General features: G+C 40.2%; 1 protein-coding gene across 1 annotated transcript; it reads left to right on the top strand.

Annotated features, from left to right (window-relative positions):
• The first annotated feature begins 5,049 nt into the window (after window positions 1-5,049).
• DOCK8 (dedicator of cytokinesis 8) lies at window positions 5,050-101,438 on the top strand. Its single transcript, XM_065657910.1, has 48 exons — window positions 5,050-5,087; window positions 25,500-25,602; window positions 29,800-29,975; window positions 33,209-33,280; window positions 36,501-36,624; window positions 36,760-36,972; window positions 37,505-37,590; window positions 38,155-38,221; window positions 38,469-38,618; window positions 39,244-39,324; window positions 40,146-40,308; window positions 40,908-41,041; window positions 41,294-41,387; window positions 43,358-43,520; window positions 53,304-53,421; window positions 55,108-55,178; window positions 55,905-56,043; window positions 57,482-57,583; window positions 58,281-58,376; window positions 59,457-59,691; window positions 60,623-60,787; window positions 61,377-61,552; window positions 63,119-63,214; window positions 64,532-64,627; window positions 65,415-65,561; window positions 69,043-69,156; window positions 70,188-70,343; window positions 73,395-73,534; window positions 74,124-74,293; window positions 75,888-76,033; window positions 76,750-76,932; window positions 77,576-77,711; window positions 78,303-78,390; window positions 81,024-81,120; window positions 81,478-81,612; window positions 83,436-83,588; window positions 84,646-84,804; window positions 85,584-85,684; window positions 86,142-86,334; window positions 94,038-94,181; window positions 95,446-95,577; window positions 96,328-96,462; window positions 96,996-97,085; window positions 97,489-97,725; window positions 98,351-98,494; window positions 99,478-99,584; window positions 100,432-100,599; window positions 101,242-101,438. Exons 3-48 carry the CDS (start codon window positions 29,848-29,850, stop codon window positions 101,303-101,305), a joined length of 6,108 nt encoding a protein of 2,035 aa, XP_065513982.1. The 5' UTR covers window positions 5,050-5,087; window positions 25,500-25,602; window positions 29,800-29,847; the 3' UTR covers window positions 101,306-101,438.
• Window positions 101,439-101,797: the final 359 nt, after the last annotated feature.

Raw genomic sequence — 101,797 nt, 5'->3', positions numbered from 1 at the left:
GGTTGCACTGGCTATGTCATACTCTTCTAGCCAGTGATGTTGTAGGAAGGTGGAATATGAGGAACCATTAACAGCCGTTGTGTGTTGCTGGCAGGTACTGACATCATCACAGTTTTCCTGTTGGTGTGAACCTCCAGATATTCTTACAAGGTAATCAGATACTCATTACTGTACCTAGGTACCGCTGGCATATTTTGCCATGGATGCAAATTTACCATTATAAAAGATGTTGAAAAATCTCCCATGGACTTAACTCAGTTGCTGGTCAAGCATCAAAGGTACATCCTCTACAACTAAGCAGGTGACACTTAAAGATTCAGCAAAGCTTTGTCATCCATGACTATCCTGGGATACAAAGTTGTGTTTACATGATGGACATGATGCTGTAATACTTCTTTGCAGGGATACCACTGCTAGTGGAGAAGTGACTGCTAATCTACTCTTCTAAGAAAAAGGATGTTTGGAAATGTGTATCTTAACAGAAAAAAAGTGCTCTGGCAGGTGGCATATAGACATGTTGATTATCGTCTCTTCCAGCACTTCCCCAACCCCAGCTAACAAACTCCTTCGAAACAACGCACAGCAGTTGCCATTCTGCCCAGATGCACGTACCCAGCCTGTGCTGTCCCTTCCACCACTCGGCTGCTCTTTGTGGCTGGGCCCGCAGCTCTTCAGCCTGCCCAGGTAGTGCAACCAACCAGCCATGGACCCACCACCTCCAGGTCAGGATGCAGGAGGGAGACTAAAGTGTGGTGAGAGCATTTGAAGACCAAGTGGAATGAGAGGGAAGCGGGGCTTAATGACTGGTTCTCGGCTGAAGTGATGCAGCGATGACTAGGACCACCATTTGGGATGCATGTATGTGCAACAGGAGGATGGGGATGAGGAAATGGGGAAAGTAAATGTGCTTTCTACTGTATCCTATACAAGACCCAGCAGCAGCTGCTACTATACAAGCAAGAGAAGTTTGGAAAACCATGGTCTGTTCTGAGTTGCACTGGTTTTTAGATTTTCAATTTTGTGCTGCCTTCACTGACACCTGGTTTGATATCATTTTTTCAATCTCCTGACTGGGAAGATCTTGTTCTACTTCTTGTTTAAACGTGTGATTAGACTTCACGACCTTGTATACAGTAGATTTGTTTGTTGCAGGAATTCGAACAACAGTGTTTAAAAATAAGCTGGAGCAGTACTATTGACAATACTTAATTGGATAAGATAGCTTAAAGTAATCAGTTTACCAACATCCAGGCAGTACTCCAATGAGTTAAAACCATGTAAACTTTCTTGATAAAATTCCTTGTTTTTCTTTTTCTTTTTTCTTCTTCCCCTCACTCCCAAAAAAAGCAATGGAATTGCTGACATAATAGATGAAAAGGAATACTGGATGAGTTTTGCTGCTCATATGCTGAAGTAGGCTGCTGATAATTCAGTTCATCCAAAAATACGAAAGCTTACAATGATCCAAGTGTTTGGCCTGTACCTGATGAAAATACTAGCAGTTTTGGAAACCTTACTTTTTTGTGTCTTATCAGGCATTTTTTTCTGCATGTGACAAAATATTTTTGAGTAATCTTTTGTCCATGTTTACCAAGAATGTATGAAACTGCAAAATAAATAGTTGTATCATACATAAATGGGTATATCTGTGCAGGTTGGGATGTTATCTGCATTGCTGCTAGCTCAGCTTGTGTAGCCAGATTTGGCAATCAAGGAAGGCCCTACTTCATACCATGTGAGCTGTTAAGATGAAGCCCGAACTCTTTTATAGGTTCAATAAAAAGTGAGGAAGTTGTCTATTCTTGAGTAGTTAGCAGTTCTGGTCATAAAGCTAGAAGAAGAAACATCTTCCTCTCTTAAACAAATAAAAAACAACACCCCAAGCCCAGTTAACCACACACTACAGTGAAGGATAAATGTCCAATTCCTTTTGTGGGACCCACCGTGAACAGAAAGACAGGAGTGAAACCCATCTAATACCAAAACTGTTGTCTTACTGTACAGACTATGTACAAAATGGTTAATAGAGCTACCTGCTTTTTTTTTTCATAGCTTACATTTCTCCTCCTTAGCTGGCAAGCCTGTTAGAAACAGAGGCATAGCACTTCATGGAAGTTTTTGAAATTAAACAATGAAAAGGATGGTTGTGGTTTTCAAAAGCAGTATTTTGAGACAGAGAAAATACCTGACTTGCTACTGTGGATAAGCAGCTCTCCTAGCAACAGGTTATGTATAATGCATAGTGAAGCTACCAGAAAGCAATTTTGTGTGATAATAAGGATCAACTGTACTAGTGGAGAACTGCATAGCATTTTTTTCCTCTGATTTCCCTCCTTTTATACAGGGGATAGAATAAGGTGGAGCTGAGAGTGCCCACCTTGATATGTGCAAAGAGTACGTAAAGAAGTGTTTTCTTGCCTGTCCTGCAGTGGTCTAGACAGCATAGAAAACTGACAAACTGGTGTTTATTTCATGGCTATTTCATGACATCTTAAGGAGACCATGGTTTGTATTAATCTCGAAGCTAAAATTCTGGAAAGCAAATAGGAGAGAAGCAGCTTCTCTGTCCACTAATTTCCTGTAGGAGCAAGGAGAGCAAAGCGTATCAGAATGTTAAAATAAATATTTCAGCTGGATTTTGGATGCCAGCTTTCAACGGTGCTGAGGTCCTCGACTCCAAGGAAAGTAGGTAAGAAATGCACACCTTTGATCCAGGAAAAAAACCAAACATCGGGTGTCTCAAATTAGGCTCTCAAAAATGGATGGGTCCATTTAAAGTGCATGGGTGTATTAAAATTTTTAAAAGGTTACATTTTTCTTGTTCCTTTCTGCTGTTGACACAATGTGATCACAGCCACCTGTCAGAAAGCAGGTTGTACACTTCAAGTTTCTTGCAGAGCAGTAACATCTATTAAAACCACGGCCAGTTTGTGCACTGAAGAGAGTTGTGAAGCCATCACTGGCCATCATCTTTCGCAGACATGTCTAAGTGTAGACAAGAAGAAAGGTGATGTGATGCACTGTCTGGCCAAGGCCAGTATTTCTGACACTCAGTTTTCTTGTCACTAACACACATGCCAGTGCACAGCTACATATCAGTGATTTGTAACTAAGTGATATTTAAGTGCAAATTACACGTAGATAAGCAGCCTTAGCTTTATCTTGGAACATAAAGAAAGGATGGGTGTGGTGGGTAAGTTCCGTGCAATCCACTATCTAATTTATTCTTCCCAAAGCAAATGTTTGTTAGTTAACACCATTCTATTAATAGTAGATGTTAATATTTTTGGAGTTTTCAAACTTGTATCTGAGATCTTATTCTGCTGCAGATCTCTGTGTGGTTTTTTTCCCTCAAAATAGACCCATATTTATTTCCATTTTCAACTTTTTTTATTTACTTCTGGTTTTTGTTAAATCTTTCACATCCTCAGCCTTTTTGCATTTCCCTAAGGGCACACAGCCAGCGCTCTTCAAAAACACAGGGGTTAACATTCATATTTGAGACCACCCATACTTTACAGTAAAGAATGGTGAATCCTGCAGAGTAAAAACAAACAAACAAACAAAACCCAAAAAACCCCCACAAAACAAACAAAAGAACCCCACAAAAAACGAAACATAAAAAAGGTAATTGTTAGTAGCAAATTTTTAGGCCTTCACTGTTTGACAGTCATCCCATTCCTTGCCTCAAATCTCACTGTATCCTTCTAGAAACCTTCCAGCTCATTGGGAATTGAGAGATAAGCTATGACTGCCTTTCAACAGGTGAATCCTGATGTTGTTGCCACCAAGCCATGGATTTAATAAAAACAGAACAACCTAAAACTGAATTTCCTCTGCTAACCCAGAGTTCATTTGTAGAAACCCATGTTTGGCTCCTTTTTTGCCTTTTAAATGACATCTGAGTTCTGCCTATCTGCAGAAGCAGTGAAATCTACACCAAAGCTGAGAGGAAAAGTACCAGTCAGGACACATCACTTTGTAAAACAAAATACTTAATAAAAATGGCCTTTTTAGAAAGTTGAGCTGTAAGTGCATGTGAGGAGAACAGCAGTGGAGCCCACTTTGGGCCGAGTTGCTATCTGATGTTGCTACATGTGAGTTTTCCTTACACACTCAAGTAGTTCAGGATTAAGAGAAACATATATCCTGGGTGCACCTGTGTATTGGCTAAATAACACCCCAGGTGAAGGGCTGGCATCTATTTACATCTTACGCCTCACTGTCTTTACCTGCCGGAGCAGCTCAATCCATGCGCCAGCGTGACCAAAGGAAGGACCCTTACTCTTTTCCTCTGCCTGAAGTGCAGTGGGCGCCGGTCTGCCCTGCCCAGGCCCGCGCTGCCCTATCCCGCCCGGTGGTCGCGCCAGCTCCGCGGGGAGCGGACGGGCTGGATCGGCGGCCCCCGGGGGCGTCGCGGGGCCGGTGCGGTGCCCAGCGGTGCCCGCTGCCTCCTCGCCTGCCTCCAGAGAGGAGCGCTCGACCCCCGGGCGGGGTTGTCTGACATCCGCCCTGAAGTTTCCAAAATAAAAGGGGTCGGGGGGTGCGCAAGGATTTCCGCAGCGGTGTGCGTTCACAGGTACAAAGCGCCTTCCCTCCTTATTGCGCTTGCTTAAACGCTTGCCTTGCCCGCTGCTTCCCTCCAAAATATCCACGGACGGTTCTGGTGTAGCTTGTGTTAACCAGGGACGGTAAATTCCAGCCCTCTCTCAGTGCCCGGGTGCGCTGCGGGCGCGGCGGGCGGCCCGCGGGAGCCTTCGGGGAGAGGCGCAGCGCGCCCGGGGTGCCGGGGCCGGGCAGACGGCGGCAGGGGCCCGGAGCCAGCTGTGTAGGGGCAGATCCCTCCCACTGCGGCCGATTTCGGTGAGGAAGGTGAAATGCGGAAGTTGCCACCCAGAACTGTCAGAAGACCGTCGGGTTTTCAGCCCGAGGCATGTAATTAAGAGAAATAAATAAATAAACCAAAGCCGCCCTTCGTGCGTTCAGCCGGCGTCGGTCCTCGTCGGCAGCCGACGCCCTCGTCTGCTCTGCTGCATGGCGACTCTACCCGCCGCAGACAGGAGGGCGTTCGCCCTGAAAATCAACAGGTAAGGGGCTTTCCTCGTACCTGGTAACTATTCCTCGCCGGTCGGAGCCTGAGACCCGTCCGAGGCAGGCGATCGGGCTGCGGGAGCCGGGGGCGGGACGGCTCCTCTACGGGAGACCCCCGGGGTATGGAGACATCTGCCAGCGCCGGTAGCCGGGCTGGCCCCGCCGATGCCGGCAGACTTCGGGCAGACACCCCGACTCCTCGCCCCGCCTGGCTGCTCCTGCCGCCGGGGAGCGGCCGCCCCCGGGGCGCCTCGCCGGCCCTCTCCTGGCCCCGGGGTGGTGCAGCTCCAACTTGCGCTTCTGCAACAAGGTTTGCTCAGATGAAGCGTACACAGACGACACCGACTGTGGACTCGTCCTCTGACGGGAAGGAAAGGTTCAGCCTCACCTCAGGAGTTTGTTCCCCATCTGTTCTGCCCCAGCAAGCCCCGAGCCTCCCGGAGGGGCTGCTTGCTTGTAACGGGGCAGAAGGTTAGGGTTCCTCCTTTGCACGAAGCAGCAAAATGACCCGGTCTAAATTAGCACCCTTGGGAAACAAGGGATTTATGTACGGCATCCATACTGCTACGACATACATCCCTGGGTTTTTTTTCATTTTGCCCTTTCATCTATGGAAACAAAAAATCCTCCTGATGACTGAAAATAAATCTATCTCCTTCCTTCTTTCCCTAAACTAAATAAATTAGAGTTTAACTATTGGAACATCATACTCTTGCAACTGAGCTTGCTGTCTGCTAGACTTCAGTCTTTTGCCGGTGAAGTGCTGACTCTCAGCTGGTCAGTGCTCTGTGGTGGCAGTAAGAAACCAAGACAATTACTTTCATATTGTTAGGTTAAAGGAAAACATGGGCCTCCTTTTCAAGAGTCTTGTCATCTGAGACAAAAACTGTGTTTCCAGGGTGTTGATGTAAGTACAAGGTAACTGAGTTTGCTGACACATAAAAGAACAAATAGCATAATGGTAATATAAACTGAGGATAAGTCTCTGTGCCAGAGAGAAAAGTATGCAGAGAAACTCCACCTCCTCAGCAATTTATTGGAAGACATGGAGTTTGCAGTCACAGAGGATAAAATTAGCCCTGCTGTGATGTGCCTTTCCCATGGCAGAATACACATCGATGTACCTTTCTATATCCTTTGGGAATTAATTTTAAGTTTATGGTGGAATATTCACAAGAGTGAGACATCATATTGAGAAGCTATCAAATGAGCAGTTCACTACAGGATCCTGCCATGATTCCCGATCGTTTGGAGACTTGTTTGAATAAAAAGCATAACTGGCTGATATTTAGAAGGTTTGGGTTATTTTCTTTCTTCCTATTTTTAGGGTCAGCCTTCTGGCAGCTTTTCCCAGCTGTGGTGACGGTCACTGCTCATCTGTATGACTAAACCCTTTCAAAGCAGTGGAATCATAAAAATTAATCTGGCTTTGTTTCACAAAGGTTCACAAAAGTCTTACTAGTAAGAATTGTTAAATTAAACCATTGTTTTGTTTTGCTTTTATTCAATAGTGAAATATTAAGTGCTTTTTGTAGCTAATTAAATCTTCAAATAGGCTATTCATCATATTCTGAATATGATTCCAATGGAACAACCTGCGTGTTTATTTTGCAAGCGAGGATATTCTCTTATATGCAGTGTGGTAGAAGTTACATATATTTCCCAGCAGAACAACATGTTTCCCGTTCTTCAAAAGGAGCAGGTAATTTATAAATTACTCAAGTGCAGTTTGTTCTACCAACAGCAGAGTGATATATCTTCACAAGAAGTGTTTTTCTTGTGGTGTTTTGGGTTTTTTAAAGGAATTTTCAAAATAAGGGGAATCTTAGGTCAGTGTGTCAGCTTTCTCACCTCAACAAAAAAGGCTAATCTACAGCTATAAAATTTTGTTCCTCTTTCTTATGAGTTCCTGAGTTTACTTCTTCAAAATGCAACTCTTCTCATTTACAGGAGTTACTGCGTTGCATGTGTAATTACTCTCTATTCACTACAAATTCACATTCAAGGTCTTGTCTTCCTCACTCTTTCTTCTGCCAGTGACTTGACTAAGCTATAGACCATTTTTATGAGGACCAGCAGAATTTTAGGCTCTGTACTGTTTCCTCAGTGCAACGACATCAGCCACCTCCCCGCTGGCTGCATAAGGTGCACCCTGGTGTGTTTGGTGAAGCGTGATAAATCTATGGCCACTTTATGAACTATGCTAAACACTGCTCTGTAAAAAATTAGTGATAACATGATCCGAAATGTTGTGTTAGTGATCTCGTCATGATTTAAAGTGTGAGTTGTCAATCATAAGCACTGGAGCTGCAAATGCTTCAGGAACAGCTGTTACATGACAAGTACCACATTTGTTTAAAACAAGGTCAAACTTCAAAATCAGGCATTCAAATGCCTTCAGACTTGTAAATCGTGTATGTAACCTGCCCACATAACCATGTCTTGCTATCACTTTATTCTTTCTTCCACCCATCTGGTGTCTGTTGCCCAAGCCTGTTGCTTCCTGCCTTTTTTAATCCTGCAAAGACTTGCACATGTGTTTTTAATGCATGTATGTGAGTAGTTCCTTCTGTTTTAATGGGATAACTTTTATGTCTAATGATGTTCATCTCATATGTAGAGCTGAAGGAGCAAGCCTTTAGTGTTTCTCATGTTGGGCAGCATTATTACTACTTACCTGTGCCTTATCCTGAGCTAAGTTGCTGAAAACTGAGTAGGACCTCTTCAAATAACATTTTTTTTTATTACATGATAAATTATATTCTGTCCAGCTTCATGCATTCTTTGAAATGAAGCCTAAAGGATCCGTTAAGTGTAAGTTGTAACTCTCTTTCCAAATCGCCTTCTGCATTGGACAAAGGAAGGTGAAGAAAGCCCTCATTAATGCACAACACTAAGAGACCTTTATGGCACTCTGGGAGTGTAACGTGTCTGTGGTCGTTGGAAGCCAGCATGAGACATGAAAAAGCAGACCATCCTCTTGGAGTCGAGTCCTAGATAATAATTAGAAGGTATCTGGATTGTGTGTTGTAAATGTATCTACTTTCCAATCATGGTATTTTTACCCAGAAACCAAGAAAGTTGAAAGATAATTTTGTAAACTGCTGAGGAAAAAAAAAAGCTCATCATTGCTAAAAGTGTGGGCTCTAACATGTGCCAGCTGAGCAGTGTACGTTCAAGAGACCATAAATTTGAATTTTAATCAGTTTGCCTCAGCAGTGTGTTTGGATAAACACAGCATTCATGGAATAGATTTTCTATTTTTATAACTTTTATTTAGCAAATGTAGTTTACTATTTTATCTTCCACATAGATCTTGCAGTAGTATTTTTTTTTATTTCAAGTGAAGAAAATTTTGTATTAGGCACCTACCTGGGGCCCTGGCCACCAGTGCTATACATTCAAAACATTTCGACACATAAATTACAAAACGGAAAACTATCAAGAGCAGCAATACAGCTTCCTAATGTATCACTTAACTTTCAGTAACGTGACTCATGCAGTTGAAAACCCTCCCAATAGACATACTCATCAACCATTTTTACAGACAACCAATGTCTTCATTTTACAAGTGTTACAAAAGAAATTTTTAGCATTTACTTCCATCATTTCATTTTCTTGTCCTTGAAATTGTCCAGTTGTCAAACAAAATTTTCTTTTCCTGTTCTAGTTTTAAGAAGTGTACTTAAGGATGAGTTTACCTGCATAGATTTATATTTAAAAAACCCCAAACAACCCACAGTACCAATATTAAAGCAAATATTTAGCTAAAGATTTCAAATTTTAACGGACTATGATAAAAGTCAAGCCTCTACTTAATTCTCAAATTGTACCATGAATTCTACTTTACATTAATGACAACAATACATTTACATTATTTCTGTCTGAAACTAGAAGGTCATCTTAAATTTTATATTGTACAAAGTCTCAGTTCTGAACGTTCACAAGAAATTGCCCTAAATGGCAAAGGCTGATGCAGAGTGGTCAGGTACAGGGCAAAATGGTTTCAGTGGCAGAATGGGCCATTTCCGATGTATTCTCATAGCAGATTTCTGTTCACTGCAACTCCTTTGCGGGGCTGAGGCCGGCATCTTTTAATTGTGTTTCAATAAAACCCTTGTTATATGAATATAATAAAATCCTAATTACTTAAAATGCTAATTACTTCTCCAGATTCCCTTCTGTAGGCCAAGCTATTTCTTTTAACTAATTTTTCTTTTAAACTTCAAATATATTAAATAAGCTGCAGAGAGAACCTCAGTACTTTGTACATATATAATGGATTTATGTATTAAGTATAAAGACCTAGTGCATTTTTTAAAAAGATATGGTAAATTCTCATGGTTTCTTACATAAAGTAGTACACTATAGAGACATTAATAAAATTACCAGTGTGCTAATAGCAAAGGCATTTTCCATGTGTTTGCTGCATACCTAAAAAACGCCTTCATACTTTATCAACTTTTAAAAGCTGCTTGTATATATACTCTTATCAAGTGTGACCATTGAGCCATAGCCTTATAATATGTAATGTCAGGACCGTGATAGCGTTCAAAATTCTGTGTTCGTTTATACTGAGTCAACCTAATTCAAGAAAGAGTATCACAAAGGAGAGCGTGCTTGATGAAAGGGTTGACTCCTGCTTTACTCTAATGCATTGCACCCTAACAGTCTGTCTAAGTGAGGATAACTCAAGTTAATAAGCCTTTGCAGGTTTACATTCAAGACAGTTTTTTCAAATCATCAAATAATAACCCATTGAATTAATCTGAAATCCATACCATAAATATAGAGTGCACTATGGCTCTTAAGAGAGGTTAAAAAAATCCCATTTGTAATTACTGTGGGGAAGGACTATTTCATATGTACTACGTGTGTGAAATAATAGTGGCTTTGTATTTGATACAGAGAATATTAAGCACCAATAACAGATTAAATATAAAAAGTAGGGTGTATATGATTCATATGTATAACAATCTGTTAGTAACAGTTTATAGTAAATGTCCAGTTTTCTTAGGCTTCCATAAAAATAAATGAGAAGCTGATTTTTTAAATGCTTTGAGAAAATTACCTGGTGTTGAATGTGCAGGGAGTATAAAGATCGGGTTTGCATCCTGGAACCATAGGAAGGTTTGGGCTGGAAGGGAGTAGTCCAATCCCTCCTGCCATGGGCAGGCATGTCTTTCACTAGATCAGATTGCTCAGAGCCCCATCCAACCTGACCCTGAACATTCCCAGGGACAGGATGTCCACAACTTCTCTGGGCAACCCGGTTTAGTGCCCTGCCACCCTCAACATAAAAAATTTCTTCCTTATATCTAGTTTGAGACTACACTCTTTTAGTTTAAAATCATTACACCCTGTCCTGTCATGACAGACACTGCTAAGAAGTCTGTCCCCATCTTTCTTATAGGCCCCTTTTAAGTACTGAAAGGCCACAATAAGGTCTCCCTGGAGCCTTCTCTTCTCTAGGCTGAATGACCCCAACTCTCTCCTGTGTTCACAGGGGAGTTGTTCCAGCCCTCTGATTATTTTTGTGGCCTCCTCTGGGCCCTCGCCAACCGGTCCGTGTCTTTCCTGTTCTGAGGACCCCAGAACTGGACACAGGACTCCAGGTGGGGCCCCCCCAGGGCTGAGTAGAGGGGCAGAATCACCTCCCTTGACCTGCTGGCCACTCTCCTTTCGATGCAGCCCAGGATACAGTTGGCTTTCTGGGCTGCAAGTGCACATTGCTGGCCCATGTCCAATTTTTCATTCACTTATATCCCCAAGTCCTTCCCTGGAGGGCTGTTCTCAATCCCTTCATCCCCCGTCAGTACTGATCTCGGGTGTTGCCCTGACCCATGTGCAGAATGTTGCACTTGCCCTTGTTGAACTTCATGAAGTTCACATGGGCTTCACCCCTCAAGCCTGTCAAGGTCCCTCTGGATGGCATCACTTCAACTGCATCACTCAGTTTGGAGTTGTCTGCAACCCTGTCTTGCTGAGGGTGCTCTCAGTCCCACTATCTATGTCATTAATGAAGATATTAAATAGTATTGGTCGCTGTACTTACCCTTGAGGAACACCACTGATTTCTCATTTCCATTTGGACACTGAGCTGTTCACTGTAACTCTTCAGATGTGGCCATCCAGCTATTTCCTTATGTAGTTAACAGTCCATCCATCAAATCCATGTCTCTCCAATTTAGAGGCAAGAAAGTTGTGGGGGACCATACAGAAGTCCCAGCAGCTGACATCAGTTTCTCTTTCCTTGTCCACTGATGCAGTTACTCCATTGTAGAAGGACACTAGATTAGTCAGGCACAATTCGCCCTAGGTGAAGCCATGTTGGCTGTCTGTGATCTTACTGGGTACTGAGGTAAGGATGAGTAGTTTTGTTCCTGCATACCGGCTTTGAGAGCCTTTTGATTTGGCTATAGGAACATTGGGGTTATTGTCTTCCAGGAATACCATTATACTTTTTTAAAATGAACTTTTATATGCATTTTTCCCCCACTTTTTCAGCATGTGTTGCTTTCCAGATTCCAATAGCATGTATCTCCCATTGCTGGGTTAGAGAGTTAGATTATAAACTGAGCAAATATCTGCTCATTTCTTTCACAGAATCACAGAATGGCTGAGGTTGGAACGGACCTGTGGAGGTCATCTTGTCCAACTCCTCTGCTCAAGCAGGGCCACCTCGAGTCAGCTGCCCAGTACCATGTCCAGATAGCTTTTGAAGACCTCCAAGGAGGCATACACCACCACCTCTCTGGGCATCTTGTGCCAGGGCTCAGTCACCCTCATAAGAAAAAGTGTTTCAGGTGGAACATCCTGTGTTTCAGCTTGTGCCTATTGCCTTTGGTCCTGTCACTGGGCACCACTAAAATAGCCTGGCTCTGTTTTCTTTACACTCTCCCTCCAGATATTTATATAAAGTGATAAAATCCTCCGTGAGCATTCCCTTCTCCAAACTGAACAGTCCCATCTCTCTCGGTCTTCGCTCACAGGAGAGGTGCTCCAGTCTCTTCATCACCTTCATGGCCCTTGGCTGGTCTCTCTCCAAATGTCCACGTCTCTCTTACTCTGGGGAGCCCAGACTTGGACACAGAACCTAAGCATGTCTCACCATCACTGAGCAGAGGGGAAGGATCATCTCCTTCAACCTGCTGGCAATACTCTGCTGAGTGCACCTGTCCTGCTTTTGTTAAAAACAAGACAAGTATCTCTTTTCGTGAATTTTCCTTTCAGCTAAAGTCTTCTTAGTAACTGCACTTTTCTAAAGTAGGATACATGTTTTGGTAGACATAGCAATGGAATGCAAGGTCGCTGATAAGGATGCACATCCCGTGAGAGGGGTGAGGAGCGAACTGGACAGGTGACTAAAACTGACCAACTAAGTATTCCATCCCACTCATATGAAAGTGGGAGATAGTGAGGCTCTCGTGCCCTTTTTCCTCTTGGACTATGGCTGACATTAGGAGAGGACCTTGCGAATCGTCCCTACGAACTGAGGCCTAGTGACAGCCTGAATCCAGTTCCGGTTGGCTGCAGCGTCCAGCCCAGGACTTCTGGGTGTCTCCTGCTGTTGCCGGAGCAGTTCTTTGCCAGGATTTTCAAGATTTGTTTTGTATATTTTGTATTATTTTCTCTATTTTTATTAGTAGCATTAGTAAAACATTTTTAATTTTTTCCAAATCTCTCTCTCTGTCCTTCCTTGCCTTCCAATCGTCTGTACTTAGTGGGGAGGGGTTTAACAAAGCATCTGCCACGGTTTATTGTCGCCCTGCAATCAAACCTTGACAGCACTCCAGAATAACATCAGCCTTCTTTGCTGCAAGGGCACATTGCTGGCTCGTGTTCAACTTGGTTGAAGTCATGGTCTCCTAGGACCAGTGTGGATCGTTTTCTGCAAAGCTGCTTTCCAGCTGGGTGGCCTCCTGCGTACATTGGTTGCATGTGGATGTTCCGTCTGCGGAGCTTTGCATTTCTCCTTGTTGAACTTAATGAGGAACGAGTCAGCCTGTTTCTCCAGCCTGCTGAGGTCCCTCTGAAGGGCAGCATGACCCTTTGGTGCAACAGCTGCTCCTCCCAGTTCTGTGTCATCAGCAAACTTGCTGAGAGTACAGGCTGTGCCATCATCCAGATAATTAATGAAGATATTAAACAGGATTGGACACAGTAGTGACCCCTGGGGTATACTGCTAGTTACTGGCCTCCAACTAGACTTCATGCCACTGATCACCACCCTCTGGGCTTTGCTGTTCACCCAGTTTTCGGTCCAGCTCATTGTCTGCTCATCCAGGTCATATTTAAACAGCTTTAGACTTAACTTTCCTTTAAACATATGAAGAACACAATCTTCTAAGTATTAGTTTTTCCAGAAAAAGTCACTCCTGTCTTCCTGACTTACTGCAAGCTGAATTCTTCTGGCTTTTTATGGCTTCATTGTCTTGATGTCTTCTGGATTTGTATTCAGCATAAGGAATAGATTCTATATGGCTCTAAACCACATGCAGAGGAGAGAGAGAAGACAGGGAGCTCTGCTCCTTCATACACAACTCATAAAGACCTGTCCCTACTGTAGCTTCTGCACATAGATGCTTTACCTCTTATCCCACCACTGTTTGAATTGAAGGCAATCTGAGTGAGCAGAAAAGATAAGGAGGAGTTGAGACCATGATTTCATCCCTGTTGTATTAGTTATGACTGCTTGCTGCATGTGAATAACTAAACAGCCATTAAATGCATCAGACGGCTGTTTCCTTAGGTATATTAACATGTCTATCTTCATTTGGGACTCCTCCACTCCAAGGGAGAGATGTAACCTGCAGGAATAATGGCCTTTTAAATCTACCACAAAGTCAAGAATATTAGAGCAGGCTAGAGATGGATCCTATCTATTGTAAATAGCTCTAAAGATAGTAGAGGGGACTTCCTAATGCCTGTGAGGTTATATTTTCATCATCCCTAAAGATAATTCCTTTGCCTTTGCTAGGGTGTTCCCAGTGAGCAAATTAGACTAAATCTATGTCAGTGCAGCACTTCTAAACATGTTTTACAGCCACATGTGAGCAACTGACAAATTTAAGCAGTATACAGTTTGGCCAGTCACCATGTATAACTGAAACCAATATCAGATTATTTGCATCTCACATTCTGGCATTTATAATTTTCGCATTTAAGACCAACTGTATCAAAGCCTGTCTGCATCCACACAGCCTGTTGAATTATACCTGGGAGTAAGCTGTGCTGTAGATCGTATGAGCTAGAATGTGGCTGGAGGCCATAAGCGAGATAACTAGATGAAAGGAGGAACACAGCTATAATATTTGTTACGGACTAGGCTTAGATCATAAGCTGCTGTGTTTTATACAAGCACAAAATTAATTTTTTTAAAAAAGCAAACAATGCACAAAGCATGTTTGCCTGTGCAAAACTGTGTGTGTGTCCTTAAGATGTTTCCAATTCTGATGAACTGTGTGTTCACTGTGTGAACATTACTTCCTCCTCTAGCAGAATAGATTGTAAATTAGTTACAGGAGTAAATTGAGGAAGAAAGAAATAGTATACATCAAGATTATGCCATACGATATTAATTCACAGTGCTAATACGTATCCCTGTAAGCATGTGCTCATTTTTCAAATATAAGATTATTCAGGACACTCTTACCAGATTTGACATCCTATTGTCTATCACAAAAACTAAATGCACAGACCTTTCCTCTGGTAGACTGTGCGAAAGATTACAACATTTCCTGCCTGAAATACATCTAATTTTCAGGAAGTAGGAAAGAAAGAGTAAGAAAATGAACTGTTAACCACTTTTCAGAGAATACTAATGCCTTTGGTTATTCACAGGGATTTACTCCTGGTTTGCATTGTTTACCCTGAACTTTAAGATTACCTTTTCTGGAGTGGTCTGTCTGCTACACAATCAAGGTGATAGTAGCCCCTTGGCTAGGGGTTTAATGACAAACACAGGCCCATTCAGCCAAATCTCTATGAAAAATTACAAGTGCAGGAAAGATAGGGTCCATAATACAGGTGTACTCTTTACCAGCAAGTAGGCAGCTGTAGAAACAAAGCCTTTAGAGAACAGTTGGTCATGCACGCAGAATGCTGTGGTTACTGTTGAGACAGATGTTATTGAGAGCTGTCGTTAGCAGGAAGCTAATCTTTTCATCTGACTGCATACTCAAATTGTGTTTAAAATATCACAATCTATTTTCCATTACAGTTTTTGAAGACTGGTATTATACTGTACTTACATATCTATGCAAACATAATAATCCCTGCTACATGATTATTGAGCTTTTTGCATTGTCTCTGGAACATGGCTTGTGAGCAGGAAATGGACTTGAGGCTGTTTAGCAGAAAAGTTGTATTTTAAAATCCTTTTTAAAGATCTTATATCCCCCTTAGATTTCAGACATCTATGTGCATTGTGAAGTCTAGGCTGCAATTTATGATGAGGGCTTTTTTTTTACAGTACAGGAAATCCTAAGCTTACCCAAGAAAAATGTAGTTGCAAATGAGAAACATCTCTATGTCCATCAGGACATGTGTATGAACATTCCTTATGTATCTTTCCAAATAGTTTTCATTTTCACACATGAAGTGAAAATCAGCAAAGAATAAATATTTAATGTTGTATTTTATACACTCTACCACTTTCAGGTTTTGTGGTCATTAAAAATTATGGTTCATGAGCATAGTGCAGCATAGTTGTCCCTTTTTTCTATTCTGACTTGATTTTTTTTAATATTTGATTTGAAAAACACACACCAGATTATACTGTTGTTTGTAGCAGTAGGAAAAAGGATAGCCTGTGAAATGTGTTTACCTGATAACATAGACTAAATGCTTGCCATCATGAATGCAGTAACAGAAAAATAGGTCCAGGCCTAGATCAGCTTTTGGGCCAAGTTCATATAAAAAATCCACAATATTTTTCCTTGCAACCTTTGTAGAATAATATTTGCACATGATGAATCACACAGTTTCCTGAGCTTCAGTAATAATGACCTGGAGACTTTTTATAAAGCGGTCGTCACACCTGGACTTGATATTAGTATTTTTCCCTAAAGTCAAGCAAACTGGATTAGGTAAGAGTATATTTTATTTCAGTTGTCACATGATTTGAGCTTTACAATCATTCTAATAACAAAACCTCATGTTTAGAACATTGTTAGAGTAAAAGTTAGCCTTTCCCCAAGTTTGAAATTTTCCAGATGAATGGCAAAGTGAAATTCTGTTTGCAACTTATGATATAAAATGTCTTAGATCATCCAAATGTGTTTGTGGTATAATAGAATTTCTATAGAATTTGTACCTATAGTCATAGCCATCAGATATAAAAATATATTCCTTTTAACAACATAGTTCGTAACATATGCCAAATTTTGTAGACATTCTTGCTTTAAAAGCGTGAATGGAAAATCCAGCTCTCAAGGGTATCTTAGTTACTGCTCTGGCTCCCACTGAAGTTGAATCAAAATTCTCTGTTCTAAAAATGGCAGTATCTCTTCATGTAGTTGAAACTGGGCCAATTTTTTTCAGGTATACTGCCCTAATAAAAGATCCTAGTTTTTCTAGTTAAACTTACAGCTCTAAAGAAAAAATGTTATTCAAAGAAGTATCTGGAAAAAACTCAACTCATGGTCTTCCTGTCACAGAAAGGTCACACTGAAGATGCACAAATCTGTGTTCTTAGGCAATGTGGGGCCAATATATTAACATAAATTGTTTTTCCAGTTCTGTGCCATTTGCATTAACTCCAACTCCTCGTCTGTTTTTTGAAGTACTCACAGTATTAAAGACCCATCTGTGAATACATTGTGAATGTCTTTGAAGTTTTCAGTCATGAAAGAGAAAAAATACACCTTTTTTCCTTGTTGATAAAAATACCAACTGTGACCTTGATAAAAATTAAAAAAAAAAAACCTGTAGGCATGCAAACAAAAAATCCCTAGAATAACCATTTAGAATAACCAATAGACCATTTACATGGTCTTTATTATTATTCCTAATGTCTAACTTTTTTTTTCACTTTTCACTAATAATTGTTTATTAGGAAGAAAGTGAAAATAAAGCACATAAACTATTAAACTTGGTATGGGTTTAACAAGATTATTAGCATTATGGTAGCCTTTTAGTGAATTTCTTGTAAAGCTCAGATAATACATGTCAGCTGGAAGTTAAATCCTTGCATTTATTTCATAATAACACTGTTGTGAATTGGCAGGATAGTATAGACAAAATAAAAATCTAAAGGCACAAACCGATATAAAATGATATCATTCTGTTACATTTCAAGTCATAGTATAATAGGAGGACAGCATGTATGATCACTAATGCTTTTGAAATTGCCCTCGTTGTTGTTCTAGGGGATCTAAGATTCTGGGAGACATTTAAACAGTTTAGCAAGGAATAAGCCAGGGTCAAAAAAAAAAAAAAAAAGGTAGACCCTAAATACAATTTTTTTCTCTGGAATATAGACCTGTGGAGTCTTCTAGAGACTTCAGGGGCACATTTGTTAGAAAGCTTTTCTTCAGCTGTCTCAGTTGAAATGAACATTTAATGAGGCACTCATGTGAGCTTTAGTATTTCAAGCAGAGAGTGCTCTGAGCCAAACACAGAAAATTATCCTTAGATAAATTGAGGTTAATCCCTTCAGTATGAAAGATTTGTATATATATTGCTGTATGCTAATAGATTGTAAACTAATGGGGACAACAAAAGAATTCTGTTGTTTTCATACAAATTTATCTTCTGTTAACATAATTAATCAGCATCATGTGAAATGTTCGTTAGAAACTTTGTATTGCATATATGAACTATCATGATCAGTTTAAGTCTATAGTAGGATTACAGATAAGATTGATTTATACTTTCTGCTTTCCAGGAGGTACCACTAAACTACCACATGAAACATTACACCTAAAACCACTTTCACTCAAGAGCAAACCAGTCAACAATGCATGCACGATGTCTTCTCAAATGTTATATCATAATTTTTCCATATTATCCATAAAGCACAGTGATTAAAGAGCAGATAAAATCATGATTCATCAGGACCAAATCCTAAGTCTTCTGTTTCTTTGCGTGACATGACAGTATGGCTGTACTTTTCCTCCACTGCCAGGATTAGAAAATTAATTTTTATGTGTGCTTATGCCTCTTTTTGAGGGAGAAACAGCAAAACTGAGTGGCAGTGAAAAATCTTCACTGAATGAATGGCATACATGACCTGGGGCAAAAATAAAAATGAACTTCTTGCCCATTTTACTTTATAACAAGCTGCCAGCATAATGAAGTCGATGATTTCTTCTCGTTAATGTCTTTCTTTTTTCCTGCGCCATCTCCTGTGAGAATATTGTGGTTAAATGTCAACCCTCTTTAATAGGATCTTTATTGCCTTAGCTGATATAGAGTCTTAATGTGGTAGACCCCAAAAGAGGGGTGTGCCAGGGAGTGTGTAGCCTGCCTGAGCCATCAGGGAAATAGCAGCTAGTTCAGATAGACCACTGCTGTACATGCTGACTAACAAAGCGGAGCTCTGCTGCTTTAAGGACTAATTAGAAACTTAGAAGCAAAACAGGCAGTTCCACCGGTGGTAAGAAAAGAGCTTCTAAGCAAGATTCCCATATTTGCTAGTCAAAGATCTGGATTGTTGCCCAAAATTTGTGTGTGTTTGTATGCAGGAGTGGAGGAGGGGGTCAGGTAATTGTCACGTTTTTCTCTTCCAGAGTGTTTTGTTGCTTGTTTTCAGTTATAACTAGAGAAGTTTCATATTAGACTCAGAAAAAGTACAAAAGCTAGTTGAGAATTTTCTATGTTAGTGTCATATGAAAGGGATTACTCACCAGGGTAGCCAAGACTGAATATTTTACCTGTTAAGCAAAAGTTTTCACTATTTTACTTTATGGTTCTGCCATCTGTATACATTTAAACATGAATGTTTCTCCATCCTTGGGGATAATTCTTATAGTCTCTTTTTATTTCATTTTTTCATCTTTTCTGACTGTGTATGCAGCTCTTGCAGAAGACAACTCACTGTTGCTCAGAGTCTGCTGGAAGGGATTGTAAGGGTGTTAAGGATTTTATCTTCCTGCCTCCCTCCAGTAGGTAACCCCTAATAATGGGTAATTTTGGATAACATGATTCAGTAGGCACGTGAAGCATACTTGTTAAATCAGGTTTTTTTCTCATGAAATTTTTGCTTTCCAGTTAATTGATGATCTTTAAAGCTGTTCTATATCTGTTTTATTTTTAAATTGCTATTCTGTGTTGAAGTTTTCATATTATCTACATGCTAAGAGTAACTCATTGTGCCTGCTTTTAAACTACATATTTCAAAGAACTGTATTGTTGAGCAGAATTTACAGTGAAACCACAGAACCAGCTTTATGTGTAATAAGCACTTGTGTAATTTTAATTACAGAACCCAAAAGTGATCAGCCACAGATCTAACGTGTTAGAGAGAGAAAACAAATGTTTATTTTATCTTCCTTTCCTGATACCTCATCTAGGTCCAACCAATAACCCAAATCTCCAAGTTCCCAATCCTGCAATGAGTTCTGCCCTGAGAAGCATCTCAGAGTTTGACCTACAAGCTAAATGTGAGAACCTCCAGGTGTAGCCTGTTACTTCAGTTACACTGCTGTTTTAATGTATTATGCAAACTGTAGACTTTGCATTGGAGAGTATTTATGAAATACAGACTATGTCTCAACTTTTTGTTAGCAAAAACTGCTGGAGGATCACATCTACCAGTGCTACAGACACTGTTGAAATCCTGATTAAATAGCATCAGTTTTTGGTTTGGTTTTTGGCTACCTTCCAGCCACTTCTTGGTGGATCAAGAAGTCTGGTGAGTTCCAGCTTTTTCCAAATTTACACCAGAGGAGTACAACAAGGCAACAAAGAGTGGAGCAATTGATGTTACTTTGGTCCAACATCATGGAGCAGCCAGGGATCTAATAAGTCCAGAACAGCATGAGGCTGCCATCATCTCCCATCTTTCCACAGGTTTACACTACCTTGCAACATGCCATGTGAATGCTGACTAACTGAATTCAGCAGTGACTTTTGTGGGAAAAAAACACCCCTAAATCTACACCTTTTTCTTTTCAGCCAGTGTTTCTTATTTACCCTAAAGAAAGGGACATGTACCAACATGAGAAGTCTACAGAGATGTTAACACTGCTGAGTCCCGTTGCTGGTCTCTGAAAGGCTTGGAGTTGCCCAGATGCTGTTCTCCAGTTCGCTCAGAGACAAGGTCTACATTGCCCTTGTGCTCTTGTCACTGTGGCATCACTTGATGTCCACTTCCAGAGTCCTGCTGCTGTGCAGTTGGAACATTTTTCCTAATAGCTGGCTAAATCTTTCTCACTTCAATTTAAGCAGATTACTTCTTCTTCTTTTCATGGACATGAATTGCTCACCGTTTCCTTTACAGATTGCTACCTTTTACACAGTTCAGGACCACTGCTGTGTCCCCTCAGTTGTCTCTTTTGTGACACATCTATTTTTTTCCATCTTTCCTCATGGGTCATTCTTTTTGTACTTTGACTACTCTTTTGAAGCCTTTTGAATTTGATTGTGCCTTACTCTGTGGTGTTCTAAGTGTGTATGTCAGCCTAAGCACTGTCTCATTGGCTTCAATACACAGAAATAACTTCTCCTTTTCCTCCCTTATGGTACTTAGTAAGTGCCCCAGTACACTCTCTCAGAGCCTCTTCTGTGGCATAACTATTTCTTTAGACTGTTCATTTCCCTTTTTGTATTTCTGCATTTGATTTTTTTTTCTTCCTAAGTTTAGGGATGTACATTTATTTTTATTGAATCAAAATGTGTAGATTTCAGATTGTTTCTGAAACATAAGATCATTTTGAGTGCTAGTCCTGCCTTTCCAAGCACTTACAACTCCTTTCAGTCTGATACAATCCACAAAATTTATTACTATCACAGAATCACAGAATCACAGAATGTTAGGGATTGGAAGGGACCTCGAAAGATCATCTAGTCCAATCCCCCTGCCAGGGCAGGAACACCTAGGTGAGGTTACACAGGAAGGCGTCCAGGCGGGTTTGAATGTCTCCAGAGAAGGAGACTCCACAACCTCCCTGGGCAGCCTGTTCCAGTGTTCCGTCACCCTCACTGAGAAGAAGTTTCTTCTCAAATTTAAGTGGAACCTCTTATGTTCCAGCTTGAACCCATTACCCCTTGTCTTACTGTTGGTTGTCACCGAGAAGAGCCTGGCTCCATCCTCGTGACACCCACCCTTTATATATTTATAAACATTGATAAGGTCACCCCTCAGTCTCCTCTTCTCCAAGCTAAAGAGCCCCAGCTCCCTCAGCCTTTCCTCATAAGGGAGATGCTCCACTCCCTTCATCATCTTCGTGGCCCTGCGCTGGACTCTCTCCAGCAGTTCCCTGTCCTTCTGGAACTGAGGGGCCCAGAACTGGACACAATATTCCAGATGAGGTCTCACCAGGGCAGAGTAGAGGGGAAGGAGAACCTCTCTCGAACTACTAACCACCCCGCTTCTAATACACCCCAGGATGCCATTGGCCTTCTTGGCCACAAGGGCACAGTGCTGGCTCATGGTCATCCTGCTGTCCACCAGGACCCCCAGGTCCCTTTCCCCTACACTGCTCTCTAATAGGTCATTCCCCAACCTATACTGGAACCTGGGGTTGTTCCTGCCCAGATGTAAGACTCTACATTTTCCCTTGTTATATTTCATTACATTTTTCCCTGCCCAACTCTCCAGCCTGTCCAGATCTCGCTGGATGGCAGCACAGCCTTCTGGCGTGTCAGCCACTCCTCCCAGCTTGGTGTCATCAGCAAACTTGCTGATAGTACACTCAATTCCCTCATCCAAGTCATTGATGAATATATTGAACAGTATTGGTCCCAGAACTGACCCTTGAGGCACTCCACTAGATGCAGGCCTCCAACCAGACTCTGCCCCATTGACCACGACTCTCTGGCTTCTCTCCTTCAGCCAGTTCACAGTCCACCTCACTACCCGATCATCCAGTCCACACTTCCTCAGTTTTGCCGTGAGGATGCTGTGGGAGACGGTGTCAAATGCTTTGCTGAAGTCAAGGTAGACCACATCCACTGCTCTGCCATGTTACCTATACCATCATCAGTGTTCTAAAATAAAATGGACTGGAACCAGACTTAGAAAAAAATAATTTGCTTTGCACTTACCATAGTACATTGTTTGAAATCTCTTCACAATCTTCTTTTGACCTATTGATGACTACACCTTGAATATGTTTTTTTAACCAATTTTGGAACCAGCTGTGATGATTCCACCTAGCTACTATCTCTTTACTTTGCTTATAGGAATGTCATGAGGGACACTATCAGGAGCCTTACTGAAGCCAATTCACTATCACAGAAAAGTATTAAATTGGTTTTACATGACTGCCCTTTGATAGGTCCATATTGGTTATTCATCATTGCATAATAATTGCCAGTAATATACCAATAATTGCCAAACATTTTGGACCATAACTTACTACAGTCCACAGTTTCTAGTTGCCCACCATACACTTCATCATCAAACTTTTAATAAACACGTATTACTAAGGTGATGTACATTTTACTGTTAAGTATGATTTCATGGTCCCCTTGTTTGGGACCTGATGTTCCGGCTACTTCTATGTTGATTATCCAGTAAGTTGGTCTACTATCGTTTTGAATGTCAGAGACCAGCTGACTGGTTCATGATTGAGTCCTCCTTTCTAGAGATATAATTGCCTTTTTCACTCAGATTTTTCAGTGACTGCTTTGTGTTCATCCTTCATCCCTTACCTTCTTTCCTTATTGTTTTTTAGCACATAGGTAGACTGTCCTGTCTGCTAAGAGTGATTGTAAAGCTCTCCTTGGAATCAGGGCAGGGATGGTAAAACTGTGGCCATGGCATATATGGACTGGAGCCTCCATAAAAGCTGGGACACCACATGCACTAGGTTAATGTGGACCATGATTTCGCTGTGGGTACCTGACACTGTCTGCGGTAGCTCTTTGATCAGAAAACTGTTACCTCGCAGACCACAGCCATTCTGGCATTATTGAAGAGCCATCTAGAAGGACCTCTGCTTCCACCTTGGTTCTCAGGTTTTCAAAACTTTCTGTGCTTATTTCTGACTGTAACATCCACCTTTCCTCCATGTTGGGATAGCTAATGTGCTTTTGGTTTAGCGTCTTTTAGCAGATCTGTCTTTACCTATTTCTAGTAGATCCTGCCAAGCATTTCTGAGTTGGTTCAAACCAATTTTACTGTATTCCATTATTCTTACTGTATTTCTTCTCCCTTTCTTCCTTCAGTGATATGAAAAACATGAAATCAGTCAACTGAACTACTCTTAAACTTTTTGAAATTCACCTTTATATATTACAAGAATCTTCTTCCATTGGACTGATTTATTTTGTGGATTCTTTCTTTGAATATTGTGGAGACTCTAGAACTAATGTGAACACTCTTGAGAAACATATTTCCTCTCAGTTAGCTGGACTTGCACAGCCTTTTACCAGGCAGCAAATTCGGCCCTTCATCCACATGCATGCTTCTGCTTTTGTAGATCAAAAATTCATACCATTTCCCCTTCAAAGAGTCTGATGACTCCATATCTGGTGTAATGTGTATTATATCATTGTTTACTGCAGCAACTTCTGCAATACACTATAACACAGTTTTTTACATATATTAAGCCAACATCTGCTGCTACATCTATTATTTATTTCAGTAACAGATACTTCTGCACAGGGTAGAAACTGACTCAGTTTGAAGGAAAATAATAATTTTGAATAATCTGACTTTTTTGTTGTGCCTTGCTGCATACATTCATGATAAGAGATTATTTGCAGTGGGAAGACAACAATAACCCTGATAACACAAGAATCTTTTCTTTTTAAAATAGGGCAAAGATAATCTAAGGAAACATAGACTTCCTCACCCTCCCTACATGGTTTCTTGCTTATATAATCATTGGATAACCTTTAAAAAAATCCCATTTCATCCTGTCTGATTTTTGGAATACCACTGTTGGGTAGAAATTTCTCTTCCCAATGGACCTCTTTTCTTTCTCTGTAACTCTGACTTTGCTATATCCGCAATTACTGCTGCCTTCAGATTGGAGCCATGTCCGATTCACACCTGGCGTGGCCTTTTGACCTGTGAGCAACTACTCTTATTTACACGTATTTTATTTTAGAAATCAGATACCTTTAACGCCTTCTGTGAGATGCCTGTCTCTTAACAGAAGTAGAACTGCATGAAGTGGAGTTTAGGTTTTTGTCATGCTTGCTAAGAAAAGCAGTAATAAGGGATTAAGTGTCATAGAATAGCCATAGTAGTTATAGAAATCAAAAGGCCACAGAGGAGAAAACCAACCAACAGACCATCTGATAATGTCCTGTGCCATCTGATAATTCTAAGGTGCCTATTAACACTTGCTGGAATTGGAAGAGAGTCTCACACAGAAGAGAAAGTCTTCTTACCTCTGTGTTTTCCTGTCTCTCAGTTAGCTGCCCTGGTGGGCTGTGGGTTTGGTTTTTTCTTAACTTGGAATCTGCATAAATGCATCTTGTTATTTTAAAAATCTTGTCCTGAATGTTCACAGCGAAATATATTGTAGATGTTTTGTTACCATTTCATGGCTGATTATTCTTAAATCATATTAAATATTATTTTTTTTTCCATGAAAAATGATCAAGCTACTCTGATTACTGAATTTTCAGACTGGATACATGCAACTGTACTATCACTCTGGGATTTATGAAGAATTCAGTCCTGGCCTCTTTCTTCTCCCATTGAAATAAATTAATTAGCATTTAGGAAGTCTTTTCCTCAAATGTTTGGCTGATAAAGTATAGGCTGATTTTTAAATTCATGCTTTTAGTTTGTCTTCTGCTTTTCACAGCAGGCTGCATTATTGGTGTAATTCTGGGCTTACACTGTTCAATGAGTGATCGTGCCTTGTTTTTATCCCTTTGTCAATTACTAGTTCGTTAGAATATTTGCTTCCATTATGTTCATTTTTCTTTCTCTGCTCTATTATTCTGTATCTTTGCTTTGCAGAAATGAATCTGTGAGTATTGCTGTACCGGTTGCAATTACACTTTACTTAAGGATAAGGTTATTCTTTCTCGCATAGCCTTTCCCAGTTGTGAGGACTGCAATATAATGTTAGACATCTGTTGGAACAGTGTCAGAACTTTGTCACATGGGACTACAAAAGCTTTTTGAGGCTTGCATCAACTCCAAAACAAGGAGTCTAGAACACCATCAAAATACATTTCTGAACACCGGGGCAAGAGAATAAATTGGCTAAGTTTGGCGTTTGGAATTTGTATGGGAATAACTGTAATTACAAGAATTTTTCTCTGCTTAATTAAAGGCACTCCTCTGCAGAAATACGAAAGCAATTTACTCTCCAACCAGGCTTTGCACAATTCTGTCAACGAAGCTTAAGTACCCCTGGCTTTTCTACTCTTCATCTGGTAAGTTCTGGGTTTATCTTCTTTACACAGGTTTGGTATCTACATTGCTTAGTGTTTTAGGGCGAATGCAGTGATCTTGTTATCTTGTTTTCCACTGGCTTCTGCCTGGAGCTGTTAAAAAGTACTTGCTGTTAAGTTGAGCAAATTACGTGTTTGTAAAAGCTGAGAATGGTCCTTGAAGTCTGAAATAGACAGTCTTTCTGCATATTACTATAAATCAAAGTTAATTAGTAGGTGTTGGAGTATATTGCATCCTTTCCTTTCTGTAAATATTCAACTACATCAAGTAAATGCATTGTGTGGTGATCACAGATGATTTTCAAAGGGAGGTCAGTGAATAAAGAGAAAAAAAGAAAGGTAGAGGCTCAGCTAGTTTGGCTTAATAAACAATCTCCAGACCTAGCAGCAGAGACAGCACACTGGCACGTTTTTCAGTGCTGTAGAGTAAGCATATGCAGCGACAAAATCCGAAGTATGCCCTGTTTGGCATAGATGAGATTGAGTCAACAGTTATGTGTCTCCGAATCATCTTCAGCCTTCCACGTGTGATCCCCCTCTAAAGAAGTCAGACCGTATGACACTGCTCTTATGACAAAGGGGAAAAATGCCGGATCTTTTTAATTGCCTTTCAGAAGGACGGGTATTCTGCAAACATACTAGGCCATAAATAAAACTGACTAAGATTTTCATACTCTCCATCTTCCTACCCTTTTAATTTTTTCTTATTTTTGTGAGACCTAATAAGTAGGAGCAGGAGGAGTCTTTGTGCACCAGTGATTGTGAAAAATGTAAAGCACTAGATGAAGCAGTTACTTCCTGTGTGTCAGGGCCTCCCGCCACACTCACTTCCTTAATCTGAAACACTGTGGTGTTTTGACTTGTTCCTTGCGGTTATTCAGCCCGAGGAGGCTAGGTCCCTTCTACATGCAGACAACTGCTTTTTGCTCTTGAGAAACCTGATAACATTTCCGTTACCGAGTGTTACGCCGTAGCTGCCATTTTGTGTGCTGTCACAATCTACATGCCTCTAGTCCATCATCCTTAAAAAGGTATGTTAGCACTAATGATTTGTGGCATTTTCTGTAAAATAATTGTTTTGCACACTCGTATGATGTGTGAAAAGGAGTCCTGGCTTCTCAGTTGAAACTGTAGATGTTTCCTTTGATAATTTGCACCAGTTTTTAGGGAGACCATTAACCTCCATCTACGTTTACCTTTTTCACTGTCTTTTAAAATTTGTATCTGATTTACGATAGTCAAAAGCACACATTTGTGGCAATTAATGATTATTATTATATTAGCACTTCGACTAGAAAAAGTTAGAAGGCTTAATGAAATGTGATTGAATTGTCAGAATGGGAAAAGTGTGATTTCTGAAAGGAAGTGCAATGCTTAATCAAAAATTAGATTGTATTTTGCATGCAAAACATTACCTCTTCAGCAACTGACAAGATGTAGTATGCTTTTGTATACTTTTAGCTGTGTTTTACTTTAATATTTTGTGATTTTTTTTTAGTAGATCTTCATATATAGATATAGATAAATAGATAGATAGATAGATAGATATACTAACATTTAATGTTTTACCAACTTGCAATACAGTAAGTGAACTTCAAGGATATTATGCTGGCAATTAATAAAAAATCAATAGCTAATAAAGATCACTGTTTACTCCTGACAGTTGATGCAATATGCTCAGCACTACACCAGGTACAAACCAGAAACAGTCCTTAACCTAAAAATTTATTAACAGCACGGTGTATTTCTTCAGCTGACTGCCTCATGATTTGCTGGACTTACTGTCAGTTTCAGATTTTTCCTTTGGATAAAAGGAGCAAAGAGAGAGATCTTCCCACAGGTGTTTTCAGAGAATTCAATCGATCTCTTAAATGTACAGGCAGAGGGGTGAACTCGGAGACTTTATTAAGACCGAGACCTGCACAGTTTTCCTATAAAAGGAGAACGTGGAGCAGGGGGTGGTGTTTGGCTGTATTCAAAGGTCTCTACTACATCATTTGCAGGAGTGTTTACCGCATCTATTTTCTTCAAAAGTTTAAACTGATTTGCTTCTCCTAGATGTTTTTAGCACATTTCTGTTAAATATGCTTCGATTTCCGCAAGATGTTTCTGGATTTTTATTAGCCGAATAACTTCTTCACATATATTTCCAGAACACTAGAAAGGCTCCAAAACTTGTATTTACCACTGATAAGTTTTAACTCATATTCCTATTTAGAGTGACTGATGTGGCAGATTATGTGTGAGCCATTTTAGTTCAGAGTTACTCAGAGCTTTGCCCCTGTTGAGCACCTTTGCATGTTTCATAAATGGTGAAATTCCTCATTGAGCTACAATTCCTGATGTTGTGGATGTAACACCATTATGTGCAGGAGTAACTTCATGCTCAGGAGAAAATCCTGTCAACTTCCACGAGAGCCTTGCATGAGTAGGACTTAGTAATAGTGAGTAAAGACTTAATGATTTTGGCCCTCAGATTTTATTTGTGGAGAAGAACACTAGAGTGTAAGGAGGATAGCTCCAGAATGCATATTGGATGAGACAGTAGTCACAGTAACATTGAATATAAAGAAGTGTTGATATCAGGGACATTGGGTGCCTTATTTTCCCCACACCCCATCAATAGCACCATAGATGTAGGTTATCTGATCTATGTTCAGACATGTTGCTGACAGCTTCAGAAGGCAGCCTTGTGAAAGGTATTTGGGCTAATCAGTGCAATGCAATCCTAGCTCTTTACAGACAAGGATGATTTGATAGCTATTTTTTGCTAGAATTCTGCCTCCTAGTAAATAAATTATTCCAGAGCTATTATTCTAATGCTCCAACTATTTTTCTGTGCTCTTACTGTGCTGAGGTGTCCTCAGCCTTTCTGGAGCTCACAGAACATAAACTATAAGTTTTGTAAAGCTGTAGCTTTTAGATCTATTTTTCACTTGTCAAGAAAGTTAACAAAATGAGATGCTGGTCTCTGTACGCAAATGGACAGATGTTTTATTTTCTATACATATACAGGCTATTTTTGTTGGCCTTATAGCAAGTAAAATTTTTCAGTTTTATCTATACATAAAATAACATATACTTTTAACATATGAAGTCACATTAATGTGTGTGTGGAACATTTCTAGATACCATATCAAACAAGATTTTCTGCCTCTGTTTTTGAGACTAAGCAGATAAAAAGATCCAGACAGCTTCGTAGTGTGTACAAGTGGCAGAGTTTGCACTTTTTAAAGTTTTTTCTGATCAGGTGTTCTGTGTAAAAATGGCTGATTAAATGTAGTCAGATACAACTGCTCCTATCAAGGTGCAATGCCATGTGCTGTAGAAATTACGGATTTCTAAGGTTTGCAATAATAACTTCAGTAGTTCCACGTAACCTTTTGTGTAGTTACTGTACTAACCCTAGAAAAATTCAGTAAAATTAGAACTCAAAATGCAAACCAGTAGCATTCAGAGGTGGAATATAATAATTTCTTCTGATTTTGGGTAGCTCTTGCCTTTAACTTTGGAGTCGAAAGTATAGAGCATTTCTAATAGTATCTTTCAGGCACAACACCTCAAATGAATGGCATCTTCATGATGGCAGCCATGGTGCCTATATTTGGTCTGTAGCTCAGGACAACTTGCAAGACTTACTGGCCTGGCCTCGTTATTGCTAGTGCCTTTTGTCACGTGTGCAGTAGAGTCCATTGGCAGCTGCCTGACACTATCATTTTGGTCACCTGCCCTTGTCCTGTGTTGTTCCTACTCACTGCTGCCTTTTTGATAATTCTGATTAATACCATGGATTGGGCTAGGCAGACTGAGTGCACTTCATGGGAATCCAGCAGAACATGTCTGAGGGCATCCAGGATGTACCTCAGCCCTCCTACCAGCATCTAGGAAAGCCCAACAGAGAAAATAGGTGCAAATTTTAGTTTAGATGTAGGATCTTCCTTACTTCTTTGTGATTTAAAACTTTTCTCTCTTTGTTCCCTTTCTTTTTTCAGCTGAATGTTTTGTAAGCCACTTTTCCCAGCATTAAATGCAGTGGCACTGTATGTAAGGTTAGAATTCTGTTTCCAATGTTTAATAAGTAATGGGACAGTGACACGAATTAAATAAATAAACCTAAATTACACTATTAATAAAAACCTTCTGTTGCTAAAATAAACATCTCTTGATTTCTTCCGTTAGCCTTCCTTTTATGACGCAGTAGACCCAGTAGATTTTGAAGGCTTCTTAATGACACGGCTGAATAACTTGGACTCGGAACTAGCACAAGAACTGGGTGACTTTCCTGAAGATGACTTGGACATTGTCTTTACACCCAAAGAGTGCAGGACTTTGCAACCCTCTATGCCAGAAGATGGGTAAGAAGACTTTCTCTCCTTCTGAAATGCTGATTTAAAAATAGTGCGAGCCTGGCTGCAGGTTTAAAAATAGTTTTGAAGATGTTGATCCAGACACCTCTGCGATCCAGCCAGCCATTGTGCAGTTGCTGAACTTTAAACATTCAAACTTTGCCATCGATTCTGTTGGGCCTGTTTGCATGCTTAAAATCATGCAAATGCTTATACGACTTCCTGAGCTGGGTGGTAGCGGCAGAAGTGAGGTAGACACAGACCAGGAAGAAGAGTAAAGAAGGGCAGGATGGTAGTATGGAAAATAAGTTTGTAGCTGTGATTGCAGAGGTGGAAGTTGATTCTGATCATGTAGTAAACACAGGACTGAGCTTTTTTGCTTCCTTTCCTTTCCTTTCCTTTCCTTTCCTTTCCTTTCCTTTCCTTTCCTTTCCTTTCCTTTCCTTTCCTTTCCTTTCCTTTCCTTTCCTTTCCTTTCCTTTCCTTTCCTTTCCTTTCCTTTCCTTTCCTTTCCTTTCCTTTCCTTTCCTTTCCTTTCCTCTCCTCTCCTCTCCTCTCCTCTCCTCTCCTCTCCTCTCCTCTCCTCTCCTCTCCTCTCCTCTCCTCTCCTCTCCTCTCCTCTCCTCTCCTTTCCTTTCCTTTCCTTTCCTTTCCTTTCCTTTCCTTTCCTTTCCTTTCCTTTCCTTTCCTTTCCTTTCCTTTCCTTTCCTTTCCTTTCCTTTCCTTTCCTTTCCTTTCCTTTCCTTTCCTTCTGATATGTGTTACATGACATTGATCACATAACTAGCATCTCTTTCTTGCTTAAATGGTGGGAAATAGTTCCTACTGCACAAGGTTTGGGGGAAAAAAAGCATTAATTTCTAGTGTGGGAGTCACTTTTGTTTTCAGGCTGACATTAATGAAATAATTAGGAAGCTTTCCACTGTTTCAACAGCTTTTAAATTAAAATAGGTAGCAAGTGTTGATACTGGTGGTCAGCCATCCTGGAAGTATTTGGGCTGATTTGATAGACAGGGAAACTATGGGCAACAGAATTTTTCAGAATGCGAAAAAGGGATACATTCAGGAGTTTTCTGATGTGGTTTAGGAGATTCCTATGCGTTGTATACAAAATACTCTCCAAGGACTGCTTTGCTGTAAATGCTACCTTCAAGTGGAGCCACAAAGGCCTATTCAGTTTTGCAAGCAGTAACAGTCAGATGAACATGAAGTCAGCACCAGTTTAGCCCCAAATTGCTACGTCTGCAAAGGCAGCCAACCATGCAGCATATTTTAGGTGGGGGGCTGGCTCCTTCCAGTACATTTGGGAAGGGAACAGCAGAGTCTATGTTCTCTGCTGTGCTGAACCAAAACACCGAAGGAACAAAGAGGCTGGCATCCTGGCTTGCAGGGTAGACTGGCATCCCCCTCTGCTCCTGCAGAAGTTCTTACAACCTGCTCTAATCTATACCAGCCAGCTGTATAAATTAGAACCCTATACAACAACGGTATTTGTGCAGTGTTTTCTGCCCAACATACCAAATGCAATCAGGCTAAGCAGGAACCACAGTTCATATGCATTTTGCCAGGTGCGGACTACCTGGATCTTTGAATCATGTAGCTCCTGGGGGATTTTGTAACATTTGCACAAAAGGTGATTTTCACTTCAAGTTACTTGTAGAAAATGTTCCAATCTTTAACATGAATTCTTATTTTCTTGTGGATTGTGGGAGAAAGTGAATATTATAGTGCTTGAAGTTCCCGTTTATTTAAATGATGGACAAAAATAGTAAAAAATTATCCAACTTTGAAATGAGACTTAAAACATAAAATGACCATTTGTCCCCTGTTTCTGAGATTACTTCCCAGCATGCCTGCTGCTTAAAAGAACCCAGTTATCTATTTTTTTTTTTGTTTTTTTTTTCCGGTAGGACAATGTGTAGACTCATGCTGTACAGTTAGTTTTAGGCCTGATTTCCACCACAGTGACATTAAGGGTTCTGTAAGGAGTCTGTGTCAAAGCTCAAATAGTCAATACCAAAAAAATACACTTTCATTGGATTTTATTACACAGCAGCTTCCCGTTTAGCCATTCACACCACTGTTATCGATATTAGTGCTTTCACAGGAAGTCCTGGTCAAGGATGCCAGGGTGTGTTAGGGGAGCTGAGAGCACAGGAGGGGCGAACACCAAAGATTCGGCTGCAGGTGATGCCGTCTGTGGTGTCTTCCTGCACCAGGAGCAGGAAACAGATACCACCAACCAAACTGGGCTAACCTGCTGCCTGCTCGCAAACACACGTCCCACGTGAACCAGATGCAGGCGGTGGTGGTGTGTCAGTCCCCGGGTGGCAGGGGCACAGGGCTTCGTCCCACGCTGCACGCATGAACCCAGATCAGTTATTACTCGCTCTTGGCAATCGGTTGCAAACCTGTTAAAGAGCTCTAGGTGGAAAGTGCTAAAAAGTATCATGCCTTTCACCCATTCCTGCATTGCATGGGTATCCTGCTCTTTTACGCACTTGGATCAGAGAACATAACAAGTGATTTTGGCACAGGGCACTAAAATTTTTCAGAATAGGGGTAGGGAAGTTGTGCTACAACATCATGACAGCAAATTCATAGACATTGACTTTAGCTTATAATATTTCTGTTCCAACCAGTATCTGGTCTATCAAACAGCCCTGACAACTCCCTGTATTAAGTGAGACTTGTCTGACTATAATAAAATTAAGTCGTAACATAGACTTAGATCTTAAAGTTTTATTAGGCTATCTGATTAGGGTCCCATTTTAGAATTTTCTTCACTTCTACAAGAAAGAGAAAATTGGACCAAACTCATACAAGAGATTATGTGTTTGCAAGACTGCAGGAGCTGAGGTCTCTGGAAAAATTATCTCTGTATGTTGAGACTTGTTATCACATTTTGAAAATCACAAAGATGGGTGCCTGGTATAATTTCTTTTATTTTGCTGTCTTTTATAGCAACATCAGTCTTATATTCATGAAATGCACAGTGTAGCAAGTGGTTACCTCTGCGAAATGTATGTTTGTCGATTTATAAACTCTCTATCAAAAACCTGCATCAGGGAATTCATGCAGTGCACAGAATTCTTTAAACGTCAAATAATAATTTAGCAGTAAAAAACAGGAGAGGACTAATAGAGAGGCCTTTATCTGGACAGCATGTTTAGATAAATTTCTTTGTCCTAAATGTATGACCTAGGTGCTAAAATATTTACAGTATGTTGCTTTTTCCCCAGGGCTGAACTGGACTCACATGTCAGAGATTGTGTTCAGACGTATGTCCGGGAGTGGCTGATTGTGAATCGAAAGTAAGCTACATACAAGTAAATAAAATAGAAAATACCGTGCATCTTATTTGCCAAAGAGGAGATGCACGCTGTTATAAGTAATTCTAAAGAATAATTATTTGACTCAGTGGCTGAAGACAAGAACTGACTTTTTAGTAGTATATGTAACTTTCTTGTTTTGTTTGAGCTGGTAGGCTATAGCTAAATATGGTTGCATCTGCTTCTTAATTGTCAGGCACTCTAGGAATTAATTGAAAAGAAAGTCACATCAACTGCAATGATGATTTATCTAAATCAGGAATACTACTTCTATTTGATCACACTAAAAGGAAGGGTAACAGGAGTAAAGATTACATGTGTATGCATTTCATTTTCCCCTCCATGCCCTAAAAATTCAACATGATCTGATTTCTAGTGGTGTCTGAAAATGAAACAGAGTGCTAGTAGCAAAAAAAAGAGGATTATGGGCTTTTCCAGCAGTGATTGATTATATTGATGGGATTATTAGTGTAACATCCCACTTTACCATTTTACATCAGTAAGGGTTTTCTGCATTTGAGGGTCAGTGTGATTCAACACATCGAATTGGACCTCTAGTCATTACAAGTGACTTAATTTCCAATTTTTTTTTTTTTTTAATTTCATTTCATATCTAAAATGTGAAGGGAACTCTCATTCAGTGCTTTCTGTGCAGGGATGTCTGTTCCCAGACTCTAAGGGATGCTCTGTGCTAATGGAGCTTGCCTCCTTCCCCGTCATTCTCTCCGGCTCTTCAGAAAGATTTTTGGAGCTCTGTTTTTCTGTGCCGCTTCCTGTTCATCCCCTCCTGCACTCATGCCCTGTTCTTGAGAAGCAGTAGTGGCAGACAGTGGTACAGCACTGGTGCACTCACTGCCATTTTGTTGTGCCCCTTCACATGCCCTTCCTACTCTGTTTCTCTGACCTGATGTACATCAGCAGTCAGTGAATTACAGGTTGACTCCTGCTGATTGTAAGAGAATTTTATTGTTTAATTGTGCAGCTTGTGCGGGGACAGTGCAGCCACTGAGGGTTATTAAGACACTTCCTCTGGGTGTGCAGATGAAGTTGATTGAGTTCTCAGAACTGTTTCGCAGTGAGTCACTAAAAATAAGATAGAGGGTTTGCAGGCTCTCCAGCTGCACTGCTCGGAGCACGGACGCAGGCTCTTTATACACTCTTGTTCTGACTGCACTGCAAAGAGCCAGTGAGCAGCTTTGTCTGTGCAAACGAGTAGGGAGCGAGCAGTAAAGTAGGTGAGGTGAAAAACAGAACGTGGCTATTTTTGCACTTACATGTGCTTGTTTCACTGTCTCATTCATTCAGGTAAGGCAAATTTGCATTCAAAAACTTTTTTGAGCAATTGAGTGGTTAACATGGTGAAGGGCCTTGCTAGAGACCTGAGCTTTGATGGCTGTGGCTAACAAAGCAAGCATGTTATTAAAAGTTGCAAAGGGCTAGACTGTCTAAAAGATGCTGCAGTGTCACATAAACCAGTGCTAGATTATTAGTGGGGCTCTCATGTTATGTTTGGGCGGTATTCTCAAAAGAGATGTGAGAGGAAGCAAAAACATCAAGAGGGAAGTGAGAAAAAGTAGTTGTAGATAGACTAGAAAAACTGTAGTTGCGTACTTGAGAGACAAAGATACATAGGACAGATTGCCGAACATGTGGTCTGGTGAGCTATGGATGAATGTGTTCGTGACATTCATCCATTCCTGGATGTGGACGTTCAGAAGAGGAGATTGAAGAGTCTTCAGTGGGTGGCATGAGCTGAAGTGGTCCTCATGCCCCAGGGTAGAGAAAAATGTGACAGAGGGCATGGAGACAGCTGAGGGGTCCATGTGTTTTCACCTGAGGCTGAATGGGAGGCTGGTTCCTGTGCCTGTCAGTTTCTCCTTTCAGTTGTCCTTTCTTGCTTTTCCTCACTGAGTGACCATTGAATTGACATGTGTACTGAAAGCAGGGTTTGCCTCTGGTGAGTTTCAATTGCTACCATGCTTTTCAATAAACAAGATAAAATTTTTTTCCAGGAATACTTTAAGGGAATGCTTAAAGGGAAGGCATCTCTGTTGTAGCTTGTACACCACAGCGAAAGTGTGATCTCAAGTACATAAACCTCTCCATTAATCTTTTGTTTGCCACCAGCGGTAGTGAAAAAATAATCAGCAAAACCTCTTTTGGATGCTGAAATGTCTTAAAGTAAACTCATGCAGAATTTCTGTCTTTCACTCTGGATGATTAAGGCAGTTCCAAAACAAGGTCACATCCAAGGATAGCTGGGATTGTCTCTTTTATGATTTCAGTTTTCACTTGCGGTGAACTGGTAAACGATTAAAATGCAAACAATTAAAATTAAAACACTTCAGAGCATATAATTCAGTTACTCCAAAATGTAATAAAAGATGTCTCCCTGATCAATAATTGCTTATCGTGGCATCTTTATGAAAGCACCCAGATGTTTACACGTTGCTTTGGAAGTGTTATGGAAAGGAAAATGAATGAAGGAGGATACTGTAACTATGAAGGCTGATTGCAAAAAGGCCATCACGGGATTTAGCAAATTGCATACTAAAGTGGAAGAAATAGAATTCTGGATGTGCCTGGTATCTTTTTTCAGGGCACCAGCTGGTTTTTTCCATCTGCTACAAAAATGTAGCTTGAAATTTGTATCTTGCTGCAAAATTTTGGGAAGTTGCCAGCAGAGATGGTTACATTGTGCCATGGCAATAGCCTTCTTCAGCAACAGGCACTGTTTGAGATGTGTAGATTGTTGTATATGATTAACTTGGGAGACCAGCTGAGTCCAAGACAAGAAAAGTAAGCTCCTTGATGTATAATTGCAGGAGCAAAGAGCCAGCCAAGAGATAAGCAATCTTGATCCGTGTTCTTGAGGTCACTGAAATAATCACTGTATCTGATCAGGAGCTCAGAGCTGAATTTGTACCTAGGGCAGGATTTGCTGCTGTCTCAGGCTTACAGTCTACATGAAAGTTATATGAATGAATTTTCTTCCTTTTAAAACCGCTCTTAATGTACATGATAGACTTGCAATTAAACATTTTGAAATCACAAATTTAGGCATGAAAGCTGTGCTACACTGCTCTTTTGCACAGTCATGTTTCCAGTTGTTAAATATGTTTTTCTGGGGTTTTTTTTCTGTTTTATTTTTCCTTAACTCCTCCTCGTGCTGTCCTGACTTGCTTGGGCTTCTCTGTGGAAGGAACCAAGGGAATTCAGATACTTGCAGTCTGAAAAACAAAGGATCCCGGAAAGATTTTCACAAGACGCTTCAAAAACAAACTTTTGAATCGGAAACATTGGATTCCGGCGATGCAAACTTTCAGGTACATTCTATTCATTTTCGGAAAAACAATCAAATATAAAAGCTTCCCTCAAAGGAAGCCCCCTAGGATCTCTGTAATGGTGTCAAGTGAGGAGCTGTCCAAACCACAGCTTGCCATTTTGTCATTTTCTGACAGGCGGGACCCCGGCACGTCCCGGCTCTCCCCGAGGAGGCTTCGAGGACGACCCTCACTTCTTCCGACTTCGACCTGCGCAGCCTGCAGCCGGACCCCCGCCTGGAAAACCTGCTGCGACACCTCAGCCCCGAGGAGTTCGAGAGGCAGAATGAGGAGGCACGGCGCACCAACAGGCACGCCGAGCTCCTTGCCCTCTATCCCGCCGTGGATGAGGTGAGCTGGGACACCGACTGGCCCACAAGCCTTCCCCACCTGGCCGTCCCAGCATGTTCAAGGTGCACCGAGGTCAAAAAACAGGGTTTGTGGCCTGGATGCGTGTCTGCTTTGGATAGTACCATGGGGACGGCACGTCACTGTGGGCTCCTGTCAGGTATCCTGAACGTGCATTCGGGGGTTGTACTGGGCCTTGTGGTACTGCCTGAGGTTTTGTCACACCCCCTCAGTGCAGGGCAGGCCATGATGATGGTGATACAGCTGTGTCAGGGTGTTACCCTTGGCTGAATGCTTGCTTGGGGGCCAGAAGTGTAAATATTCAGTTTAAACGCCAGATGGGGGTCAGAAGTGTAAATACTCAGGAATGTAACTCAATTTTCTTTCATCTCTGGAGAGGTGAAATGCCTGCTGAGTAGGGGAAGGTGCTAGTCTGTAGTAGTGGCCCAGTTAACGTCACATAAAGGTTTTATGTAAGTACGTAAATTTACAGTTGTTTTAACTGAGTATGACTAGCATAACTGTTTCATGATAGGAAGATGCAGTGGAGATACGGCCAGTACCAGATCGCCCGAAGGAACATCTGGGCAACCGGATTTTGGTGAAGCTGCAGACTCTGAAGTAAGTATCCTCCGCAGGCTTCACGCACCATTTCTCAGTTCATGCTGGTGTACTCCTGCCAACTCTGCTACACCACTGCAGGTGTCCTGTTCGGCAGGTTTTTACATGCTTGCTTGTTCTTTCTTAGTGTAGCAGAGAACTATTTCTGTCTACCATTACAGAAGCCTTTAACCTGTCAGGGTGGAAAGGAGTTGGAAAAGAGCCCAAATTATATATTTCCAACAAACTAGATTGGTCTCTGTACGTGCTACTGGGCTCGATAAACAGAAAAAAAAAATCAAGAAAGGTATGATTGTTTTTAACTGATATCTAAGACCACCTTTCTGACAAATTTAGAAAATCACTGCATGGTTTACTTCCCTTCTTTTCCTCTTGAAATCATCTAATAAAATGCACTAATAAAAAAATCCTCTGGGCATTGAGAATGCTGAGGTCTGGAACTAAATATTTATCCTTATTTTCTAATGGAAGTGCCAATCGAAATATAGCCCTTTCTTTTTTTTTATTATATAGAGTCATAAGAGTGCAGTATTAATCAGTGTCCTATGTGTCTTTCCTTAACAGGTTTGATATAGAGATTGAACCTTTGTTTGCATGCATAGCTCTCTATGATATAAAAGAAAGAAAAAAGGTAAGTGTTTATACATTATTTTTGTTCAGTTGGCTTGGATTTTTATTTCTGGAGCAGTAACTTAGGAAATCTTACAAAAAACATGCAACTCTTTCACACTTTGACTCTGATCCAGGATTCTTTTTATTCAAAGGCACATGCTTGCAATTGTTTATTTTATATTCCTAGTTACTACATTTGATTTCTTTTAAAATAAAATTTGATGGATTTTTGCTTTGCAATACATTTTAATTATTTTTTTTTCAAGATCTCAGAAAATTTTCATTGTGACCTCAACCCTGATTCATTAAGAGGATTCTTGCGTTCTCATACACCTTCCATTGACTTGTCTACTCAGGCAAGATCAGCAGTATTTTCTGTCACTTATCCCTCATCAGATATATACCTAGTACTAAAGGTATGTTACGGTGCTACTTCAACACCATTCTTCCTGTTCCCTGCTGTACCTGTTATCTGAGTTCATGGAGCTGACAAACATGAGTTTCCTGTAGCTGAGACGAATTCTGATAGTTTTTAATAGTACATGTGCAGGTGTCCACTGATATATCTCACTCCCAAGCTAAGAATTTATGTTCATAGCCTGTGTTCTAGTTCTACTAAGTATTTAATATTTCTTCTCTCTGCCTAAGTGAAATTTAAAGTGAAATAAGCCATTTTAAAAAATTTTAATCACATTCTGTGGAGGGGTTTTTGGCTTTAGTTTAGTGTACTTTCATCATTTTGCTTATTTAATTCTGAAACTGATTTAGCCTGAACCACTTCCCTTTGAATATGTTAATTTTCCTTATTTCAGTGAAAATGCAGTAGTACCTGATTGACGGTGTTGTCACACATGTATTTTCTGCGTTTTAACAAGCCAGGTGGAAAACTAGGAGAAGTTTTAGTATCGGTTACTCCATAAAGACAGCTTTAAGAATTCTGTATTGTGCATCTAGGCAGGCTCATTTGTATTGCTGGAGAAGCAACATCTTGCTATTTGGGTAATATTTTTTCTTTCCGTCTTATTTTACTGCTTTTTGTAGATAGAAAAAGTGCTTCAGCAAGGAGAAATTGGAGACTGTGCAGAACCCTACATGGTTCTTAAAGAAAGTGAGACTGGCAAGGTAAGAAAACAGCTATAAAGAGTGCTTAGATCAAAAAATGCATACACAAGGAAAAACAAACAAACAAAAAAACAGAGAAAGAGCAGACCCTTTGTAATAGGATAGAATCCCGAGAACATTGAAGAGAAAGCCAGTTGGTGCCTCCGTGGTGCAAGCAATGGGGTGTCAACAGGAAGAAGTCATGAGAAGGCAAGGTGCATGTTCATTACTGACACCTTTGGAAATCAATACTGACAAAGTCTTGAGTCATGAAACAGATAGGGATGAGTGAAGAAGATGACAGCAATGTGGAGTTATCAAAAATATTTGTACCTCAGAGACGTTATTGATTTGGATGGAAAAACAACCTGTTGTATTGTGTACGTGGCCAGTTTGGTGCTGTCATCCATAGATAACAGGAGCTCTCTTCAAGGAATTCATGGTCATTTACCTCCCTGGAACAGAATGACAATGTTTGCTGGACTTCCACATGTCTCTCACGTTTAGAATATTGCTTTCAGCAAAATAATGTTTCTGTATCTGAGAAAGGAAGGAGAACCCACTGATGTTTCATAGTGCTTGTTCATGCTGGGCTTGAGGGTCACTGAAATAAGATCTGCATTCTCCTTTTCTATAATGAAAATAAACTCATTGAAAAGAAATGAGAAATGAATGTATAGATCAAACTAGTTATGATCCTCACAGTGCCGTAGCAAGGAAGCACAAGAGATAAGAGTGTAAATTACTTACAGAACTATAAATATGTCATTTCTATTTTTTATCTATAGTAGCATTAAATTAACTGATTGCTTTTTAAACAGTCGTTATTTTCTTTCTCTTAGACAAAAGAAAAGATTGAAAAACTGAAAGCCCAAGCCGAATCCTTTTGTCAGCGCCTGGGGAAATACAGAATGCCATTTGCCTGGATTCCTGTAGCCCTAACCAGTTTCTTCAACCTTTCAACGCTTGAACGAGAAATACCTGAGGCCGAAGGTTTAAATGGTAGTTGTCTAACTTTTCTAACTAATGCCGAGTGACTCTTCAGCATAGGAAACAATGTCGTTCGCTCTGGCATCAAGAGTGAACAACAGATTCAAAGTCACATCTTGTCAGGCTTCCTTTTCAGTGCTACAAAAACAGCTTAATATGCTCACTGTTTCATCTCTGCATATTTATTTTTATGTATGCTGAATATTCTTCCATGTTTTAGGCCCAGTTTTGGTGGAACACTGGCTTTGTAGAAGTAAAACTCCATTTGCCACATGGAGTTCATTTGCAATACAGGGCGATCAAAATACTTATAATCTTTGTTTTAGAGTACACAGGGCCATTGGTCAGCAATGTTGACCAATATGCTTTGTAACCCGTGAACTACAAATTTGAATAAGCTTGTGTTCTATAGCAGAAATAGTGTGACTTCACTGTGTCCTGGCATTCCACTATTTCACATAGTCTAACATAACAGTAGTGGAATGTTTTAGGTACTCCCTCTATCCTCTGATGTTGCTGGGAAGTTGTGGATTTCTAGTGTATTATGATAGTCTTTATACTGAAGCAACATAAAGCAAGTTGATGTTTCATTTAATTTCCCTTGGAAGGGAAAGGATCCACTAGTGACAAGAGGGCAACACTGCTACAGGCAAGAAGATTTTCTGAGAGAAGTCTGAGCTCAGAGGACAGCTATTCAGTATCCAACTTCAAAACAACCTCTCTAACCCTCAACACCTTCTTTAAACAGGTACTGGATGCTCTTTATTTCTGATTGCATAAGATGCCTTTCAACTACGTAATGTGAACTGTATTGGGAGAAGTTGACAATAATGTTTGTGTGAGGAAAGAGCACAAATGCTGTCAAGTAGGCAGTAACCTACTTGCTTTGCGTGCCTCAAGGGCATGGTTCACACAGAAGCTTCTCTCAGTGTTATGGAGTATTGTTATAAACATATTGATATTGTTATAAACATACTGATTTTTGTCTTTCTCTTGCTAGGAAGGAGACAGGCTCAGTGATGAAGATCTGTTCAAATTTTTAGCTGATTTCAAAAGATCATCTTCCTTGCAGAGAAGAATTAAGACTTTACCAGGTACATAATTCATTTTGGATGGAAAAGGATGTATGTACTTTTCTCCTCTAAGTTGCTCTGTAAATTCCAACCTTAAAATATCATTAACTTGGGTTTTAAGTCTATAGTATGCACTATTGTGGAACTTCCTGAGTTCCCAGTGTCCACCTAAGCACAGATGGTTTTTAGTTTTTTTCTGTATGAGTTAATATGAAGATTTATATTTAGCTTGATATTCTAAAATAATTTGCTTTCCTTCCTAATTTACAGTATATCTACTGGATGTCTTTTCTTAATTCTCAAACTGTTTGAAGACAGTGCTTTAAAGCAAATTTCTAAGATCCTTGCTATTGCCCTGCAATGTTTTTAAGTGGGTCATATTTTACAGAGAGAGATTAAAATGTGTGCACGTTTCATCTCATTTGGGTCAGTGTTAGTTAACAAAGTAGAGAAGCAGAGATAGTGTTTGGCTACTGTCAAAAACCTGGCCACACTATGATTTTCTTTTTACATAAACTGCAGCACATGCTCTCCTGGGTTGTAAAGGCACATTAAAAGAATATTAAGTCAGTGCAAAGCTGTTTTGCCTTTTTAGCTGATTGCCAGAAGTAACAAGTCTGGTTTCCCCAAACGGTTTTCACTTATCACAACAAAGAATTTAAATTGAAAGTCTAGATATGCTTGGGTAAATGTTATCAGTATTAACTGTTTGACTGCTCACCACAGCAAGCCTGGCTTTCCTGGTGGGTGATGTCAACTTTGGCAGAAGTTAATCAGAGTGGAATCTGAGTGGGGGGAGAGAGAATCATAGAATGGTTGGGGTTGGAAGGGGCCTTAAAAGTCATCTGGTTTCAACACCCTGTCATGGGCAGGGACACCTTCTGCTAGACCAGGTTGGTCAAAGCCCCATTCAAGCTGGCCTTGAACACTTCCGGGAATGGGGCATCCACAGCTTCTCTGGGCAACCTCTTCCAGTGCCTCTTCACCCTCATGGTGAAGAATTTCTTCCTTCTGTCTAATCTAAATCTACCCTCTTTCAAGTTCAAAACCATTACCCCTTGTCCCATTGTAACAGGCCCTGCTAAAAAGTCTGTCCCTGTCTTTCTTAGAGGCCCCTCTTAAGTACTGAAAGGCCGGAATAAGGCCTCCCCAGAGCCTTTTCTTCTCCAGGCTGAACAATGCCAACTCTCTCAGCCTGTGTTCATAGGACATGTGTTCCAGCCCTCTGATCATCTTCATAGCCCTCCTCTGGACTTGCCTCAGCAGGTCTATGTCATTCTCGTGTTGGGGACCCCAGAGCTGGACACAGTACTCCAGGAGGAGTCTCATCAGAGCAGAGCAAAGGGGCAGAATCACCTCCCTTGACCTGCTGGCTACTCTTTTTTTGATGCAGCCCAGGATACGGATGGCCTTCTTGGCTGCAAGTGCATATTGCCAGGTCACGGCCAGTTTTTCATCCACCAGTACCCACAAGTCTTTCTCCCCAGGGCTGCTCTCAATCCATTCTCTGTCCAGCCTGTATTTGGGCTTGAGATTGCCCCAACCCATGTGCAGAACCCTGCGTTTAGCCTTGTTGAACTTTACAAGATTCACATGGGCCCACCTCTCAAGCCTGTCAAGATCCCTCTGATGGCATCACTTCCCTCCAGTGTGTCAACCGCACTACACAGCTTGGTGTCGTCAGCAAAACATATTAGGCAGCAGCCCTTTTATCCTTTATTTGTCTACCAGAAAAATTTTATATCATTTATGTGTGGAATTGCACAGGGTAGACATAAAGAGCTATTTATTTGCTTGATGTATAAAGATGTATATAAGTTACTTACTGGGTATCTTTCTGCACTTATGCTTTCATTTTCCTGCAGCCTTCAAGACAAAGATTCTTAGTTCTGAACTGTTGCTATGTAACTTCACATATAGTTTTAATTTTTGTTTTATTATACATTGATTATTTTTTATAGCTTTGCTGACATTTTGTGATTTTTTTAAAGGAACACTTAAACTGGAGATTTCTGCAGCTCCAGAAAGCCTTGGTTATTGTCTGACACCAGAATTACTACCAGTGAAGCCATTTCCAGAAAACCGTAATCGTCCTCACAAAGAGATTTTGGAATTCCCAATTAGAGAAGTGTATGTTCCCCATACCATTTATAGGTAAGAAATAACATATTTTTTTAAATTCTTAAGATCATTTTTTTCAGAAATAGAAACAACTCCTTTTTTTTTAATGTTAAAAACTATGCATTAGGCGGATGATTTAGTCTTGCTACTCATTACAAGATAAAACACGTGCAGGGTGTTCAATAATGTATTTACTGATCTAATTATGTCGCCATTTGAAAATCTGTCTAAAATGTCAAAAAAAACCCCTAATATCTCTCACTGACTTTTAACATACATATATATCTCTTCCCTGTTCTGTGTTTTTTTCTCCCAGTAGATCTTATTATCATTTTTTAACTGTTTTGGTAAATGTTTGTGCTGGGTGGTTTCTACTGTTGAGTCATCTGAACATCTGAGGAAGTAATGTGTGGCTCTGTGTACTTTTTTACCATGAGCAAGGACTCTCATCTATGTCATTTATTTTCTTAAATCTGCCCAGTTCTGGTTGTTTCAAGGAGACGAGAGTGTTCATAGCATGCAACTGAGCAATTCCTGTAATTTCTTAGTGGTCTGGCACATCTGAGTCTCCAAGAAGAAATGACTGTAAAAAGAATGTGCTTCAACATGTTTGTGCAGCACAGTAGTGCCAGTGGGCAGTGACATTGCTAATAGCTAGCTAACAATAATTCAAAACGGGTGTGCCATAGTATTATAGATACAGAAATACTAGCTTTCCTGTGACGATTGTGCTAGTGAAGGCATGGAAGTAAAGTAGAATGCTTCTTACAACAATAGTTGACGCTATTCTAAGGGACTTTTCTGACCCCCAAAACAGTAGCTAGGTACTCAGCTGCATTAGTAGCAAAAAAGTGACTATCAGTAAGGAATCACAGAATGAAGAAGCTGAACAAAGGGATGTAAAGCTTATTCACTTCTTGCAGCAGAGCTTAGCAAAGAGCCAGCTCTCCCACCCACTCACCTGACGCTACCCAGGAGGGGAGAAGGGAAGGGCAAGACTTGTGGTTCAGCACAACTCAGAACTGCAAGGCTGCAGACTAATTTGTCCTGGCAAGATGCTCCACACCTTCAGGGGAAACTGGAGAGCCAGTAGGGCTGTGGGTCACACCTGGGTTTGGGTCTCAGCTCTTAAGAAAAGCAAAAAAAGGAAGTGGCATCTTATCTTACAATAACAATTTGCAATGTGGTGTCAGCTGGGAAATAAGTAAGCCAGTTTGGACAGAGCCTCATTAGAAGTTTTGGAGGAGCTATTCCTGGGCTATGCCACAAACCTGTGGTATTCAAACTCCTGAGGGCAGTTTCTTTGTGCTCTTAGCATCAGAATGCTAAAATGCAGTTTGTTACAGTACTTCTCTCTTCTCTGTATTTCAAAGATAGAAGTTAATATCTTTCCTATTTTTTTCGCCTCTAGTTTTTAGGGGTTTTATGCAGACATTTCTATAGGGGAAGTAGTTTTTATACAATTGAAAGTGCAAATGTAAATGAACTTGAGTAGTGATGCCTTTTTTTTTAAACTAAAAATAAAAAGAAAAATCAACACAGAATTTTAACTTTCCTATTAATTGTCTGGCCCCAATAAGTAGTAGCATGTGTCAGCTTCAGTTTGCAGCCTGGTAGTGTCTAATGGTCTAGCTTTGAAAACGAAAAGCAACAGCTGTGTTCCCAAGCTAGAAGTGGAGTTGAGTCTACACAGAATATTTTCACTTCAGCGGCCCAGACATCATGAATATCAAAGCCACAATGCTGAAAATTAATTTGCGCATCTCCTGAAGCAAGTTTGGGTGTCTCCACACAATCCTATAGTTGCTAGGGTGTCTGTATTGAATACATAACACCCACATTGGAAGAAATGCTTATTATAGCTCTATAGTTACCCTCTTTGTGCAAGAGTTCACACCCAGCATGTTTAATCTCTTCAGGCTGTTGAGGCTCTGTTTTGATTTTCACCTTAAATAAAAGTGGTGACAAAACAAAGTAGGATCTGTCCAGCCTAACTTGTAATAATTAAGAGAATATCAATAAAGAAAATTTCCCTTCATTCATCTTTACCTTAATTATTTATGCAAACCTTTATTTTTTTTTACCAGTGATAGATATTAAAAGAATGAAAAGTGGATAAAATAATTACCTGTTTTCTGTTAATGCTATGATGAATGTAGGAGAGGGTTACATACAGAAATGTACTTGTGAATAACAAATGAATGAAAACTTATAAAAATACAGGCTGGTAAGCTCTTACTGGCATAATAATACCTCTACACATCTCCAGATGTGTATTGATGAAACATCTAGCTTCAGTTTCTCTCCTGCATGTTTAAAAGAAGTGCAAGGATTCTGTTTACTTGGTGGTTTTTGTTTGGTTGGGGTTTTTTTGTTTGTCTTGTTTTGTTGTTTGTGTTTTGGTTTGGTTTTTTTCCAATGTAAGATATTTCAGGGGGAAAAAAGTCTTCTTTTTTAAAAAATGATAGCTGCTTCTTTTGTGACAGGAGAAGCAGAGTCTTCTATTACAGTCTTTGAACTTAGGTCTTGCTAGTTTTCTTACTGGTATGATATCATTATTTTAAAAGATGCTATTTCTGATTTATGCCAGAGAGATAAGCCAACACACTTTCTTTGTGCACTGTGAAATTGAGCACTTCTTTTTGTTGTGTACCTACATTTCTTTAAAAAAGCAGTTCCCTTAAGATGCCAAAACATTCAAATATTTATTTCTTTCAATATCCTTCTAGTCATATAATTTAAAGTTTGTTTATCATTTTATTTTCTCATGAAATATAAATTAAAATGGTGCTGCTTATGCCACTATGAAATGTTGGTGCTGAGGAGGAGGGATTTGTCCCATCACTTCAGCAGGAACTCAGCTTAACGAGGCACAGGTCCTGTCTTTGATAGGGGAAGTACCTAATGCTTGGGGGATTTTCGGAGAAGTGGCAGGAAAACCCTTTATTTTGCTGTTTTGTTTCATTTCGTTGCAAACCATTTGGCACTGTGCTCAGACTCACTGTAGTCTGCAATGTAAGGTGGAGGCCTGCTGCTTTGGTGGTAAGCATTCCACCCCATCCTTGACTAGTTTTGAGCGAGGAAGGGCTATTGGTGTACAATGGTCTGTTACTCCCATTACTGCCAGCACAGCGTTACCTACTCCTTTCTGCCTCTCTTCTGTGGGGTCTGGAGGGAGCACGGTAGCCCCGTGTGTCTTCTACGGGGCCATTGGTCTAGTTTTGTGCTAGTTGGGGCTGCTAGCACTTCTAACTTATTTTTCAGATTAAATAAATTGGAGATCATTATTGCACTGTTGTGCACAGGTGAAGGAAACAGCTTAAGATAGCTACTACAGTTTCAGACAGCAGTAAGAGTTTTCATGGAGAGTTTTCCTAATTTTTCTTTGCTTCTTACTCAGATAAAAACGACTTTGTCAAATACTGCATAACAGAGCGGAAACAATGAAAACAAAGACTTCACAAACAGGATTCTGGGAGTGCATACCCCTCTCCCACAGACAGCCTGTTTGTCACAGGGCTTTAAGATAAGGTATCACACCTAACTCCCCATAACAAACTTTAATTATGTAATACAGGCAGAGAGGAAAACATGCCACCATGGCGTGGTGATCTCTGTGTACTCACTGAGCAGAGACTCTGAATGAAATATAGATTTGTCTAAACTTCCAGATGAAAGCAAAGCCTTTAAAGAGATGTGTAATTGTTCCTTTAAAAAAGGTGGTTTCATTAAGGGCCTTTTCTTGGTTCTTCAAAACATTTTGGTTAATTGTAATTTGACATCATAAATTAGATTCTTGAAAACTCTATTTTCAGCAGACTTTAAAGCAACTATAATTCAAAATGCTACAACATTTTTAAAAAATCTTGACAATTTGGTGTCTTGAATAGCTGCTAGCTCTCTTTATGAAAAAAAAATTAGTATGATATTCGCTTTCACATTCTGCTGAGCACTTTTATACTATTTGAAATCTACCATATACTGATAAATATTGTAGTTTGCCTTCCAAGCAAATCTGATGTATTTTTGATGGCATTGTTCTTCAGCTTCAGTATTAGTTTGTTCTTCGGTCTACTACTGTGTGGAAACAAAAGAACACTACCAGCAAGAAAATCTTGTTAAGGAAAGCTTTTAAAACAGCAGAAAGCAAATGCAAATCATTTATGCATACCAAGTAAGCTAGTGATCTTTTATTTCACAAGAAGCTAAATTGAGTGTTCCAAAGGCCTATAGAAATTAAAGATCAAAATTAACATGTAGGTATCTCAGTTCAAGCAACTTCCTAAAGTATAAGGAATGTGGGTAGTTCTTAAATCCAATTCCAGTTCTACCACTGACTTTCTGCAAAGCCTTGGCTTATTGATTGTATCTCATATTCTCCAACTGCACTTTCACATCCACAGCAAGATACTCACCATGCAGGAATGTTAGAAAGTTTAGACTAATATTTGTACACTATGTTTAATCAATGCTGGGCATTTTATGTGGTTGAGTTCCCCAAACTTGAGGCCCATTTTAATCTTCTTTTTCCCTGTCTTGTAAAGGGTACCACTACTGCTTCTGCTCCAGGATGTAAACATAAAAGCACTTCATTATCTAGCACAATGGCTTCCCAGAAAAACTGGACTGTTCATTAATCATTATCATTACCAATCAGTGCAATGCTGAATGCTCACCTTCCTCTCCAGAAAGAAGCTATAATTGGAAACACAAAACACATAAGTAGTGTGAAGGGCTTACCGTTCCAAATGGTTTTGAATGAAAGCATCTTCTTCATTTATCTGGTTTTGCTGTAGCTCCACCTCAGCAGGCAGTGGCTTATGCTTTGGTCTTACAAGAATGTCTTAAGAAAGATGAAGCCACTCTGATCACTGATACTGCCCCTTGTTAGGTAGCAGGGTTCTTTTCTAAAGAGCTCCAAACCAGGACTTCTGGAATCAAAACATTAGTTTCCAAGCTTGCAGATCTTTTTGCTAACCTCAGGACACTGTGCTTTTTCCTTCAAACCATTTTTCTGCTTTGCATTGGAATGAAAATGCTCTGGTGGCTTCCCTTTTGGTAAAAACAGGTGACTTCTTTAGGTTTGGTCTGCAGGGAACTTAGAGAGAGAGGACTTCAGTTTTCTAAATGGATATTTTTTTTCCTCTTGCTTGATAAATAGTTACTTTGAGGTGTATAGTTTGGAGAAGAGGTACCACTCAAGAGCAGTGGAGTTTGTCAGTATAGCTTCCACCCTCCCAGGTCAGGATGGGGGACTGTGCAATGCATCAATGAGATGATTAAAACAAATCCAAGTTCCACCTGTTGCCTTCCAGCTGCATAGATCTTGCATGCTGCTGAATTCTATGTCATTCACTAAGGATTTAAGCATTTTCAACTGAAATTTTCAAAGTGCATAGTGTCCATGGCAACAAGAATATGTTGGTAAATATGAAAAATAGCCTCACATTATCTAACACATGAAACTTCATGTTACCAGTATCTTGGAAGATATGGTATGCTGTTGCATTTACTAACACTCCTTCACTGTGTCATTAATTAAATATATCAGAAAAAAATGATCTCGCTGCAATTCTCAGCTGTATCACCATATTTCAAATGGGTTCACTATTATAGGTAAAAATCTGATATGTCAGAAATTTCATTCTTTGATTATTGGGCTTCAATGAGAATTTGGGGATAAAGCATTACTTCTATTTACACAGCTAGAGGAATCACAGGTCCTGGGATGGTGAATAGGTGTATAAAGTACAGCTCTGTGGTATAGTTACTATCTTCCTTTTTACGGCTTTTCATACTTCATTCAGGCCACTGGGCAATGCCTTATGTGTGAGCTACCATCTTGTTATTACAGCATGTTAATGTTGCAATAGTTTATACCTGGTAGATATCTACTCATTTTATCCACTTGAATAACACTGCCACTCAGGATTTAATAATCCTGGAATAAGCAGGGGAAGTTAGGGTATTATCAATGGAATGATGGGTTTAGTTTGGTAGAGGACTGCAAAGCATCGAGGACAGAGACATCAGAAGGTGGTATAATCCCTTTGTTTTTCATGTTTGAAAAGTATAAAACCATTTTCAGAGTAACTTCTGAAAAAAAGATGATGTAAAGTAGGCAATTGTGAGTCAAAAAGTTCCCTATATTTGCACACCAGAAAATCAGTATGATAGGTAAGAAATTAGTTTGTTGGTGATTTTTGTGATTCACAAATTCTCAGTTATTTTCCTTTGGTCTTGGTTTTTGAACACATCATGCCGTTGATTACTTGTTTGCAATATTTGACATTTGAAATAATGGTAGGTCTGTTCAATAATACATAATGAATAATTATGAGAGAAAGCTAGTAGCTAGTAACCTAGAGAGAAATCTAGTAAAATTCTAGTCTGAGCTGACTCTAAGTTCTACATCATATTTAAATTTAGAAATATCTTTTTTCTTGTCATAATTTTGTGATTTGAATCTGCAGAAATCTGATGTTTTGAGTCAACCTTCCACTCATTTCCTCTGGTGACATTTTTTCTTTTGTTGACTAAATCTTTAATAGAAAATGTATTAAGGTTTTCACACCAATGCTAATGAGTAGAATAATGTGACAATCACTCTCAGCCTAAATTTAAGGAGAATCTGACCACTGACTCTTTAGATTATTCCTAATTTTAGCAACATGAGAAAAGTCATTCAAGCTATCATCCAAATTATCCATACTGAGATATAGAATATATAACACATATACATCCTCTTGAACATGACATGTTGAAGTTCTGTCATTGTGTCATTCGTTCTAGTCAGTGGCTGGCTAGAACAGGTTTCCATCTTTGGTAAAGTCTTTGTGATTTGCATTATAGTTTTCAACCATTTTTTCTGAAGATTCCCTACTGACCTCAACAAAAGTGTAGAGGGATCGACAAAGATTGAAAATTATAACTAATGGGTGTATCAGTTTTTGTTTCCGGTACCATCAGTATTAAATGGCAATGTTAACCCATCATCACTGTTCACATATACAACATTTGTGGTTTGTATCAGTAGTGACTGCAGATATATTGGCTTTTACTGTATATGGTGTTCTTACTGTAGTCATCAATGAACATGCTTAAGACTCATTAGAAATTCGAGATGCACTTGCTGACACCTCACACATTTTGTAATTTAACAAGGAGAATTATTTTATTATGTCACATATATGCACAACCAATAATTACAAATGGGAGTATTCAATGAGAAAGGTCACAGACTTGAAGCTCTGCATAGATTTTATTTTGGCAGTAATAGGTCTGCATTGCTTTGGCCATGGGAAGTGGACAAATCACCACTGCTAAGTCCCATGAAACTGTAGGAAAGTCACCAAATTTGAGTGAGAATTGCTGCACAGTGTCCTGTGTCAGGCTAGGTGGACCCTTAGCTTTCCCAGCAAGGAACCGATTCTGAAATAGCCTCTTATCTTACTGCCCCTGTGCTGTGTCAGTCTCTGACACAGAGAAGCTGTCTGGATCCATGCCTGCCCAGGACCCTGCTGTCCCATGGCACTCAGGTCTCAGTGAAGCTGAGTGCTCTGCCATGGCTTTTGTAGACCCATACTGACTCTTGAATAACTCTTTTGCTTTTTATAAGTACTTCTGACTCTATCTGGGTGTAGACCCCTTCACTTTCTGTAGGGGGAGTCAGAGGAGAAACTTCATTGCACTGACTGAAAGTAATTTCTGTGGAATGTTGTTTGAATATTTCTGCTCAGTGGAGCCTCATAGAGCTCACCACGTCCTTTTGGGCATGCCAGCTGTCCTATTATTTAAAAGACAACAGGATGTGCTGCCCTGATAGCTCTGCTAGCGGCCATGTGGAAATGCTCTTTGTCATTCCATCCTCTCAGGCTTTTGAAGGGTATGGATGCTGCCAGACAGTAGCACTTCCACAGTGGTCAGCTATGGGTCTACAATGCATGCCTGTGTGAAGGAACCTCTTTTGATCATTCCTCCACCTTCTTGCTTTAAAAAATCAGTCATCACTTCCATCTCTGCAGGATATCCAGAGTCAGTATTTGCCTCTGTTCTTCCTCAGTGCTGATGGGTTTAATACACATGTAAGCAAGATCCCAAAAACTGCTTGAGCATAAATGGCACAAGCCTTAGCTCTTCAGTACTGTACTTGATAGAATAATGCTTCCTTGGTTGTGTAGTCAGCAGAGAGCTCTCTGTTTGTGATTTTACATATCTTTCATCTCAAGTCACATCTAAATGTAAAATCCAGTGCTCAGGGACATTATATGGATTTGTGACATCTTCTGCTGGGCTGCAGATTAATGAAGCAATGACTGGATTATGCAGCCTCCCCTACATGTATTTCTTCACCTCTGGCAGATGTAATATTGATAATATCCTTCATTTAATATGTCAGTCCCCCAAGCATAATTCAGTGGAGGTTACCAATATATTTCTCTCTTTCACTTAGCTTTTCCTAATATCATCTTGAAGAGAATTTGGCAGAGCAGAAATTGCATTTAAGGTAAGGAAGAGAGTGCATTAGTGTGGCAGGCAGGAGTACAATTCTGAGCAAAGGGCAAGGCAAGTTACAAGCTAGTTTGCTTGCTAAGGCATAACCATGTCCCATGTAGCATGTGTTGGTTAGCAAAGTAGCTTGGACTGTGTAATTGAAGAGTATTGTCACATTGTGACACATGGCAACAAGGAGAATCAGCCACAGTTTTCCAGGCCTTGGAATGCAACAAATGGAAGATTTAATGACTTCATGGCAACAGTCTCCAAAGCTGCTCCACATTTTCAGCTGACAATGATCCTAAGGAGATACCTGTGATAAGGACGGTGTGATTTTCTGTGTACCTTCTGACAAAAAGAGAGAATGAAAGCCCATGAGTAGTTCTCATTGTTTCTCATTGGAAGCCAGCATACTTCCACCAACATCAGTCTTATTCCTTACACTTACAAAAGAGTAAGAATCCTATACCAGACTGGGAAAATGAGATATTAAATAGACATGATCATGATGTGTGTAATCCAGGTCTAGCTGAAATCTCGGACTTGCCATAGAGTTCACTGGAGAAAAAGCTTTCTATTAGCATCTTGACTCTTCTACCAGAATTGTTGGGTTTTGAACTTGGAAGACCCTCTATGCTGCCAAATTCACCACAGAAATTAGGAGTGCTTTTTAAGTTTAGTGGTCTGTCCATGTACAGAAGCTAGTAAACAGCAAGGTATGCTATATTCATTATTCATTACTAAAAATGTCAGGTTCTAGAATTAAAGTTCAAAATTTCTTGGTTTTATTTGCTCAGTTTCATTGATACTGCTTTTTGATTTGCATTACCTAGAAATATATGTCATTTTGTTGCTATAAACTAAGAATGTATGAACTTCAGCTTTTGGTTTTATTTGCTGGTTTACTTTTTTATCACATATGAGTGATTCCTTACTCCTTCCAAATCTGATTCTTCACAGCCGAGAAGGGAGTTGCTTTCTTGAGAGACTCTTGCTTTTCATTACATCAAGCAAAGATACTCATTCATTTGTGACTGGGAATCACATATCTAAAAAAAAATAGGTTTTTTTTTTTAAATTGCCTTTTCAAAGACATAGCCTACTGTATGAGAAGCCTTAAACACAGGATGTTCTATGTGTTACAGCAAGAACTTACCTTTTCCTTGTGAACTTTTGAAATGGAGTTCTGGCAAAACTTTCACTATATAGGTGGAATTGAAGGACAGGAGAGGAATCAGCAAAATGCTGGTTTGTATACTTAATTTTGAAATGCAAATGCTTGCCATTTATCCATTTTATTCTTCCTTTTCTTTCTTCCAGAAACCTCCTCTATGTTTACCCTCAGAGGCTGAATTTTGCTAATCGACCGGGCTCTGCAAGAAACATTACCATCAAGATACAGTTTATGTGTGGCGAAGACCCATCCTGTGCAATGCCGGTAATAAACACTGAGGTTTCTTAACAGGCTTTTACTTATATGCATTTCTGCAGAACCTCTGAAGAAATAACTCATGGTTTACTTCCCGTCAACACAGTTAATAGTGAGGCCTTAGGAAGTCTGGCTTCAGAGAGCTTGTGAAGGTTGTCATTCTCATCAGAAAGCAGGGCTCTAGTTCTTACCCACAGCAGGGAAGACTTGTCACTCAAGTGGAACAGAGGCATATTACTCCCTCTTATCTACGTTATTTTCAGAAGAGTAACATTGTATTAAATCAATGCTGTGTTGGAAACTAATGATAAAATTCACAGACCTTCAGAGGCCTTTTAAGAATGATGTAGTGTATCTTCCAGTGTAACTCCTCCATATTCACTGTGTGTACACAAATGCTCAGGTATTACTCAGGTAAGACTGGAAGTTAGAAGTTGAGATCTTCATTGGCTGAATCTGAACGTGGTGCACAATCATGCAATGTAGGTAGAGTTTTCCATGTTTGAAACTCATGGCGTATTAGGGCATGTGTGTGCACTACTAGCAGAGCAGGCATCATAGAAGGTTATTAAACTTTTTTCATTGCAAGATCCTGTCTTCAGCTTTACCAGGCTTCAGATGTTTAGTTTGAAGTGTTCTTACCCAGACACCTGCTTCAGCCTGAATTTTTGGCAAGTTTTCAGACAGTGTAATTGGCTATTTTAGAATTATATTGCGATAAATTTTTTTGTAATTTTATGTGCTAGAGGGGCAAAAAAAGAGTGGAAATATTAATTTGAGGAACTTTAATCCAACAATATGTTGGAGAAAGGACTGACACCTGACCAGCCTTCATCAGTATGCTGACACTGCACAGTGCAAACTTTGTGGCTGTATTCCACATGAGCTTTGAAATTGAAATCAGAGTATCAGCACAGTGTTTTCCCAAGCCACGTTTTTTTGCAGAGCTGGAGCTCTACCATGCGCCTGTAACACTGTCCTTTACACAATACTGCCTTGTTGGTTTCCTTAAGCTCTGCCCATATTACAGTTAGGTTTTGACAAATGCTTAGCACAGAAACAGTTCATCTGGCATCCCTCTCCACTGTGAGAGAGCTTCCTCTCAATGCATATGGGCTTGTGCTGTGCAGATATCCTTGTCTAAGCTCATCTCCCAGGGCTCTCTTTAAAGTTACTGGATGCCAGGACCTTACCATGAGGCTATGTCTGAAATGAGGGAAGCAAATCAAGCACCAGAAATGCCTATTTCTCTCTATTGATTGTAAAGGAACTTTGGACCTCTAAGGTAAAATGAGATGGATCTCACAGTAAATGTGCAAGCTACAACTGAAAAACAAACTTCTAAAAAATATATTAAATTAACATTTTTGCATTTAATTAAAGACAACGTGACAATGTGTAAGAGGCTTACCATAACTTTATTCCTGCAATTCCTAACTTTTTAGTACGTGACTGGAAAATGTGATGTGAGGTAGTCAGTGGTTCTGGAAATGACCTCTCCTCCTTTTTCCTGGTGATTTACCCTGAATGATGTGTGGGGAAGATGCCTGGTAATAAGTCATTTGTGTCGACATGCTCAAATAAAATTGAAGAGTCATTTTCAGCCTTCAGATACTGTCTTAGAATTTATACAAGATTATGACAATTAAGTGCTTTAGACCTGACTGCTGATGCTTTCTTTTCCTCTTAATGTAGGTAATTTTTGGGAAATCTTCAGGTCCAGAATTTGTGCAAGAAATATACACAGCTATCACATATCATAATAAGTGAGTATTGTTACTATTTGTATGACTTAAGAAGTGTTAATCATAACCTCTTTACATAGTTCTTAGCCTACATAGTTCTTCAAGGAATGCTGGTACTAATCCATTTTGAACATTTACATTTTATGTGGTTTTGTCATATCTAATCTGGATTGCTACCTGCATTTGCATAAGTTACCATAGTGTAAGTGCTTTTCTGGTTTGGAGCTTTTCAGAGTTTAGTTGAGAATATTCCTAATCTAAAGATTAAGGAGCAGGAACAGGAAGCAGCAGCACGATTTTGTAACATCATTTACTTCCATGAATTAACAGATCCAAAAGAGCTGAAGGGATATTCTCATTCTCATGAATGTGAACTTGTGATTTAGGATTTCCACAATAAATATGCTGAAACATTAAATTAAGATTGAATGGTTTTGAAAGTACAGAGATGGGTGAAAGCTGAAAAATTCCAGCTGATACCACCTATGCCCTTCCTGATTCAAAGCTATAGATAGTTTAAATATACATAATTAAATATAAATAAAATCTAAATATAGAAATAATAAATAAATAAATAAGAATAAATATAGCTGTATATGTATTTATTTCATTTAACTTGACTCTGAGGCTGTTTTCAGGATTTATACAGTTTTTGTAACCATAGCATCTAAGAGCCCACCAGCAAATTTGCTTTCTGCTCAGTCTCGTACTTACACTGGAAATGTGCTTGGCATTTTTTCTAAACAGGTCCCCTGACTTTTATGAAGAAGTGAAAATTAAGCTGCCAGCAAAACTCACAGAGAAACACCATCTGTTGTTCACATTCTATCACATCAGCTGCCAGCCAAAGCAAGGGGCATCTGTGGAAACCCTCCTTGGGTATTCAGTAAGTTCCATGTGATATATGAGTGTGTGTGTGTACATATATGTGCATCTACATCTCATGCAAGTAGACTCTTGTCAAGAATTTTGTCATGTGTTCCCTTTCTGGTTATGGTAATACACCAAAAACAGTAGAAGGTCTTAATTCACAGAAACCAGATGCAGGTTGTGCTATGTTACATTCTTGTCCTATAATTGTTAAATGTCTTTGAAGTTAATGAATTCACCTGAAGCAACTGACACTTAAGTGTGTGCCTAAATATTTGCAAGACTGATGCTTTATAGCATATCACCTAATTCTGTTAGATTCTATCTATTGCAAAAATAACGTAAGACACATTCAGTTACAATTATTTACTGTTATCTAAAATGTTCTTACATGAGGTAACAAGTCATATAATATTTTCAGTTAGGTTTTATATAGAATATCTTTTATGTTCTGAAGTGTCTTTTACTCACATCAAAATTAAAAACCAGAAATAATCTAGAAGGTAAAATGTAATTCTCTTGCATAATTATCGACATGTTGCGACTAGCATCTTTTAGCTTAAGAAATACATATTGTAGCATAATCTCTTTGGCCTTTTTCTTTACCAGTGAATAGTTTTAAGTGGGGAGACTTCAAAATAAGAGTAAAGCATAGATGACGATAACACTTCAAATCTGAAAACATCCTAGTGCTATGGTCAGTAGTTGAGCTGTGGGGCCAGACAAGTGCTTTCCGTGTATTCCTACTATGAAGTTTGCATTGATCCTAGTACTGAGAATCCTTTCAAATGGGCTTTTTTTATGGACAGATATAGTCCCACCAATATCAGTGGGATCGGTAAGAAATAAATTAGTTTGTAGTTCAGCAACAAGACTTGACATAGGTGAGGACTTAATTTTCAGGCTTCTTTTCACCTAAATACAAAATGATTCTGCCCTGTAATACTCAAATGCACAGCTTCTTTCAGATTTGAATAGCAGAAAAAATAAGTGTGTTCCAAATATCAATACAGAGTTATGATGAGTCATTCTGGCCTTAATCCTCATGGTGACCACGACCAAGATGTTTGATTTATCCTTGGCAAAACTTTAACTCTGTTGATTTGCTTCAAAGCTGAGGATCAGATACGCAAGATACATGCTTTTTTAAACAAAAACATGGACTCTACTAATGCTTCTGGTAGGATTTATTAGAAAACTATATGTCATGCATTAAAAGCTCTGTGTTTGTTTACTTCAAAAAGGATGATTTGTAAAGCAGCCTTGTACATTTTTTCTACGGTTGCTATCAGTGAATTTAAAATGCAAAGAAATACTGTTGAATGGGTTGGAGCAGAGGTGCTTGGCTCAAAATCTCATTTGTTATTTTGTTGGCTGTATGTAACAAATAAGATAAATAGCCCTACTCATATATAGTCATGAATATTGCTGTGTTTTCTCTTCATTTGTTTCAGTGGCTGCCAATTCTATTAAATGATCGTCTTCAAACTGGACATTATTGCCTTCCTGTTGCATTGGATAAGCTGCCTTTCCACTATTCAATTCACTCTCCTGAGGTAACAAAGAAAATTATGGAAAGATAATATTTTCCTAATGTAGCTTGTAGGCAATGCCTCCTTTTTGTACTTTAAAAGGTGAAGGCTCTTATTGTCACTGGTGTTATTATTTCATATTGTTATATTGTGGTTTTTAAAGTTAGTTATCCAAGCAAATTGTTGTAAATTGTCTAATCAGTGATACATTGGTTTAAAGGGTGTCAAGTCAATAATTTACTTTCTTCCATAGGATGATTTGCTATTTTTTTTGTGGCTGTGTGGGAGGGGGAGGAGAAATGGGAGGAGAAATCAAGTGCTGCTGCTGGAACAGAAAACTGTGCCCTCTGGGTAAATATGGCAAGTAGGAAACTGTCCAAAGGGTTAAAACTGCAGCACATCACCATGGAATGCCTTTGGCAGTGCTTTAACTGGGAACTTCTAACCTTTAAAATGTCCCATTAGAAGATGTGTATTTGCACTGTCTGTGCTAGGCATCTTTCTGATGTGCTCCACGTCTCCCTGTTCAATGCATCCACTTCTCTGAATCTAGTCTATGAGAACAAGAAGATGCCTAGCTGTGGTCATCTGTATAGCACTGAAGTCAGATATCTAAAATGAAGTGAATAGCGTGAATACCCTACAGACCTCTGTGTAAACAGACTTTCTGTTTGATCATTAAAAGGAAGATGATGATTCCTATATTTCTTTTCCACCACAGAAAGTTCCGTCTCAGACACCACCTGTTAAGTGGGTTGAAGGACACAAGGGTGTTTTCAATGTTGAGGTGCAAGCTGTTTCATCTGTGCACACTCAGGTAATGCATCAGAAGCAAAACACAGCTGTAGTTTCATTTCGAAGAGAATTCAGATGTCCAGTCCAACTTAGGAGGTTTATGAAATGGAGATGCTCAAGGCCACACAGGTTTAGAAGCAAGTAACAGCTATGGAAATAGCCTGATAACCTCAGTGAGTGAAATCCTTTGGTGAAATGAAATCTGTTGCAAGCAAATGAGCACTCTCAGCAGCAAGTCACATCAAGCAATAGGGAGCCTGGTGTCTTCTCAGCTCAGCAAGGGTGTGCTTAGGTTGTGTTTGAAGGACACTGACAGGGCACAGTGCCAGTTTCTGCAGGCTGCATCTACTATTCTACAAGGCTAGTTCAGACAAGGTGTCCACATCTGAAGAGACATAGCACCTCCTCGCCTGCAGGGACAGGTTATACTGCCAAAATGCTTTAGGCAGCTCAGCCGTCGGTGTCATGTGGTGTGGGGACACAAGCCTAGTGCTGAATGAGAACTCTACTATTCTGGTTGTTTAAATGTGTTAGGAAATTGGAGCTTTGCCCATCTTATTGGGAAACTGCTTTGAGGCAAAGCAGCTTTATTTTGTTTCTGCTGCTTTACAGCATCTCATACCCATCATCCCATTCTAGTTAACACTAGTAGCTATGTCCTAACAACTGGAGGCCCTGTGTCTGAAGCATGCTCTGCAGCATGCTTTTTAAATACAATAGGGCATGCTCATAAGGCATATAAATGGTATGTAGATGGAACTTAGGTGTGGGTGTCAGTGGGATTATAGACCCATGATGTGACAGAGTTCAAGACAGGTAATGGTATTTTCATGAAATGAAGCAACCACTTTAGTGAGGTCTTTACGTTTTCTGATTTTAATCTGATCTAACTAGCATCTGAATTTGAGCCAGATGAAAATGAACAAATAAAAGGCTGTGACAGCTGCTTTACAAATCAATCTCTAGGGCTTGCCACCACTGCAAGCCAGAAGGGTGAAAATATTTTCTCTGATCCCAACAAGTGGGACAATCAGGCTTTGCTTAGCTAGCAGCAGCCTGAACTGTAACAATTTTGTTAACTGTGAGTGCACTATATTTGCAGGACAATCACCTAGAGAAGTTCTTCACTCTGTGCCATTGTCTGGAAAGTCAGGTGACATTCCCTATTCGCCTAATGGACCAGAAGATTACAGAGGCTGCATTGGAACACGAATTGAAACTCAGCATTATCTGTTTGAATTCTTCACGCCTTGAACCTCTTGTCTTGTTTTTACATTTGGTACTAGATAAACTTTTCCAGCTAGCTGTACAGCCCATGGTCATAGCTGGCCAGACAGGTATTTACTAGTGCATGGTCTTGGAGTGGTACTGCAAGCAAGCTAAAGATGTGGGGGAAACAATTGCTAAGTATCCAGGCTCAGATTTAGAATTTGGGGTAGCCCACTTCAGAAAGAGTTGTATTTCTCAAGACGTAGTTTCACTGCACAATTTAATCAGGTTTAACCAAGTTCCTGCCTTCTCTCCTTTTGCCCCTACGTGTAAGACTCTCATACTCTAGTTAGTAAGTACATTAAATTATTGTAGTTTACATACCTGGAAATATAGTTCAGGAAGTAGGCTTTTAACTTTGGAATTTTGGTTTTTCCAGGAAAACACTAACAAAATCATTGCTGTCTGTATCATACCCAAATACCTTTAGACAGAGTTGAGTGAGCACAAAACCAGAGAAGGTATAGTAATGCACACAGATTTTTCTGTTACTGAGGCTGCCAGGTGCCCATCACATATGTTAACTCTGGAGGGAAGGCACACTTGGAGACAGTGTTGTAGTTTATTTCCTATCTCGTTTTGGTAATCAACATTGTCATCCACTATAATATTTATAGAAAAGCCTGCTAGCTTGTATTTGTTTGTCAGCTGGAGGATAATGAGTTTTAGTGTTCTTCAAGTAGGTAGTTTATAGGAAATGCAAAAAGGCTGCTAGAAATTGTAATTAACAGTTACAGTCTGCTTTTATGTAGCACAAAGGGGTGGAGTAGCAGTGACTGGGTTGGGAGTCACTGGGTCTACTGAAGCGTGGTTATTGGCCTATGTAGACCTTGGCCTATGTAGGTCTGGCCAGGTATAGCAATTGCTGTATAGAGCTCTAAATTTGTTAAGGACTGAATTAGAGCATGTAGGATTAGTTGTTGTTGGTACAAAGAGTGTCCTCACCTAATTATATTATACCCTTCAGTGCTGAGACTAATTCTTGCCTTCGTTTCACAGCCAACTTCTCACAGTTTGCCTTTGAATCTGTGGTTGCAATAGTGAATAGTCTCCACAACAGCAAAGACCTGAGCAAAGACCTGCATGGGAGGAACTGCCTTCTGGCATCTTATGTCTACTATGTATTTCGTCTGCCAGACCCTCAAAGAGAAGTAGTCAAACCAGGTAATGTCAGTGTAAGTGTTTCAAAAGTTTGGGTTTTTTCTAGATACATGCTATTCAACATGGTGCCTCTGGGAGGAGGACTTAGGGAACTGGCCTATAAAATGATAAACACAACTTCTCAGTCCATGAGGAGGCTGAAAACTAAGTAGTCATTTAGTGACATTTCTGCTGGCTGTGCTCCCTGCTTCCTTGCATACTTTGAATGTGGAGGTAAATGTTATGTGTTGAAGATGGTGTTATATTTTGTGTTTAGGCCTGTGAATCTTGTCTTAATCTACAGCTAATTAAAAAAAGCTGATGGGAAGAAGAAAGAGTTATTGTAATAGTGCAGCTGTTCAGGTAGCCCTATTAATCTTTTGTTACTGCTTGTGCAATCACCTTGTGAACTGTTGACTTGGAAAACATCTGCACCTTGTCATTCAATGCCTGTGTAATTTGTTAATGAAGCAGCTGGTGGTGAGATTTTCAGGAGTTTTATGCTATTCAAAATGCCGATGCTATAACAGCACTGAGCAAGGCTGGCTTGACTCTCATGTTTGTCTCATATATATATCCATTAGTCTTAATTCAAACATCTCCCTATGAGCAGGTGCAGGCAGCAGTGCCATTTCGACGGAGTCTCGTTATTACACATTTGGACGCACTTCCGCAGTGTCTGTCGGGAGTAAACTCCTGCAGAGCCGAGTGATAAGCTGCAGCAATCCTGACATCACTGTTACACAAACTGCTACTGATGAGGAGGTCAAAAACATCATGTCATCCAAGGTAAGAGAACAAAGTCAAATATCTGGACAATTGTATAGCTCAAAACCTAATAATACAGATTTATTCTTTGAGGGTTGGATTCGCTACTTGTAAATGCACTTTGCTTCTTGTAAAGTGTCACCAGAAGCATTTGGTGTTTATCTGGTTTGGCAGAGGTACATTAAATCCCGTTGCTAAATTCTGGTGTCTCTTGTCAGTGAAGAGAGCAAGATGTAAGGACCTTGTCTCTTGTTTGAGACTTAGACATTCCACAGGGGGATTTGCTTCTTTGATGTGCCTCACTCTCCTCTTCTTCCTGATGCTTACATTCTGTTCACATGTGGTGACCTGGGCTGGTCCAGGTTGCACAGAGTCACTGTGAGAAAAGACTGCTATTGATTACACTGGGAACAGTTTCACTTTTTGAAAAGGGTGAGAAAGTCCTGACAGTAGCCTCCTGATTTTATACCAGCTATAGTACAGATGCCATTGCATATTTTGGAACTGGGTCTTTCCAAATAGTTAATTCAACCACAGAGTAAAACACAAAACTTCCTCTGTCTTTCTCATCTACAACTACATATGCCACCAACTTGCACAATAGAAAGGATGACGAGCTTTATAAGGGTAGCTGTGCTTAGCTCTCTGGGGAGCCCAAAATCTAGAGTTCTCTATTCAGCAGGAAACTGGGCCTCTGACAAGAGTAGGATTTTTCCCCCGTGCAAGGAGCCTTCTCCCAGCTGCAGCCCTGCCCAAGCTCTGCAGCAGCATCTCTGCTGAGCTCTGAACCATATCCTCCCTCCCTTTTCTTTGAGTGTTGTGTATGTAAAATACTGCTTCTCAAGCAGGTGATTTTCAGAAACATTTTGAAGCCTTTTCTGCATTGGATAACTATGTACCTCTCCAGTTAAAGTCAACAGATGCTTATTTTCAGCAAATTAAATGGGAACTAGTAAGACAGACAGGCTTTGCCAATCTGTTTGATTTGTTTATATAGGCATACGTGTTCGTCCACAGCAGTTTTTGATAATGTAGATTTGAACTTAATAGCTTTATTAATTTTACTCTAATGTACTGTCTCCTTAAAAAACAGAGCTCAAGGCGCTTTTTTTTCCCAAATTATTACAGAATTAAAATACTTGATATTACAACTTCATTACATTGATAAATGTAACAATTTACAATTGGCTACGGCAATTTCCCTGCCTTTTAAATTGTCATTACTTTTAATGGAAGTCGGACTCCCAGATGCCAGTTAATTTCAGATGTAGAGCCGGCAGATGAACTTAACAAGGACGGTTACCCTTGAAACGGTGAAATGCAGCGCTTCTGAAATACAGCTGCAGTGCTGAAATTTGGCATATGATGGCAGTGTTGTCATTTGCGCACTGCTGCAGCTGCTGTGTTCAGGTGGTCTTTGACCTCGGTTGGGAAGGGGGACGGGGAGAAGGAAAGAGAAGAGCTGTTCAGGTGAACTTCTGTGAATACCTTCCAAAAAAACCCACCGCTGGTGATTTCTACTTTGTTAATCATCTCTAGTTATGTATTAACCTACTTTTATTTCATTCTTCTGTCTATGCCCTCCAGCCTATGGATCACAGCTCCAGTCGGATGTCTTTCTACGTTGAAGGAGCAAATGATATGCCAAGCGTTTGTGCAAACTCAAGACCATCTAATAAAAAGGTAGCCTACCACTAAGCCTGAGGACATGTGTTAACAGAGCCTGGAGGCTCCTGAGGTAGTGCTGGTAATTAGTGCTTCTAAATGGAGAGGAGAGGAGAGGAGAGGGAACAAAATAACGACCAGTTTTATTGAACGACCAGTTTTTGATGGAATTTTGAATCAGTGGGTAAATATTACCCAAACTTTTCTGCTTTTGCTCCAGAGTTCTTAGATTCTTTTTTCAGGACATATTTAGACAAGTAACAGCCTGCCTGGATCCTCCCTTTGCTCTGTTTCTCAAGGTGTTAAGGCCTCTCTCTTTTTCCACTGCTGTCTGCTCTTGGATACCTGCCTTTACATGTTACAGTAAACTGCATTAAGAAATGTTTGCCATCTCTTTCTTCTGTAAAAAATATTTTTCTTCTCCCATTTTGATAGCTTTTAGAACAAAGGAATTTCTTCCTATATTGAGTATGTATTCCCAAATAGCTTTTTAACAAGATAGAAGATATATCACATAAGTACTTCTTCCAGAGCTGTATCTTCTGTTTGGCATTGATCAGCAGCAGTGGCTTTGGATAAAGAAGCTGGGAAAAATCTCTGCAATGAGCAGTTCAGAGTCTGAGTTACAGTCAAGAAACTCTCCTTTATTACTCCTGTTTATTGGTTTGATTTCTGCCAAAAAGCATAGAGTTTTTATACCCAGTCTGAATATTGGATGGGTTATTGTGTCCTATTCAATGTAAATATGTGTAGGAATCTCATTAGCTTTATTTTCTTGTGTCAGGAATAGAAAATAGACATTGCAATAAATTTTTAGTCCAGATTTGAGTTTCCTGAAAGTTTAGATCATTGGGATTGGGTGTCTTATGGTCAGATCTTACTGCAAAGAGTATGATTTCCAGCTACAAACCTCTATACAAACTGCTGTGACTATTACTGTCCTTATTCCCCACCACAGAGACATTCTTCTACCTTCTCTGAAAAAACATGGATGTGCTAAATGGAAATGCATAAGGGGAAGTAGGGAATGTGGCTGCTCCCTATCATGCATACAGCCAGTGGCCTGAGGATGGACCAAACGCATTTCCCAGTTTAGTTATCTGGGGTTCTGGATCCACAGAAAAATAGGTCCCAATGTCTGTTTCCCACCAACATTCTTTGTATGTCGTTTTGGTCACATCTGCCTTTTCGTCCTACAGGGATGTTCATACATCCCCATCCAGCTGCTGACTCTACATTATGGGAGAGTTTCCCACATGGCAGAAGGGGGATGTTGAAAATGGAACATGAGTTTATTGAAAAGCCATTTCCCAACACTCTCTGTTTATTATCTAGCATTTCCACGAGGAGCTGGCACTGCAGATGGTGGTCAGCACGGGTATGGTGAGAGAAACTGTGTTCAAGTATGCCTGGTTCTTCTTTGAGCTCCTGGTAAGATTTGACAATGGTGTTATATAGGAAGTTAATGGTGAAATGTAGCATGTACTCTAGGCACAGATTTAGCTAGGTGATGATCTCTTCAGTTATTTAGTTTCAATGAGAAAAGGAAAGGTCCCATGTAGTGGAAGTACAACTAAAGAATTCTCCATATTCAACCCCATTCCCCACTGACAGCCTGTGATGGCAAAGTCCTGCATGAATTACATGCACAGTGGTCCACAGCTTGCAGAAGGCTGAAAGACAGACTAAGCCTTTTCTGTGAATACCTGTTCCTCTCTTTTCCACTTTATTAACAGCATGGGATCACTGACAAGACTCCCCAGCCTCACAGTTTCACAGAGCCTTGCAGTGATGGATGTTGGTGGAAAAAACATACTGGTTTCCACTTGCAGCATATAAGCAACCCAACAGCAGGTCAAGAAATAAGAATTAATTCCAGAAGTGTCACTCCCTGTCTGTCATCATGAAGAGCAAAAGTTGCAAACAGCAGCATTTCAGAGATGCAGATGCAAGGGACTGGGGAGGGTGATTCTGATTTCAGGTGCTGAGAGTAGCCAACTGTGTGAACACGAGTAGGAATCAGTGTCTGTGAGTCTTAGGCTCTCTGTTGTCGTTCCTGGTACATTTAGGATTTGTTACAGACAGCAGCTCTGGGAAGATGAGAGTGATTACATTCCAGGAAAGACCAGTAGGGTATCTTACTCACGTGCGCTGACTTGAAGCAGTAGTTTTGCCTCCAGTTTGAACATTTTTTTAATATTTCTTTTATGCTTTGCAGATAAAGAGTATGGCTCAGTATGTTCACAATATAGAGAAGCAAGACAACCCACGAAGAAGTCGGTTCTCTGATCGCTTCAAAGATGATATTACCACTATAGTTAGTGTGGTTACTTCGGAGATTGCTGCACTTTTAGTCAAACAGAAGGTAAATGCATTAAATAAGCAGTGTGGATCCTTGCTATTCACCCTGTGTTACACTCAGCTGCATTTAATCCCGTTTCACCTTCATCAGTGGCCAAAACTGAGGCAGTATTCTCACATGGACCTTAAGCAAGAGATGTGGCTGGCCAAAGGGCACCCTTGTGCTCCCCTGGCAGACAGTTTGTTTTTATTCAGCTCAACTCCCCAGCCTCCTTCTCATTGTGCCTGTGGGGTGCAGGGAGGGAATCTCCTTTTTCATCTATAGGAAAGGTTGAGCACCCATTTTCAGTGACGGTGCTGCCAGATTAGCCAGGGCATAAAGCTGCAGCCCAGGCAGGGCTTATTCCTTTTATCCCCCTTTCCTGTTACCCTCATTTCTACTGCATAGTGTTTTGACTTCTCTGACAGCAGTTGGCTATGCAATATGAAGGCAATATTCCTCCTGAGGGTTGCAAAATCCAGGCATGAGTGATTTAATCCCAGATCTCTTTAAAGAGGGACTGGCCACACGAAAATTAAAGGCAAGTAACCCTAAATCCCACAAAAGTCTTTCTCCTGATATAATTTAGCAAGTTGCACTGGTATAACAGATTAAAAAGTTTAAAGGATCACGAAATGTAATTTGTATTTTAACATTAGTACTGTCAGCTTACATCACTGCTGTCACTCTGCACTTGCCAATAGACAAAGCTAAGGCCCTGGGTGATTGTTATTTGTTCTGTTCTTGCAACCAACTCAGTTTTATGCCCCAGAGCTGCCAAATACGCTCTGCTAGCCCAGCAGTGTGCTCTGCTACATGGCAGACCAGCCCAGAGAGCTAGCCGGCCAGGTCACTTTTCAACCAACTCAGTTTCCTGATCCACTTTTCCATGTGTGCCCAGCTCTGCTGTTGAGGAGCAGAAACTGGGAAAGGCACAAGATCAGACAACTGAGAGCAGAGAATGGTAGAAGTGATTGGCACTGCCCACAAAGAAGTTGTTCCTGAAGATTTACTCTTTGCTCAATCCTTTGGTGATAGCCACGTCCAGAGAAATTGTTTCCACATAAATGTTTACTTAAGATGTCAGAGAGGGTTTTTTTTAAATGCATTCTGTAATAAAATTCTGTTACGTTAAAAATGTTTTCACAGAACTGTAGGTTTTGCCAAGAGATTAGTATTTTATGGCTTCCTCAAGCGAAATACAAAGGTTTTTATGGGCTGTTAATTCAATTCAATTTTGATTGAGTAAGTGTACAGAACCTGATTATGTGCGAAAATCCCACTCCAATGTTTGCAGAATTAGGGCCATTGGTTAGTTGTACAGAGCAGCAGTAGGTAACGTGTGTCTGATTTTTAAATCCAAGCAGTAATAATGTATGCTTTAATACATGGTTGAGCATGTCAGATTGCCCTGGGATTCTACCGTGATATGTCTGGCATATTTTAGCCTACCCAGAAAGGTAGTAGAAAAGTAATTTTTTCTTCACAGTAGAAAAATGTTTTGCTGTGTTAATTTCAGATCATAGGAAATATATATATATACACACATATATTCCTGAACAATGACAAAAAGGTTGAAAAATGAAAAATTAAATTGTAACCACCTTGAGGCACTGCACACCTGTTCTCACTAGTCAGGGACATGAGTAGGGGCAACATTTTTCTCAGTCATCTCGTCAGTCTTCAGTGAACCCTCCTGAGGGCTCTGAGCATTAAATGTGTGCGGATCCCTCAGGCAACTCCACAAATTCCTTTTGGTGAATTACAAATGCTACTAGGATTTTATTATTTAAATTGGTATGTTTGAAGTATCCGTAGCCTTATTTTAGAGGGCACATGAAGTTCTTTGAGATTCTTACTTGGGGACTGTCTGTATGGATTTGGTGGGTGGAATGCTTGATGGATGATGAATTGCCTGGATGGTCACATCCAGAGAGTAGTGGTCAATGGCTCAATGTCTGGATGGACACCAGTGACAAGTGATGTCCCTCATGGGTCTGTACTGGGACCAGTACTATTTAATATCTTCATCAATGACATAGATAGTGGGATTGAGTGCACCCTCATCAAATTTGAAGATGACACCAAGCTGAGTGGTGCAGTTGACACACCTGAGGGATGGGATGCCATCCAGCAGGACTTGAACAAGCCTGAGAAGTGGGCCCAAGTGAACCTCATGAGGTTCAACACTGCCAAGTACAAGGTCCTGCACATGGGTTGGGGCAACTCCTGGTATCCATACAGGCTGGAGGATGAAGGGTTTGAGAGCAGCCTTGTGGAGAAGGACTTGGGGTGCTGGTGGATGAAAGACTGGACATGAGCTGGCAAAGTGCACTCCCAGCACAGAAAGCAAATTGTATCTTGGGCTGCATCAAAAGCAGTGTGGCCAGCAGGTTGAGGGAGGTGATTCTGCCCCTCTGCTCTGCTCTGGTGAGACCCCACCTGGAGTCCTGTGTCCAGCTCCAGAGTCCGCAGTACAAGACAGACATGGATCTGTTGGAGAGGGGCCGGAGGAGGCCACAAAAATGATCAGGGGGCTGTAACACCTCTCCTATGAGGAAAGGGTGAGAGAGTTGGGGTTGCTCAGCCTGGAGAAGGCTCTGGGGAGACCTTATTGTGGTCTTTCAGTATGTAAAAGGGGCCTATAAGTGAGACAGAGACAGACTTTTTAGCAGGGCCTGTTATGATAGGACAAGGGGTAATGTTTTTAAACTAAAAGAGGGGAGGTTCAGGCCAGACATGAGGAAGAGAACTTTTACAGTGAGGGTGGTGAAACACTGGCCCAGGTTGCCCAGAGAGGTGGTGGATGCCCCATCCCTGGAAACATTCAAGGCCAGGCTGGACGGGGCTCTGAGCAACCTGATCTAGTAGAAGATCATTGCAGGGGAGTTGGACTAGATGACTTTTGAAGGTCCCTTCCAACCCAAACTATTCTATGATTCTGTCTCAGGTAATCAGGCCAATTCTAAGCGTGCAAGATCTTATCTGCTGTGGTAAACCCCACAGATTTTTCTTACCAGTAATTTTTTATTATCAGTTTTACACTTAAAATTTCTAAACAAAATACTTGGCATTCCATTAGCAGAGCCAGTGCAGATTTATATAAATGTTTTTTTTAAATATATTTTATTTTTTAAGTATCTAAGCCAGTATTTTCTAATATTAAAGGTTCAATTTTTTTAAAAAGGCATATGCAGGATTGCAGTCCGTAGGGAATTCAGAACAGGTCTCAAATTCCATTTCATTGTTGTCAGCCCAAAGGTTTGCATAGATTAACTGCTTCATTCATCCCATGATCTTCCTCTGTAAAAGCTACAACAATTGAAATAATTTACAGGAGTGAATCTGTGTAATTTTAACAAGATCACATAAACTGGAGAACTGAAACAATCTTATCCAGTATGTCCCATGAGATGTTTCTTTAATGATTCCAAAAAAGTCTTCTGTCTCCATGTAAGTTTTATACATCTAACTGCAATTCATTTTTTCCCTTTTTTTTTTAAAGGAAAGTGAGCAAGCAGAAAAAATTAATATCAGCTTGGCATTTTTCTTGTATGATCTTCTTTCTTTAATGGACCGAGGATTTGTGTTTAATCTCATCAAACATTACTGTAATCAGGTAGGCACCATGCATGATTGGGATTGCATTTGGCTTACGGCCAGTCCGGTGTTCTGTTGTGTTTGATTCATTTATCCATCAAGATCATTTGAGTTTTGTTAAAGGGGCAGGTAAATTTTCTGTTTCCTATTGCATTTGCAGAGACTTTAAACCTCTTCTGGTTTGTCGTCTGCAGAAAAAAAATTGAGCAGAGGTTAAGACTTTTAGAAATGTCATAACTTGCACTGCTGCAGAGCATCCATGGAGCCACTTTTATTCCCTTGCTTTTTTACATCCCTTAGCAGCTGGGTCTTCAGACCATACAGAGCAGCTTTTGGTCTCTGACTATTCCAGTGCACTCATGTGATGGACAGTATTTAGATTTGGGAGGTTTCAATCAAAATGATCCATCTCTGTCTTCTTGCTTTACAAGCCTTCCAAAATTAAAAATAAATTATGATGCAGGATGTTGTTGTGAAATTATTTGTTATATTTGAAGAAGAAAGTTTTCCTTGTGTTTCGTGACCTCATATACCTGCTGTGTTTTTTCTGCCAAAGGTAGGCCCTCTGTCAGTTGATGGTAGGTAAAACACATGTTGGCTACCACCCTGGTTTCCTGTACTGTGTGCAGTACTCCACTGTTGTCATTGTTGATATGAAGGGAAATGACAAGAGCATTGATGCTCCTTGTTGCTTAGCATGACTTTTTATGAGTTCGACAGAGACTCAGCAGAGTTTTGTTTGGTTTTAATCTTTGTGTTATGCAGAAGAGAAAAAATATTGTATGTTTTTCCTTTGGGAGGAAAAAAAAACAATTTATTGTCCCTTGGGAAGTTACTAGATCAGCAGGGAGCGGGGAGAGAGACACCACCACTGCAAACAAACAGCAGCTAGTGGACGGAAACTAGCTAGGTACAGGGAACCAGTGAACATTTTAATGCATGTCAGGCTATTTGTCTATTTCTGTTTCGGGAAGCAGGATATTTCACTACATAGTAATTTAAACAGTGCACACCCATCAAATGACACATTTTTTTGGTTTGCTTTTCTAGCTCTCAAACAAGCTGAATTCACTCTCCACCCTGATTTCCATGAGACTGGAGTTCCTGAGAATTCTCTGCAGCCATGAGCATTACCTCAATCTGAACCTCTTTTTCATGACCTCTGCATCTGCTCCAGCATCCCCCTCCCCCTCCTTATCCTCCCAGGTAGGCAAGATGATATTGCGTGAACGTCACAAGAAGCACACATGTAGAGCAAGAGTTATGTTGCTCTGTATTCAGATACTTAAGTTAGAATTAGCCATTGTTAGATCAACTAGAAAGACTTCCCTCCTGAAAGAAAATGGGAAGAAGAATAAAGACTAAGGGAATACTACTGCAAAACTGCATCTACACAAGTTAAAGGGAGTTCCTATCCCCAAGTAGCAAGTGATAGGATGAGAAGAAATGGCATCAAGTTGCACCAGGGAAGGTTCAGATTGGATATTAGGAAAAATGTCTTTACAGAAATGGTTGTGAAGCACTGGAACAGGCTGCCCAGGGAAGTGGTGGAGTCACTGTCCCTGGAGGTGTTTAAAAAACTTATAGATGAGGTTCTTAGGGACATGGTTTAGTGCTAGAGTTAGGTTATGGTTGGGCTTGATGATCCTGAGGGTCTCTTCCAACCAAAATGATTCCATGATTCTAAAACTTAATATGACACAGATATGTGCCACTCTAGAAACATGAAAACTGAAAATTACTGTTAAGGTAGGCATACAAGGTCTAAAAGGAACATGGCTCTGAAGACTAATTTACAGGTGCATCTGTATCCTGTACATACACAAACAAAATTACAGATTTCAGCATCTGTTTTGGAGAATTACGGCATGCAGCTGTGCACAGCAAACTTTCTATGCATTTGCCTTCTAGCTGAACTTCTTGTTCTCCAACTGGATGCAGATGCTATTGCTATGTAGGTTAGTGATTACAACACTGCAATTTTCAATATCCTGAAATCATGGATTTCTGTTGAGCCTTAGTTTTGTTCAGAGCAAGATTGTCATGCTTCCCTTTCCAAATAGCAGTGTTCTTTGTTCTGGGTTCCTCACACCCCAGTGGTACAGATGATGCTACGACTTTGCCAATGATTACTCTTGTGGTTTCTAGATAGCGTTTTCCCTCTTATTTGAACTTTTTTATTTTTCTGTGTGGAAACACACACACAGGTATCCTGAGTACACCTCTCCACACAATTTTCGCGAATGCCCCTCCTCATCACTTCTCATTTCTCCCACGATGTCATTCCCACTACATGCACATTTTTCCAGACTTGACCTGATACTGACACAGCTCTAGACTTCCTGAATATCAAAACCTCCCATCCATCATCCGGGGCATGGAGTTCGCAAACACGTTCAACAAAGAAATTGTTGTCTGGCACACCACAAACTATTTTGCCAGCCTTTGTGCTCTTCTCCTCTGCATTCTACTTAGATAGTACCTTGCTTTTACCATGGGGCAGACTCCATAACAAAAGGTGCAAGCCTGCTTGTTTTCTACCTCAGTGGTCTTGCAGAGGTCAGGATTGGCATGAAGCATTTCAGTGCAGTGTCCCATAATTGCCACAGCCCTTGGATGCAGGGGAATGGAGCTGAAGCTAAGGTGGAAGGTACAAAAATATTCTGAGTAGTGGAGCAGTTCAAATTCATGGTTTCTTTTCAAGTGCCATTGCTAAAGAATTGGTGGGATGCTAAGATGTGCTACATCTCATACCTTAAGGATTCTGACAGGTCAATAATAGTAAATAATCTCTTGTTGAACTTTTTCCTGATCTTAAAAGCAAAGTATGAAGCTCTTATAGTCAGGATTTCCCAATATTTGTGCTTAATGCTAATCCTGGATGCCAAAACTAGAAATGGGACTCTTCTGCTTATGGGGGAAAAAAAAGAAGTCAGCATAGCTCTTGCAACTAGTTCTACCAAGTCAGAGCTGGACAGACACTAGTTTAATCATTCTTTCCTTCAAACAGCATCATCATCTCTTTTCCTCTCTTAGGAGTAACCTATGAAGTGCAACCTGCACAAATCAATAAGGTTTTTGTGGCCCTTGGATGATTTAATGCAGTAGATGACTACCCTTGCAGTAATTTTGATCTGTCTGCAGGAGTGCTGCCCAACTAGAGTTAGGTTTTCAGTAAGAAATGTGGTCTTGTGAATAAATCTTTTGGAATTATTGGAGAGAGACCAAATTCACTTAACTGGCCACTCTACACTTGAACGTTATTCCACACAAACATAGTATAGCAAATTCTTGTCTGCTTGAGGCTAAAATGGTAGTGGTCTTAAGTACGTGGATCCAAAATATGGGGCTGCTCAGAGATATGAATTTCATTTGACCCAATATGCTGGAAGACAGTTGCCACAGTGTGGTATACTGCTACTTCATGTGTTTGCTTTCTGGGACTATTCCCAGGTGACTGACAGAAATATTGGGAGAGAATATTGAAGAATATAAATTAAACCCAAAATCCGGACTCATAAAGCCCAATAGCTGTACTGTGGAGTAGAGTCTAAGACTTACGCTCACCTGATCAGAGGACAAAAAGATTCCAGGTGACCTGTGGCACAGCCCTATGATTGGAGAAGCTAAGTTCACAACACATATATAGCAGCAACTTTCCATTCATGGGCTGGCTGTATATCAGTCATAGCCATAAGTTACAGTGGTTTGAAGGCTGCTTTAAATTATACCAGCTGCCAGCAAGCTCAGCCAAAGATTTCCAGGGTGAAAGGAAACATTGTTCGCTTGTCTCCCTTGACCTTACTTCCATGCTAGACATAATGGATGCTGAAGAAAACACAGTGCAGAGCTTCTGACACCAAGGTCTCTCTTAATAATGTAGGGCCGGTCTCTTGCTGTACGATGTAACAGGAAGAGCAATGTAAAGAGTTGTAAACATAGAGAAAATTCTGACTTCACGTCCTGTCCAAACTGATGAAAAGAGGGTAGAAATTTTACATCTCAGAAAATGTCAAATGAGTTACTCTCACAGAATGGAAAGGATGAAATTGCATCCTAGCGAGCAACTAATTTGAAACCAGATGCTTTTTGTTTCATGCTCAGATGTTCTCCTCCAAAATGTCCAACCTTCTTTCAAAGTCTGTGCTTTTCCTCTGGTAGAGATTCTGCGTTATCTACATGGATTGTGACTACAACCTGTTTAAGAAGCTCTGATTTCAGTGATCGTTCTTTAACACTTCTAATGTACTTCTGCAGAACTCTAGTTCCTGCTCTAGTTTCCAGGACCAGAAAATCGCTGGTATGTTTGACCTCTCAGCCGAATACCGTCAGCAGCACTTTCTGACTGGCTTACTTTTCACTGAACTGGCAGCAGCACTGGACGCAGATGGTGAGGGGTGAGTATCCCTATTTGCAAATTTTAGAATGGGATCGAGTCACACTATTACTCTTGCCAAGGTCATAGTTTGATTCCAGGGCAGTCCTGTTTCCCTCACTCTGTCAGTGGGTCACTGTAACATAGCAATAACTCAGTCATTGTTTTATCTGCAGTATGTTGTTCCCAGTGAATAAAAATATACTATTCGTTGTGGTAGTGCTGGCTAAATACATAAATGGAGAACATAGCTTAAATTTTCAGTTGCTTTTCTCTCTAAAACACCTCTGCCTTTGAGCTTAAGAGTTTAGCTAAACTTTGGCCAGAGTCTGATGCTTTTCTGTAAGCTCTGCTCTTCACCATATGGAATTTTTATGGGAAGTTTGAAAGAGATGGGTGCTCTTTGATTGTGGTGAAGTGGCTTGTAGATGTAAGATATTTATCTTTTGCAGGGAACATGAGTCTCTGCTTGGAATGGAAGAGATTATCTAATTAATATTGGTGTATTAATTTGTTTCTTTTACCTCTACTCTGTTTCTTAAACATTTGGTTTATAAATAATTTGTGCATGACTCATTAATGGAGCTCATGGATGGTTTTTGTGTCAACAGGATTAGCAAGGTGCAAAGAAAAGCTGTCAGTGCTATCCTCAGCCTACTGAGTTCCCATGACCTAGACCCACGTTGCTCCAAAAAAGAGGTGAAGATTAAAATTGCAGCTCTCTATCTCCCTTTGGTTGGTATTATTTTGGATTCGTTGCCACAACTCCATGATTTTACAAGTAAGATCTTTTTCCCTTTGTATTGTCCAGCTTTTGAGAGTCACTTGTCTAAACAATTTATCAAACATAAAAGAGATCACACTACATGCAGAAATTCCCCACAGTCTAGTAAGGTTGAATATTATTTCTTTTCTTAGAAGTAGATGAGATTTTTAAAGACAGGAAAAATTTCAGTGTCTTCACTTCACGAGCAAATGATAGACCAGAGATATATCTGTAACTACTCCTGCCTGTCTTAGTGTAAATACTATGATCCTCCTAGATCTGCCAGAAATATGGAGAAAAAGACAGTTTTAACAGACAGTAGGGAAGAAAACAAGAGTGACACTGACATTGTATTACATCACAATTAAAGTAATTGGATTGTATTCTTTCTGTTGCTCATTAGTGTTATTAAGATGATATCAAAATTAATATTGGGCAAATGAGATCATCACACAGGAAATACAATTTTATCACCTGTTATAATTATAAACTTTGCTCTATATTATCAAGCCTTTTAAAAAAACATCATCTAAGCTGTTTCCTTGCATTTTGCCACATGTGTGTTTGTATGATATTGCTGAAAGTAGCTATTTCACTTTTTTTTGTTAGATAGTAGATCTGTGCACTTGGAAAACTACATTTGACTTCCATAAATAAAATAAAGGCTATAAGGAAAAGAGGTATAATTGTTGAAGAATATACTTTTGTCACTGGTTCTGAAAATATGTTTCAGTGTCTGGACAAAAAATACTATGAAAGTATTATTTAGCACTTTCAGTGTAATAGAATGAAAGCATTTATTATACATTGGCTAATCAGATCTCACCCCCTTCTTCTGATCTAAGTCTTATCCTTATAGCACAGATGAAAAGGAGACATTATGAGGAAGTCCAGGTGAACCAGTATAGCTAGGTTTTTAGAGTGTCTTTCTTTTTGAGTATCTGTCACAAGAGGCTGTTGACCTTGTTTTGAACATACTGGGACTGGCTGGTCACCGAGCTTTTCTGAGAAACAGGACTTACAAAACAGAAAATGGACACTCAGAATCAGAAGAGATTCTTACAAAACTTAGGTGTAAATAACTTCATTTTCTGAAGGTGATGTCAAAAACTAGCAGGGAATAGAAGCAGATAGATACTTGAAATTAAACTTGTTCTTTAGCCAGGAGGCAATACTGGCTCTGTCAGCGGTTAGCAGACTTACATGTGTTGTTGAATATCACCAAACCCATGTATGGCTTTTGTGTTGATCCTTTTTCCTGAAATGGACTGCAACTGGATGGTTCCAAGCATTATGAAGCACTTCAGAGACAGCCCCATGTTTGCCACTACCTTTGCTTTTTCTTTAGCTTCTCTGAACATCTGGAGCTTATTGGACACATCTCCTTTCCCTATGTTTATTTGAACAATTTTGCAGCCTTTGCAGATGGCTGCAATCTGTCTTGCTAGTGCTGTGTCTCTTTCACTGCTTGGCACATCAGGCAGACCAACAGTCTCAGGGATGGAGGTGCCAATTGTTTTGTTAGGTTACAGTCCAGTGTAAGACTGTGACAAGTGAGTGAAGACAACTGGATTTCTCCCGAAGTTCCAATAGTATATTTCAAATCTAGTTGCAGATGCCCGCAGCGGAAAGGGACGCACAGGAAACCCAGAAGAAGAACAGGAGTCTCCAGGAGCCATCAATCAAAATGTGGCACTTGCCATTGCGGGGAATCAGTTCAACCTCAGGAGCTCTGGAATATCTCTGGTGTCCATGGTATATCCAGTGCTCTGTCCGTCTCCTTTCTTTTATCTGTTTTTCTCTTTGTTTTCTCCCTGTATCCTTTCTTGTGACTAATAACTACAGTCATGAAGAACTGTGTTCTTATTTCCTTCAGCCCCAAAGAATGCCTCATATTCCTCCTGTCATCTTCTCCTCTTCATGTCTAGCCATTTAATTAGCCCTTTGCCATAAGTAGTTCCACTTTTTTTCCCACATGCCTATTTCAATTTCCACACCCAACCTGATCTCATTTCCAGATCAGCAAATGCCTCTATGACTCCCTCACTGGCCCCCAGTCCCACCACAATTCACAGATATAGGACTCAAGATCTTTCTTTTTCTCTCTCTGTCTCTTTCTTCATGGTTGTTTTCGTCTTCTATGCCATTTGGCTGACAACTTCATGGAAAGAGGGGCCTAAAGAATTATAGAATCATTTTCTACATTATTCTAAGGAAATTAAAATAAAAGCATCTAGCAAACAATCCTCTTGTGCTTTCTTCTGTCTTTAACATGCATACCAGTGGTCCTGTCATTAATCTCACAAACATACATTCAAAAAATACTATCAGTATAACCTAGAAGTGGTTAAACTTACTGAAGTCCAGTCCTAAGATTTGATTTCACTGAAATTTAAATAACATTACTTCACCTGAATGACTTCCATCTTCCTTTTCTTCTTTCAACTGGCATTTACTTTATCTGCTCCTAGGCCTACAGACAGAGTGCCACATTAGGTCCTGATACTACTCGCAACCTTTTGATCTGTTTCCTCTGGATCATGAAAAATGCTGATCAGAATCTAATACAGAAATGGATTGCAGACCTTCCATCCATGCAGTTGAACAGGATTTTAGACCTCCTCTTCATTTGTGTCTCATGCTTTGAGTACAAGGTAGGTGAAATATGGCCTGATTTTGTTGTTCTGTTTTGGTTTAATTTTTTTTCCTTACCTTCCTGCTGTCCAGGGCAAATTTGTTATTGACAATTGTTAAGTTAGCTCCTGTCTAATCTATGATACAAATGGACAAATTAATACAGATAAAATAACTGACAGTAGTCTTCGAGCTCAATGCAGGCAAAACTTGAAAGGAAGCCTTATAAAGTTGACATAAATTGTTTTATTATTTTCCTTTTCACGGGGATTTGAGGGCTGGTTTTGGTGGGGAATATATTGACACTTCTGTAAGTAATGGACAGGACACTAGGGGTGACCCTTTAATTGAGAGCTGGGACTGGACATCAGGACTCCCTCTCTGACAGGGTCTGTCTGAAATGGATCAGATAATCTTCCCTCTGAACTTCAATTTCTCTCCCTATAGCATGGAGCTATATGTTTGTTTTTATTAGCCGTACATATACTACCAGGAAAGCCTGATCTGCAACATTTAATTAGCCTGTATATATTAGTCGATCATATTCACTGCTTGCTGCCCCCTATACAGGTTTCTCCTGTTGTGTCTGGTTCTGGAGATACAATTTGGGCTGATGTCCAAAGATGGAGGCATTGATGTTGATTGCTTTGACTTTACTTTCAGGGCAAACAAAGCTCAGATAAAGTTAGCACCCAGGCACTCCAGAAGTCACGAGACGTGAAGGCCCGATTAGAAGAGGCGTTACTGAGAGGTGAAGGAGCCAGAGGAGAAATGATGAAGCGCTGCAGAATACCAGCTGGTACTTCATACCCCTCTCCCTCCACATCTTTTGAGAGGATCTCAAGAGGTTGTAGACATAAATGAGTTTGTTGGGCTTTATGCACAATCCCCATTTTCATCCTTAGATTTTTGACCCACAGTCCTTTCCCTTGCAGACTTTTCTTGGTTTTGCTGTGGATAAAAATATCATTAGCTTTCAACTATCCAAGGTGTAGCTAGGACTGAGCTCTTCTCAGGTGAAGAATATGAGGGCAACAAATAAGTTTTAAGACATTCTGAGAAATTGTGTTAACTGTCTAATCAAGAGGGAATAAATGGTGTCAAAACTATCAGTAAGAACAAGTTTTTCCTACCAAAAATGGCTGTTTCATTTAATAAATGGAATAATTCGTGTTTTGGCCTTTGAAGACATTAAGGAAGCTAATGTCCTAAAACTCCTAGATTAAAAATGTTTAAGGTCCTGTCCTTTTAGTAGAGCCCTGAGGCTGTAAAGTTGAATGTTTTAGTTCTGACAGACTGCTACAGACATGTACCTCCATCTTTCAGTGAGCTATCAGACTTCAGGTATCCCCTTTTGCTTTAATCTCACTGATATATGTTTCACTTTTAGGGAATGACAGATCAGTGGGACTAAATGAAAACCTGCGCTGGAGAAAGGAGCAGACTCACTGGCGGCAGGCAAATGAGAGACAAGATAAGTAAGTCATTTAATAGATATCTATTGCTTTTATTAGAACCAAGCTGTTTGTTTTGGGGTTTTTTTTAATATTTTGTGCTTTTTCCTAGAATGTTTTATTACAAAATCAGCAGTATCAGTCCTTTTCCTCTTCTGCCAAAGAGAAAGAAATAGAAAATGTTTATGTAGCAAAGGTATCCAGCTGTTGCTATGACACAACAAAGAGCTCACAAATACTTGAATGAAAAGTTTAAATATTTATCTACACATTTTTTCCTTCTGATTAGCAGTGTGATAAATACTAGTTATTGAAACAAGTTGTATCAAATACTCTACAGAGGCTTGCTACAGCATTTGTTTCGGTGTTGCTATGGCTCCTCACTGCATACAGTAGCATGGCATAAGGTTCACCACATTAAATCAGTTGAGCTGGGTTTGCCAAGCTATGTTAAAAGTGAGAGTTATTAGTAAGAGTAGGAAAATATTATTCTGTAGTGAATATTTTTCTTTTTGCAGTTTTAAGTTATGATGTCTCAGTACATTGCACCTTATCAGCACTCTATTGTAGTAGACAAGTCAGTGTCTAGGTCTATGGAAAACCGTATTTTCAGGAATTATTTATTTTACTAACAGAATTTTCTTATGGTGCGTGCCAAGTTTCTGCAAGCATGGAAATTGTTGCTTTTCCCTAATGTAGTCGTGTCATTTGTCCGTAGATACTTGCTTAAATTTTGACTATTTAAATGTGCCACTGTGTGTCAGAGACAGTGGTCTCTCACTAGTACAGCTGCTGCAAGCTCCTGTGATATCATTCAACATGTATGAATTTGAACTGAGAATACTGGTTTGTGCTATACGGCAGCTACCTTGTTGTAGCCTAGCATTCATCTATGATCATTGCAAACATTTTTGAACGCAAGATTGTTAATTTGTAATTTATCCAAACTTTAAAAAAAAATAATCCTTCCACCTTCTGTGCTAGACTGGGAGAGGTGCAGATCCTGTGTGGATATTCATGTTTTGCCCTGAAAGCAGCTTGCTTTCTCCCAGCCAGTTTCATTGGAATCAGAATAAGACAGTCCTCCAGCAGCGGCTTTATAATATCTCTTTACAGTAGTTCAGTTATATCACTTAAAATAAAACTAATGGTTACATAAGTAAAACTCTGCATGCTGTCCTGACCTTTCTGGTTTACCTAATGTTCATCACTTCAGTATGTGAGCTCTTTGCTCTCATCACTTGTGGGATGCTTTTAGTGTATATGACCCATAAGTTAGGTGTTCACAGGTAGTCCATGGCACAGCAGATTTTCACGGGTCACCACTCAGGCCCACTCAACCTGCTTCTCCTTGAGTCCTGCATGCTTTGTGTTGTAGCTGCACCTATAAGCTAAGTGTGTGTCAGAGAGGATTCAGTCAGCATGGTTAATGTGCAAGGCTGCATAGTTGCTGGAAATGGTTCAAACAGCTATGCTGTTTGCTTAATTTGTTCAGTTCTTACTCATGTTTAGTGATCCCTGGCTTGATAATAGCACCAGCCTTTTGGCAGGCCCTTCTGTTCTTCATTACTTTGAATCATTGTAATTAATAACCATATGGCTGCCCTGAGTCCCTTTCCTAGCCCTCCCCAGAATTATCTGGTTGCGCCCAAAAGTATGACTCTTTACTTTTCTGGTTTTCTTTTTGGGTAAGACTCCACTGGGCAGAAAAGGTAAGGGAATGTAGCAGAAAAGCCACAGATTTTGAAGTCGCTCAGAAGTGTGATTGTAAGGTTGTTTCTCTAGCCACAGAAAAGCACCTTAGGAACTTTGGCCCAAGTCAGAGCAGCTCTAATCCCAGGCTCTAGAGAGCAGCTTCTAGCCGTGCAACAGCCATTTTCTGAGCAGTTTAGGGAAAAGAACAAAGCCTCCTCTGTGTTTCTGGCATAGAAGGGATCTCTGAAAATACACTTTTGTTAGGAGCTGCACCTACACTTAGAGCATTCAGCTGCAGAGGAGCTGCGTTCCAGACCTCATCTTTAAGTCTCAACTAAGAAGGTATCATGCATTGCTTTACCACAACCTTCTGTCTTTTATAAAAGTCTCAGTCCCCTCTTAATGGCCTGGGGCAGTGATGTATTGACCCTGCAGCTGTTAGACTTGCTGTCTTATGTCCGCAACAGTCTCAAGAATCAACATTTTAAATTGCCTACATTAAACACTGCTGCTATGGCATCGGAGCAATTTCCCCTTTGCCCAAATCCGCTATTTTTACTTTTTTTCTGAAACTGTTAGATCAGTTGCCTAATTTGGGGTTTTGGTGTCCTGCTACAGACAATGCATTCAGAAATCGTTGCATAGCTTATCAAACAATTGAGCATGATCCTGGGGACAGAGTAGCTGTTACACAGATTGCTATTAAAGAAGCAGAATCATCTGTTTGAACTACCAAGACACCTAGTTTTCAGCTGTCCCCTTTGGGACTTCTGTTCTACGATATCAGCTCTCCTCATTTGACTTTGTAGTTCTTAAGAAACACCTTTGAACACTATTATCATTGTTTGCTCTTGCGGGATCATTCAGAGTGGTATCATTTGTATTTAGGTTTTGTTTAAACAGCAGGCCATATAACTCTTAGGGTACTCTCTGCATGCTTTAATTAGAACTCCTTTTTGCAGGTCAAAAGCTGAGCTAGATCAAGAAGCTCTGATCAGTGGAAACCTGGCAACTGAAGCTAACCTGATCATTCTCGATATGCAAGAGAATATAATCCAGGTGGGAAATGGCAGAGCTGGCTTGGTACCAACCCCTGCTCCCTCAGAAGCCAGTGGAAACAAGATTCATTTCTCCTTTTGTTTCTTAGGCAGTGCAAAATGTTTTAATTAAATATCTTCTGTAAACCTGTATAGTCTTGAAGGGTACAAAAAAAAGATGAGGAAGAATGAATCCAAAAATGAAATTGCTGCCTGCCTTACAATGTTGCCACAAGCCTCTCCTACTGTAGGGCATCACACTACTGTGAATTAAAGGGAAATCTTCCACCTTGTCTTCAGTAGATGTTGTTGAAAGCCATTTCCACAGACTTACTATGATCCTCATGCAGTTATTGTTGTTTTCTTCCTCCATGTATAGGCAAGCTTTGCGGCAGAATGCAGAGACAATCTTTTGGGAGGAGTTTTGAAGGTCTTGGTAAATTCTCTTGGCTGCGATCAGAGCACCACTTACCTGACTCATTGCTTTGCTACACTCAGAGCTCTCATTGCTAAGGTATGCTCTTGACAACACTTCTGTTTTCATGCTTCCAACCAAGTTATTACAGCAACATTTCTAGAGCTGAGCTGTGTACGTTCACTTACCATTTTTACTCTGGCATTCATTAAATATCTTTGCATATGTAAATACAAATACCTATCTGTAGGGACGTTAAGGGACTTCTACAGCTGTTGTAAGGTTATTTTGTAAGGTTATTTTGTTGACCATACAAGATGGAATAACTGAGTCTGAATAATCATGTGGTTTTAGCAGTCTAGTCTTTAATATAGATTTACTAATAAAAAGGTAAACAATTCCACCCATTTTATTTCAAATACATTCTGGTTTAATTAGGAATCCTAATATCAGGGGATGTACAGATTCCATAGAGCAAAATTTAAATTATTATATCATCAGAACTAGTTTCTAACCAGTTGGCCAGCAGTGAAATCAAAGTTGACTCATCAGAGATCAGGGGGATAATTCTATGTTTCTACTTGTAAGATAGGCTCCAAAACTGTAAGTAGATTCTAAGATGTTGACGGATTTCATCTTCATTCTGCTTGAAAACTAAGCCAAATTCTAATCTGTCTTTCATTTCTGTACCACCAATTAAAAAAAAAAATCAAAATGTATACAAGGACAGAATTTGACCCCACATTTTTATAATATGGGTCATCTGTTTAAGATTCATTCTGCTGCAAAGAAAAGCAATTCCACAAAGAAAAAAATCCATGAAGTGTTTTGATTTCTTTTGGTTTTTTCCCCTAAACTACTCTAAAATGCAAATAACAAACAGGTTACTCATGTCCAATTAATGCCTGTCTGCTCTTAAATGCAGATTAGCTGACAAAGCCTAATTACATGGTAGATATCTGAATAGTTATGAAACTCATAATTATGTTTTCATTGTACTTTATCTTTGAAAGCTAACTTCCAATTACAATAATGAATTTTGTGAAGCAATTGTTATTCTCATTGAAATAGATCTTCTAGTGAAGCTGACTCGGTTCTGTATTTTATGAGGCAATCATTCCAATTATTTCTATTACACTGTAGGTATATAGATGTTATTTTACAAATAAAAATTATAGAACTCTGTGCCAGCAGGCTTGCAATATAAATCAGACATAAAACAGTGAGATAATTAAGTGAAGAGAAGTTGAGACCTGAGAAATGGGCTTGCAAATGAGAAATAATATTTGTTCATACACCTGTATCAGTCCTATGTATGTACAAACAGTATTGGAGCATCTGTGCTGTCTACAGTGAGAGTTTCTTAGGACAGACATCCTGGCCCCTGGGTTTATTGTCTGCTAGGTGCATTGTGGAGACCCCGTAAAGTAGGGTCTGGCATGAAAGCTGGGTAATGGAAGTTTTGTGGCACACTATAAGAGGAAGAACATGTTGGAGGGCTGGGGAAGGGTAGGGCATTGATGCAAAAAGCTAGTAATTGCTCCTTATGCTTAAGGATGTATTTGCATGTTTTATATATTCTGAAAATCGCAACTCTCCATGCTTCTAAGAATTCTGCAATATTTGATGCCTTCAAAAGCTCCTGGAGCCATGGGACTCTGAGAAATTTTTATATTCTCTTTCTGCTGCCCCTTTTCAAAACACAAAGATGATTTTCAAACCTTTCTTCTCTATAACAAAATCTTGAAAATGGAACCTATAGCTTCACATGAATCAGAAGTACAATTAAAATAAAAGTATAAAATATAGTTTTTGCAAACTTAATTAGTTGTCTGAATCCTATGATTTTTGTGCACTAAGCCAATGGTGTTTTAATAGCCAGAAATGACAGTAATGGATGTTTTCTTCTCTATCTCCCTTAGTTTGGAGATTTCCTGTTTGAAGAGGAGGTTGAGCAGTGTGCTGACCTGTGCCAAAGAGTTCTCCATCACTGTAGCAGCAGCATAGATACTACCCGGACTCAAGCCTGTGCCACTCTTTATTTCCTCATGAGATACAGCTTCAGCTCGACCAGTGTAAGATATTGAGAACAGCAGTATGTTTCGTGCCACCTTTTTTTGGGATCAGTTGAAACTGAAACTGAAGTTGTGATAGAAAATGCAGATGTATACTCATATGTTATGCTGTTTCACACATTAGAGCCAGAAGAAGTGCTAGAGGTGTAGGGAGGGAGGTAGTTTTAATTATTGTTCATTATTTTGTTTAGGAAAGCGTGACTTTTTCTGCAATATAGGTAAATGCATCTTCAAATGGAACAGTATTAGGCCTCTGATAGCAAGGATTATACAATGCATAAGCAATATTTTACATTTTATCACGTTTGGGTTTTTTTCAGCCACATGTCAGAACTACTTAAATTTAGACTAATTCTACTCTAATGCCATTATAACCTCAGTAGAACTACTGTGTGCTTGTATTAATGGGAATTCTTTCCCCCTTAGTCTCGGGCCTACACACTGATTCTTACCACACATCTGGAGCAAAGTACACATGTTATGCATGTAGGTTAAAGGTCATGCATTAGCATTTTGGATATCATCTTATCTTGCACAACATTTTCTTCCCTAGTTGTTACTGTAAAAGACTCGGACATGTAAGAAGTGTTGGCTTTGCAGGAGGAAAATGTGCCTCTGAGACACCATGATCTGCAAAGTGTAGTATATCATCATGTGAGGCCCTCAGAGGCTTTTTGCTTCCCATACTTGTTTCCAGAATGTTTTCCAGTCCTGCTTCCTCTTCTTCTCTGTGAGTGTCCTGATCTACACACCCACTGGACTGTGCAGAGGAAGAAAGGTGCTTCTGACTTCCCCTTGTCTCAAGCAGGCATATGTACTGCAAGGAACATTCCTGCCCCAAAGTACAGACATGTCAGAATTAGGGAACTTTTGCTTAACCAGGTAAAACAGGACTAGCTTTGATTCACCAAAGACCAGTTGTGTGAGCAGTGAGTTTAACGCATTGTAGGCAGGAGAAAGTGGGTTTGGTTTACGCAGTAGACAGAGATATGTGAACCAATATGCATGGTACAGTGCAGCCGTCATTCTCTCATGTTTTTGTTTTTTCTTCTGAAAGAATTTTGCAAGAGTGAAGATGCAGGTGACCATGTCACTAGCCTCTCTGGTTGGCAAATCACCCGAGTTTAATGAGGAATTCCTTCGACGATCCTTACGAACCATCCTAGCCTATGCAGAGGAAGATGCAGATATGCAGGCAACTCCATTTCCCATTCAGGTCAAATCTTTTATGATATCTGTGGCTTTTATTGGGAGCTTTCACATAGGAATGTGCTTGGAGCAAGTCCTAGATCTTGATCTTCCAAAGCAATGAAAAATAAGGATGCAGGGGTTATTCCATTAGTTTATTTCTAAAACAACAATAAGTGAAAAAGAAGTGGAGGACATAGTTCCATAGAATAAACACTTAAGAAGTTCCACTGAAATCGCATTACAAGAGAATCTTCTCTTAGCATTGTGTACAACTTTCTTCCAGTAGGAGCTATACCCTGTAAGAGTTTCAGAAGATGGAATTTAATTCATAGCGTTTTCAAACAAGTAGCATCATGAAAACGTCTCTCCCTTTTTCAATTCATAAAGCAGCAGCAGCAATAATGAAAAACATTTCAGACAACTGTCAGATGCTGTTCTTAGAGTAACTCAGCTTGTGCTGAAGACTTACAAAAATATCTGCTTCGCTATTGGATCATAGATCAATTAAAGCTGAACTCCATTAGCACATAGGTTTGATTTTTTTTTATTCAGAAATAAACAGATCAAAGGATTCCAGCTTATTTTGAGTAACTTAAACGTGTTTATAAGATTTGCTATGTCAGCAGTCTTTACTGTGTTGAATAGAGTTGGAAAAATGTTTCTTGTAGCAGTTCGACATCCTGATATTTCCTTGGGTAAGAGGGACTAAAAGAGAGTAACATCACCTCATGCAGATGCTGTTATTTTTCCAGAAGGGGAAAACAAACATCTGAGAAATGTGTGGTGGTCTTTGTATTACTGCAGGTAGAGGAGCTGCTGTGTAATCTGAACAGCATCTTGTCAGACACGGTGAAAATGAGGGAATTTCAGGAAGATCCAGAGATGCTCATGGATCTCATGTACAGGTGAATCTGTTTAGAATTGCTACTGAGGAAATTCTGCAATGAGGTGAGCACAAGAACTGTGCGTTTATGGACAAGCTGTAGACAAACCTTCTAGCTGTTCTGTTTGTGTACATTCCTGCTTTAGCACAGCTGATCTGTCACAGGGGGCCCAGGCTGTGGGACTGAGCGTGGTGCAGTGGAGCCACTGGGAGGTGGGCGTAGACTTGGGCAAGGATGGCAGCCGGAGACTGATGAACACTGACAAGTCTGGGGTTCAGCAGTTTTACTCTCCTCGTAGCCACTGTGTGTCCTGCCTACCCCTGCCTACGTATTTATTTTGCCCTGTGGTCAGTGAATCATAGAGAATAAAGACAGAGATGTCTCCTTCCATTCAACCCAGGTGGAGAATTATAAAGGTTCTTTTTGTTATCTGAGAAGAAGTGATTGTTCACACCTTCTTTCTGCCCTATGTTGTTAGAATTGCCAAAGGATACCAGACATCGCCTGACTTGAGGCTGACTTGGCTGCAGAACATGGCAGAGAAGCACACCAAGAGGAAGTGCTACACGGAAGCAGCCATGTGTCTGGTCCATGCTGCAGCACTGGTGGCAGAGTACCTTAGCATGCTTGAAGACAGAAACTATCTCCCAGTGGGCAGTGTCAGTTTTCAGGTAAGTAAAGGCTCCCAAGATATGACAGCATGAGGCCTGTTCTGGTGTGTGTACTCCTTCTTGTGTTAAGCAGAGTAGAAGTGGGGAGGAAACGTTACAATGGCAGGGTATCCGTCACCACTCTTGGTAGGTTGTTCTGAAGATTTATGTTTACTGATGAAAACTAGTACTTTAGTATCTGGCTGTCTCTAGCTTCTATTTCTAGCAGCTGCATACTATAATCTCTTGTTTGCTAAGCAGACCCCCTCTATTATCACATGAATTTTCCTACAGCAGTTACTTACCAACTGTGACAGATGCATCTTTCAAACTTCTTTCTCATAATCTAGGTAATTGGAGCTACTCAGTTCTTTTAGGTATGTTCTCAAATCCTTTGGCTGTCTCCAGTTACCATTGACGAATGACACAATCACCATAGTATATACGTAGTCGCATCAAAGTCAAGTAAAAATGTCCCATAGGTTCTTTAAGCCTGGGAAGTATCTCTCAGTTTATCTCTCCAAGTACTCCACTGGTTCTTTTGGCATTGTTGAGTTCTTTACTTGGTAATAAACTGATCTTTTCCAGAGAGTTTTCTTGGGTTTTGTTTTTTGCTTTTCTACGTCAAATAGGCGAAAGCATAACTCTCTCTTGTTAGAGTTAGACATTTTGAAATGCAGGTATTTATACATAGTTTATCAGATTATGTAGTTTTGGTTACCCTTACCTGAACGGACTTCATGTGCAAATTCAGTGATTTTTTTTTTTCCACACATTATTAAAAATAGAAATGGCTGAACCCTTAATATATTGCCATGTATTGATGATTCCTCCTTCATCATTATTCTCTAAGACCAGTGAAGACCATTGTTCATTCACAGAGTGTTTGCTTCAATTATTATGAATCATTCCGACTAATTAGTAGAAATGTTTTGCAGAATCAACTCAAATGTTGTATAGACATCTCCTGTTTGGGCATTATTGCCTTTATAAGATGGTAATATCTTCAAAAGCATCAGGTTTCTATAGTCTGGTTTTGATTTAGATTGATCACAATACCTTTAATTTTTTCTGTAGTAAAATTTTGTATTAGTACTTCCACCACTTTGTCCTAGATGCAGAGTGATAAATCTACCACTATCTGCTCATCTTGTTTACTTCTTAAAAAATATGGTCCCCAAAGCATATTTGCCCCTCTGGAACTTCCCCAGTTTTCTAAAACATATGACAACTCAGTATTCACTACCTGAATACTCTTTTGCTTAACTCTTCTAAACTGTTGAGGAGCACATTTTATAAACCAGACGATTTCGAAGTGGCTAACACTAGTAGTTGGTACATTCATCATCCCTTGATATAAGCATACGACCTGCATTTTTTTCCCTTCAGAAATGAAGATAACCATACCACCTATTTCTTTTTCCCTTCAGAAATGTAAGTAACCATACTACCTGGGGATTTTTCATTTCAGGATAGTAAATGTGAACATGATTGAACCACTTCGCATTTTGCATTGAATGTAGTATGTTGGGCATTAGTACTTGCAATTCCACCTTAGCAATCAGGCGATGGACTAGCATTATTCTTAAATTCCTTTACTCTTAAGATAGCTGTATATACTCTTTTTTACTGGCTGCACTTCTGGCCATGTATTTATACTTTTGCCATTTTTCACTCCTCATCAGTTTTGTGTACTTCCTAACTTCCAACTTCCATTCATTACTTCTATTTTTTTATTTTCTCCCTTCTTGTTACATACTATCTTCATTCAGGTATGGGTGAAATCTGCATTCCCTTCCCAATGTCATCCTGTTCCCAGGCTGCCTTGAATGCTTGTAATCTTGCACACTTGACCATAACGCAGTTCGTCCTTCCATTGCTCCCACATTATGCACCTTGACATGAATGGGTATGTTTCCAGTTACTTTAGAGAACTGAAGTCTATTTTACGAGACACTGGGCAAGCAAAAACTTTGAAGCTTAAAAGCAGCAAATCAGTCTCTCTCATCAAAAGGCTTGCGTAAATATGTTTGCCAGAGGAACAGTTGCTCCATAGGAGAAAGGTAATGAAATACCTTAATGACCAGAAATCCAATTACACAAGTCTTTATCTGACATCATAATTTTGAATTTCATTTTGCTCAATAACAATAATTAACTATAATAACACTTTGCATTTTTACAAAGCCTTTCAAGAGAAGAGTTCCCTTTCTTTACAAACAGAAACAGGTTTGTGTTTTGTAGCACCTGTGAAGGTCTTGTTTGGATGACGTTCTCAAAACAGAGAAACACTACTCAGCCCTACTTGGAGTTCCAGATCTCACTCATTGACTCTTTCTGTGTCCATTTCTTCATTTAGCTCAGATATGAAATTAACTAATATTGGTGATATACATTTAATTGCAGAATTGACCATGATAATATTGTGTATTAAAAAAAAATTATTCTGGATGAGCAGAAATGTTCTCTCCTTTTTACAGATTATTAAAATGAGGCAGGAAAGGATTAAATCAGTTGACCTAAATCTTCTGGAGTGACTCTGTTAGCATCCAGTAAACTGATTGTCAATAGAGTAGCACTTATACTGTGCCAGACAAAACTGTATATACGTTCCTCTGTGCAATCAAAATCATCTCTTGAAATCATAATGGGATCACTTTCCATGAAATTCCCTTTCAGCTTAATTAATCTTTACACTAAATCACCTTTGCAGGTGATAAGTTGGACTTAGAGTATGAATGGCATATGGGCTGACTTTAAAGCCACTTTATAGTACCACAGACAAGGACTTTGTTTTGGGGATCTAGGTTGCAGGCTACCCTAGCCGTATCTAACACGGTGATAAAGGCTGGGGATCACAGAAAGCCCCTTGAGTTTACACAAGTGTTTCTTTTCCTTAAAGAAAACTAGGCTTGTGAGGTCTAAAATAATCACAGAATCACAGAATGTTAGGAATTAGAAGGGACCTCAAAAGATCATCTAGTCCAATCCCCCTGCCAGAGCAGGAACACCTAGATGAGGTTACACAGGAAGGTGTCCAGGCGGATTTTGAATATCTCCAGAGATGGAGGCTCCACAGTCCCCCTGGGCAGCCTGTTCCAGTGTCTGTCACCCTCACTGAGTAGAAGTTTCTTCTCAAATTTAAGTGGAACCTCTTGTGTTCCAGCTTGAACCCATTACCCCTTGTCTTACTGTTGGTTGTCACCAAGAAGAGCCTGGCTCCATCCTCCTGACACTCACCCTTTATATATTTATAAACATGAATGAGGTCACCTCTCAGTCTCCTCTTTTCCAAGCTAAAGAGACCCAGCTCCCTCAGCCTTTCCTCATAAGGAAGATGCTCCACTCCCTTCATCATCTTCATGGCCCCGCACTGGACTCTCTCCAGCAGTTCCCTGTCCTTCTTGAACTGAGGGGCCCAGAAGTGGACACAATATTCCAGATGAGGTCTCACCAGGGCAGAGTAGAGGGGGAGGAGAACCTCTCTCGACCTACTAACCACCCCCCTTCTAATACACCCCAGGATGCCATTGGCCTTCTTGGCCACAAGGGCACAGTGCTGGCTCATGGTCATCCTGCTGTCCACCAGGACCCCCAGGTCCCTTTCCCCTACACTGCTCTCCAACAGGTCATTCCCCAACCTATACTGGAACCTGGGGTTGTTCCTGCCCAGATGCAAGACTCTACATTTTCCCTTACTATATTTCATTAAATTTTTCCCTGCCCAACTCTCCAGCCTGTCCAGATCTCGCTGGATGGCAGCACAGCCTTCTGGCATGTCAGCCACTCCTCCCAGCTTGGTGTCATCAGCAAACTTGCTGATAGTACACTCAATTCCCTCATCCAAGTCATTGATGAATATATTGAACAGTATTGGTCCCAGAACTGACCCTTGAGGCACTCCACTAGATACAGGCCTCCAACTGGACTCTGCCCCATTGACCACAACTCTCTGGCTTCTCTCCTTCAGCCAGTTCACAGTCCACCTCACTACCCGATCGTCCAGTCCACACTTCCTCAGTTTAGCAGTGAGGATGCTGTGGGAGACGGTGTCAAATGCTTTACTGAAGTCAAGGTAGACCACATCCACCGCTCTGCCATCATCAATCCACCTTGTTATGTCTTCATAAAAGGCTATGAGGTTGGTCAAACACGACTTCCCCTTGGTGAAGCCATGTTGACTGCCCCTGGTGACTCTCTTATCCTTGATATGTCTTAAGATGGCACCAAGGATAAGGTGTTCCATCACTTTCCCAGGGATGGAGGTGAGGCTGACCGGTCTATAGTTGCCTGGGTCCTCCTTCTTGCCCTTTTTGAAGACCGGAGTGACATTTGCTTTCCTCCAGTCTTCAGGCACCTCTCCCATTTCCCAAGACTTGGCAAAGATGATGGAGAGCGGTCCAGCAATGACTTCAGCCAGCTCCCTCAGCACCCGCGGGTGCATCCCATCTGGACCCATGGATTTATGGATGTCCAGATTGCTTAATTGCTCCCTAACCCAGTCCTCATCAACCAAGGCAAACTCCTCCATTGCCCTGCCTTCCTCTGGGGCCTCAGGGGTACGGGGCTCCTCAGGACAGCCTCCGGCAGAGTAGACAGAGACAAAGAAGGCATTCAGTAATTCTGCCTTCTCTGTATCTTCTGTCACCAGGGCACCCACCCCATTCATCAGTGGGCCTACATTGCCTCTGGTGTTAGTTTTATCTGCCATGTATTTGAAGAAGCTCTTTCTGTTGTCCTTGACCCCTTTTGCCAGGTTTAACTCTAAGGAGGCCTTAGCTCTCCTAGTTGCCTCCCTACATCTTCTGACAACAGCCTTATATTCTTCCCAAGTGGCCAGCCCCTCCTTCCATGATTTGTAAACTCTCCTCTTCCACTTGAGCTTACCCAGCAGTTCCCTGTTTAACCACGCAGGTCTCCTGGCTCCCTTCCTTGACTTCCTGCGCGTCGGGATGCTCTGATCTTGAGCTTGGTAGAAGCAGTCCCTGAATGTTAACCAACTGTCTTGGGCCCCTTTACCTTCAAGCAGCCTTGCCCACGGGATTTCCCCCAGCAATTGTTTGAAAAGGCCAAAGTTGGCCCTGCTGAAGTCCAGGGTTGCAATTCTGCTGGGTATTCTGCTCCCGCCACATGAGATCCTGAACTCCATCATTTCATGGTCACTGCAGCCAAGGCAGCCCTCAGCCTTTACTGGTTCAACCAGACCCTCCTTGTTAGTGAGGGTGAGATCCAGCAGTGCACCTCTCCTAATTGGCTCCTCCACCATTTGCATCAGAAAGTTGTCATCAATGCACTGGAGGAACCTCCTGCACTGAGGCTGGCTGGCTGAGTAGTTCTTCCAGCAAACATCAGGGAAGTTAAAATCCCCCATAACAACCAGAGCCTGTGACTGTGAGGCCACGCTCAGCTGCCCATAGAAGTCCTCATCAACATCCTCACTCTGATCTGGTGGCCTGTAATAGACTCCCACAACAGTGTCACCCCTGCCAGCCTGTCCCTTAATTCTCACCCACAGACTCTCAACTTGCTCCTCAACCGCACCTGGACAGTACTCTATACATTGTAGTTGCTCTCTCACGTAAAGAGCAACTCCACCACCACGCTTGGCTGGCCTGTCTTTCCTGAAAAGGACATAGCCATCCATGACCACATTCCAGTCATGTGAGCTGTCCCACCATGTCTCTGTTAATGCCACCAGATCATAATCTCCTGACCGAACGCAGGTTTCTGACTCCTCCTGCTTATTCCCCATGCTGTGTGCATTGGTGTACAGGCACTTCAGGGAGCGAGCAGAGCACACCAATTTCACCCTAGGGGCCTGAGGGGCCTCCCAGTCTTTATCAATTCCAGCGTGCTGCCTCACTGATGCAAGCCCAGCTACAACCCCATCCCGCTTCAAATCTAGTTTAAAGCCCTCCAAATGAGCCCTGCTAATTCCTGTCCCAGCATCATATGTCCCTGATCATATACTTGGTAACTTTATTATATATGTGACATATAAAATTCCTCAATGTGAAGGGTAGATCAAGGTAAAAGGTGGGTGAGGCATGGTCACTTTGCAAAAGATCATGCAAGCACCAGGAATACATAATAAATACTCTCTCCTACTAGACTTTGTGGACTGCAAAACATGGAAATACGTTCCTGACATTAGTTATCACAGGGTTAAAGGCAAAGAAGAGATAATCAGACAACCAGTGTCTGTGACTTTCTTGGTTACTTTCATAAATAAATCCCTCCTCTGGGCTCCTTTCCAGTTGCTAACCAAAAAAAAAAAAAGCCACCCAGGACCACATGCTATCATGCCATTCTGTGAAAACAGTCCGTCATGGCTGCTGTTACAGAAAGGGAAAACTAGAAATTGAGCTACTGCATGGGCTGTATGACTTGCCCTAGGTATGTGCCAGGGAGGCTAACTCTGGTTCAAGTCACTATCTTCAATGAGACTGGTAGGTAAAAAATAGCATGAGTGTGCAAAAACCTGCTGCAGTCTTTCCTTTGGCTGCAATTCAGACCTGTTCTTAACTCCCGCAAATGTTGTCCTGAGCTTTGTGCTCACCCTTCCAGTGGAGCTGACATGATGTGCAGACCAGGCACCGTGATGGCAGCATGGCTGGAGTAAGTTTCACCCATGGGGAAATAAATATATCCACAAAACCCAAGGGGGAAAGTCCATGTTGCTAATGATGTGTGGCGCCAATTCTTTATCTGAAATCTGATCAATAGTAACAGCCCGCAGTGTCTCTGCCATTTTATAATGATGTCTTTAAGGACCCAGCTAGCTAGCCAACTGGCATCTATCCTGCATTCAGACAGATTGTCATTGCCAGTTTCTGCTGAAGTGAGACACTATGACACTAATTTAACTCCTTTTAATTACTAGCAAATCAAAGCTTAGCATTTCTGCTGCTGTCGAAAGTTACATATGCTAGTTCCATATTGTATGTACACTTATTTTACTGTTCATTTACATGTATTTCTGTGTATTACAACATTTTTAATGTTGACTCTACGCAGTGCCATTTATTCAAAGGCATGCTGAAGAACTGTAGACATGTTATTTCATGGTCTAGAATCTCAAAGAGTGACTGACACTGTGTACTTTATCTAGTTTTATTTAAACACACAATAAGATCAGTAACTTCAACAAGAAACCAAGTAGATTCTGCAGGATCAAGATGTAATATGGCAGAGGCTGAAATGAGAAGCAGCATTCAATTATCACAGTTTTTAGAGCACTATTGTCTATGTCCTACTTCTGCTCTGTTTGCAAAAGTCAGATCAACAACTGGAAACTGCAGCTTCTTCAAGCAGGTGGCAGGAGGTCCAGGGTGCAGCTGGGAATTTCGCACCCCCAGGCACCAGCAGCAGGAAGGGTACATTGGCTGTGACCCTGTGGCACAGGAGATTAAGCTCATTGCAGCTTCATTGAAATCCAGCTACCAGAGGGAGGCCAGTTTATGGCCTACAAGAGTCTGCCTTTGAAACCTGAGGCGAGAAAGAAAGTATAGGATTCTTGCAGCAATATGCCTGATTTGCCATCTGCTGAAATTTATGGTGTTACATTCATGTCTATATGGAATTTAACGGTGTATCTCCTGGCTGCGTTTGTATAATCTCGTTCTTCTTCCCATCATTTTAATAAGCTGAAATTGCTTCTGCCTCAATCTTTATGATAGACTATTTGCCTAAGTTTCTCATTTCTCTGTTCTGCTCTATTTTAGAACATTTCATCCAATGTGCTGGAGGAATCTGCTGTTTCAGATGATGTTTTGTCTCCAGATGAAGATGGTATATGTTCTGGGAGGTATTTCTCAGAAAGTGGCCTGGTAGGGCTGCTGGAACAAGCAGCAGAGCTCTTCAGCACGGTGAGTGAGGGCCAAAATCACTGAGGCATGGAGTGGGGCTATCTGGGCCATATCCACAGCTTATTTTCCTGCATATGAGGAAACAAATTCGTACTGCTAAACCAGACTCCACAGATCTGCCCCGCTGTGAAAAAACAAGAGGCAGAGACACATCTTATTGCTGACCCGGTCCTGCCTCAGCCAGGCTGGCTAACCCAGGCTTTTCTGGTAGCCTAGCTCAGTTATATATCCACCTCTACTGTGAAGACCACAGGCAGCATCAACAGAAAGTGATTGTTCCAGGCATGACCAAAGCCTTTTGGTTGGTATTTTCATGTGATAGTATATTAAGAAAAAAATCTTGTTTAAACTGTAGATTTTGTGGTAGAAAGCATGTAAGAGTTACTCCTATGCTTTTTGCAGCCTGCAACCACCAGCCTCATAATCTACATTTACCATGTAAAGAGTCACGTTAATACCCAAGGAGCTCATCATATTGCTGTAGTGCTGGTCTAGCATTTCTGGAGACATAATTTGAGTTCATTTTGACCAGATGCAGCTCTGATTGCCCTGAACTGTACATGCTAAACAAATCCATTTCCCTTCTGCTTAACTGCATCTCTAACTTTTCTAGCCCCTAAGTAGAAACCATATGCTTTACACAGGAATTTGGGCTTCAGAGCCCAACAGATCAGAGATCCAAATTAGATCCAGTTTGTTGTTTGCAGTTCAGAACTACCCATTTACTGTTGCTAGTTTTTAGAAAGCTAAAACAAGCAACATAGCAGATTAAAAGATGAGTCCCATAAATCCCATTTTCAGCCAGGCTATTAATGGAGGTCTAGTTTCTTTTCAGAGTGCATGAGGACTAATTCATTTTCTTTTCTTTCTCCTTTTCTTTTCTTTTCTCTTCTCTTCTCTTCTCTCTTTTCTTTTCTTTTCTCTTCTCTTCTCTTCTCTCTTTTCTTTTCTTTTCTTTTCTTTCCTTTTCTTTCCTTTTCTTTTCTTTTCTTTCCTTTTCTTTTCTTTCCTTTTCTTTTCTTTCCTTTTTTCTTTTCTTTCCTTTCCTTTCTTTTCCTTTCTCTCTTCTCTTCTCTTCTCTTCTCTTCTCTTCTCTTCTCTTCTCTTCTCCTCTCCTCTCCTCTCCTCTCCTCTCCTCTCCTCTTCTCTCCTCTTCTCTCCTCTTCTCTCCTCTTCTCTCCTCTTCTCTCCTCTTCTTTTCTCTCTGTTCTCTTCTTCTTCTCCTCTTTTCTTTTTCTTTTTTTTTTTCTTTTTTTTTCACAAGGGGGGATTGTATGAAACTGTGAACGAGGTCTACAAAATTGTCATCCCTATACTGGAAGCACATCGAGACTTCAGGAAGCTTACCTTGACACACAGCAAGCTACAGAAGGCCTTTGACAGCGTTATTAATAAGGTACTGGTGAGGCAAGGCACTGCTAGCAAAACACATTGCTGCGTTGCAGTTATTTAAGACTGGTGATAATAAAACTGTTCATGTGAAATAGATCCATTTCCTTTCTCTAGCAAAAGCTTCCATCTGCTTTAGCCTGCCTACAAAGGGTAGTCTACAGTGAAAAGAGGCTCTATCCTCTCTGTAGGAAAAAGGAAAGATGAATATAAAACTGGTTTAGAGGTACAGAAAAATAGCTGAACAAGCCAAACTTAGAATAAGAACATGCATGATTCCACCTGGCCATATCTGTTTAAGAAAAATAACTTTATTTAATAAAAATAACTTTATTGTCAATTAAGTAGTGTTTTCAGTTATAAAACAGAGGAAATTCAAAAGCCTGGCTAAATTCTCAGCACTCGTACTGCCCCTGAACATTCACTTTCTCCAGAAGAATCTTATTGCTGATCCTAGTCAAATTCTTGTCAATTTTTGTTGCAAAATTTTAAAGTTGACATGTATACAATGGAATTTAAAAATAACGTTATTTTGTTTTGCAAAAGTTATTTCATTATTAGCCTGAATTTTAAGTTAGATTTCAATCAAATGTCGCATTAATTTGCTTGTTTTCCTTCATGAATATGTGCTTCTAAGCCATCATCACTGGTGATACATAGAACTGGCTCTGAAATATGAGGAAACATAGGGTTAGTGCGTTTTCTTATACATCAGTTGTAAATAACTGTATATTTCCTCTTTCTTTTTATCAATTAGGGTCAAAAGCGAATGTTTGGAACTTACTTCCGTGTTGGTTTCTATGGATCCAAATTTGGGGACTTGGATGAACAGGAATTTGTTTATAAGGAGCCTGCAATTACCAAACTTCCTGAGATTTCTCACAGATTAGAGGTAAAGAAAAAAACATTGTGTTAATATAATATCCACTGTTACGTTATGCTTTCTAATGAACCCACGGAGTTCTAACAGCATTATTGCTATAAAAAAATCAGTAACAAACTGATCTGTACCATAGGTTATTTCCTTTGTAGATATCCTTTCCATTGTGGCCCTTTTTGCAGCATAATGATGCAAGTGATCCATTCTCTTGGGGGGATGTCCCTTATGGGCAGGACTGTACTATATTGAATTATTTTATCTGAGCATGCCAGATATTTGCTCTGCTATCTTTTCAGCTTTTTCATGGAACTGCAATGTTCCCTTCTGATAGCTTTACCTTGAGTTCTGCTTTTTTTTCTGAGCAACTCACAGTGATCTTTGTCAGAAGGTACCTTACCCCGGCCAGCTGTGCTTTGTGAAACAGTATACTGACTGTCCAGAGCCCAGAAATTGCCATGGTTACTCCTTTCTTCTAGAGGCATACAGATCATTAGCATTGTATTAAGGACTAAGGACACTCCAGGATAATTCTGTTTCCTTTCCAGGGATTTTACGGCCAGTGTTTTGGAGAGGATGCTGTGGAAGTGATTAAGGACTCTGCTCCTGTAGACAAAAGAAAGTTGGATCCCAACAAGGTAGGGAAAGTACTACTGAGAGTGAGTGCCACAGAAGAGAAAGGAAGAGAGCGGGATCCCCTTGCAACTTTTATGCTCAAACATTAAGGCACCAAAAATCCCCAACTTGGATGTATCTCTGTGTCCAGGGGTGTCCTTAAAGCCTCTGGCTTGACACTGTGGAAATTAGAAGTTCTGATCTCTGGTCCAGTCTCTGGCTCTGATCCCCAGGGTTAAGCTGCGCCCTGCCCACAGGCAAGTTTTGTCACCTCTGAAGAAGAGAAGAAAACCTGAATGATTTGCAGGTCTGTGCTCTTCCAGACCATGCTTAGCCAGTGTAAATTATGGGATATTTAACATATGCCATTCCTTTTACACTTCTTGGGTTGTAAAGTACTGTAATGGTACTTCCCTCTTTTTTCAGGCATACATACAAATTACTTTTGTGGAGCCGTATTTTGATGAGTATGAGATGAAAGACAGGGTAACCTATTTTGAGAAGAACTTCAACCTGTGTCGGTTCATGTACACTACTCCTTTCACCATGGATGGGCGCCCCAGAGGAGACCTTAGTGAGCAATACAAGAGGAACACCATCCTAACCACAATGCATGCTTTCCCCTACATCAAAACTAGAATAAATGTCATCCAAAAAGAAGAGGTAATTGGTTTTGAGGACAAATGTTAATTTCTTAGGGGCTGAAGGAATCTTTGGGTGGGAAGATTTTCAAAATCTATTATTGGCAGAAAAAAAAAAAAAAAGAAGGCTGAATTTCTCAGATGTGTTACTCTCACAAATAGGAATGGCATAGAATGGGTAGACAAATCCAAGACGGGTATTTACTATGCAGAAGAGACGATAGTGAGTGTATATCCTTGTTTTCACCTCCTGGTTATAATGCTGTGTGGGAGGATGCATGGAGCTCTATTTATGGCCGTACTTCTAGCTGATGAAGTACAGTGAAACAACTAAATTGGGCTCAGAGCTGGTTTAGAGACAGGGAAGCTTTATAAATGTAGGAAGCACAAAACCATTTCAGACATTCATTAGAATTATAAAGAATTTATGCAAACAAGGAGTCAGATCCACATCCTGTTCTTACAAATTATAAGATGTCAAAGAGCTTTGGATCAGATGCAGCATCTACCAAGATTGAACAGTCTTCCTGGGTTGTACAACTACTGCTTTTGGCACACAAGAATGATAGTGGTGTTGACACATTTAGAACAGGTCAACTGCTTGCACAATTCAGGTAATGAAGCATCTTTTCTTTCACTTCCATTAGTTTATTTTAACCCCAATTGAAGTTGCTATTGAAGATATGCAAAAAAAGACACAGGAACTAACTGCAGCCACCAACCAAGAACCACCAGATGCCAAAATGCTGCAGATGGTTTTGCAGGGCTCAGTTGGAGCCACTGTAAATCAGGTAAGGGATGCAAATAAGCCAGATGAAGAGTTTCTGCATACTTTCCTCATTGTGCTTCCTTTTTCGGTCTCATTCCTTGCACTGGGAGTACATCTGGTCAGACACATTTAGTCACAATGTGCATCTCCTTGATGTTTAGTTACTGCATACTATTCATTCAGTATGCTTTTGGTGAAAGTGATCGTGGAAGTGCTGTCTTGGTTGTAGCTGCAGAAAGTCACAAAAGCTTTGTGAATGCATCCAAGGATTTTCCATTTCTAGCACACTGGACTTCTCAGCCATTTTGTTCATTCCAGGGGTATCTTTGGAGAATGGGAAGAATCACAATTCTGCTGTGGGACAACTACAAACTCACAGTTTCGCAGAAAATACAAGACCTGAGTGCCCCAAAAGAAAGCTGAGATGCAATAATTGTCTGTGCCTACTAAAAAAAAAAAAAAAAGACATAATTGAAAGAAAACTTGGTATTATCCACAGATATCCAAAGCTTCGTTCCTTTGCTGAAAGCCTAAATACTCTCATTTTGTCCAGATTCTTCATCAACCAAAACCTCTAGTCTGAAGTAACACACTGTTGTAAGCTTTGGAAAGAGTGATCCTTTCCTGTTCTTAGCTTATTTAACTATCTGGAGGTGTTGTATTGCCACACATAGGGACTGTGTTGCTCTCATGTAATCAAGTTTGGCAGTCGTGCTATCCCGTCTCTTTTCTGCTGAGTAGAATTCATCTGTTCCCTTTTTTGTGGGGCTGGAGGAGAAATAAAAGCAGGAGAGGGTAAAATATGACGTGTATGTGCAAAAACTCTGCTTGCCAAAGGAAAAATCGGGGGCGGGAGGAAGGAGGAAAAAAAGTCCTGTTATGGTGACCCTGCGTAGTTTTCTTTCATAATTCCACTCATGAAATGACAAACAGCTTGACCAAACTTGTGGTCTGTTTTCAGTGTAAGCAGCTGGTTTTGACATTTTTCTGTGTTATTCCTACAAGGGACCGCTAGAGGTCGCGCAAGTGTTCCTGTCTGAAATTCCAGCAGACCCCAAACTTTACCGACATCACAACAAGCTGAGGTTGTGCTTCAAAGAGTTTATAATGAGGTCAGTAAAACAAAATTGAAATGCTGAATTGAATCAATAAAGCCAATAATAGTAATAATAATATGACTGTGTAATTAATTATACAAGTTAGCATTGTGAATCCTGGCATCTCACAGTTTAGACACTTAGTCCAAACTTGTTGTCTGTGCTTCATGGTCAGTGCTTTGGTAGGCTTTGCATCCTGAATGGGAGCAAATTTTAACACTTCAAACTAGTTATGTAGAAATTAAGATTTTCCACTTGTTTTATATTTTTGACATTTTACAGAAATCAAGCATTTCAGACTAATGCCTCTATTTTATTATTAATAAAATGACATATTTACGTAGGAAGCTGTTCATAAGAAAACATTTCACCCTATGTCAAGTAGACACATTGGTAGTGGTAAACACATACAGCCTTTGCTTCAGATAGGCTTGTAAATCTTAACAAGCATACTCATATACCAAGATATTCATCTCCTTAGTCCAAACAAAGCATAATTGCTGAAGGATAAGTTTGAGTTAAATAAAAATTAACCTTATGCAGAGTTACAGCCTCCGCTCTCTGTTATTGTCACTGCATCTGTTTACAGTAAGTAGGCAGGTAGCTCAGTATTCTGCAGTCATAAAAACTGGTTTTTTATTAGCTCCCTCATGCATTTCTAATGTCTTAAAAATATCACTGTAATTTATGTACTTGGAAAAGGCTGAGGTTTCTTGTTAGTTCATTATCATTTTGGACTTGGCAAGTTATCAGAGGAATGCCTAGCCCAGACTTGGCACATCCAAATTACAGCACAAAGTTAATGAGTTTAACAGAAGTAGGTGATATATCTCATACCCTTTTTTTCTTTCCATTTGCCTAGGTGTGGTGAGGCAGTGGAGAAAAACAAGCGCCTTATTACTGCTGACCAGCGGGAATATCAGCAAGAGCTCAGAAAGAACTACGGGAAGCTGAAGGAGAACCTTAGGCCCATGATTGAGAGGAAGATCCCAGAGCTGTACAAACCTGTGGTGAAAGTCCATAGCACGAGGTACAGTTAAGGCAGGGCTGTCTGTTGTAGCTATACAAAAAGATGCCATTTTTGCAAGGAAGAAAGGCAGTTTTACTGGCAGCTAAAACCAGGCCATAACATACACTGCCACCTTTATACCTTATTAAAGAAGTCCACTAACTTCCACTGGAGCTGAATGTAGTATCAATTGTGTTTCTCAAGCTGCTTGTTCTTGGGGTGCGGCATTTATGTCATTCTAATGCATCATTAGAAAATATTTTCCACTTGCCCTAATGAAAATATATTGGAAACATCTTGTCATTTCTTCAACATTTGAATCCAAGAAGGAGATAGAACAGGTTTGTCTAGACTATGTGGCACCATGTGGTGCTGTCCAACAGGAAGTGAGAGTGATCCTTGCACTCCCAGATAACATAATCCCGTTTAGTCTCATGACTGAGGCAGAAGAGTCTTAATTTATGTTCTTAACTTATGAATATATGCTTCTTCACAAGGCCACTGTGTCCAGTGTGGGGTGGGAGCAGAAGGAATATGCCTCTGACCTGCCAACGAATAACGTGTTTCAGCTGATGATTTGTCAACTGCTCCTTTTCACAAGATGGGTGTTTCTTGAATCTTTTTCCATTTCCCAGCTTTATTTATGGATCCATTTTCTTGCAGGGAATCTTTTCGTAACCACAGTTTTAGGAAATATGATGCCCAGACCTCTTCACAAAGCACCTAAGGACTAGCTGCTTTGGCCAAGGAAGAGCTTCATGCTGCAAGCCAGAAGTGGCGGAGTATTTAACATCTGTGAAATCAGAAATCCCTCACAAGACAGCATATGCACTTTCTGGACAGCATGCAGAAAAGCATTGACAGAGATCACTGAATGAAAACCAGGAGATGACTCCCTATCAACCACATTTCATGAGGGCTTGGGAAGGAAGGGGGTGCTTTTTTAGATACTTTTGCATATATTGTAAAAAAATCACATAATCACATCGACCATAGAGTAGCTAGTGGCATGAGGTCAGTCACCACTAGCTAATGGACACAGAAATCTGCACAGTTTGATTGAGGTGTTACATGAATCCAAATAACGTGTCTAAGGGATGCTGATGAATTATGTTTATTTATGGTCCTTTTCTAAGACAGCACTTATCCATGTGCTTTTTGCAATGGAGCACATTCTGCAAGTTAATCACGTACTTAAATGCTGTCTTAATGATGATGG

Source organism: Caloenas nicobarica, chromosome Z (genome assembly GCF_036013445.1).
Source record: "Caloenas nicobarica isolate bCalNic1 chromosome Z, bCalNic1.hap1, whole genome shotgun sequence".
In the NCBI taxonomy this organism is placed as follows: Eukaryota; Metazoa; Chordata; class Aves; order Columbiformes; family Columbidae; genus Caloenas; species Caloenas nicobarica.
This window is presented reverse-complemented; position numbering and strand designations above follow the sequence as displayed.

Coding starts and splice junctions, on each gene's coding strand:
- DOCK8 (XM_065657910.1), top strand. CDS start 29,848: ATGACACGGCTGAATAACTTGGACTCGGAACTAGCACAAGAACTGGGT. Junction 38,619..39,243: donor ATATATACCTAGTACTAAAG/GTATGTTACGGT, acceptor TGCTTTTTGTAG/ATAGAAAAAGTGCTTCAGCA. Junction 74,294..75,887: donor ACAACTCCATGATTTTACAA/GTAAGATCTTTT, acceptor TTTCAAATCTAG/TTGCAGATGCCCGCAGCGGA.